Genomic DNA, 142757 nt, shown 5'->3' with positions numbered 1-142757 from the left:
AGCAGAGCAGCATTCCTTCCTTAACTACCTTGAAGAATCCAGGCTGGCAACTTTCCACACACCTGGAAGTAGGCAGGGGCTGAGCATAAAGGGGCATCAAGGAAAATGTGTTAAGGCTTGATAACAATGATAAGAATGATAACAATATATTACTTGATTATCTTTAACAAAACTTATTTACTGCTTGATTGCAGCAAAACCTCTAACAATAATGTTTCCCTGTTTGATCAAAACCCTAGTTCCTTCTTCTTCCCTCCTCCTGCTGTAAAATCCTCAAAGCATAGGCCTCCCCTCTTGGACTTGATACAGTGTCATGATCGCTGTGTAAATCAGAGGTAGCTAAACTGTTTTCATTTGAGGGCCATAGTTACCCCAGTGGAACCTTCTGTTGTTTTGGCCAAAGAGTGGGCTTGATTGAGAACCACAACTCTCAAGTACTCAGTCCAATATGTTTTCCCATCAGCTATTTTCTAGTACTCTAAATTATTTTTATATTTCATTGTACGATTCAGTTTTATAAAACATATTTGCACAAACATATTTTATCAAATGGAGGTTTCTCAAAACCTTTTAGCGTCACAGTATAACTGCAGCAGACATACATCACAGTAAAACCATTTCCAGAAAATAATCCTTGTTTTGTTGTTTTTTTAAAAAAGTGGTCCTAGGTGCCACATAGAATTTGGGGGTGGGGGGTCCAGATATTAGCCACCCTTCATATAAATAAATGATAAAATGGTGAAGCAGTTCCTCTCACCACAACCTGTTTTTGAACTGGAGCTGGGAGAGTATTTTCTAACAATATTTGTTTCATTCACCAAAAGGGTTGGGAGAGGAACTAACTGCAAAAGTTGAGGGATGGTTAAATTTCCTTGAAGGGTTCAAGTTAGGAGGCCATCTCTTCTAGCAAACAAACCTATTGCACACTTTTCTGGAAATTGCTGCATAGAACATGGATTTACAGGAGCATTTCAGGAAATATTGCTAGCACTGATTGTCAGCAAAGCTCAGATGCTGACAGGAGAGAGAGAACAGTTACCAGCGGAAGGCAGGGAGGAGGGGTGGGGAGCAGCTGTAATCTGAGCTCTGAACAAAGGGGAGGGAATAAACAGGGCCAGAGAGACAGGCAGCTGTGTGAGAGCTCCAATAGTGAGCCAGATGTTGGAATGCAGGAAACATTCTCTCTCAAATCTCGTAGGATCTCAAAAGTGGTTTAAATATGACAAGGGAAGGGGAAAACCATTGGCCACCTCTTCTACTTACTAAAATAAGCAACCGCCTAGAAATCACCCAGCCAAACAGCTGAATCCTGCATATACACAGTTCCACAGGGACCTACTCTTAAATCTTCAAGAAATGCAGAAGGCACCTGAAGGTAGCCGCACACAGAGCATGGTGACAGTCAGGAGTTCCCAGCTTGATAACACAGTAAGCGTAGGTAATTAAAATGGAAGATTTATTACAAAAACAAACAGATAGCTCTGGATGGCTCTAACACAGCCACCACCATTGTCACTCAAGATGAGCCTTCTGAAGACTCCTTCTGGTGTCTACAGAATATATTGAACCGATGCCTCTTACATCTCTTGTTTTGCTTCCTGTCTAGCAGTCTTCCCATTCACCAACTCCTTGGACTTATTGGGTCAGCTCCAGCCTCTTCCTTTTCTGAGAGAATATCTCTGTGTCTGTTCACGCCTATTTGAGCTTTCTGAGAGCTTTGGCTGAGTTCCAGCCCGCTCTCGGTCGTTCCCCTGGCAACCTTCATTCCAAGGGGTGGGGAAGACTCCTCTGACTGCTGTTCAGTCTGTGTCCAATCTGACCATCTCTGTTCTGCAGCTGGCTGTAAAGTTCCACTAGGAGCTGGCTCATTCCGGACAGTGACATGATTAGAGCTTATGGGATGGGAAATCCAATAAAATGAAACAAATTATTTCTCCCACCTGGTTGTGCCATTTGGGGCACACAGTGGCATTCTGGTCGATGTTGCACTTCAGGGCCAGGGATCTCTGTCTCTTGATGCTCCCAATCCTCTCTCTAAGGAGGGACTTATTGGGAAACACCACCCAGTTCACAATATCCAAGTCAGCTGCCAGTTCCCCGTTCTCATCCAAATACACTCTGTCCATTGAAGAATTGTAAAATTGGACGTCTCCCAGGTAAGAATGGAGCTAGAATGGCAGAGAAAAGGGCCACATATAGAACAGGGGAAACAACACTGACTATTCAACTCTGAGCATTTCATGCTTGGATCTGCTCTCATTTGGGATTGGCTACAGAGTGTCAGGGACTGGTTGGGACTGGTTGGGCAGTCTGAAGAATTGTAGGAAGCACCAGCCAGAAAACTTCCAAGGGAACCCCCAGGAGAGGAGCCTCAGAGCCAGAGGATTGGTGGTGGGACACTGAGGAGAGCTCAGAGGAAGAAGACTGCAATGGGGGGCTGGATGTTGAAGGGGCAACAGGGTTTAGTGAACAGGGAGAGTCGGTGGTGGGGATCAGTTCAGACTCTGAGGCTGAAGCAGAGGAGAAGGGTCAAGAGGCTGCTGGAGAACCCAAGGACCATTTGGGAATGATAGGGACAGAGGTATCTAAATTGTACGAAATTTATTTATGCATGCAGCAACAGCAGCTACTCTCCTAAAAAAGGAAAGAAGCAGAAGGAAGAATGGATACAAAATCTAATGGAATATGCAGAAATGGCAAAAGTTCCCGGAAGAATAAGAAATCATGATAACAAACTTTTTAAAAATGGTTTATTGAATATTTGCAGATAAATCACAAACATCTAAAACCATTGGCAGGATTATTGTAATAACCTGCAGTTTCATAAGAATATATATTTAAAGTAGATAATTAAATGAGCAAATTAAATGAATTTAGATATGCCGAAGATATTAAAAAGTAAGTTTAAAGAACCACAGAAAGAGGGGGATGGAAGTCAATTAACGTAATGAGAAGATTAGCGTAATGAGAACATGAGTCACTCAGACACTTAATACAGGCTCCAGCAACACACACAATCTTTGGACAAAGGATAGAGCTCAGTGGAGCTCAGTAGGTGCCAAAGTATCACCCTAAACAGGAGAGAAGAAGGCTTTGGGAGAGAGAGCCTGTGCAATGCCATCTGCAATGAGGAGCTGGATGCTGAAGGGGCAACAGGGTTTAGTGAGCAGGGGGAGTCAGTGACAGGGAACAGTTCAGACTCTGAGGCTGAAGCAGAGGAGAAGGGTGAAGAGGCTGCTGGAGAACCCAAGGACTCATTCTCTCCTGCTGTAACAGGCTCCCCTCCTCCCTGGTGTCCAAGAACATGTACGATAATGAAAAGGGCAGAACAGAGACCGGAGGTGCCTTTGAAAGGGCAGAAGGCAGGTCCCTTCATTTCTGGCAACTGCCCTATAGGGGCCAGACTGATTGGGAGGTGTTGCTGAGTTGTATGCCGTTTTCTTGAATAAACTTCCTGCCTCTGCATATTAATGGAATCAGAATATAAATAAGCCAGAAATATGTCCACATGTATTAAACTCTTAGCATAATGAGAAGATGAGTCACTCAGACACTTAATACAGGCTCCAGCAACACGCACAATCCTTTGGAGAAAGGGTAGAGCTTAGTGGAGCTCAGAAGATGCCAAAGTTACACCCTAAACAGGAGGGAGAGTCAGTGCAATGCCATCTTCCCTGCCCAAGGGAATTCTTATGGAGGGGCTGGGGGTCAATTGGGCCACTTCAAGGCAAAGAAGAGGTTAGGCTAGTGGTGGGAACTGTTCCCAGAGAGACTATCGTCTTAGAGGAGATAAATGGATCAAATTCAGGGCACTTCACAAAGGGGTTTGCAAAATTTCACCTCCCCACTACATTCCCCAAGTTCTCAGACAATCTCCAAGACAGCCATTCAGGAATTGTAGAATTGATTGTGATGTTTGGCTGAGATGTATGAGATGGGAAAGGAAATACCTGCCATGGCTGTAACCTTTGAAGTTCCAGACTGTCCTTCAACCTCCTCTTTGCTCTAGACAAATACACAGCATTTAAGGAACGGGCCACAGCTTGGACACTGTTGTAAATCCTGTAGCTGTTTAGAGATAAGAGTCTTTCCAGATGGGCTTGGGGCAGCATTTCCAGTTCCTCTCTTTCTTGGCATCTTGCCCAGCTTTTCACTGACAATGTATGCAATATATAGGAACAAGTAAAAGCTTCCTCCCAAAACTGCTGAAGTGCAAAGAAAAAGGCATCAATATCATCATATTTGGCCCATTTATTCAGCCCAATAGAGAAAGAAAGAATGCTGTGGAAATGTTTGAAATCCAAACCACTGTTGATTAACTCAATTAAGTCTACACTCAAATCCCACATAGATGTTGTGATCAAGACTTTCCCCACAGTGGGTTTGACCAGCTTGTCAAATATTATTTCAGCAACTTGCATTCCCTTCCAGAAATAAGTAGATTCTACATAATATAAGAATACTTGGACTTGTCGCCACTTTTCTGATGGAGGAACTTTGACCGTCACACGGTTTGTATTGATTTGTGGAATGCTTAGTGAGATAGCAACACAAATGCCACTCTCTACAAACATAGGTGTCAATGTCTTCATGAACGTCTCTCCATTGTCAGTGTCTGGAGCAATGAGACCAATGAACGTCCATCTGAAGTGATGGAGCAGCTTGACAACTGGTGGGTAAACAGCCTCTTCTTTGGGGACCATCCGATATAAAAAAGGGAACTGCCTCTTGTCATTCAGAGCATGTGAGCCAAAGGCGTAGTTGACCTGGCAAGAAAAGATCGACTGTTGGCTTGCATTGTTTGGGATCAAAGACGAAATAATTCATACCCCAAACAACATATATTTGCTTTGTAAAAACACGTGTGTTGTTGGTTTTTTGCCCAGACTTTTCTTGACATATAAGACTGGATTCCATTTTTATTTTTATGAATCCCACAGTTCCTGTTTTCATTTTTAAAAATACGCCTTTATCCTTTTATTTTAATGCTTTATACTGTAGATTTGTTTCAACAATTTTGTTACTGTTTTAGGTTGTGCACTACTAAAAGTTTTTTTAAATAATTGAGTGGGTTATGAATGTTTTCAATTAATAAACAAATTTCACGGTTTCACTCAGAGGAAACTTCCCCGCTTTATCCCATTTTTAGTGGCATGGCCACTAGTAGGACGGAAGTTCCCTTCCTTCTCATTTTATATGCACAGGCATACAAACACACAAACACAGGAATCAGCATTTGACACAAACGAAAGGGAGGAAGGACAGGTAATATCAACAAGAGCACAGCAATTCATCTGACCATTCCTTATCTCCTTTCTTCAGTGCCTTGACATCCAATGTCTTCCTCATTCTGAGCTGACAATACGCCAAATTTTCATGCCAGAGAAGCTCAGCCAGATAATCCCTCCATCTCCATTCTTACCTGTGGCATTTTATAGATGCTCAACATGCTGGAAATCTGGATGGAGTTCTCAGAGTCAGAGTCAGCCCCTTCAAGAACAGCAATCAAGTTATTCTGTCCTCCGCAGTTGTAGTTTGGAACATTCGCCTGTCTAGAAGAGACCAGGTCTACCAAAGCTTCATATGTTATCCTTCCATGAAAAAAGGTCTCATAGTTATTGTAGCCCAGAGTGATGTTGGGCAAGAGCCTGGGATTCTGGTTAATCTCTTGAATGGCAAAGAAGAAGGACAGGGGCAGCCAGTACCTTGTTCCTCCTTTGCTGAAAAAAATGTAAATATCACATCCTATCCTCCAGCATTCGGTGACAAGCTTCTAAGGATAATATAAAATCCTGGATTCAATTTCTAGAATTTAATCACCCTAACACTGATCCAAATTCGGACGTTTGACAGCAAATTCCCAATTAATGATGCATGAGTGTTGGGAAAGCCTTGTTCAGTCAATACTCATTATCCTATGGAAAACAAAACTAAAGCAGAATGAATGTCTCATGATGGATTAGACATGCATAGACTTTCAAAGAACAATAGGAGTTTAAAGGTTTTTAAAGACTCATTAAATGACACAGAACATCTATTGCTGTCTCTCCTCCGCCTTCCCCCAGATCCCTTCCAAGCCTGTTATATTTATAATTAATTTTATTGATTTGTTTTTAAAAAAAGAAGTGCAAACATTAAAAAAGAAAGAAAATGAAGAATTAAAAATTTAAATCCAAAAGCATCACAGCTTGGAAGGCCCAAAGTACACAGATACACCAAGCTCCAAAATGATGATAAGTAAAAATCAATATTGAATGGAGCAGCAGTAACCCCATCCCCATAAAATGACTTACTGCTTAAAGCTGGTAGAGGGAGACTCAGTGAAGTGCTGTGGATTAAATATAGCAAATCTAGCAGAGATGACTCCACTAATGATGTGGTCTCCTGGCCTGTAATAAATGAATGGCTCTATCCAATCTCTCTTCAAAGTCAAGGGGCATTTTGCCTTCACTCCACAGTCTGCATGAGGCAGGAAGATCAGGAGAAGCAGTACCATTCTTTGCCTGCTTGGAACACCTTCCTTGTCTGTGACTGCTCCTCTGAACTAGAAGATAATTAGATAATGTGGATGGAATCCAACCAAGGCTTGATATCTAGAAGGGATAGAAGTCAGCCTTGCACTCTTGTATTGCAACTCACCTCTCCTAAATCTGAACCCCAATTCTGAGTGGTACAGAAGGCCTTTATGTACCAATCCATCCCTGCTCTGATGAAATATGTTAATAACTTCATGTTGTTGTCAGTTCTGATATCTCCTTGATTGGACTCAAAGGTGATCTTTGGACAAATCTCCGGAGCTTTGTTGAAAAGGTGATGAAAGAAAAACCCCTCTGTGATTTTGATAATCACAAAGGGAAGAAGCACAGACTCTGAAATGTCCTGAATTATTTACATGGCTTCATGCGCAGGTGCAGGCTGGAGAAAAACTCCCACATGTGCCTTCAAACTCTGAGAGGCATAACAGAATGGGCAACTAAAAAGTCTACCTTTGGTGAAAGAAGCTCATTCTACACCCTCCAACATTCCTCTGATGTAAATAGGGAGGCACATCTTTTGGTGCCGTGCTCTCGTGGGAGCCTGCTGACTTGCGCGAGATTGTGGCACCACTGCAAGCTTGAGCAGGGTCATGCCTGGGATATGGAAGGCTGAGGGTTTAGAAGGGTCGTGCTTCTGTATTACAAGGGCTGACAGGGAAGTGCCGGGCCATTGCAGGTCAAGAAGAGGCTGGGGAGACAGCGAGGTCATCCTGGCTTGACTCCTTCAACTCAAGAAGTTGCAGGAAACTTAGCTCCAGCCCCGCCTTTCCCCTCTAGCTTCTCACTCTGGAGCCCTCCCCAACAGACGGAGACTACGACATGGGGGTGAGCTCCTCCCCTGGGTCTGTCTGTCAACATGTAGGACTCTTCTAGATCAGGGTGTGAGAGGAGGAGAGCCAGCAGGACTGAGGCTGTTCTGCTGTGGGATGGCAGGTGTACCCCCGATTCCTCACTGTCTGTGTCTCTGCTCACATTGAGACACTCAGCCTCTGGCCTTGTCCTGGAAGGGCCTCCACCTTCTGACACCCCCCCCTTGATTCCAGCACCTCCCAGCTCAGCCCTTCCCCCTTGTCCCACCACCAGGACCCAGGGGTTCAGTCCTCATCTTCCCTGTCTTCCTTGAGGGGCTCTTGGATGGGAGGCTCCCCCGCTCCTCCTCATCCAGCCAGGCCGTGATACTTGAATATGGACCATGTTGAGACACAGGTCAACTGAGGTGTCCCACCCCCAGCCACTGCAGGAAGCTCTATGGTCTGCAGGCCCCACACTTGGCTTCTGGAAGGAGACAAAGGTCTTGAGGGCTGCATGCAGCCCTTGGACTGTGCATTGGAGCACCCCAACTTAGAGGAACTAGACAAGCATGTCTGATTTCACCCTTGCTTTTTCATATTTGCTTCTGCTATTAGACAACATAGGGAGATCTATGGAGTAGTCCACAATTCAGTTGAATATAAATTGAATTCATATGCAGATGATATTCTTCTGATTGTTTCTAAACCTCATTTTACAGTTCCCATGTTTATGCTGATAGATATCTTTGGTTAAATATCACAATACTCTGTTAACTGGTGCAAATTGGAATTGATGCCTACAAGTGAAAATTTACCTACCCATTCATTTAAGGAGTATCATTTCCACATTTGTTCCAAATCTATTAAATATTTAAGTATGGTGATACCAAAAGATATAATTCACTTTGTAACATGTAATATTATAGAGAGAGAGAGAGAGAGAGAGAGAGAGAGAGAGAGAGAGAGAGAGAGAGAGATAGCGCTAGCGCTTTCTTCAGACATTATTAGTTGGGAGTCATTAAGCCTTCCTCTTTGGGCAAGAACACTAATAATACATCATAAATAGTTGATAAAGTCACAGTCCGGTATATCTTTTTAAGTTAGCCGATATTTAATGCTTCTTGAGGACATTTTCAGCCTGTTCTGATTTTTTATATTATTTTGTAGCCCTTAGCAACTATTGTCCCTGGGTGCTGTTTAATGGGCAAATAGGGAGCCCAGTGAACTTTTCTTTCCAATCTTTTTTAAAAGCCAAAGAATAATGATGTAAACTTGAATCCCTAATTGAAGGACAGTTATTCAGTGTATGAGCTGCTGTAACCCCATGTTCTGAACAAGACCCCTCCCCCTATGTCTTCAGAGGTTTAATCTTCATCTTGATAATGATGGACGAGTGTCTTTCCAGAACTTCTGAGGCCTGCCTATTAATCTCTCATTGACCCTAGGAGAGAAATTCTTGGCAGTCAGATATTCTGACCACCTTTTATCACCAAATAATTATCCATGCTGGCAGATGAGCAAGCAATGGACCTTTCCAGTTTGCCATGCTCCACTGGGAGTCCAAATTGGCATCTCTTCTGATCCCCTTGCAGGAGGGTGTCACAGATAGTGTGACCTTGTCCCCACCCTCCACAATCTAGGTCTTCCCACCACCTGTTATCTATGGATTCAATGTGTCTGTGTGTGTTTATTTTAGCAGTTCTGCCCTGCCTCTTATATGCCAGAGGGCCAGCTGGAGCTAATATTGGGTGGATTTACTTCCATAATGACAAGTTCTCCCATATCTAAAGAAGCCAGGAGACAGAGCTTCAGCTACAGAGAATCAGAGATAGCCCAGATGAAAGATGGAGAATGTCTCCACTTATCATGGTAGTGGAAAAGCAGCAGCAGCAATCGCAACTCCAGTCAGAGTCAAATAGGAGCTCGTGCTAGCAATACTCAAGCAATTTTTATTTCAAGGAGCTGACCGTGGCTTTGAGACTAGAGAGGCTGCACTTCCCTTGTTGCTACCTCTGCTCAAAGATGTATTGGAAGCAGTCCTAATCCGTTTTCTTTTAAATTAGTATTTTAAAGTACAGGAACAGCCAAAGAGTATGATTTTTAAGAAGACAACACTCAAATGATGTCATGTTTACAGCACAATTAAAAGTAAAGCTTAATCATTTAGACATATTTTAAATCCATCAGACAAGGAGGCATAAACATTGTTTTCTGCAAGTTGAACCTAGGTGTGCACTAGCTATATAAGGAAATGAGAAGCATCCTACTTGTACCACTGAAAGAAGTTGTAAACAATATCTTGAAGAATAGGGAAATATCGGAAACTTGGAAAGAAGCCTTTATTACACTTATCCCAAAACAAGAATCGGACTTAACGCAAGTTAAAAATTATAGGCCTATTTCGCTGTTGAACACTGATTACAAAATCTTTGCAAGTGTATTAGCAAAGAGAATGAAAAAAGTACTGCAAGACTTTATACATAAGGATCAGGCGGGTTTCCTTCCTGGCAGACAGATGAAAGATAATATAAGAAATATAAGAAATATAATAGAATATCTGAATGCCAGGAATGAGAAACAAGCCATGCTAATCTTTGTGGATGTGGAAAAGGCCTTTGACAATATATCATGGAACTTTATGCTAAAAAATTTGGAACATATGGACGTAGGTACGGATTTTTTTAATGGAATAAAGGCAATATATACAGAGCAAAAAGCAAAGTTGATAGTAAACAATTATACAACGGAAGACATTAAAATAACAAAGGGTACAAGACAAGGATGCCTATTATCACCATTATTATTCATCTTGGTGCTGGAGGTTTTGCTAAAATCAATAAGAAAAAATGAAGAAATAAAAGGGGTGTCTGTAGGGAAAAATGTGTATAAAGTCAAAGCATTTGTGGATGATCTTGTAATGATGGTAGAAGAGCCAGCGGGAAGTGTTAAAAGAATCCTAGAAGAAATAGAACAATTTGGTCAAGTTGCAGGTTTTTATTTAAACAAGAGAAAGACCAAAATTATTGCGAAAAATATGGACCAAGAATTAATAGAGGAAATACAACAAAGTACAGGGCTGGAAGTGGTGAACAAAGTGAAATATTTAGGAGTATGGTTAACCCCCAAGAATATCGATTTGTTTCAAAATAACTATGTACCTGTTTGGAATGGGATAAAAAGGGATCTGGAGGTGTGGGGAAGATTGAAGCTATCTTTTTGGGGAAGGATATCTACGATAAAGATGAGTGTGCTGCCAAGGATGTTATTTCTATTCCAATCACTACCGATAATTAAAGGGGCATCAATTTTCAAAGAATGGCAAAAAATAGTTTCAAGATACATCTGGCAGGGCAAGAAGCCAAGGATTCAGTTTAAGTTATTAACAGATGCGAGAGAAAGAGGTGGCTTCGCCCTGCCAGACTTGAAACTATATTATGAAGCATCATGCCACTGTTGGTTAAAGGAATGGATTAAATTAGTGAATGGAGAGTTGTTAGATTTAGAAGGATTTGATAATAGATTCGGGTGGCATGCATATCTGTGGTATGAAAAGAAAAAAAAATCATAAAGGCTTTGAAAACCACATCTTCCGAAGATCATTGATAGAGGTGTGGGAGAGGTATAAAAATTTGTTGGAACCAAGACTCCCCCATTGGCTTTCACCATTGGAAGTGATGAGTGTGAAAAAGATAAACATGAGGGGGAGGTGGATAACTTATGGAGAATTGATAGTAAGAGAGGGGGGGAAATGGAAAATGAAGACTTATGAAGAGGTGAAAGAATTTGTTTATGATTGCTTGCACTACTACCAGATTAGTGAAATGTTTAAAAAAGACTGTAAAATGTGTGGATATGAAGGAAAAGAATCAAAATTTCAAATAGAGGTATTGAATAATGAGTATAAAAATTTGTCTAAAATGTATAGAATGTTGTTGGAATGGCATACAAAAGATGAAGAGGTGAAATCAGTAATGATACATTGGGCCAGAGATTTTGGTTATAATATACAAAATGATGATTGGACGAAATTATGGAATGAAAGTTTAAAATTTACGGTGTGTACCGCGTTGAAGGAAAATGTAATGAAAATGGTATATAGATGGTACATAACGCCAGTTAAATTAGCTAAAATGTATAAAACATGTAACAAGTGTTGGAAATGTAAAGAAAAAGAAGGAACTTTCTATCATATGTGGTGGGAATGCAAAAAGGTGAAAGGCTTCTGGGAAACGATATATAAGGAATTGAAAAAGATGTTGAGATATACATTTGTTAGAAAACCAGAAGCCTTCTTACTAGGATTGGTAGGTAATGAAATTAATAGAAAAGATTGTAAACTTTTCCAATACGCTGTAACAGCTGCAAGAATACTTCTGGCGCAAAGATGGAAGCAGGAAGAAATTCCAACTGTGGAAGAATGGAGAATGAAACTGACTGAATATGCGGAATTGGATAAATAGACTGGGAAGATTCGATATCAGAAAGACCAAAAGTTTATCGAGGACTGGGGGAAATTTACAGATTATCTGAAAAGCATATGTGATGCACAGACAATGCTTGTTGGTTTTGAAGAGTCTCTGTGAAAAATTAAGAAATATTGTAAAAAAGAAAGTAGGAGAAAGGAAGAGGAATGGTTAAAGGCAATAATAAGTTCAGAAATGCGTTAACAATAGAAATTTTAACGAAAGATTGGCAGAGAAACTGAGGGAAGTCAAAAATTGATGAATGTGAGAGTTAATATGAGTTGATTGTATAAAAATGTTTGGAAAATGAATAAAAAATTATTATATAAAAAAAGGTGTGCACTAGCTGCATAGAAAGTAGTATTCTTTCGCTGAAACATGATGGATTTGCCATTTGCCAGATTCAGAATCTGATAGAACACTAGCTCTAAATCATCAAACCATCACAGAACAAGATCAAATACCATCCTTTGATTTCATCATTAGATCCTCCTTTGTATTCAAATCAGGCCTAAGTACAATTATGTAGCACTTGGGAAAGAAGATGCAGCCCAGAAGCCCAGCACTGGAAGCCAAGATAGAGAAGATCTGCACGGCTACCATGTATTTTCCCTTTGTGCTCAGATAGGAGGGCACAAAGGAGACCCAAATACTGCAGAAGACCAACATGCTGAAGGTAATCAGCTTGGCTTCATTGAAGGCCCCAGGCAGCTTCCTAGCTAAGAAAGCCACTGTGAAGCAGCTGGAGGCCAGGAAGCCCATGTAGCCAAGGACACCATAAAACATGGCAACAGACCCCTCATTGCATTGCAGGATGATCTCTCTGGGCTGGGAATGCATGTCAGACTCTGGGAAGGGTGGAGAGATTCCCAGCCAGATGATGCAGATGACAACTTGGACACTTGAACAGGAAATGACAATGGAGTTGGCCAGACTCTTGCCCAGCCATCTCTTCACCCTGTTCCCTGGTTTTGTGGCCAGGAAGGCCAGCACCACAGTGATGGTTTTGGCCAATACAGAAGAGATGGCAACTGAGAAGATGATGCTGAAGGCCATTTGTCGGAGAAGACAGGTCACTTTCCTTGGCCTTCCAATGAAGAGGAAGGAGGACAAAAAAGAAAGCAAGAGGGAAACAAGGAGGATATAAGAGAGGTCCCTGTTATTGGCTTTGACTATGGGAGTTTCATTATACTTAATGAATATTCCTAGCACAAAGGCTGCACTTAGGGTTAAAACGATGGTCAAGGAAGCCAGGAGAACCCCCAAATATTCTTCATAAGCCAGGAAGTTGAAGCTCTTGCGGAGACATTGATCTCTGGCCTCGTTTGGATGTTGATCTTCTGGACACTTGGTGCAATGTTCAGCATCTGGAAAGAACAAGACCAACTTTATATCCTTCTGTATTGCTTTTAATGTGCAGACTGTGATATCAAAGTAGTTCCCACTAGAAGACACATAACTAGATCCAGTAAAATATAATTGCATATGACCCAGGAAATCAGGAATCAGTATCAATAAAATCAAGGATGATGGACTGCTTGAGGCAACAGGTATGCCATCCATTGGTGGTGAAAACAATGGGTAGCATGACCTAAGGGTCATCTAGTCCACCCCCTTGAATCTCAATGAAAGCTTCCATGACAGGTGGCTGTCCAACCACTGCTTAACAACCTACAAGGAAGGAGAGTATATCACTTTCTGAGGGAGACTTGCCATCAAGCCTTACCATCAAAACGTTCCTCCTGATGTTTAGTCGGAATCTCCTTTCTTGTAATGTTAAGATAGTTTTGCAGGTCCTACTCATTGGGGCAGGAGAAAACAATGTGACGGCCCTTTAGATATTTGAAGATGACTAAAGTATGTCCTTTCAGTTCCCTCTTATCCAGGCCAAACATACCCAGCTCCTTCAGCTATCGCTCCTAAGGCTTAGTTTCCAGATCCTTTATCATTTTGGTCGGCCTCCTCTGCACACGTTCCAGCTTGTCCATATCTTCTTATATTTTGACACACAGAACTGGGCACAATATTCCAGGTGGGGTCTGACCAAGGCAGAATGAAGCAGTGCTATGGTTTTCCTTGATCTGGACACTAGACCTCTGTTGATGCAGCTTAGAACAGCATGAGCTGTTTTTGTTTATGCATCACACTATTGACTCCTGTTAAACTTGTGGTCTACTAATTCCCTAGATCCTTTTCATGGGTACTAATGGCAAGCCAGGCGTTCCCCATCTTACATTTGTACAGCTGGTTATTCATGCCAAAGTGCAGAACCTTATATTCCCCCCCCCATTGAAATTTATTTGGTTAATGTGGGCCCACTTCTCCAATCTGTATTGGAGTTATCATCACTTCTAAATTTTCCCCTGTATATTGGAATGAAGCGATTTCCTCATCCTCAAGGGTGGCCCTTTCTGCTGGCATTACCCACCTTCCTGAGTGGAGATGGTCCCTTCTGCACAGGGAACGCAATCATAGCAGCAGAGTGGCATTCCTTCCTGAACACGTTTGACCAATCCAGGGCTGCAACTTTCCACACACATGGAAGGAGGCAAGGTCTAAGCAGCAAAGAAATTGTGTTAGGCCTATTTATTTTTCCCTATGTAAATGAGACATCGGTTTGGGAAGGCCCAGGATTCTCACGTGAACCCTGCAACTAAGGCTTAGTGGCATTGGGTGTGCATTTGTATCTCGGGCAGGTTCACTAGCCATGCATGTTCCTGGTTGGGGTTAGGCTGGCCTCAGTTCTACATGCTCTGCTAACCTTCTGGTTCTCCTATTGTGGGGCTACACATGAAGAAACCTGGAAGCTGCAAATGGTGCTAAGTGAAACAGCCAGGCTGCTCAGTGTGGGAGCAGCCAAGTGGGACAGAGGTAGAAGTGTGGAAAACAGAACAAGAGATTACTAGAACCACACTGGCTGTGTGTTTGCTACTGAGCCCAATTCAGCATGTTGCTTCTTGGATCAGAGCCTAAGTTCTTACAGGAGGACCCGGCCCTCCCCCCAAATATCTGCCATGGTGAATGTTGAGATCTGCAGGATAGTTCAGTCAATTAGCACAGCATGTTGCAGCACCACAGATAGGGAAATTCATTTATCAATCTTCCATGTAACACACCATGGAAAATGGAGAAGGCGATTGGTGAATTTACTTGATTGCTTTAACAAACTGAAAGCTATGACGAAATTTCTGTACTACCTGATTGTAATAAATCATCTTATGATACTGCTTCCATGGTTGTAAACTCTTGAAAGCACATACTTCTACTCTTCTGCCCCGTAAAATGTTGCACCAATAAAGACCACTGTTTAATCGGAGGTGGCTAACCATATTTTTTAAAGAAGGACCACAGAAACCTTCAATGGGTGTTGCACAAGCATCAAAGCAGACATGGAGACAACTGCAGTTCTCAAGGCTGCCATCCAATGGGCTTTTCCACCAGCTATTCTCCAGTGCTTTCGATCATTTTTATAACTGATTTTAAAATAGAGTTTTTAAAAGAATAAATATATTTGATAGGTGGGCAGTCATTTGGGGGGGTATCACAGTAGAGACATATGGGAGCAGGTAGTAAAAACATATTTAAAAATAATTTAATTTAATTTTGCCATAGATAGTCAATTCAAACTCCTGAATGGTTGTGGGGGGGCATCAAGGTGATGGTGGGACAATGGTCAGGTTCAGTTAATGGCTCAACATCACAGTCTTTCACACACACTAGGGTGGGAAGGAAATAGGATGGCCAGCTTTAGCCATTTCCTCACTCGGAAGGGCAAGGAGAGAAATGGGCAGGACTTGTTCATTTCAAAGCCCTTTCCCTTCCCTAAGAGGAAGATCACAATTTAAAACCCCTGATTTTCCAGTAGGCATTTGGCTTTGCTAGTAGTCAGTTGGCTCTGCAATGTCCAATAGAACTCATCCACAATTCTCAAGAACCAACATACAGATGCTTAAGGACAGTTATACTCTTCCCTTTGCATTTCTGCCTTTTTATTAAGTGTGGCTTTCTGTGGGGAAATGGCCAAGCTCACTTTTCTACAAGTTGTTTGCATGCAGGTGTGAACTTCTGTTGGGCATTAGGATAAGGTAAACACATATTCATAACAGGCACATGTCAGAACTCCAGCAAAAGATCCTAAACCTCCCTTTAGTGTGTGTATGAATACAGATGAGTGCTAACTCACATGTAGACTCATGACATAGTAGCACGCCTCTGGGTTTTGGGTTGGTTTCTTTTACAGTTTAAATATGGCAGGGGTTGCGGTAAACCTTGACCACCTCATCTAATTACTAAGATAAACAAACCCCTGGAAATTGCACTCCAAAACAGTTGAATCCTACATATACACAGATTGACAGAGACACCATGCTAGATTGTAAAAAAATCTTGAATGTTGATGTTGACAGGCAAGTGAAAGTAGCCTCACCCTAAGCAGGAAACCATAATTAGAGCTGCAACAGGATGGGAAATGCAATAAAATGAAAGGGATGATTTTGCCCACCTGGTTAAGCCATTTGGGCCATGCAGTGGAAACTTGGGTTAATGTGAACTTTAGGTCTGGGGACCCCTGTTGCTTGATGGTGCCAAAATCCACTCTAAGGACAGTCTTGTTGGGGAACTTCACCCAGTTCACAACATCCAAGACAGCTCCCCCTTCTCCATTCTCATCCAAATACACTCCATCCATGGAAGAATTGTGAAACCGGGCATTTCCCAGGAAAGGGTGGAGCTGGAATGGCAGAGAAAAGGGCAGTGTTTGGAATATGGGAAACAACCATGACTACCCAACTCTGACCTTTTCCAGCTTGAATTTCCTTTGATTTGAAGCTGGGTGCAGACTCAAGTTGCTGAGAGGCCTCCCAAATGTGGGCTACATGTAAGTTCGCTGTCAGGATCTGATTCACTACTTGGCGTAATTAGGCAGCCAGTTGACTCCTCCAGTGTTAAAGCAATTTATTATGTACAAGTCACGTTCCGAGCCGTTAACAGTCACCGGTTCCTTTCAAGACATTGCAGCGCCTGGGCTGGGACTACTCCTCCAATAGGATCGCTCAGGGGAGCAATGTCTCTGACATTGGCCCAGCCTGTCAACCCATACACTTATTTGGGGGGCATGCCTCATTCAATTTAATAAAAAAAGTTTGGGACTGACTTTTAAAGCCCTAAATGGCCTTGGCTCAGTCTATCTGCAGGAGTGTATCCACCTCCATCGTTCAGCCCAGAAACTGAGGTCCAGCTCCGGGGGTCTTCTGGCAGTTCCCTCCCTGTGAGAAGTGAGGTTACAGGGAACCAGGCAGAGGGCCTCCTCAGTAGTGGCGCCCACCCTGTGGAACACCCTCTCATCAGATGTCAAAGAAATAAACAACTATTTTAGAAGACATCTGAAGGCAACCCTGTTTAGGGAAGTTTTTAATGTTTGATGTTTTATCATGTTTTTAACATTCTGTTAAACATCGCCCAGAGTGGCTGGCGAAACCCCGCCAGAATATATCCACCTCTCTCCTAATAAGTAAATGAGACACTCAGACAATACAGGTTCCTGTCCCTTGAAAAAAGGCTGGAGTTTTGTGGAGCTCAGTTGGTTCTGACATAGCACCCCAGTCAGGAGGGAAGAAGCTTTAGGGAGAGAGATCTTGTGCAAGACCATTTCACTTGCCCAAGGGAATTCTTACGTAGGGAGGGTGTTTACTCAGCTGAATAGGAGGGAGTTAAGCCAGTGCGGGGTGCTTTACCAGAGGGGCTGTGTCCTCTATGCGGGCCTAAAAAGGAACCCATTCAGTTCACGGCACAAAGCGGTCTGCAAAATTTCATCTCCCCACTACATTCCATAAGTTCTTAGACAATCTCCAAGACAGTTATTCTGGAATAGTACGATTGAAGGTAATGTAAGAGATGTCAGTGATGGAAAAGGAAATACCTGCCATGGTTGTAGCCTTTGAACTTCCAGACCATTTTTCACCTTCCACTTAGATCTAGAGGAATATGCAGCGTTTAAGGCATGCGCCACAGATTGGACCGTGTTGTAAATCCTGCGACTGTCTAGAGAGAGGGTTCTTTCCAAATCATCTTGGGGCAGCATCTCCAGGTTCTCTCTCTCTCTGCATCTTGTCTGGCCTTTCACTGACAATGCATGCTTTACATAGTAACAATTAAAGCTATCCTCCCAAAACTTCTTGATAGCAAAGTAATACTCTGGAAAACCATCATATTTTGCCACTTCACTTTTCCCAACAAGGAAAGAAAAAAGAACATGGATATGTTGGAAATCTAAAGCACCATGAGTGAGTTCGAAGGAGATGTCCCACATCATTGTTGTGATCAAGATTTTCCCAGCAGTGGGTTTTTTAAACATATTGATTAAATATTCCATAACTGATATTCCGAATTCGAAATAAATGGTTTCTACATAGCAGATAAATACATTGACTTGTCTCCACTCAATGAATTGAGAAAAACTGAATGTCACTATGTTATTGCCTTGTTGTAGGAGGAAGCTTTCTGAAATGGCAACACAAATGCCACTCTCTATGAGCAGAGGCGGCAATGTCTTCATGAACCTCTCTCCGTTTTCGGTTTCTGGAGCAAAGAGACCAATGAATGTCCATTTGAAGTGCTGGAGCAGCTTGACAATTGCTGGGTATATGGCGTCATCTTTGGGAACCGTCCGATAGAAAAAGGGGAACTGCCTCTTGTCATTCAGAAGATGGGAGCCCAAAGCATAGCTGAGCTGGCAAAAAATGGAAGACTGTTGGCTTGTTTTGTATCAAAGTTGAAATATTTCTTTCAGTGCATAACAAATAATTATACAATAAATATGTCTCACCCCAAGGCTTTCCTTGACACCTAGCATTGGGCTCAATTTTAATCTCCACACCTGTAAATAACTTAAACCAGTTTTTATTTGTTTATAATTTAGATTGTATATGTGGGTTGTAAATGTTTTAAATTAATAAACACACCAACACTGTTTCACTCGGGATAAACCTTTTTACTTTCCTGTATTTTTATTGACATGGCCACTGGCATTATGGACATTCTTTTCCATTCCTCATTCACACATACACACACACACACACACACAGAGAGAGAGAGAGAGAGAGAGAGAGAGAGAGAGAGATTAGAATCACCATTTGACACACTACCTGACCATTTCTGATCTACTTTATTCAATGTGTTGATGTCCAAAGTCTTTTTCATTTTGATGAGGATAACATTGTGCCACCCTCTTGAGTTCTCCAGAATTAAGCCCAGCCAGAAAAATGACACACCCCTCACCATTCCTACCTGTGGGATTTTGTAGAGGCCCAACATGGTAGAAATCTGGATGGAGTTTTGAGAGTCAGAGTCAGTCCCTTCAAGAACAGCAAGCAGCTTATTCTGTTCCCTGCAGTTGAAGTTTGGAACAGTCACCTGCCCAGCAGAGAGCAGGTCTGCCAAAGTTTCACACGTCACCCTTCCATGATAAAAGTTATCATGGATGCTGTAACCTAGTGAGATGTTGGGCAAGAGCCTGGGATTCTGGTTGATATGCTGAATGGCCAACAGAAAGGACAGAAATAGCCAGTACCTTGATATACTTTTCCTGCAAAAATGTACATAGTACATCATCATTCTCCAGCATTCTATCAATATTTTAGATTCAATTCTGCCTTTTTTTGACCGCTTTTTAAAGATAATAGTGTTGCATGCAAGATTCCAGGGGTTCCAAACACTCACCCAGAGTTCAGTTTACTTGGAATGAGGCAAATCAGACACTGCATTGTCTTTATGATACATAATTTATTTACACATACAGTAAATAAATTATATATCATAAAGGGACACCAGTGGCGCTGTGGGTTAAACCACAGAGCCTAGGACTTGCCAATTAGAAGGTCGGCAGTTCAAATCCCCGCGACGGGGTGAGCTCCCATTGCTTGGTCCCTGCTCCTGCCCACCTAGCAGTTCGAAAGCACATCAAAGTGCAAGTAGATAAATAGGTACCGCTCTGGCAGGAAGGTAAACGGCATTTCCATGCGCTGCTCTGGTTTGCCAGAAGCAACTAGTGATGCTGGCCACATGACCTGGAAGCTGTACGCCGGCTCCCTCGGCCAATAAAGCGAGATGAGCACCGCAACCCCAGAGTTGGCCACGACTGGACCTAATGGTCAGGGGTCCCCTTTACCTTTACAGTACAACCCAAGCCTGTGATGCAGGAGCTCACAGCATTAACACCCCAGAAAGTCTTCTTTCTCCCATAGCTACATAGAAGCTTGCATGCAAGCAGAAATCAAGCATTACCAAGAAGCTGGCCTGGCTACTTCAGCAATGGGTTCCCCCAAACTCACAACAATATAAACTTCTGAATTCAGTATCTAGAACTTTTAATTATGCTTATCTTGATCCAGAGCAAAAACTGGAAGCTCAACAACCAATCCTCATTTCATGATTTGCAGGTGGCTGAATAGTGTTGTTTTCCTTTGGAAAACAAAAGCGATGCAGATGATAATTCGAGTGATGGAATTAGTCATGCACAGCCCTTCAAAGAATAATGACAGATAGAAAGATTTAAGGGAAGCTAAAGCCTAAAACTCAACAGCTGACCCTCAATTAAAGAACAATAGCAGATAAAATTCTTTAAAGGTTCATTAAATGGTAGGACACATTTACTGTTTGACAGCATCAGCCCCTGACTGTGGTTGCTCCGCCATTCATTTGTGGAGGGAGGGTGCCCTGGACTTTTCCACTTGCAAAACCAAGAACAGACCCCTTTAGCCACAAGCATGTGAGAAGGAGAGAACCTGGAATTGGGACTTATGAATTTTGTAGCTAAAGGAGCATTTCAACCCTAGAAATTTACTTACTGGCTGAAGTTGGTAGAGGGAGACTCTTTGAAGGTGTGTAGCTTAAAAATAGCCATTGTGCCAGAGATGACCCCACTAATGAGGTGGTCTCCTGGTCTGTAGAAACTGAATGGGTCTATCTCATCTCTCTCCAGAGTCAAGGGGCATTTCACCTTCACTCCACAATCCACATAAGGCAGAAGCAGCAGCAGCAGCAGAAGCAGCAGTAACAATCCCATTCTGGAACAGCTCCCTTCCTTGTGACTGCTCCTCTCAACTAGAGAATTATTAGAGGTAGCCAAACGCTTTTTGCGACATTCAGCGGCTTTCCTAATGTTGATGGAGCCCAGCCATGGCTTCACTTTTAAAGGGGATGGAAGTCAACCTCACACCGTCATCGTCCAACTCACCTGTCCCAAATTCCAACCCAAAGTCTCATTGAAACAAAAGGCATTTATACACCGGTCTTTCCCACCTCACATGCAAGATTCTCATGTTTACTTCAGAGCACTCAGATGTGATGTTTGGGCAAGTCTCTCTCTGGAGCTCTCTTGAGCAGAAGATGTGTGGAAACCACTGTGATTTTGATAATTACAAAGGAAACATCCTCAATAATTTATAGATGAGTTTTTGTGTGCATGCACACTTCTTCAGATATGCACACGAAAGCTCATACCAATAACAAACTTAGTTGGTCTCTAAGGTGCTACTGGAAGGAATTTTTTTACAGTGGTACCTCGGGTGAATAACTTAATTTGTTCTGGAGGTCCGTTCCTAACCTGAAACTGTTCTTAAGAAACTGTTCTTAAGAAACAAAGTTCTTAACCCAAGGTACTACTTCGAGGGTAGCGGAGTCTGTAACCTGAAGCGTCTGTAACCCGAGGTACCACTGTATTTTGTTTCGACTGTGGCAGACCAACATGGCTACTTACCTGTAATTTCAATTCAGTATGCCTTCTGAGAAGACAAGACAATACTGGAAGGAATTTTTTTACAGTGGTACCTCGGGTGAAGAACTTAATTTGTTCTGGAGGTCCGTTCTTAACCTGAAACTGTTCTTAACCTGAAGCACCACTTTAGCTAATGGGGCCTCCTGCTGCTGCCGCGCCGCCGGAGCACGATTTCTGTTCTCATCCTGAAGCAAAGTTCTTAACCCAAGGTACTACTTCCAGGTTAGCGGAGTCTGTAACCTGAAGCATCTGTAACCCAAGGTACCACTGTATTTTGTTTTGACTACGGCAGACCAACGTGGCTACCTACCTGTAATTTCAATTCAGTATGCCTTCTGAGAAGACAAGACAATGCTCCCATAACTTCACTTCCTTATTCTCACTCAGCTGAGCAGCTCTCCTCCGTGTAAATGCTACCTGAGAAGCAGCTCCTCACAGGCTTGGAGGAGGAGGAGGAGGAAGAGGAGAGAGGGGTGCTGCTGGTTAAAGGAAGGCTGTGTGTGAGTGCTGAATTAATTTTGAATTCAAAGCATGTCTGAAAATGAAGCATGGCATGGGGAATGTCACACTCCGAGCCTGCACTCTCCAAAGGGAATGTGGAAACCAACACAAACAACCTTTATTATCAACAAGGGAAGGAATATCTCTTCTCCAACTCAAGATTTGCATGTTTCCTGCCTTTCTATACTACTTCTCTGTCAAGGCAACCATTATTAAAATACAAAAAGAAATGATTGATAGAAGAACCAAAGGACATTTCCAGGGCTTATCCATACTTATATTTGCCCCACACTTTCTAGGCACACGTCTGTCCTTTGAAGCAGGATGAGGCCTGCATTGAATGGCTGCAGAAATATCTAGTCACCTTCTGAGAATTATGGTTGAGTGGATAGCACTGAATTGTGTATTGTGACCTGTCTACCCCACCATCAGATACCTCCCAACACTCCCCAAAATGGTTTTGAGTCTCAAACTTCCATATGGGTCCTGAAAGGGTACAGAGAAAAAATCCTTTCCCCCAGAATCATGGAATTGGATCATGGAGAGGTTACAACACACCCTAAAGCAATATATTCATCAATGGCACCCCTCAGGTTTCCAGGGCCCCATAGATGACTTGGCAGACATGAAACCTCTTGTTTAGGACCAAGGAAATAGGCTGGGCTCATAGAAAAGTTACATGACACTCCGAAAATATTTAGTTTCACTGGGCCTTTAAATCAAAAAGGCAATTCAGGGCCCACATGTAAGGTTAGGCGGAAGCCCAAACTCCATTACTTCAGATCAGTTAAGATGAGTCACTTAAATGCACCACAACCCACCAAAACCAATCTTTATGTTAAACAGGCTCTTGAACCAAAATGAGGGTGCAGGGACTGCATGAAAGATCAGTGAAAATCAAAACCCATTCTTTGTGTTCAGGATTGATGCAATGGTCACACAGAATGGTCACAACCAGCACTAAAAACAGGGTGGTGAGGCCCTTTCATGAAAAGGGGAGAAGAAGGGGCCGCACAGAAGGCCAGGGAAACTCTGAACTTTATACTCAAGAACAATGAGACAGTGACAGAGACATCACATAATGTACCCCAAATACAATCTTCACATTCATTGGGCTGTTGAACAAAAATAGGAGTTATGGGGTCTCATTTAATGATGGGGGGAACTCTAACCCATTACTTAGGACTGCAGGTGAATCATAGAATCATAGAACTGGAAGGGACCCCAAGGGGCATCTAGTCCAACTCCCTTCAATGAAGGAATCTTAGCTAAAGCATCCATGACAGACGGCCACCCAACCTCTGCTTACAAACACCCAAGGAAGGAGAGTCCACAACTTCCTGAGGGAGACTGTTCCAGTTGCTTAGAGTGGCCACAATCTGACAAACACACACACACACACACACACACACACACACACCATGTTTGTAGTGAGACCCTAAAATATTCAATTTGGGGGATCCTATATCCAGAGTTTGGGCAGGACCTCCAGTGAAAATGAAGACAGGAACCAGTCACTTCTCATTTGTAATGCAGGGTGTGTATTCTATACTACTTACCAGCTTGCCAATTGTTTAGGGCAATTTGGAAGAAATGTCTTATGGGAAAAGCCATGACTACTGTGCCACAGGGCCTGAAAGTTGGGCTTGTAGGAGAAAAAACTTAGATAAGGGCTCAAGGGGAATCAGAAGGAGAATAGAGAAAAGTCCTTGAAACAATAGACTTTGTTATTGCATCAAGAGAGAAGAGAGATCTGTTGATGCACTAACAAAAGTTGGCTCACCCAGAAACAGCTGAAAGGGTATCTTAAAAATTCAATGGATGGACTTTTTGGTGCTGTTACAATCTCATGATTAATCCAAGCCCTGAGGATTGGACAAGAAAAGTGGCCCATGGCACAGGGTATATTTTCTGCAAGAAACTTTTCAGGCACAGTGTAATAAATTACCTCACTTTAGCCTTGATTCTGATGTTTGGCTGATTTGTCTCAATCCCTGGTGATTTGGCAAGAATAAGAATAATTATAAGGGGGAGATGCATCACCTGAGTCTCTGTGTGGCTCAAGGGACAGGTGCAGACCTGGAGGAAAACACGAGAACAAGAATGCACAGAAATGGCTCCCTGGTCTTTACCTGGGCCAGCTGGGGGGGGGGGTCAAAGGTCAGCTTGACCTTTAAATGACAACATACTCTTTTAATGTTCCATGAATGCCACCAAAGTAGGGTGAACCTTGTTTTCCTTAATTATCAGAATCGTAGTGATTTATTCTTCCCAGAACTCAAGTGATATTTTTCGTAATTGTCAGACGTCCGAATAAATAGCAGCACAGTGTCATTCATTGCACTGTGCTGGGGCCCTGGGGAGAGAAATCTGGTGCACAGAAGATCCTGTGTCAGAGAAATATTGAGTCAAGGTTTAGAGCAGCTGAAATATTGAGTGAAGATTTAGAGCAGCTGCATCACCTGAGTCTCTGTGTGGCTCAAGGCACAGGTGCAGACCTGCACAGAAATGGCTCCCTGGTCTTTACCTGGGCCAGCTTGTGGGGGGTCAAAGGTCAGCTTGACATTTAAATGGCAACATACTCTTTGAATGTTCCACGAATGCCACCAAAGTACTGTGAACCTTATGATTATCAGAATCATAGTGATTTATTCTCCCCAGAACTCAAGCGATATTTTTCGTATTGTCCAGACGTCTGAATAAATAGCAGCACAGTGTCATTCATTGCACTGTGCTGGGGCCCTGGGGAGAGACTTCTGGTGCACAGAAGATCCTGTGTCAGAGAAATACAAGAAAGAAGATTCCACCTAAACATTAGAAAGAACTTCCTGACAGTAAGAGCTGTTCGACAGTGGAATTTGCTGCCAAGGAGTGTGGTGGAGTCTCCTTCTTTGGAGGTCTTTAAGCAGAGGCTTGACAACCATAGGTCAGGAGTGCTCTGATGGTGTTTCCTGCTTGGCAGGGGGTTGGACTCGATGGCCCTTGTTGTTGATTTAAAGCAGAGTCTCGTGCCCAGCGGAAGGATGAGGAGTACGTGCTGCATACTCTATATTGCTTTATTTACAGTTCAAAGCTGGTATATTACAGAAAGACATCTTGCCTCTGCCGGAGCAGAAAATGCATCCTCTCTCCTCGACAGCTCGGAGAGAATCACAAAGTGAAAAACAGGAAACCAGTGTACGTCACATCCAGTCTCCCTTTCCCGTGAGAAACTCCAACAGTACAGACTGTGGAATGTAAACACCTGTCTCGTGACAAGCCCTTTCGCTGCACAGTGAAGGAAAGCAGAAACCAACATCCTCCCCCTTTCTGTGAACATCACTGGGCAGCGTGTTTGTACAATATCAGTACAAACCCAACTTCTGCACATAGGTACAGTGTTGATCCCTTGATACAATCTTGGACAATACATCAGCAGGAATTTCATTACCTGGCATATAGGACACCGTTACGATTCCCTTCTGAATACATTCCCTAGCATGCTGCAACTTTAATTGCAAGTGCTTTGTGCTTTGCTTACAACCTTCAGACTTCAGCAAAGCCAAACAAGCTTTGTTGTCCTGGTAAACCTGGATTGGACATTTGACAGGAATTTTCATATCTTTGCACAATTGTATTAACCATTCACAATCCTTAAGTGAATAAGACAGTGCATTCAGTTCGGCTTCACAAGTACTTAAGCTAACTGTTGTTTGCTTCTTGCATGACCAATCAAACAGACTCTGATTGTACATGTAGCAAACTCCAGACGTACTTTTCCTGTCTGTAGTGTCACTTCCAAAACTTGCATCTGCAAATATCTCAAGACCATCAGACTTCTGATTGTTAAATCTCAGTCTGTAATGCATAGTGCCTTTCAAATACCGCGCTATGCGTTTCAGAGCTTTCCAATCCTTGACACTAGGATTGTTGACTTGTCTGCTTAGCAAATTACAGCTAACAGCAATGTCTGGTCTTGAACATCTGGCAATGAAGTTTAGCTTGCCTAGCACACTTCTGTACAGTGTAGTGTCAGAAAATGCTTCTTCAGTGTCATCTACCTGATAACCTGTTGTCATCGGTGTGTCTACAGGGTTAGCATCCATCAGATTTAGTTTGCTTAACACATCAGCAATTTTCCGTGACTGGTGTACTAGAATGTTACCATCTTGATCTCTCTCTATTTCCAGAGATAGGTAGTTGTTTACCTCACCAAGATCTTTCATGTCAAAGTGCTCTTTCAGTTGAGCTAGGGCATTATTGTACATTGCGACATCTTTCCAAAAGAATAATAAATCATCAACATAAAACAAACAGTACAGTTTCTTTTGCCCCTCCTCTTTGACAAATACACATGGATCAGCTTTTCCTTGCTGAAAACCTAGAGAAAACAATACTTCAGTGAGTTTTGTGTGCCAACACCGTGCACTTTGTTTGAGACCATAAAGGGATTTCTTCAGAGCACAAACAAATCCCTGTTTTACCTGTACGCCATCAGGTGGAAGCATATAAAGTGATTCATCTAGAGATCCGTACAGAAAAGCTGTATTAATATCATGGTGACTAATGTGTAGATTTTCCTCTGCAGCTAGCTTGAGCATAAGCCTAATGCTTTCATATCTCACTGTCGGTGAGTAGGTCTCGTGATAGTCTTCACCTGGTACCTGTGCAAAACCTCTGGCTACCAATCTGGCTTTGTGTCTGACTATCTTGCCATTTTGATCTGTCTTCGCTTTGAAGACCCATTTGCTTCCAAGCAGTTTCATTCCTGGAACTACTGGAACTAGCTCCCATGTTTTGTTCCTTTCTAAGGAATCAAGCTCAGCCTTCATGGCATTTAACCATGGCTCAGCTTCCTTTGAATCCAAACCCTGGATTTCTTGGAAACTTGAAGGTTCAAATACCTTCTTGGAGCTTTTAACAGCTGTTACTGCTATCGTAGCAAACTCATCAGCAAATCTCTTTGGAGGTCTGCCTTTTGTGGCTCTCTGTGACCTACGAATTAGCCTTAAGTCTTCAACACTCTCCTCTTCCTTCTTAGGAGAAAAACGACCTATTGTGAACAATGGTTCCTCCAATTCTTGATCAGAGCTTTCAGAGGGTCGCATAGAGGCTTTCGCACTCTTGAAATCCCCTGAATCACCCGATTCAGTTTCAGATTCAGACTCAGAACCTTCATCAGTGGGTGTGGGTTGTTGTGGTTGCTTTTGACTATCCTCAGTCTCATCACCGTCATCAGGATAACATTGGAAAATTCCCACATTCTCCCCCCACTTTGCATTGTACTCAACACTTCTCGTGAGCTTAATTGTCTTAGAGTCAGTCATCATTATTCTGTAAGACCCTTTCTGATAACCTAGAAAGATACCATGCAATCCACGCTTGTCTAACTTGGAGTTTTGTGGTGAGCGAACCCACATGTCAGAACCAAAAATCTTCATGTGTTTGATGTATGGCTTCTTGCCAAACATCTTCTCATAGGGGGTACAACCAATCGCTGAAGATAACCTGCGATTGTAACTGTAAACAAAACACGAGAGAGATTCGGCCCAATAACTCTCTGGAAGATTGGCATCATGCAGCAAGGTTTTTAACCCTTGAAGCAATGTCTGATTTGCCCGTTCCGCAAGTCCATTCTGCCATGGCGAGCGAGGACTAGACAAATCGTGTTGAATTCCTTTCTCAGTCAGAAAAGCTTCAAACTGCTGAGAAGTGAATTCTCCCCCACGATCAGTGAAAAGAGTCTTTATCTTCTTACCGTGCACATTTTCCAACCAAGCACAGAATTCCTTGAACCTAGGAAAAGCCTCTGATTTCTGCTTGAGATTGTACACAAAAATATATCTGGAAAATGCATCAATGAGAACCATGAAGTACCTATTTCCACCCAAAGAGGGCGCTAGTGGTCCAACCAAATCAGCATGAACAACCTGGTATGGTTCTGTAGCTTGCCTACTAGACACCTTACCTTTCGCAGCCATTTTCACCTTGTTTGCTGCGCATGCTTTGCACTTCATGTGGTACCTGCAGGGTTTAATAGTCATACCTTCAACCAAGGCAGGCATTTTAGATACTGCCTCAAAATGCAAATGACCAAATTTTCGGTGAAAATCATGAATACATTCTGCATGCAAACTTTTGTTAGAACCTGCAATGCAACAAGTGTCATCCTTTTCAACATCATCATAATACAAAACAAACAAACGATCAACATATTCTGCATGCAATACATAATCATTTTTCTTTGTGATGATGCACTTCTTGTTCTTGAAGGAAACGTCAATGTTCCGCTCATTCAGCTGTCCAACGCTGAGCAGATTATGTTTGGCGTCTGGCACGTAAAGCACATTCTGTATCGATAAGTCCAAACTGTGAAGAACAACAGTTCCGTAGCCTTTACTGGGAATAGTGTGGTCATCCGCCTGGTGAATCGCACCTTCCTGCGGTGTAAAAGACACAAACAGTCTCTTATCATTGCACATGTGGTGGGTTGCCGCTGAATCAACAACGAAGAAAGATCTAGACGTCTTCTGGACCTCTGCAACCTTTGGAGTGAAGCGTGAAACCATAGCCTTGTGCTGCGTTGTCCTAGACACCGGACCTTTGCCTTTGCCTCGGCCTTTTCCGCGCGATGAGCTTTCGCTGCGCTGCTCTGTCTTGGCCCTGGGATATCTGCATTCCCTCTTCATATGGCCTAGACGTCCACACGAGTAGCATTTCACTGCCTTCAAAGCTTTGGCGCCATCTGGTGGTTCCACTGCAGTATGGGATGACGTCTGTGAAGACTCCCCCTTGCCCATGCAGCTAGCACCCCGGCGATCCGCTTCATTTAAAATCACGGCAGTAACATAATCCACTGTCAGCTGAGCAGTTGGTTGCACAGCAATCTGGGTTGCAACAGACTCCCAACCTGAACCCAAAGATTGTAGTATCATGAAAGAATACACAGCCTCTGGAAAGTTGAGTCCTCTCTGTTGCAGCTCATGTCTCAGATTTTGCATCTCCATCAGATGTAAACGCACATCTCCACCTTCAGCAAGAGCCATATTATGCAGCTTGTTAAAGTAAAACATAGTGGATCCAGCTTCTGTCCTTAAGTGAGCTTCTCTCAAAGCGTCCCAAATTTCTCTGGCTGAGGTCTTATCACGCAATAGACAGAGCTCTTCTGGGGATACTATCAATGTAAGAGTTCCCCTTGCTTTGGAATCCTTAGCTTCCCATGCATCTGTAACTGGAGCTGGGGGGGTTTCTGTAATCACCTCAAACAAACCCTCTTTCCGCAGAATTGCCTCTGCATACAGAACCCAGTCCGCGTGATTTTTCTTGTTGAGCTTAGGAATCCCACAAGCATCCTGAAGGGCCATCATGACTCTGGCATTAGCCTTCAGCGTCATATATGCTGCTTTAAATCTTGCTGCGTCACTGCTGCAGCTGCTTTATTCCAAAAGCGCACTTAAAAGTTACTTTCGATTTCCCCAGCATAGTAACTTGTGCCTGGGAGCCTTTTGCCTATTCCCGGCAAAACGGCTTTGAAAGTTCAAAGTCCAGCCATAAAGCCATAAAGCCATTAACTAGAAGCTGGCAGGCTGCCCGGAGCAGTAGCACATACCTCATCAATCACTTTTACGCGCAGAGCAGATTCCGATCCGACCTGTCCCTCTGCATTCCGATCCTTTGCCGGCACTCCGATTCGACTTCTGGGCCCATAACCACGTGTTGATTTAAAGCAGAGTCTCGTGCCCAGCGGAAGGATGAGGAGTACGTGCTGCATACTCTATATTGCTTTATTTACAGTTCAAAGCTGGTATATTACAGAAAGACATCTTGCCTCTGCCGGAGCAGAAAATGCATCCTCTCTCCTTGACAGCTCGGAGAGAATCACAAAGTGAAAAACAGGAAACCAGTGTACGTCACATCCAGTCTCCCTTTCCCGTGAGAAACTCCAACAGTACAGACTGTGGAATGTAAACACCTGTCTCGTGACAAGCCCTTTCGCTGCACAGTGAAGGAAAGCAGAAACCAACACTTGTGGTCTCTTCCAACTCTATGATTCTATGATTCTATGATTCTATGAATATTGAGTCAAGATTTAGCCAGTAGTTCACTTCAAGCTAAATAACTTTAACAAAAAAGAACACTTGCCCTCCAAAATATCAGCAAAAAAGCACTTGCAACTAACACCCATAGCTGTCAACATTTCCTTTTTTTAAGGGAAATTTCCTTATTCCGAATAGGATTCCTCGCAAGAAAAGGGAAAATTTGACAGCTATGCTAACACCCCAGTTCTAACACCAACATCCACGTCCTGAACATTCATTCACCCTCCCTTCCTTATAACCTCAGTTACTCAATGGATCTGGTTTTGCTAACCATAGAATAGATGTAATTCAAATACATTCTGAATTACACTTGCTGCCTTTATGTCAGGCACTTACACTGAGCACAGAGGGGTTAAATGTGTGCTGAAATTTGTGTTTAAATCACCAAGGAAGAGCCATCTTAGCTGCAGCCTTTGCATATGGAAAAAGGATTTTGTTTCAGTGGAAATAATTCTGGAATCCCCCTAGTTATATGATCTTTTTGTAAACAGCTTTGAGCAGTATATAAATTATATGAAATCATCTATGTAGTTCCAAAGTTGTGAATTAACCAGAAAGCAAGCATCATTGTTCTGTTTGGAGACAAAATTATGATTTCAACTTACTGATAACCAGATTGTTCCTCGCCAGGGGTGTGAATTTGAATAAAATATTGGTAGGGGGAAGTAAGTCTCGCACCACATAATCAATCACAAGATGTGACACATGCACTCTATTTAGATGGTAATGCCCATCAACTTGGGGGGAGGGGTCCCCTCAAATATTTTTATACACACTGCCAAGGCTTGTACCCCAGGGATGTCACTAAAAAAAGGCAGCAAAAACAACGCGGGAGGCAGCAGCTACATGTTATAAGATCATCCTGTTTGTCATAAGGTACAAGAGCTATGGGTGCCTCCATTGGTGGGAGAGATCATTGTATCTAGCTGGTCAGCTACTGCCTGCCTTAAGCAGGGCACCCCAGGGTCAGCAAAGTTAAGTGCTGACCCACCATGGTCTACCTGCTTCAATGGATGCATGGAACTCAGAGTATCACTCAACAAGTGGACTGAACTTCTGAACTTCTCACAGTCCTTTTTTATTTCAATCGTTACAGAGAGAAGCTATAGAACCCAGCCTCTTGGATAATGGCGTTGTCCCGGGTGAATCTCCACACCCATCTCTCCCATGTTCTCATTTGTCATGCTCATTGTCTCCTATAGGGGTGCTGTTACATGCCCTCTATCTTTGAGCCCTTTGCTCTCCTACTTTTAAGGCTCTCTGGGTTCTGGGAGATGGAGGATCTGGAATGTTTTCTAATGACAATGTGTCATCTGGGTGTTGTTCCAGATGTGCCATGATTCCCCAGCTTTTCTCCTCATCTACCTCTGAGCTGCTACCCCCCTCAAACCCCTGTTTTAAATCTGTACGGCCTTCCTTTTCCTCCTCCTTGGAAGGGTCAGGATGGGTTGGCTGTCTCCACGATTCCTCTTCTGTGTAGTCCCTGATAGTAGTAGTAGTAGTAGAAGAAGAAGAAGAAGAGGAGGAGTTTGGATTTGATATCCTGCCTTTCACTTCCTTTAAGGAGTCTCAAAGCGGCTAACAATCTCCTTTCCCTTCCTCCCCCACAACAAACACTCTGTGAGGTGAGTGGGGCTGAGAGACTTCAAAGAAGTGTGACTGGTCCAAGGTCACCCAGCAGCTGCATGCGGAGGAGCGGAGACGCGAACCCGGTTCCCCAGATTATGAGACTACCACTCTTAACCACTACACCACACTAGTAGGTGTGCCACCAGGGCAACTAGGACTTTGCTGAACACTCTCAGTGCAGAAATGAGGCCAAAAGGCAACACTTGGTATTGCAGGTGGAGGTGTCCATAGCAGAACCTGAGGTCCTGCTATGTCCAGTCAGTGGAGAGGAGCCATTCAAGCATAAGGGCTGTTGTTCAGTAGCCTTTGGGGAAAGCTTTTGTTCATTTCTTGAGTGGGTCACTCATTGCAGGCCACTCCATAACTACATTATTAAGATGATTATTTATTTATTGGATCACTGGGGACTTGTTACTGCCAACAGTCAATCGACACCTTCTCTGCCCTAACAAACTATTTGGTTGCCCCATTGACCTTGGCCAATAGCTAAGTGCAAAATGTGCCTGGAGCCTGGCTAATTTTGAACACCGTAACACAGAACAAAGCTAAGACCATGGGACATTCAGAAAGTATGAAGCAATTCAGCTACATAAGAGCATGAATCACTCCCATTACCCTGAGCCCCCTCTTTCACTTCATGGAGCACACTGGGCTCCTTGGTATACTCCAGAGCTTAGGGTGAGGAAACTAAACTGGGAGACAGCTCAAATGTGAGTGCAGGGAAACTCCAGTCAAATGCAACTGAGCGTGGGTGGAAGGAGATGGCACCTGTGCGATGGGTTTTAGAAATCACATGTAGGGAAAGTTCTGCTGCACTCATCTTCAGCTTGTGGGCTTCCCTTTGGGGCAACTCATTGGCCATTGTGATTACAGGATGCTGGACTTCATGAGCCTTTGGCCTGATCAGCTCCAAGCCTCTTAAGAGGGCAATAAAGATCAGTCAAACTTGTTTCTCTCTCTCCTTGAACCACGTCAGTCTATTCAGTAAACATGTTTTTCTCTTGCTCTGCACCTGCTCTTCTGAGGTTCCAGAGGAATCCTCTCTTCTCTACACTTCTCTGAACCACCATGATTTATTCTGATCCTCTAAGGGATCCTCACACCCTCCGCTCTCAAATATTGCATTTGGGAACAATGAAGTAACATCACAATTAAGGGCAGTTGGTGGTTTATTTATTCCACTGTGTCTGTTCCACTTATCCCATGTGCCACAGAGTCCTTGGGGCCAATATATAGGGCAGGTGAAGAGGGGAGCCAAGTTTTGCGAAGCTTAATCAGAACATAGGAAGCTGCCTTTTTGATCTGTACTATTTGCTGACTGGTAGTAGCTTTCCAGGAAGGGGACATCCTCAGCACTACCTGGAGAGGTGAGTCAGGATTGCACTTCTCACCTTCTGGGTGCAAAACAGATGCTTGTCCATTGAATTTTTGGCCCTTCCCCTCAACCCCCCTTTGACATACAAATACACTTCCCTGTATTTGTAAAGTCGCTGCAGCTTCTGATTTGCAAGAATGTGGAGCTTCTTCTGAACAGCAGTTAGTGGGAGGAGGAACAGGCACAAGCAAAGTGTAGCCAAGAGACCCAGAATGATAACATTATTTCTGGTGATGTCTCTCGCAAACTATGGGCTGCAGCAGAGGATAAAGTGCCCACCGACTGAGATCACCGATATACTTTCTGCTGTGAATTTTTACCGGCCAGCAGACCACCTCATTAGTGGAATCATATCTCCAAGATTCTTTGAAAAGCCACATTACTTCACCTTTTCCAGAAACCCCTTCATCAGAATTCATAGGTAAGTAATGATGTATTATATGCCTGTTGTTTGTGTCCATGGAGTTTTCTTGGCAGGGATACTGGAGTAGCTTGCTGGTTCCTGCTCCAGGTGGATCACGTTTGGTCAAAGCTCTCCACTATGACCTGTCCATCTTGGGTGGCCCTGCATGGCATAGCTCATAGCTTCTCTGAGTTATTCAAGCCCCTTCGCCACGGCAAGGCAGTGATCCATGAAGGGTGTTCTTGAAGCTACCAGCATGAGTTTGACCAAACTGTGGGAGGCAGTGGAAGACAGGAGTGCCTGGCGTACTCTGGTCCATGGGGTCACAAAGAGTCGGACACGACTAAACAACCAAACAACAACAATGATGATGTAAATTATTTCCGCTTCCTTCCCACTCTCCAATTCTCTTGAAGTACCTGGGTCACCCCTGTTTTCTGGTAGCCCTGATAAATCATTGGCTCCTCTTTTTTTGTTGAGGAAGCATCTCATTCAGTGGGATGCAATACAACTGGGAGATCTGGGTAGGAAGATAATGTTACACAAAAGCACCTTTTGCTTATAAACCTATAATATGTAAATAGCTGAAGCTGTCATGGGTCCTTCCTGGGGGTTGAAACAAGTGAAGCACGTGAGCGCAAGCAGGTACTCGCTTGTCGTTAATAAGGATCAGGCAGACGCAGCAATGGAGAATAAGAAGGTGAAGTTTATTGCCAGGCAATAAGGACCCAGTTTGGAATCTCTTCCAAAAGGAACTGGGACCCCGATTGACAGAAATCCAGAGGTCTTTATACCTGAGCAGATCACAGCAAATCACAGATCATGAGACAACCGTGAGGCAGTCACGATATCGCCAGCGAAAATTAGCCAATTAGCGAGCTTCTTGCCATGCTTCCAGCTACTGGTCAAGCACTGGTCAAGCACAGAGTTCTAGTTCTGCTTTCCGCTGCTTGCAGTGACGCTCTGTCTAACCTCTCCCCTAGTTACAACAGGACAGGGAGTTTGGAGATTTTGTGGTTTTGCTCTTCCTGTTCTGTGGATTAATTTAGCCTGTATCTGAGGGGATTTTGTACCAGAATCTCTGATTCACGTCTTCCCCTTGTCCAGGGTACACGGATGTTTGTAGGGGAAAGGTCGGCTCCTAATTTTGCTGTTTCAAGCAGTTTGCAGTTAGCTTCCCTTTGATTCAAAATGGATTATAAAATACTGTAACCCCTGATTATGTCTGAGCATATAAATGAATATGTTGATTACTGATAACTGATTATATGAATAGCATAGGGGTAGCCCTTCTTCTTGTGCTGCCTCACAAGCATGGTTGTTAATATACTTTACTGTATTTATTTAAATATTTTTGTATGTCTGTTCACTTGGTGAAAAGCAGTGCTTCAAAGTATTTTATAATGCAATTTAAGTAATTGGTAGTAGTTTTGATGTGTGCTGCTCTCCAAAGAAGAACTTGTTCTCTGAAATGTAGGAAATGCTGTGCAATGTGTTTGAGCTGCAGGTCTTCTGTAGTAAGTGACGTTGGAACTGCACAATTATTTCACCCACGCACAACAAAATGTATGCAGCTGCAAATTGTAAATGACTACTGTGCTTCGTCATGTGCAAAGCAGCCTGTGGGCTCAGTTTGGCTCCAGGACCATTTTCTCTGGCTCCCAGCACAGCCCAACATAGCTAAGACTTCTTGGCTGCTCTGTGGGGCTGCTCTTCCCATGTCCCCATTAGAAATATGCAGATCATTATTTGGGAACCCGTTGTGAGACATTGCCTGGGAGGTCGTTTGATACAGTGATGGCTGCAAACCACTGGACCTGGAGGGCATCTGAGATCAACAGAAAAGGCGCTGATTTGTGTTCCGGTTTCCCCTCCTCTCTCCCCCTTACTTTGATTATTACAAAAAAGAATGTGACTTTCATTTTCACGGAATTGATGGTAACTGTGTGACACACCATTTTTGCAGCTGGGTGGATGGGAGGAGCGCACATGTTCTTTCATTCTCCCTTGCTGTTCAGGAAATAAATAATAACCCCAGGCTCTTACCGAACACCACCCTCGGCTATAGCATTTATGATACCAGTTTTCAGGGAGGAATGACTTCCGATGCCCTGATAGACCTGTTTGCTGGTGGGGAAATCAATATTCCAAACTACAGATGTGGAAGACAGAAAAAGCTGTTGGCTGTTCTTGAAGCGGGTGAATCCGACATCTCCACACACATTGCAAGCATGTTGGGCATCTACAAGATCCCACAGGTAAGAACTGGGTGCAGGTAATCCTCAGATGCCAACCCTGCTATAACATACATTGTTGCCAGGTTCTGCATAACAGTGTTTAAAATTCAATGGATGATGACCTGTGCCATAAACTAGATTTAATGAACACCCATATTGGCCTCATTGAGGGGCAGTATTTCAATATGAGTAGGAAAATGAGAGTACCCCTAGACATTTTTTTTTAAAGCACTGGCCATTTCTGTTTATATTCAAACCTTTCATGCTCTTCCATTTTTTTTTAATACTCCCAACCCTTCTTTTAGATTCTTTTAGCCTTTTTTAGATTCTTATAGTCTTTTATATATACCTTCTGTTTTAATAATTTTAGCTTTCCAAAATGTTTTACAGGTTTTAAATGATTGTTCCCCACCCTACTTATGCTGGTCTATGACTGTAATAAAGACTGGATTGGGTTTAGGTCCAACACACCTGGCAACGTATGCCACAGTAGGGAAAACTTGGGATGATGTAACGGATTTTACATTGTAAAGGTAAAGGGACCCCTGACCATTAGGTCCAGTCGTGGCCAACTCTGGGGTTGCGGCGCTCATCTCGCTTTATTGGCCGAGGGAGCTGGCGTACAGCTTCCGAGTCCTGTGGCCAGCATGACTAAGCCGCTTCTGGCGAACCAGAGCAGCACAGGGAAACGCCGTTTACCTTCCCGCCGGAGTGGTACCTATTTATCTACTTGCACTTTGATGTGCTTTCGAACTGCTAGGTGGGCAGGAGCAGGGACTGAGCAATGGGAGCTCACCCCGTCATGGGGATTCAAACTGCCGACCTTCTGATTGGCAAGTCCTAGGCTCTGTGGTTTAACCCACAGTGCCACCCGCGTCCCACTTTACATTGTACGATGCTTTAAATCATTGTCTTTCATGAAGTGAGGAACCATATTTAGAGATTATTGCAATTAACAGTTATAAAAATTGATTATTATTTTTTTAAAAATTACTATATTAAAAACACACACACCATGTGAGGTTTGCTCCAATTAAATTTGCCCTCCTCTTTCACATAGAAGTATCCACTCTTAGTCCTGAAAATCAAATCACCAGTCTCTTTCTTTCCTCACCAGCTCAGTTATGGCTTTGTTCTTAATGATAAAGCCCAGTTCCCTTTTGTCTACTGGATGACTCCAAAGCAAGAAACTCAGTACCAGGGGGTGGTCCAACTCCTCCTGCATTTCCGGTGGACGTGGGTCGGCCTCTTTGCTCCAGACAATGACAACGGAGAAAGGTCCCTGAGTACCTTGACACCTCTGATGATCAAAAAGGAAATTTGTATTGCCTTCACCGAAAGAGTAGAACATAAGACTTGGCTCTGGATACCCCACGAACTACCTGCCATATGGAGAGAAGTCCATGTATTTGTTTACACTGCAGATTCTCAGTATGGACTTTATATAATCATAGAGGTGGAATCCTTACTTCAAAGGGCACAATGTGGAGGAGGGAAAGTCTGGATAACCACAGGTCTTCAGAACAAACTTGGATCATGCAGTACCGACTGCTTCCGATATGCCCATGGCTCTTTGTCCTTTGTAATGAAGACCAAAAAAAAGACGAACAAGGATTACTATGGGCCAGTGACCTCGCTTAGTTTAAGCTGCTCAGAAAAAATATTTGATTGTTCATATTCAATGCTGGACTTGTCTGTGAGGGGTTTGACAAAATGCAGGGAGCAGGAGAGTCTGAAGTTGCTGCCCCAAGAAGACATTGAGAGAATCCAGTCGCAAGACAGCTACGTCAATTACTTGAGTATCCAAACTGTGGTTCGGGCCTTAAACGCAGCATATTCATCCAGATCCAAGTGGATTTCAATTAGGGGAGGAAAAGGCAGGTTGGAACTTCAAAGGCTATGGTCATGGCAGGTATGTTCATTCAATATTACAAAATGCAGTTCATTGTCCCAGCTCTGGAATCACTAAGCTAGGACCACAGGAAGCGGCCTTTAACTGAGCCATACCATTGTTCTACCTAGCTGAGTATTGTCTACAGTATCTTGACACACCAGCAGTTGTTCTGCACAGTTTTTGGAAGGGAAACTTTTCCAGCTCTGCCTGGAGATGAAATAGGAGATTGAATTTGGGACCGTCTGAGAGCAAAGCAGATGCTCTTCATATAGCAAATTTATAAGCCACCTTTCATCACATCAATGTATCCCTGGGTGGTTTCCATAAGAATGCAATGAAGAAAAAATAGGAATGAAATTAAAATTAATCCAATCACATTGTTTTCACCTGCTGGCAGAAATCCATCCAGAGTCCCAGTTGTGGTTTTATGTTCTCTTAGTGCTGGAGTTTCCTCTGTCATTCCAGCTTCATCCTTTCTTGAAAGAAGTCCGCTTCTATACTAATACTTCAGCTGATGGACAGTATTTGGATGAGGATGGGGCAGTGGCCGCTGACTTCGATATCGTGAATCTGGTGCTGTTTCCCAACAGTTCTCTTGCTAGAGTGAAGATTGGGAGAATAAATAGACAAGGGTCCTCAAATACGAAGTTCACTATTAATCCGGAAGCAATTGTATGGCCCAATCTATTTAAAAAGGTAGGGGAAATTATATCTGTCATTTTATTAACTATGACATCTGCCACGCTCTAACAACATTTTAAATAATACATATGATGCTTGGACTGCAATCTTGTGCTCACTTCTCTGCAGCTAAGCCCCAATGAGATTAATGGGACCTGCTCTTGAGTAAACAGGTATAAACTTTAATCCAAAAGCACAATTGCTACTGACACTTTCTCCTTGGCGTTCAATCTCTTTACGTCTAGATAGTTCCTCGTTCAAGATGCACAGAAAGCTGTCTCCCAGGATTTGCCAAAAAGGTTCAGGAAGGGAAGCCGCCGTGCTGCTATGATTGTGCTCCCTGCTCAAAAGGGACCATCTCCACTCAGGAAGGTAGGGGAGGATCTCAGAGGAGAAGACTTTTGATAGGAGGATGGGGCAAATTTCTGAGTCACTCCAAACATGATGTTAGTAATGGCACCTCATGAATGAAATACCCTCTTCAGGGAGGGCTCCCCTGTTCCCACCCCCAGCACCAGGAAATTTTATTTGCCCATGTGGTCAAGCATGTAGAATTAACCTGTATTTAATGATGGTAGCTTTTCTACAAAATTTTGATTTGTGGTTTTTATAGTGTTATTTTCTCATTTCTCATATTGACTTCTACTACGTAACCCATATAATTTTAGAGATGGAGAGGTGAAACATCTTTCAAATCCAACCATTCATCACTAAAGATTAACTTATAAGAAACCTCAAGGATTCAAGACCAAAGCATCATGTTCTAAGAGAAGCCAGTGGGAAAGAATTGATGGATCGATTCTTTTCTGGCTGTGAATGTTTGCCTCTCTCCTTCCCTACAAAACAACCTTTCCTGATTTCTCCCAGATGCCCACCTTTCCTCAGAATTGAAACAGCATAAGACCATTGAATAATATTTTTTTTAAAAAAAACCCCACTTGTGAGGTTTGCCCTATTTAATTTACCATCATCTTTCACATAGAAGTATCCAATGCCCACCTTTCCTCAGAATTGAAACAGCATAAGACCATTGTAGGTGTGTGATTCATGTTAGGATACTGAAGTGTCTTTTCCTCTATGCAGATGCTGATGAATGCACCAATTGTCCAGAAGATCAGCATCCAAGTGAGGACCGAGATCAATGTGTCCCCAAAGAGATCACCTTCCTGTCCTATGAGGAATATTTGGGGAGCCTCCTAGCTTCCCTTTCTCTCTTCTTATCCTTAACCACAGGCTTTGTGTTAGGAATCTTCATTAAATACAAAGAAACTCCCATAGTCAAAGCCAACAACAGGGACCTCTCCTACATCCTCCTCATCTCTCTCCTTCTGTCCTTTTTGTCCTCCTTCCTCTTCATTGGAAGGCCAAGGAAAGCCACCTGCCTTCTCCGTCAAACAGCATTCAGCAGTATCTTCTCAGTTGCTGTCTCTTCTGTGCTAGCAAAAACCATCACTGTGGTGCTGGCCTTCCTGGCCACTAAGCCAGGGAACAGGGTAAGGAGATGGCTAGGGAAGAGTCTGGCCAACTCCATTGTCATTTCCTGTTCCAGTGTCCAAGTTCTCATCTGCACCATCTGGCTGGGGGCCTCTCCTCCATTCCCAGATTCTGACATGCATTCCCAGCTTGGAGAGATCATCCTGCAATGCAATGAAGGGTCTGTGCTCATGTTTTATGGCTCCCTCAGCTACATGGGCTTCCTGGCTGCCATCTGCTTCATGGTGGCTTTCCTGGCCAGGAAGCTGCCTGGAAATTTCAATGAAGCCAAGCTGATCACCTTCAGCATGCTAGTATTCTGCAGCGTTTGGCTCTCCTTTGTGCCCACTTACCTGAGCACCAAGGGGAAATACATGGTAGCCGTGCAGATCTTCTCTATCTTGGTTTCTAGTGCTGGGCTTCTGGGCTGCATCTTCATTCCCAAGTGCTACATTATTATACTGAGGCCAGATCTGAACATGAGAGAGCATCTGACAAGAAAAAAACTGAGCATGATATTTGATTCTTAGCTCTAAGGGTATTGTAGAATTGTAGCATTTGAAGTTCACACCGGAATCTCGACTGGAACCACAGCTTGTTGTTGGGATTAAGGATTGTTGTTGTTAAGGATGTAATAGAATCAAGAAAATAGTTAAAAAGTCTCATGGGAATCTACACATTTATGAATAGTTTGGAGAAGAGAAATATTTTCTGCTAATGAGTCTTGATGAGGGGCAAAAGCGCTACAAGAAAAGTTAGTACATGGAAGAACATTACTTGAAGTTTTGGTTTGGGTCATTGAGTTTTGGTAGTCAGGAAGGAGATGGGTGGTCTTTGGAGAAGTAAAGTTGTCAGACTCAGACAGGACGAAATGGGAACAGTTGGATACATGTGATGACCTCAATAAGGCAGGGCTTTTTTTTGCTGGAACTCACAGGAACCCAGTTCTGGCACCTCTCAGGTGGGCACCATTGCCATTATAAGAGAAAGAAGGGTGAGTTCCAGCACTAATCTTTCTAGAAAAATAGCACTGCATGTAGACATGTCCTGGTATTTATGCTAACCAAAGGGAACGTGAACAATTTGACATCAGAAACTATGCTTGGCAAAAGCAAATGGAAAGTACAGAAGCTAATGTTTTTATGCCAAGAGGTTGTCTCCTACTCAGAAATAGCTACATCTGGATAGAATCGGGCTCTCTGGAAATGTATTTGCTGTTTTGCATGTGTCAGTTTATATTGCTCTCTGTTGCTCTTACCTTCAGATTTCTTGTCTGTATTAGGGAATCAGATTCCTGAAATAAAATCTCCTTTTATCACCTATTTCTGGTGTCTTCCTGTATGGTCCTAATAGCTGGCAAACCCCTCACCAGTCTAGAACCAGTTTAGAATCTTTGTGATCAGTGGAAGAAACTGTCTGCAGTCAGACATCTCAGTTTGATTATGTGCCAATACAAATGACACCCTTTTTTTGCTAGGATGTATGTATGTAAGTATGTGGGTGCGGGTGGTGCTGTGGGTTAAACCACAGAGCCTAGGACTTGTCAATCAGAAGGTTGGTGGTTCAAATCCCCACAACGGGGTGAGCTTCCGTTGCTCGGTCCCAGCTCCTGCCAACCTAGCAGTTCGAAAGCACATCAGAGTGCAAGTAGATAAATAGGTACCGCTCCGGTGGGAAGGTAAACGGCGTTTCCAGAAGTGGCTTAGTCATGTTGGCCACATGACCCAGAAGCTGTACGCCGGCTCCCTCGGCCAGTAAAGCGAAATGAGCGCCACAACCCCAGAGTCGGCCACGACTGGACCTAATGGTCAGGGGTCTCTTTACCTGTATGTATGTATGTATGTATGTATGTAGACACAGACACAGTCAAAGGATCATATTCCCCCTTTGAACTAAATGCTTAAAAAATAATAATTCCTCAGTGGTTTTAAGTTCTTTCATTAAATAAAATAAATTGTATAGACCATTAAAAAAACCCTCTAAGTTGTTTCCATGAAATAAACAACTTGTTTACAAGTTCTGCCCTGCCTGTGACCTTCCCAGAAGTGTCTGATACACCAATGGGAGATAAAGGTAAAGGTAAAGGGACCCCCAACCATTAGGTCCAGTCGTGGCCGACTCTGGGGTTGCGGTGCTCATCTCGCTTTATTGGCTGAGGGAGCCGGTGTACAGCTTCCGGGTCATGTGGCCAGCATGACTAAGCCACTTCTGGCGAACCAGAGCAGCGCACAAAAACACTGCTTACCTTCCCGCCTGGAGTGGTACCTATTTATCTACTTGCACTTTGACATGCTTTCGAACTGCTAGGTGGGCAGGAGCTGTGACCGAGCAACGGGAGGTCACTCCATCATGGGGATTTGAACCGCAGACCTTCTGATCGGCATGTCCTATGCTCTGTGGTTTAACCCACAGCGCCACCCGCTGGATGCTTAAATAGATGGTCTAATCCACTTGCAGGGCTCTCCTTAGGTTTTTGTGGGCAAAGTACGGGCCCAACTCCCCACCCCTTGACTCCTGTCAAACTTTGAAAATGCATGCAGCAAACATGTATGAGCCATGCAAAGACTCCAGGAAGTTGCAGAGACTAATCTTCTACCACGTATAATTATCAAAATCATAGTGATTTATTCTCCAGAAAGCTCAAGAGATATTTTTGGAGATGACCTAAGCATCAGAATCAACAAGAGCAAGATGTTATTCATTGTACTCTGCCTGAAAAACAGTTTGGTGCAGATAATATTTCCTGTGTTGGAGTCAGACGGAGCTGAGGTTCAGAGCAAGTGAAGGATGGGACGGGAGCAGGAGATGCCTGAATGACATTTAATTCTGCCTTAGCTGAACCCCACCCAGACTGGGAGAGCCACTGCAGCTTGGGTCTTGCAAGAGCTTTTGACTTCTGCTGTTCTGGCTCTGGAGGTGAGAGGAGCTACTGACAAGAGATGTAGAAGGCAGAGGCAGAATGAGATCCCTGCTGCTTCTGTTGCTGCTTCTGCTGCTAATGATGCCCCATGGAGTCTATGGGAACCTGAAGGCCAAATGCCCCTTGAATCTGATCAGGGATCAGAATAAAGCACACAGTTACTACCGGCCTGGAAACTTCCTTATTAGTGGGATCATACCTTCAAAATACATTATTGAGCAACTTCCATATGTTTTTTCCCAGACCCCCTCCACCAAGATTGAGAGGTAAGTAATTAAATGCAGGTGGTTGTCGTGTTTGTCCACCTCCACCCCAATAGCTCCTGTTTCTCAGGGCAATAGCCCCAGTTACAGGGGTTTGGAGCCTGTGGCAACACACTAGAATGGAAATGAACCTAACCAGATATCCTAACGTGGCATTAAATTATTCCACGTGTAGGAGGGAGGTGATGATGTCGTGAGATCCAGGTGGTTTCCAAGATGCTATGATTTTATTTTATTTTTATTTGCACAATTTATATACAGCTTAATGAAAATCATCTCTAAGGAATGCAGCAGTAAACCAACAGCAGTTCATGTTGAAACTTCTCTTAGGTATATTAAAGTTTTCCTCCTCCATCCCAATCCACTTCCCTTTTGTGCCGTGTCTTCTTCAATTATAAGCCTGAGGCTAGAGACTGTCTTAAAAAAGAAATGCTAAATTGCTCTGGGTGATTTAGATAAAATAAAACAGGTCAGAGGACTTCCTGATTAGTGGATTAAGGTCTCCAAAATATTCAACTCTCTCTCTTTCTCTCTCTCTCACACACCTTCAACCCACCAGGATTTTTTCGTAAGTGATCATGACGCCAGTGGTCAGTCTGGGAGAAAGACTCTCCCACCTTGAACCCTGTATTGCCTTTTGAAAAATAGTTGAACAATTTACACAGACCTTCCTTTGAAGCAACCCTTCGGAAGCTGCCACGACCACTGAAGGAAATGCAGCCTTTCCTGCAATTTCCCAGCATTTCACAAACTTTTCAGAGGAAATTGTTTTTACTAATACTTATTTGAAGATGACCTGGCCACATGACCCGGAAGCTGTACGCCGGCTCCCTCAGCCAGTAAAGCGAGATGAGCGCCGCAACCCCAGAGTCGGCCACGACTGGACCTAATGGTCAGGGGTCCCTTTACCTTTTTATTTGAAGATGAAGTGCTTCTATACTCCTGAAATGGAGCATAAACCTCCCAATATTTATATACCTGTAATAATTTGTGGATCAGATAATGTTTTTGTTCATTTGTTAATAAATTGTGAATAGCAGTTTAATTTTTTTTAATTGGTATATTTTTTGCAGTCTCTCACCTATGTTCTACTGGCACATATTGTCCTACTTGTTCACCATCCAGGAGATAAACCAAGATCTCAGGCTCTTACCTAACATCACCCTGGGATACAATGTTTTTGAGAACCACTCTGATGGAAGGTTGACTTCTGACGCCATGCTAGACCTGCTTGCAGGTGGGGGAAGCAATGTCCCAAACTATAACTGCAGGAAATGGAATAACCTGCTGGCTGTTCTTGAACAAGCTAATTCTGTCATCTCAAAGGAGATTTCAGCTATGTCAAGAATCTACAAAATCCCACAGGTAGGAACGGTGGCTCCATGGAGGGACAGAGGAGAATTTCAACCCCAGTGCAGTTGGGAAGGGGCAATAAAACATGGGAAAATCCTGAGCTATAACGGCTCCTTTTTCAAAATTTGTCTTTAACCAACCTGTCACCCTCCCCTCGGACGTTTCAGACTACAACTTCAATCAGCCATAGCCAGCACAAATTTTGTTAGATTTTTATCATTTCAGGTTAATAAAAATCTGCTCCTGAGAGCAAAGCACACCGCTTATCTCTTTCTTTTCTCAATAGGTCAGTTATGCCTTCATTGCCCAGGTTCTTGAAGATAAAATCCAGTTCCCTTTTGTCTACCGGATGGTCCCCAAAGAAGAAGCTCAGCACCAGGGCATTCTCAAGTTGCTCCTGCATTTTGGATGGACGTGGATTGGCCTCCTTGCTCCAGACAATGACGGCGCAGAAAGATTTGTGAGTGCCTTGACACCTCTGCTGATTAGCAGTGGAATTTGCATTGCCTTATCAAAAAGATTTCCAGAAAAGGATGTATTTAAAATGTTCAGCCCAAATGAGCCTTTTGCCATCTGGAGACAAGCCAGAGTATTTGTTTGCTACATAACAACTCAAATGGGACTTGGTATAATCTTTTCAGTACAAGAAGCACTTGAGAAACAAATTGGGCCAAAAGTCTGGATCACAATGGCTTTTCAAGACATCAACTTTATCTTTTCTTTACATCCCTTTTTCTTCAAGTACATCCATGGTTCTTTGTCCTTTGTAATGAAGACTAAAATAAAGAGCACCAAACATATCTACTATGAACCAAGGTCCCATTTCCTTAACCAGTTTTGGGAGGAAGCTTTCCATTGTTCCTATTCAAAGCATGTGTTGTCTATGAAAGGCCGGACAAGATGCAGGGAGGAGGAGAAACTGGAGCCTTTGCCCAGAGAAGAGCTGGAAAGAGTCCTGTCTCAAGACAGCTACGGCACTTACTTCAATGTCCAAGCGGTGGCGCATGCCTTAAATGCTGCATATTCATCTAAATCAAGGTGGATGATGGTGGCAGGTGGAAAAAAGGAAGAGGAATTTCTGAGGCTGCAATCATGGCAGGTATTATCTTTCCTTGCAATCCATTGACACAGCTGTAGAATCCAATTTAGTAGCAAGACATGTTGCGGTGAATGTAAGTGTTCATTCCTTCCAGAACTAACTGTTTACTGGAACTTTGGCAGATGAACTATGTACAGTGGTACCTTGGTACGTGAACGGCTTGGCTCCTGAACAAATCAGCTCCCAAACTCCACAAACCTGGAAGTGAGTGTTCCGGTTTGCGAATGTTTTTCAGAAGCCGAATGTCCAACACGGCTTCCGCTTGAGGGCAGGAAGCTCCTGCAGCCAATCAGAAGCCGTGCCTTGGTTTTCGAACGGTTTCGGGGGTTGAATGGACTCCCAGAACGGATTAAGTTTGAGAACCAAGGTACCACTGTAAATGGAAACAGTTAAGCTTTTACAACTTGGCAGTAAAGCTGTCTGTCTGTACTTAATTGACTCTGTGAGTTATTGCCTTCATTGTCTGGGTCAGAGCTCCTGAATCGCTTTGATGTTGAGTGTTGCTCTGCTGATTTACTGGCACTGAGGAAGTGTGCTGGGCACCACAGAATGCACTCAAGAAACTTGGCAAAGTGGCATGTCCCAAACACACGCTGGTGTTCACTATGGATAGCCACGTCAAGGGCTTAACTGGATTGGCCCCCAGAATTGTAGAATAATCTTCACTACAGATAGTGTGGATCCCTTCCAACTCCAAGATTCTATTATTTTAAGGGCATTCCTGAGCACTGATTTTTAGGACTACCTTGGTTAAACACTTTGGATATCTATAGTCCTCGTGGGTTAAAAAAATTTTTTTATTGTCTTTGTACTGATCTTATTCTGCTCAGCTCCTAGCTGTTTTATATGAAAGGCGGTCTATAAATGCTTTAATCGATAACATAGAATTCTTCAAGAGGGCTTATAGTCTACACAAGATGTTCACTGTCCACAATTCATAAGAGCTCAATGGGAATAAGACTGAGATCTCCAACATGGTTCCATGCTTCCTTAATGCTGCTGGTTTCTCCTGTCATTCCAGCTTCACCCTTTCTTGAAAGAAGTCCAATGCTTAAATACTTCTCTGGGCACACTGTGCTTGGATAAGAATGGGGAGCTGCCAACCGACATTCATATTGAGAACTGGGTGATGTTTCCTAATCAGTCTCGCGTTAGAGTGAAGATTGGGAGTCTAGAGAGAGAGGTGTCGACTGGCATAAAGTTTAGCATTAACCCAGAAACCATTGAGTGGCCCAAGCCATTTAAGAAGGTAGGGGATATAACAAAGGGGGAGGGAGGCTAGGAAAGCGTGCTTAACACTTGTCCTTGTGAGAATGACCGCTCCCCACATCAGATGGGGGGCGCCTTTTGTGTCGCCATGTGCAGCCCCCTGGCTCCCAGTAGTACGGGCTGGCTTCGCCCTCCCCAGGCTGGATACCTGGAGGTCTCCGCCTACCTCAGCCAATCGCCCAATCCTGCCTGGGGAGCCGTTGCCAGGGGATGAGCCAGGTAGGGGGAGGGACCACCCTGCCCACACAATGGAAGGTGAATCTTACCTGTGAAGCGAGAATGCTGCAAAACAGCAAGATCCTGAAACAAGAAACAATGTCTTTCCCAGACACTTTCCCCCAGCTACTGCTACAGTTTTCGTATTGCTGTTATTATGTTTTGGGGGGTGTGTGTGTGTGTGTGTCCCTGCTTTGCTGTTTCAAAGTGCTTCCCATAAAATAGTGGATGGAATCAGCTGGACTAGGGATGCTGCTGCGTCCTTACCAGATTCTCTGAGTGAATTCCATTGTCAAAAATGCTACTAACACTCTCTCCTTAATGTACCTTCTTTTCTTAATGGTTAGACTGTGCCTCGCTCCAAGTGCACCAAAAGCTGCCACCCTGGGTATGCCAAGGTGGTTCAAGAAGGAAAGGTGGTTTGCTGCTATGCTTGCACTCCCTGTGCAGAAGGGACGATCTCCACTCAGAGAGGTAGGTGACTCAAAGGGAGAGGAGATTCCTTGGGAGAGTAAGGACAATGAGTTCATTTAGTTATTTTATAATGTGCTCTCAGTTATCAAAGAACAAGAACAATGCCTGTCAGGGGCTGGACTTAGGAGGAATGGTGGGGACCATCCCCCCTTACCCAGAACCTTCCAGAGAAGAGGAGAGAGTATAGATTTAGAACAGTGGCTTGTGGAAGGCCATAGTTCAGAAGCTGCAGAGAGGAGAGGCTGGGAAATATTGGAAGAGGAACAGCAGGAAGAAGCAGCACCAGGGGAGAGACAGCTGACAGACTCAGTGTCTTTGGAAAGCATTAATGACTCCCCCCCCCCCCCAGGACCAGACATGCATTAAAGGTAGTAGAACAGAAAGCTCAGAGGCAGAAAGCTCAGATTAACCAACACAAGGGTGACGTAGAATAGGAGAGATGGAAGGGGTGGGACTTTACTTGGAACAACACCGTTATCCTAGATAGAAGGCATTCCTTCATCTCTATCTCTGTGCGTAGTGAATAAATTACTTGGTAAGAAATGTTTTTTGGTTTATCTGCTTCTTGGCTGCCACCATGGGAGGGATTGAATTCCCTGAAGCCTGACAACGCCCAAAAGAAACAATTTTTTTATTTAAAAAAATGTTTAGAAAACCCTGAAAAAATAGTGAAGAATAACAAATTTTAAACACAATGAAAGCGCAATATGAAATAAAGAATGCATAATAGGAAAATGATTACAATATGAATAATTTTGAGGGGAATAATATGAGCATTTCATGGAAGAAATTTGAAAGTATTTGGATTAGCTACTGTATTAAAGGTATAACAAGAAATCATATGTAAAAAGTGAAGCATGAGAAGGCAATTTTTAACGCTCTTCCACCAGTCCCGCTTACATAAAAGTTAGCCAAGATGAAGGAGAAATACAGTATATACCTCAGAGGTTTGCTGTGAGGATGAAAAGGGAAGGAGAGAACCACGCATGCCATCTCCAGCTCCTTGGCAGAAAGGCGGGAGTGAAATGGAGGAAATAAATAATCAAATAAAAAACAAACTGTCAAAGGTCAAGTTGAAGAGAGGCATCTTCAGCATCAGCCAAAACTGTACAACGCAAGACGAAGATGCCAGAAATGCTTCTGTGGGGAGGTTGTTGCCCCTCAGCTTTAACTTACAAGATTGTCTTGGCAATAAAAAGTGTGGGGGGGGGGGGACCCATCCATCTCCTTGCAGGAAAGACAGGATGGAGGTGTAAACATCAAATAAGCAAATGAAAAATTGTTTGCCTCTCTTTCCCTACTCCACATTCTTATTCAGTTCAATTGTATTCATTCAACTTGTTTTTATTATTGCTTGTTAGCCGCCCTGAGCCCAGCCTTCGCTGGGGAGGGCAGGGTATAAATAAAATATTATTATTATTATTATTATTATTATTATTATTATTATTATTATTATTTCCTGACCTCTCTCATATTGGTATCTTTCTCCAAAACGCAATAGAACAAAAGTGGCTGATGGAATTAAGTAGTGCTGAAGCCACTCTTTTTCTCCTCCTCAGATGCAGAACATTGCACCAAATGTCCAGAAGACCAATATCCAAACAAGGACCGAGATCACTGCATTGCCAAGATTATCACCTTCCTATCATATAAAGAACATTTGGGGATCCTTCTGACTTCCTTGGCTCTCTTTCTGTCCTTAATCACAGGCTTTGTTGTAGGGATCTTCATTAAATACAAGGAAACTCCCATAGTCAAAGCCAACAACAGGGACCTCTCCTACATCCTCCTTGTCTCCCTCCTGCTGTCCTTTTTGTCCTCCTTCCTCTTCATTGGCTGTCCCACAAAAGTCACCTGCCTCCTTCAACAAGCAGCCTTCAGCACCATCTTCTCGGTTGCCATTTCTTCTGTGTTGGCAAAAACCATCATGGTGGTGCTGGCCTTCCTGGCCACAAAGCCAGGAAACAGGGTGAGGAGATGGCTGGGGAAGGGTCTGGCCAATTCCATTGTCATTTCTTGTTCCAGTGTCCAAATGGTCATTTGCATCATCTGGCTAGGGATCTCTCCCCCATTTCCAGACTCTGACAAGCACTCCCAGGCTGGAGAGATCATCCTGCAGTGCAATGAAGGGTCTGTGTTCATGTTTTATGGTTCCCTTAGCTACATGGGCTTCTTGTCTACCATCTGCTTCATGGTGGCTTTCCTGGCGAGGAAGCTGCCTGGAGCCTTCAATGAAGCCAAGCTGATCACCTTCAGCATGCTGGTCTTCTGCAGTGTTTGGTTGTCCTTTGTGCCCACCTACCTAAGCGCAAAGGGAAAATACATGGTAGCCGTGCAGATCTTCTCTATCTTGGCCTCTAGTTCTGGGCTTCTGGGCTGCATCTTCATACCCAAGTGCTACATTATTGTGCTGAGGCCTGTTCTGAATACAAAAGAGCACCTGACAACAAAAACTAAGAATGGTATCTGATTCTTAAATTAATCAATGTTGACAATGGCCTGCCCTGTAGAAATTAAACACACATAACTGTTTCTGGATTAAAGCTTCATAAACTCTGACTCTCTCTCTTCATTCTGCATAAATCTTGAATGATGGAAAGGAATGTCTGGACTTAATGTTTTATATTATTTCTTTATCAGAGCCTGATTCCCACTAGAGACCTTCCAACCACTTTGGTCTTTATACTGCTCAGGTTCACCTGGCTCACCCTAGTTTTGCACAGTCTTGTTTTCTAAATAATATTGTGCATTGTTGGCATGTTTACGTCATCATTATAGCATCTTCCAGTTATGCTATTGGCAAAACCTATTTGGTGTTTTGCAACTTTCTGACTAGTTGCAGGACCTTAGCCAAACCTAGCAGAGCACACGCAGAATCCATGGAAGCAATTGGCAACTTGGCAACTTGGCTGCAGACAGGATAGACAAAGCAGGAACCAGGAACTATACAGTGGACTATTTACAGGAACAGAACACGGATCTTATGCTAGCTCTCTCTGACACGACTCACAACTCCCACACTGACACACACTGAACCACTGAACTCACGGACTCTGAACTACCAGTTAGTAGGCCATTGGTTATCACTCCCTTGAGAGAGCTTGACCAATCAGGGAGCAGTCTCCATGTCTCTGTTATCACCAGGCAGACTTACTCCTTCAGACTGCCTTCTGGCTGTCTGCCAAACCTTAATTGACTCTGTGTGAGTAGCTGCACGAACACAGTTTCCCAACATATACCATGATTCCCACTCCAAAGCTTGCAAGCCAAGGCTCTTACTTGTAAGAACGAAATAGATCTTTATCCTGGCAGATGGTGGTACAGGCTCAGCAACAGAACCAACGCTCATGTGCCATGGTTTAGGAGCTCAAGAGCAGAATGAGAAGTTCAGAACTGTATAGAAATAATGAAGATGTCCCCATAAGTTTCTATGCTTTCACCTTCAAGCTTTTCAAGATGAGGCATTGAACACTCACTCAGTTGGAAATGGGAGATCACTCCTCCTCTAACTCTGGTTTCTAGCCTTGAGGCCCCCAAAATAAAAAATAAAACTAGATGGGCAAATAAAAATAAACTGAACAGCTTTTGATAATAAGCCCTAAATTGCATGCTCCTAACGCTTTCACCAGTCTAAACTAGTGGAAAGCTTAGTAAACGCAGGTGGCACTGTGGGTTAAACCACAGAGCCTAGGACTTGCTGATCAGAAGGTCGGCGGTTCGAATCCCCATGGTAGGGTGAGCTCCCATTGCTTGGTCCCTGCTCCTGCCAACCTAGCAGTTCGAAAGCACGTCAAAGTGCAAGTAGATAAATAGGTACTGCTCCGGCGGGAAGGTAAACGGCGTTTCCGTGTGCTGCTCTGGTTCGCCAGAAGCGGCTTAGTCATGCTGGCCACATGACCTGGAAGCTGTATGCCGGCTCCCTCGGCCAATAAAGTGAGATGAGCGCTGCAACCCCAGAGTTGGTCACGACTGGACCTAATGGTCAGGTGTCCTTTTATCTTTACCTTTAATACTTTCACCAGTCTAAACTAATGGAAAGCTTAGTAAATTCCCTGCATCACAGCAATTTTACCTAATGATTTATTGGTGCATGAGAGATTTCTATCTCTAGCAGGACACGAGCACAACAGCACCCCATCCTGCAGAGCATAGCCATCATAACTCATAGTCATTGATAGCTTTAACACACACAAACCAAATTCCTTGAAAAAGTGTGACTGGCTCCATCGGGAACCTCCAGCCCTGCTTGTGAACTTCCCTGAGCCACTGATTCACCACTGTGTCATATAGTGGGGTGGACTGGATGGGACTTTGGTTTAACCCAGTTGCATGGCTCTACCTAAGTTCTTGTGAGCAAAGTTCAAGCCAAACTCTCCTACTCATGTAGACAATGCTTATCACAAACATGTTTTTCTCCAGTTCTGCCCCTGCCCCTTGAGCCATTCATTCCAGACTCCAATAAGCCTCAGAGACAAAACCTCTTCCACTTGTAATTATCAAAATCATAGTGATTTATTATTGTAAGAGCTCAATAGGTATTTCTGGAGATGGCCTAAACATCAGAATCAAAAACAGCATGACGTTATTCATTGCACTGTGCCTGGAAAGCAAAGTTGGTGCAGAGAATATTTTTATTGTGTCTGACACAGACTGAGTCAAGATTTACAGCAGGTGAAAAGCTGGCCAGAGGAGGGAGAGATATGCCTGTGTAAGGTTAGCAGCTCTGAAGCTACAGCTGAACACCTCCCAGATCAGTAAAGCCATTGCCGCTTCAGCCTTGGAAGAGATTTCCTCTTCTTCTGATCTCCTGGCACTGGAGGTGAGAAGAGCCAACTGGGGCATGTAGAAGGCAGAGTCAGAATGATCTTACTGCTCCTTTCACTACTCTTGCTGCTAATCATTCCCCATGAAGTCTGGGGGAGCCTGGAGGCAAAATGCCCCTTGAATCTGATCAAGGATCAAAATGATGCAAACAACTACCACCGGTCTGGAGACTTCCTCATTAGTGGGATTATATCTCCAAACGTTTTTAAAGAGCAGCATCCTTATGTCTTTTCCCAAACCCCAGTGTTCAGGATTAACGAGTAAGTAATTATCTGCAGGTGTCTGTCTTGTTCCTCCACCCCCATTCCAGTGGTTCCTATTTACCCACACATTTCTGAACTACAGAGTCCATCTTTCATGATCCTTGCTGGTTGGAGCTGATGGGATTGAGAGTCCAGCAAAAGGTTCTCAAGCACACTTGTCCTATTTGCAGCTTCCCTGGGTTCTTGCCTGTAAAATTATCTGTTCTTATTCATATGTGGCTGGGTAACCCCAGACACCCTGGGCAGCTTCCAACAAATTAAAACACATTAGGACACCAAACATTAAAAATCTATACAGGTCTCATTGGTGGAGTCAGATGTCCAAAATATGAACAACCTCTCCCTCTATCTTCCTCCCCCCCCCCTCTCTCTCTCTCTCACACACACACACACTCCGTCAACCTGCTAGGCTTCATACATAAGTAAAGATTTATTGTTGCACTTGGAACTTCCCAATCTGTGCTCAAGCTGATCCCAATTACCATGGAGATACTCTGTTTTCTTGTCTCCAGTCCAGTGGTCATCCTTCGCAATACACTTCCCCTACTTAGAATCATAGAAGTTTAGAGTTGGAAGGGACCATGCCGGTCATCTAGTCCAACCCCCTGCAATACAGGAATCTTTTGCCCAATGATGGGCTCTCACCCATGACCCTGGGATTAAGCGTCTCATGCTCTACCAAGTGAGCGACCATGCTTAACCCAAACTTTGGAGAGAATTTTTTTTTTTTACTCAGTTTTGTTCTTTGAAGATGGTGTGCTTCTACACTCCTGCATTGCAGGAGCATGCATGGCCCCATTTTATATTTTATTTTATTTGTATAATAGGCAGGCACCCCATTATTTGTGGATGTTCAATTTTGTTGCATGGTGAATACCGGTTTGACACTTTTTTATTCTATTTATTTCTTGCAGGTTTAGTGTGAGGTACAGTTGGCACATCATGTCCTTCTTGTTGACCATCCAGGAGATTAACCAGGATCCCTGGCTCATACCCAACATCACCCTGGGCTACAACCTCTATGAGAACTATCATGATGCGAGGATGACTTCCGATGCCATGCTAGACCTGCTTGCAGGAGGGGAAGGCAACATTCCAAACTACCAATGTGAGAAACAGAGTCACATGCTGGCTGTTCTTGAACATGAAAATTCTGCTATCTCAAAAGAGATTTCAGCCATGTCAGGCATCTACAAAATCCCACAGGTATGAAGGGTGGCAGCATAGAGGGACAGAGGAGAATGCCAGCTACATCAAATGCCTTTTTGTCTCCAGGGCAGTTAAGAAGGGACATTAAAAAATGAGAAAATCCTGAGCTATGGATCTGAGGCTCTTTCCAAAACTCAGGAACTCCCATCAGCCTCAACTAGCAGATATTTTGTTACATATTAATCAGTTCAGGTAAATAAATAATCTGTTTCTCATCCTGAAAGCAAAACACCAATCTCTTCCTTTCCTTGCTAGATCAGTTATGGCTTTATGGCCCAGGTTCTTGAAGATAAAACCCAGTTCCCTTTCGTCTACCGGATGATCCCCAAAGAAGAAACTCTGTACCAGGGGATTATCAAGCTGCTCCTGCATTTTGGTTGGACGTGGATTGGTCTCCTTGCTCCAAGCAATGATGATGGAGAAAGATTTGTGAGTGCCTTGACACCTCTGATGATCAGCAGTGGGATTTGCATTGCCATATCAAAAAGAATACCAGAAAAAAATGCATACGAAATATTAGGATCAGATGAATATGTCAGCTGGAATCAAGTGTGTGTGTTTGTTTCCTTTGTAACCACTCAAGTGGGATGGGCTATCATCTTTTCGCTACAGAGTGAGAAACAGATTGGTCCCAAAGTCTGGATCACAACAGCTTTTCAGGACATCGACTTGAGTTTGTTTTATCCTCCTTATATATTCCAGCACTTCCATGGTTCCTTCTCCTTTGTAATGAAGACAAAATTAAGGAGCACCAGAAATATCTCCTCCACACCAGGCTCCCATTTCCTTCAGCAATTTTGGCGCGAAGCATTTCATTGTTCATATGCAAAACATGTGCTGTCTGTGAGAGGCTGGACAAGGTGTGCACAGGAGAAACTGCAGGATCTGCCCCAGGAGGAGCTGGAGATAACCTTGTCGCAAGACAACTACATCACTTACTTCAGCATCCAAGCCATGGCTCAAGCCTTGAATGCTGTCTATTCAGCAAGATCAAAGCAGCGGTTTAGGGTGGGTGGAGGAGACAACTTGGAATTTCAAAGGCTGCATCCATGGCAGGTATTTCCTTTCTCTCTCTCTCTCTCTCTCTCTCTCTCTCTCTCTCTGTGTGTGTGTGTGTGTGTTTGTGTGTTTGTTTGTTTGTTTGAAATGCTATCCATTGTAGCAACTATAAAATATTGCATTTTTGATAAGACATTTTTGACTCCTGTGGCCTCTGAGGATTCCCAGAAGTCTTTTCTTTTCTTTTCTATAGCTCTTATTCTGCAAGGCACCTTGTTATTTTATAACATGAAAGGTGGGCTAGCTTTTTAATAATAAAATAGAATGCCTGAAATGTGCAACAGCCCCAGTTCATAAGAGCTTAAAGTAAACAAGACCAAGATATCCAACATGGTTTCCTGCTTTCTTAATGCTGGTGTTTCCCATGTCATTCCAGCTTCACCATTTTTTAAAAGAAATCCAGTGCTCAAATGCTTCCATAGGAGGACTGTGTTTGGATGAGAATGGAGAGCTGCCCATTGACTTTTCTATTGAGAACTGGGTGATGTTTCCTAATAAGTCTCGTGTTAGAGTGAAGATTGGGAGCTTGGAGAAAGAGGCACCCACTGGCGTAAAGTTCTCTATTAACTCAGAGGCCATTGAGTGGCCCAAGCAGTTTAACAAGGTATGGGAAAAAGAAACTGTGCCAACAAAAATGGAATGGCAAGACAAACTGTTAGAGTATATTGAACTGGCTAGATTAACAGAGGCAATTAGAGATCACACTAGACAAGAGTTTCAAAAAGAATGGGAAAAATCAGAGAATACTTCACTAAAGAATTACCAAAGGAGGGGGTCAGACTGTGCCTTGGCCAAAGGCCTGGTGGAACAGCTCTGTCTTGCAGGCCCTGCAGAAAGATGTCAAGTCCAGCAGGGCCCTAGTCTCTTGTGGCAGAGCGTTCCACCAGATCGGAGCCACAGCCAAAAAAGCCCTGGCTCTGGTTGAGGCCAGCCTAACCTCTCTGTGGTGTGGGACCTCCAAGATGTTTTTGTTTGAAGATTGTAAGTTCCTCTGTGGGACATACCAGGAGAGGCGGTCTTGTAGGTACAAGGGTCCTAGGCCGTATAGTGCTTTAAAGGTTAAAACCAGCACCTTAAACCTGATCCTGTACTCCACCAGGAGCCAGTGAAGCTGGTATAGCACTGGGTGAATGTGATCCCTCAGCGAGGACCCCGTAAGGAGTCTCGCCACAGCATTCTGCACTCGCTGGAGTTTCTGGGTCAGTCTCAAGGGCAGCCCCATGTAGAGCGAGTTACAATAATCCAGTCTGGAGGTGAGAAATGTGCATCCAAGATGTGCCCTTTTTGACCTCTATGCATGAATTCCATAGCCAGAAATACTCCTAGTGGTTTCCTTCTGATGCACCTTCTCTTTATGGTTAGACCGTGCCTCGCTCGAGATGTACGGAAAGATGTCGACCAGGATATGCCAAAAGGGTTCAGGAAGGAAAGCCAGTTTGCTGCTGTTTGTGTGTTCTGTGTGCGGAAGGGACAATATCCACTCAGGAAGGTGAGTGACTCCAAGGGTTCCTTGGGAGAATAAAAACAGAGCAGAGATTCACTCAGCGACACTTTCTGTGAAGATTCGAAAGACATTTTTGAATGTGGATCCTTTCTCATCTTTGCTATTTTTACTCACCTTCACCACTTCCAGGAAGTGAGTTGAATTATTATTAGTAGTAGTAGTAGTAGCAGCAGTAGTATTAGTATTATTATATCTGTATGACACCCATCCGACCGGCTTTCCCCAGTCACTCTGAGCAGCTCCTAACAGAATATTACAAACACGATAAAACACCAAACATTAAAAACTTCCCCGATGTCTTCAAAATGCCAGATAGTTGTTTGCATCCTTGACATCTGTTGGGAGGGCATTCCACAGGGTGGGGGCCACTATCGAGAAGGCCCTCTGCCTGGTTCCCTGTAACCTCATTTCTCAGTAGAAGGAAGCAATCTCTGGGGTACAAAGTGGGGAGTAGGGAGAGCCTCAGCATACATTGCACATAGTCAGTTATTCAGGTATTTTGTACCATGCTTTCAATGAACCAAATCTGAGAACCAACAACAAAAAGATAGTTTTAAAAACCATTTTGAATAACTGAGAAATTGCCAAAAAAAGTAAATACTTAATGCAGTGAAAGCACAATATAAAGTGAACCATACGTTATGTTAATATGATTACAATACAACAGCCAATAAAAAGGTTATCTTTATAATAGGGAAAAACCACACAATGAAGATGACAGATGTACATATCTGGGGTGGCCAGAGGTCTCTCAGCTTTGTCCAGTATTGTATGGTTATTTCAGTGATTAAAAAGTAAGAAAAACTTTGTGCACCACCTCTGTCATCTTGGAGTAAGGGCAGAATGCAAGTATAAGATTTAAAAAAGCAAATGAGCCAATTCTGCCCATCTTTTGCTATTGCACATTATAATTTTTTCACCTACACAACATCAGCATCCGTCTTCAAAATGTACAAGAATGCAGAGGGTTATGGATGTAAATGGTGTTGAAACCATTCTTTTTCTCCTCAGATGCAGAACATTGTACAAAATGCTCAGAAGATCAGCATCCGAATAATGAACGAGATCAGTGTGTCCCCAAAATTATTACTTTCTTGTCTTATGAAGAACATTTGGGGATGATCATACTCTCAATTTGCCTATTCTTGTCCTTAGCAACAGGAATCGTGTTAGGAATCTTCGTTAAATATAAAGAAACCCCCATAGTCAAAGCCAACAACAGGAACCTCTCCTATATGCTCCTTGTCTCCCTCTTGCTTTCATTTTTATCATCCTTCCTCTTCATCGGCCAGCCAAGGAAGTTCACCTGCCTTCTTCGACAAGCAACCTTCTTCATCATCTTCTCTGTTGCCATCTCCTCTGTGTTGGCAAAAACCATCATGGTGGTGCTGGCCTTCCTGGCCACAAAACCAGGGAACAGGGTGAGGAGATGGCTGGGGAAGAGTCTGGCCAACTCCATTGTCATTTCCTGTTCCAGTGTCCAAATTGTCATTTGCACCATCTGGCTGGGCATCTCTCCCCCATTCCCAGACTCCGACAAGCACTCCCAGACTGCAGAGATCACCCTGCAGTGCAACGAAGGGTCTGTGGCCATGTTTTATGCTGCCCTCGGTTACATGGGCTTCCTGGCTGCCATCTGCTTCACGGTGGCTTTTCTGGCCAGGAAGCTGCCTGGGGCCTTCAATGAAGCCAAGCTGATCACCTTCAGCATGCTAGTCTTTTGTAGTGTTTGGGTGTCCTTCGTGCCCACCTACTTGAGCACAAAGGGGAAATACATGGTGGCTGTGCAGATCTTCTCTATCTTGGCCTCCAGTGCTGGGCTCCTGGGCTGCATCTTCATTCCCAAGTGCTACATTGTTGTGCTGAGACCTGATCTGAATACAAAGGAGCATCTGACAACAAAAACATAAGGTGGCATCTGTCAGGATTCTGGCAATGCTGTGTTGTGTTTATCAAGAACCTGGAGTATTGTGTTTCATACTTGGGCAAAGGGGGTGGGGTGGGGATTTGAGCCTTTTGAGAAAACTTTGGATCACTTGTAGGTGAGATTTCTGAGTAAACTCTAGGTCCCTAATAATGTAGTTCTTTCTCTTAGTGATTGCTTGCTGCCTGAGACTTATGGCTTCTTTCCTTGAGACAGAGGCCCAATGAGAAGCTGGGCTTTCTAGTAAATTTCCAGTGACATTGCCTAAGGGTACACAAGGCTGGTACTCAGTAAAAATGTGCAAGAACCACCTGCTTTGTAGATTCTGCTCTCTGCTCTGCCTTAGACCAGTCCCTAAACCAGTGTCATCAAACCATTTGTCTCTGGGTCCACAGAGTAAACAAACAACGGCTTACACAAAGGAGAGAGAGGGAAGATAGCAAAATATTTATTATATCTTGGTGGACCACAAGCTTAACATGAGTCAACAGTGTGATGTAGCAGCTAAAGCTATTCTAGGCAGCATCAACAGAAGTCTAGTGTCCAGATCAAGGGAAGTAATAGTAGCACTCTATTCTGCCTTGGTCAGACCACATCTGAAATACCCTGTCCAGTTCTGGGCACCACAATGTAAGAAGGCCGTTGACAAGCCAGAATGTGTGCAGAGGAGGGCAATCAAGATGATCAAGGGTCTGGAAACCAAGCCTTAGGAGGAGCACTTGAAGGAATTGGGTATGTTTAGCCTGGAAAAGAGGAGACTGATGGGAGATATGATAGCCATCTTCAAATATATTAAGGGCTGTTGCATGGAAGATGGTGCAAGCTTGATTTCTCCTGCTCTGGGTGGTAGGACTCGAACCAATGGCTTCAATTTGCAAGAAAGGAGATTCCAACTAAACATTAAAAAAACCCCTCTCTGGCAGTAAGAGCTGTTCAGCAGTGGAACAGACTCCCATGAGAGGTGGTGGACTCTCCTTCTTTGGAGGTTTTTAAAGAGATGTTGGAGGGTCATCTGTCATTGATGCTTTAGCTGGGATTCCTGCATTGCAGGGGGTTGGACTAGATGACCCCCAGGGTCCCTTCCAACTCTAAGATTCTATGATTTCAGTATGCATGCTGCTTTTTCACATAAATGTAACCAACACACCTCACAACATGACAGCAATATAAATATATAACAATACATCATTACAAGCATATTAATTCATGCCAACACTTACTATCCAAATATAAGCAACTTGAAACTCTCACACATTTAATTTGTGTGCATTCAGCTATACATGTTTGGCAATAAATAAAGAAATAAAGAAATAAACAAACAAACAAACAAAGAGGTAGAAAGGGGGCAGGTGTCCAGGGGAAAAAACCATTTGGCAATCCTGTGTTGGATTTTGTGGAATCCAGTGTGTTTTGACCATATGTGATTTTGGCTTTATGCACTATTCCTGGAACATAACCCAAGCATAAGTTGAGAATCACCTGTAATTCCTTTTGATAATGTGGCTATAGTGGCGCTTTCAATTCATCATGAAATAAACTATCAAGCATTGAAGCACATTGATTGATATGAAACTCTGAATCCCTCCAATGCAGTCTGATATTAGCAATGATATAACTAGATCATCTCCCTTCCAGGGCTTCCTGTGTCCTCCTCCTATGCCCTTTCCCCCAGGTGCAACTTGGGGTTTCAGACTTGGGGTGCAATTGCATTGCAGGCAGGCAGGACTGGCAAACAGCTACTAACATGTTTGAAAGAGGTGTGTCTGGCTCTGCATTGCTTGCCTTCCATAAGAGCCAACTCCAGGGGGCCGTGGGTATTGACTCTACAGGAACCAGAATCTAGCACAAAAAGGGTATTGGAATTGATTCAAGAATTTGGGCAAGTAGCAGGTTTTAAGCTGAACAAGATGAAAACTAAGGTATTAGAGAAAAATTTAATGTAAATGAGAGAGAGAAATTTCAGGAAGAGACAGGATTAACATTGGTTAAGAAAGTGAAATATCTAGGGGTTAATATGACTGCTAAAAATGTGAATTTATTTAAGGATAATTATGAAAAATGTTGGATTGAAGTGAAAAAAGACTTAGAAATATGGTCAAATTTGAAGTTATCATTACTAGGCCGAATTGCTGTGATAAAAATGAATGTGCTGCCAAGGATGTTGTTCTTGTTTCAAACATTACAAATTTTGGATAAGATGGATTGTTTTAAGAAGTGGCAGAAAGATATTTCCAGATTTCTCTGGCAGGGCAAGAAGCCTCGAATAAAATTTAAGATATTAACTGATTGCGTGGCTATTCCCTCCCCCTCCACAGATGGCATAAATGAAGACGCAGGACACCAGCATTTTAGGTTAATGGGCGAAAATGGCCACAACGGGTAGGGAGAGAAAAGGAGCGAGCCCAGGGCTGCCCCGACCTTAAGTGGCCTCTTGAAGGCCCGCCCCCGCCGCCAGCCGATTGGCTGGCGGTGGGTGGGGATGCAAATTGAGGGAATCCCTGGCTCCCGCGAGGCTGGGGACAGCCCCGCGGGAGTGTGGGCGGAGTCGTGAGCCCGCAACCCCCCCCTCCTGAAGTTCGGTAGGGGCATTCTAAAGAGAGAGGTGGATTTGCCCTGCCAGACCTAAAACTCTATTATGAATCAGCTGCTTTTTGTTGGCTGAGAGAATGGCTGCTACCTGAAGACACTGATGTGTTGGACCTAGAAGGTTTTAACAACATATTTGGTTGGCATGCATATTTGTGGTATGATAAGGTAAAAGCACATAAAGCGTTTAAAAATCATATTGTTAGAAAAGCATTGTTTAATGTATGGATAAGATATAAAGATTTGTTAGAAAAGAAAAGCCCAAGATGGTTGTCACCAATGGAAGCGAAGGCCCAGAAAAAACTCAATATGGAGGCCAAATGGCCAAAATATTGGGAAATTCTGGAACAAGAGGGAGACAGACTAAAATTGCAGAGTTTTGAAAAATTGAAAAATAAAGTGCGAGATTGGCTCCATTATTATCAAATAATGGAGGCATATAATTTGGACAAAAAAGTTGGTTTCCAGGTGGAAAAATCAAAATTGGAAACAGAACTATTAGACTCTAAAATTAAGAATTTGTCAAAAATTTATAACTTGCTGTTGAAATGGAACACCCAGGATGAAACGGTGAAATCAGCTATGGTTAAATGGGCACAAGATGTTGGACATAATATAATGATGGCTGACTGGGAACAGTTATGGACCACAGGTATGAAGTTTACGGCATGTAATGCCTTAAGAGAAAACTTAATGAAAATGATTTATAGGTGGTACATGACACCAGTCAAGCTTGCAAAAATTTACCATTTGCCCGAAACTAAATGTTGGAAATGTAATGAGACTGAAGGTACATTCTTTCACCTTTGGTGGACATGCCCAAGGATTAAGACATTCTGGGATATGATTTATAATGAAATGAAAAAGGTATTCAAATATACCTTTCTGAAGAAACCAGAGGCCTTTCTCCTGGGCATGGTCGGCCAATTGGTGCCAAAGAAGGATAGAACTTTTTTTATGTATGCTACAACAGCAGCAAGAATACTCATCGCGAAGTATTGGAAGACACAAGATTTACCCACCCGGGAAGAATGGCAGATGAAGTTGATGGACTATATGGAATTGGCGGAAATGACTGGCAGAATCCGAGACTAGGGAGAAGAGTCGGTGGAAGAAGATTGGAAAAAGTTTAAAGACTATTTACAGAAATATTGTAAAATCAATGAATGTTAGAAAAATGTTGGAATGAAGTTATATGGCTTCAGCAGAAATGTTATAAGGAATTAAGTATAAATAGATTAATAGAGAATTAAAGGGAAAAATAAGGTTAAAATGTGTTAAGATAATTATAGGATAGAAAGTAGAGGAAGATGGAAAGGAATTGCTGAAACAACTAATAGAAGTGGAATACAAAAAGGGAGGTGTGAGGAGGTCATGGAAATAAGTGAATGAAAGATTGAAACTATTTGATGTGTTTTAAATTGTTTTTGTTTTGTTTTCTTAGTTTAAATTGTTTTTGTTAGTTCAGTGTTAGGTATTGTTTTTGTATTGTATTGTATTGTTTATTTTCTTTTTCTATGTAATGTCTAAATTGTTGGAAAGTAATAAATATTATTTAAAAAAAACAAACCAGGGGTGAGGTGGGGGTGGATTTCAGCCACTAAAGAAGTTCTACTGCAGATTATTTGGAGGATGCTCCATTTTTTTATTTTTATTTTTGTCCCAACTACTGCACACAAGTGCATTACCTGGGAAACAGTGAGGGGTTTTTTAACTACCATCCTGTTTTGTTTTGGTATAACTTCAGTTTAGTTTCAGCTACTAAAACATGCATTGTTTTGTGCAATGTTTTTAGCTTGAACTGTCGGATTTGTTTCCTCATTAATATTGTGATTTCTTCTGGTTGTTTCTAATATTTTTTTTTGAATTATTATTTGCCATTTGATATGTTGTGATCCAGTTTGGGCGCAGTTTTAGGGCAAGTTAGCCATATAAATAAACAGATGTGTCAAACCAGTCACAGTGATCCCCAGGGGAGCATGAAGATTATGGCCAGATGGTTGATCAAGAATCTGAGGGGAATCAGGCTGTGGTACAGCAAGGCACAGAAAATTATAATCTCATAGTGCCTGTGGCCATTGCAGAGTCTTTAAGCATTCAATTTATTGAACTCATAATTTATGCAAGAGAGAGAGGTTTGTATCTAAGAAGATATTGCTGGGTATCAACTGTCAAAATTGAATATTTAAGGATCAGGTGCCAGCTTTAGCTTTTGCAGTCAAATGTTCCTTTGTGTTCAGATCAGGCCTCAGCACAATAATGTAGCACTTGGGAATGAAGATGCAGCCCAGAAGCCCAGCACTAGAAGCCAAGGTAGAGAAGATCTGCACGGCCACCATGTATTTCCCCTTTGTGCTCAGGTAGGTGGGCACAAAGGAGACCCAAACACTGCAGAAGACCAGCATGCTGAAGGTGATCAGCTTGGCTTCATTGAAGGCTCCAGGCAGCTTCCTGGCCAGGAAAGCCACCGTGAAACAGATGGCAGCTAGGAAGCCCATGTAACCCAGGGCAGCATAAAACATGGCAACAGACCCTTCGTTGCACTGCAGGGTGATCTCTGCAGTTTGGGAATGCTTGTCAGACTCTGGGAATGGGGGAGAGAGCCCCAGCCAGATGGTACAGATGACAATTTGGACACTGGAACAGGAAATGACAATGGAGTTGGCCAAACACTTCCCCAGCCATCTCCTCATAGTGTTTCCTGGCTTTGTGGCCAGGAAGGCCAGCACCACAGTGATGGTTTTTGCCAACACAGAGGAAACAGCAACTGAGAATATAATGCTAAAGGCTGCTTGTTGGAGAAGGCAGGTCACTTTCCCTGGCTGGCCGATGAACAGGAAGGAGGACAAAAATGAAAGCAAGAGGGAGATGAGGAGGATATAGGAGAGGTCCCGGTTGTTGGCTTTGACTATGGGAGTTTTCATGTATTTAATGAAGATTCCTAAAACGAAGCTTGTGGTTAATGACAATAAAAGGGCAACGGAAACCAGAAGGATCCCCAAAGATTCTTCATAGGCCAGGAAGGTGATAATCTTGGGAATACATTGATCCTGGTCCTTGTTTGGATGGTGATCTTCTGGGCATTTGGTGCAATGGTCTGCATCTGAGAAGGAGAAAAAGTATTTTCATCTCCATCACTTATATCTGTAACTCTCTGTGTCATACTGCATTTTGGGAGAAGATGATGATGTGGAGGAGGTAACAAAATTAGAATATGCAACAAAGGAGGAAAATGTTAATTGATTTATTTAACCTTTACATGTGTATCCAAAAGAGATTGATGTGACACACAAGGCACTTTTCAATTTTTGTTTCTGAAATAACCTTGTGATGTAGGTAACACTGACAGGCAAAGACCTCCCCACAGAGCTGCACATGGTGTCTTCATTGTACAGTTTTTGCTGTACATGGAAGACACACCTGTTTACCTGGACTTTTGGATAATTGCAATCGGATTTATATTTCTTTCATGCAATGCTCACAATAGGCCCGTTGTTATTTATTTTCCATCTATTATAGTTTAATCATTTTCATATAATTTCTTGCTTATTCTGTATCCTGCTATCATAATTATAAATAAATATTTTTAAAAATCACTGCTGGTCAGTTATTCTTAATAAATTTTTAAATTCACTTTCTTTTGGGCGTGCTTTGGTTCTTTGATCACTGAAGACGTGGTTGGAAATAGCAACAGGAACACATAGTACATAGTGCATGGTGAGCCCTCTCCCTGCTCCCTGCTTTGTACCCCAGATATAACTTCATTTCTGTCGTTCCTTTAAACTCACTTTCGGTAGCTAATTAATTAATGAAGGTGAATAATAATGTAGACACCAGGAAAGGATCCAGATTCAAAAATGCCATCAGAATCTTCACAGAAGGAGTCTCTGAGTAAATCTCTGGCCTGTTCTTATTCTCCCAAGGAATGCCTTGGAGTCAGGTAAAGGAAAAGGACCCCTGGACGGTTAAGTCCAGTCAAATTCAACTATGGGGTACGGTGCTGATTTCCACTTTCAGGCCAAGGGAGCCGGCATTTGTCCACAGACACCTTCCTGGGTCATGTGGCCAGCATGAATAAACTGCTTTTGGCGCAACGGGACACCGTGATGGAAACCAGAGCACAAGGAAACGTCGCTTATCTTTCCACCACAGCGGTACCTATTTATCTATTTATCTTTACATTTTTTTACCTATTTATCTATGTGTGCTGATATGCTTTCGAACTGCTAGGTTGACAGGAGCTGGGACAGAGCAACGGGAGCTCAGCCCGTCGCGGGGATTTGAACCGCCGACCTTCCAATCAGCAAGCCCAAGAGGCTCAGTGAATACTGAATTTTATTATTTCAGTCACAGACCAGTTCCAGCCCACATACAATATCAAGGAAGTCATTAAACATAATAGGGATGCATTTGAATTTGCAATTAGATATAACAGGGACCCTCCTGCCAACCTAGCAGTTCGAAAGCACATCAAAGTGCAAGTAGATAAATAGGTACTGCTCTGGCGGGAAGGTAAACAGCGTTTCCGTGCGCTGCTCTGGTTCGCCAGAAGCGGCTTCGTCATGTTGGCCACATGATCCGGAAGCTGTACGCCGGCTCCCTCGGCCAGTAAAGCGGGATGAGCGCCGCAACCCCAGAGTTGGCCACGACTGGACCTAATGGTCAGGGGTCCCTTTACCTTTACCTATAACAGGGACAATACAGATATAGCAACAGTTAAAAAATATATAAATTAAAACTTAGTCACTAACATATAACCTAAAATTATCATTTAAAACCTGAATCATTATGATAGCACAGCTTGTTCCCTAAGTTTTATGGCAAGCGCACAGAAGTTGGCTACCCTTGACGTCATCTCAGGATCCTTGTCAGTGGTTTAGACCACAGCGTCACCCTCGTCACCCCGCCCTTGGAATCACCCACCTTCCTGAGTGGAGATGGTCCCTTCCGCACATGGAACACAAGAGTAGCAGCAAACCGGCTCTCCTTCTTGAACTACCTTGGCATATCCAGGGTGGCAGCTTTCGGTACACCTGGAGCGAGGCACAGCCTAATAATCAAGACAAGGTGTATCAAGAAGAAAGTGTTAGGAGCACCTGTGCCGATGGAATTATTTCATACAGTTTGCAAAGCATGAGGCAAGATCCCTAGTCTCACTGACCCCGTCCATTTATTTCTGGGGAAGCACTTTTTTTTGTAAGAAAAGGGCATGGCAGAGAAAACCGTTTGGTGTTGTCAGGGAACTGCCATCAGCTCAGAGGCGAGAGATGGAGGGGCAGTTTTGTTATAGGGAGCCTCCAAAAATCTTGCGAAGCAGTTCCTCTTCTGGCAAGGAGGAAAGCCCCACCTCCAGTGGAGAAGAAGCGCAAGGGCCAGAGGATGCTGGGGAGAGCCTCAACTCCGAGCCTGAGCAAACCAGAGAGGCTGGAAGTACGCCCTTGCCAGCGCCCATTCTGCGCAGTAGGCTTCGGCGCAGGGAGGGGCGGAAAAGGTTGGGGGTGACACGACTTTTATGCTGGGGGAGGTACAAAGACACACCACTCCCAGATTCTGCTAGCGATTGAGCCAGACATGAACTTACGACACTCTTCATTGTAAATAAGTTGCACCAAGAATAAAGCTTGGAAAAGACAGGTCGGAGTCTTGCCTGTTTACTCTCGAGCAACCACAGCATCATCTGACAGGTGTGTTTGCTTCTTTGTCTTAACTTTGTTATCTCTACCTTCTATACAGAGGACAAAATAAGGCAAAAACAAATCCAGAATAACAGCAATAAGAAAATAGTGGCAACAAACCACACTGATGCAATGCAGCAATTGTACATGCAATATCCTGAAGACAAGAATGTTAAAAATGACTCCTGGATTATTAAGTTTTCAAAGGTGCTTTGAGTGCTGGCAAAGAAGGGGGAATATCAACCTCTTTTCAGTATTCTGCTTTGTCCATTTTCCTTCTTCCCTTCCTTCTGATCTGAATAGAACTTCATACCAATTGCCTCTTGGAGTCTGAAATGTGGATTTGCTAAATTTAAGGATTTGTGCCATCTGCCCTGTTCCTAACTGCTGGGTGCAATCTCCTGGGGATACAATTTGGGGTGTTAGAGAAAAGTGGGCTACTCTGTTCCCTGGGAGAAAGAAAGAGATAAATGCTGGTTTTCCTCCCCAAATAAACAGAGAGGAACCTGGCTGGGAAATGCTGCTTATATTGTCTCAGGTTCCTGGGGCTCCAGTATTTCCTTGAGTGCCCCAGATTCCCCTCTGGTCTGTCTGGCAGCATTTACTGGGTTCTTAAGACATAATTGGTCCACCTTAGAAGAAGAAGAAGAGTTTGGATTTGATATTCCACATTATCACTACCCGAAGGAGTCTCAAAGCGGCTAACAATCTCCTTTCCCTTCCTCCCCCACAACAAACACTCTGTGAGGTGAGTGGGGCTGAGAGACTTCAGAGAAGTGTGACTAGCCCAAGGCCACCCAGCAGCTGCATGTGGAGGAGCGGAGACGCGAACCCAGTTCACCAGATTACGAGTCCACCGCTCTTAACCACTACACCACACTGGCTCTCAACCTTACAAGGCTGTTGTGCAGCAGTTGCACTATCAGGCTCTCCTAGCCTCATCCCTCTGTTATATCCTCATACCTTGTTAAACTGCTTGGGCCACTCAATGGCTTCTGGGTTAATGGCGAACTTTAGGCCAGTAGAAGTCACTCTCTCCAGACTCCCAATTTTCACTCTAGCACAGGACCCGTTAGGGTACATCACCCAGTTATCAATATCAAAGTCAGCTGGCAGCTCCCCATTCTCATCCAAACATAGTCTGCCCATGGAAGTATTTGAACACTGGATTTCTCTTAAGAAAGGGAGAAGCTGGAATGACAGGGGGAACATCAGCATTAAGAAAGCAATATGGAAGACTGTGACCAGAAGATCTGTGTGCCCGCTCAGTCTACATTCCAGGTGCTTAATTGTTGATGGGCAGCTTAAACACCCAGCGGATTGGGATATGAGATTTCATCCCTGAATAAGAAACATGTATCTATTCCAAGAAGACTTGCTAAGATGTATAAGACTGAATCAGATAAGTGTTGGAGATATAATGAGACTGAGGGTACATTCTATCATATGTGGTGGACCTGTAAAAGGGTAAAAGAGTATTGGGAAATAATTCATAATGAACTGGGGGGAAAGGTTTAAAAGTACTTTAAAAAAAACAAACCAGAGTCCTAACTCAGGCGGAAATTCCCAGCTGTCAAAAAAAGGTTATTTATGTTTGCCACTACTGCAGATTGTGTTTTGTTAGCCCCAAAATGGAAAACAAGCGAGGTCTCAACTAAAGAATGGCAACTTAAGTTGATGGAATATGCACAGCTTGCAGAATTAACATATAGAATAAGAGAACAAGAACAACATACATTTAGAGAAGATTGGAAAACGTTTATTGAATATATGGGTGGGGGAATTGTGTATACTTGAAAACGTTGGCAGCATTAAGATAAATTCAACAGTGTAAATAATTTTTGATGGATGTAATAATGGAATGCTGAATGGTTTAGTTCCTATAAAATATGCAGGGATTTATGTTGTGCAAAATGAATCATGGAAAGAGAGGAAGGGACGTCATTGCTATTTTAAGGTTGTTTAAGTGAATTTTCTAAAATGTAAAACAGAAATTTAATAAAAATCTCTCTAATGGTACCAGAGAGGAACCACAAGATATGGAAGTATCATATGGCATAACCAAAGTGAGCCAAAATATTCACCTTAACCAGAACCCTTATAAATTGGATTTCCTTCAGAAACGGGCAAGGAAAAATCTCGCTTGTAAATTTGATTCCATCATTGGGACAATGGATAGTTTGCCAAAAAAGGAAAAAAGGAAAAGGAAAAGGAAATACCTGCCATTGCCATAACCTTTGATGTTCCAATGTGTTTCCTTTATTCGCCATTAACATCCACCTGGATCTAGATGAATATGCTGCATTTAAAGCCTGAGCCACAGCTTGAATATTGAGGTAAGTGCTGTAGCTGTCTTGAGACAGGGCTCTCTGGAGCTCCTCTTGGGGCAAAGCCTTCAGTTTCTCCTCCTCTGCACATCTTGTCCAGCCTCTCACAGACAGCACATGTTTTGAATATGAACAATGAAAAGCTTCCTCCCAAAATTGCTGAAGAAGATGGGAGCCTGGTATGGAGTCGGCACTTCTGCTGCTACTGATCTTGGTTTTCATTACAAAGGATAAAGAACCATGAAAGTGCTGGAAGATATAAGGAGGATAAGACAAATTCAAGTCGATGTCCTGAAAAGCTGTTGTGATCCAGACTTTTGGCCCAATTTGTTTCCCACGTGCTGCTTGAATTGCAATAATTATGTTTGATCCCATTTGAGTGGTTATGTAGCAAACACATACATCGACTTGTCTCCAGGTGCCATATGGTTCATTGGGGCTGAACATTTTAATTAGATCCTTTTCTGGAAATCTTTTGGACAAGGCAATGCAAATCCCGCTGCCGATCAGCAGAGGCGTTAAGTCACTCACAAATCTTCCTCCAGCATCATTGTCTGGAGCGAGGAGACCAATCCAGGTCCACCCAAAATGCAGGAGCAACTTCACAATGCCCCGATATTGAGCTTCTTCTTTGGGGACCATCCGGTAGACAAATGGGGACTGGGTTTTATCTTCAAGAACCTGAGCCATGAAGGCAAAATTGACCTAGTGAGAAAAGAAAGAATTAAAATCGTAGAATTATAGATTTGGAATGGACCCTGAGGGTCATCTAGTCCTGCGATGTAGGAATCTCAACTACAGTGGTACCTCGGGTTAAGAACTTACCGTAATTTTCGCTCCAAAACACGCACTTTTTTGCTCCTAGAAAGTAAGGGGAAATGCCTGTGCGTGTTACGGAGCGAATGCACGGATTGGAGCCATGAATGCCGCCAGTCAAGAAAAGCGGGAGCCGCTTACACGCTCTACGAGGCTCTCGCTTTGCTTGCGTTAAAGCGACCTGGAGCCGGGGAGGAGGGAGAGAAGGAGAGCCATGGCAGCAAAGCGGGCAGCAGCCGCTTACACTGGAGGAGGGACAGACGCTAGCAAAGGTCCGTGCGCTCTCTAAACAGAGGAATGAGGCTGCAGAGGGATGGCAGGAAAGATAAAATTTAAGCAACCAGCAGCAAAATAAAACCAACCTCGAGCTCTGAGCCAGCGCAGTGAAAACCAGGAAGTAAAAAAAAAAGGCTGAGGAGGGCATGAGGAAGAGGGGAAAACTTCGCAAATCCCCCGCGTCTCAGCTGATCCATCCCTGGGACGGAGCAGCTTGTTTTCAGGCAGGATAGATTTGAGCATTGTCTGGGTCCTAGTGCCCCTACCGCTTTGTTGTGCTCCATTCTATTGCTGCTGGTGGCTGCTTATCACTCAGGCTGCAAGGAGGAGCGCTTTTACACAGCTAATGGCGAATCCCCTGCAATCCAAGTCCTCCTCACTTGCTCAAATCTATTTGATTGTACTGGAGTACTGTGTCCAGTTCTGGGCACCACAATTCAAGAAGGACACTGACAAACTGGAACGTGTCCAGAGGAGGGCAACCAAAATGGTCAAAGGCCTGGAAACGATGCCTTATGAGGAACGGCTAAGGGAGCTGGGCATGTTTAGCCTGGAGAAGAGGAGGTTAAGGGGTGATATGATAGCCATGTTCAAATATATAAAAGGATGTCACATAGAGGAGGGAGAAAGGTTGTTTTCTGCTGCTCCAGAGAAGCGGACACGGAGCAATGGATCCAAACTACAAGAAAGAAGATTCCACCTAAACATTAGGAAGAACTTCCTGACAGTAAGAGCTGTTTGACAGTGGAATTTGCTGCCAAGGAGTGTGGTGGAGTCTCCTTCTTTGGAGGTCTTTAAGCAGAGGCTTGACAACCATATGTCAGGAGTGCTCTGATGGTGTTTCCTGCTTGGCAGGGGGTTGGACTCGATGGCCCTTGTGGTCTCTTCCAACTCTATGATTCTATGATTCTATGATTCTATGATTCTATTCTGCCTCAAAACAAGGAGCGGAAGGAAAAGGCTGCAAACTGTTAAATGGAAAAAAAAAACCACCAGGCACAGGGCAAATACCTTAAGTATGCCTTTAAAGCAACAGTGCTCTTTCCCTCCCTCCTCCCCGCTCAGCTCGCAGAAAAGCTCCTTCTCCACACACACCCCACGCGTGCTCCTTGTCCCTTGAGTTCTTTTCCTTCCTTCCCCACTTAAAACATGGTTACAAAGCACGGATCCACATGGATCCTCAGGATTTTTGCACTGGGTCACCTCAAATTCACCATCAGATCACATAGCAGGTCCATGGCTATAGCCTGCGCCAAAAAACACACACGCACCCACTGTTTCATGGGGCCGCAATGGCGCAAAAACGTGGTTACAAAGCACGGATCCACATGGATCCTCAGGATTTTTGCATTGGGCTACCCCAAACTCACCGTCAGATCACATGTCTGTGGCCACAGCATGAACCATAAAAATCATACATCCACTGTTTTGTTTAGAATATTTTTTCCTTGTTTTCCTCCTCTAAAAACTACGTGCGTGTTGTGTTCAGGTGCGTGTTATAGAGCAAAAAATACGGTAATTCGTTCCGGAGGTCTGTTCTTAACCTGAAACTGTTCTTAACCTGAAGCACCACTTTAGCTAATGGGGCCTCCTGCTGCCGCTGCGCCGCCAGAGCACGATTTCTGTTCTCATCCTGAAGCAAAATTCTTAACCTGAGGCACTATTTCTTGGTTAGTGGAGTCTATAACCTGAAGCGTGTGTAATCTAAAGCATATGTAGCCCGAGGTACCACTGTAGATCATAATAGAAACTGATAGTGATTTCCTTTACTTCCAGGAACATATCCTTATTAACCTGAAGTGATTAATATCTAAGAAAATTTGTGCTGGCTGCGACTGGGATAGCTCAATAAGTAGAGCACGAGACTCTTAATCTCAGGTCTCCTGCATCTTAATCTCAGGTCTCCTGTGTATCTGAAGAAGTGTGCTTGCACACGAAAGCTCATACCAAGAACTAACTTAGTTGGTCTTAAAGGTGCTACTGGAAAGATTTTTTTTGCGTTTTAGGGGGTTGGACTAAATTAGCTTTCCAACTCTCTAACTGGATGTATGATGGTATTGTGGTCTGAAACATCTGGAAGGTGCTAGGTTGGTGAAGGCTGAATTTTGAAAACAAAAAAAAGCAGTTTTCCTCATTTTTAATGCCCTCTCTTGACTTCTCTGGAAAAAAGGTGTCCAAAAAGTGGAATTTTATACAGTTGACATTCTGCTCTGTCCCTCCATGCTGCCACCCTACCTACCTGTGGGATTTTGTAGATGCCTAAAATGGATGAAATCTGCTTTGAGATTGCAGAATTTCCCCCTTCGAGAACAGCCAGCAGGTTATTCTGTTTCCCACAGTTATAGTTCGGAATATTGCTTTCCACACCTGCAAGCAGATCTATCGTGGCATCAGAAGTTATCCTTTCATCTAAATGGTTCTCATAGAGGTTGTAACCCAGGGTGATGTTGGGTAAGATCCTGGGATCACTGTTGATCTCCTGGATGGTGAACAAGAAGGACAAGATTCGCCAGTACCTGCTGGCAGACAAACTGCAATAAATCAATCAATTTTGAAGCGTTAAACTGCTATCCACCATTTAACAAAAACAAACGTATTTGATCTGCAAATAATAGTTTGGACAGTGTTCTCGAAGCTACAAACATGAGTCTGACCAAACTGCGGGAGGCAGTGGAAGACAGGAGTGCCTGGCGTGCTCTGGTCCATGGGGTCACGAAGAGTCGGACACGACTAAACGACTAAATAACAACATGTATGCATGCATTTTATTTCTTGAATTTTTACCCCACATTTTTCTCCAAAGATCTCTGCATTCTCCAATAATAATTGGGGATATGTGCTCCATTGCAGGAGCTTAGAAGTGCACATTGTCTTCAAAGAACAAAACTGAGTAAAAATGAACCCCATCCCCAACCCCAAAATTTGTAAAAGACTGGGAAGTTGCAGCAATGCTACTTGCATGGTTTTGGCTGCTTCAGAGGATGTCTGCATAGATCCCCCAACTGTTTTTCAAAAGTCAACACAGGGGTCAAGCAAGGGCATGTCCTTTGCCAATGATGACCACTAAGTTGGGGACTAGGAAACAGGGTGTCTCCCTGGTCATTAGAAACCATTTGAGTTCAGGGGTACCAAACACATCAACCTGTAATAATAATAATAATAATAATAATAATAATAATAATAATAATAATTTATACCCCACCCATCTGGCTGGGTTTCCCCAGCCACTCTGGGCGGCTTCCAACAGAATATTAAGATACAATAGTCTATTAAACATTAAAAGCTTCCCTAAACAGGGCTGCCTTCAGATGTCTTCTAAAAGTCTGGTAGTAGTTTTTCTCTTTGACATCTGGTGGGAGGGCGTTCCACAGGGCAGGTGCCACTACCGAGAAGGCCCTCTGCCTGGTTCCCTGTAACTTGGCTTCTCGCAGCGAGGGAACCGCCAGAAGGCCCTCGGCACTGGACCTCAGTGTCTGGGCAGAACGATGGGGGTGGAGACGCTCCTTCAGGTATACTGGGCTGAGGCCGCTTAGGGTTTTAAAGGTCAGCATCAACACTTTGAATTGTGCTTGGAAACGTACTGGGAGCCAGTGTAGGTCTTTCAAGACCGGTGTTATGACGTCTCAGTGGCCGCTCCCAGTCACCAGTCTAGCTGCTGCATTCTGGATTAGTTGTAGTTTCCGGGTCACCTTCAAAGGTAGCCCCACATAGTGCGCATTGCAGTAGTTATGAATGAAATCTGGTCAGCTGAAGGAGTGTGTGAGGAAAAGTTGAATAATTATTTTTCATATTTTGGACATCCAACTCCCCTAATGAGGAAGTCTCCTGCTCTGTATTATGATATGTATTTGCTTTATTTAAAGCCTATTTCTCCTTCTTTCCAGCCAAAAAATGTCACTCAGTGTATTAATTTGCTTAAGACGGTCTGTCATCAGGCTCATAATTCAAAAACACATGACACGAAAGGGAAAAGGTGGAGATGGAGAAGGAAAGCTTTAATTTAGCGAAGAGGAATTTTCACATGGTCTACTGTTGCATTCCTGGCAGATTATTGTAATTATATGGTATAGTGTCAAAATAAAATAAAAGTAAAATAAATAGAGACCTTGCACTTTGGAAATTGCCTGAATTTAGTGTCGCCCGCACCTATCTACCCAAGTTGGAATAATGTTATGCCTCATTTTGATCCCTGATCATTTGCATTATGGTGTTGCCAGAAGAGCACTTCCTGCAAGACCCAGGGAAGCTGAAAATGGAATGGATGGCTGGGAATCTATTGCTGGACTCCAACTCCCACCAGTACCAGCCCAGCCAGCAAGGGATGATGGGAACTTTAATCCAACGATGTCTGGAGGGTCACAGGTTCTGGAGCTTTGAATAGGGGCTATTTGCCTGGTTTAAAAAGCAGCCGTTGGAGAGCTGGTGGAGAAACACAACATCCATCTGCATAGAATTACTTACCCCTTATCCCTGGTTAAGGGGGTCTGGGAAAAGTTGTATGGAAGCTTTCCGAAAAAATATTTTGGAGATACAATCCCACTAATGAGGAAGTTTCCAGGCCGGTAGTAACTGAGTGCTTCATGCTGGTCCCGGATCAGATTCAAGGGGCATTTTGCTTTCAGGTTCCTAAAGACTCCATGGGGCATCATTAGCAACAGAAGCAGCAACAGAAGCAGCAGGGATCTCATTCTGGCCCTGCCTTCTACATCTCTCATATCAGTGGCTCCTCTCACCTCCAGTGAAAGCAGATCAGAAGAAGCAAGCAGCTCTTCCAAGACCAAAGCTGTAGTGGTTTTACTGATTTGGGTGTTGTTCTGCTGTGACTTCAGAATTATGTAACATCACACATACATATCCCCTGCTCTCTCCTGCTGCAGATCTTGACTCAGGAAATATTCTCTGCACCGACTTTGCTTTCCAGGCACAGTGCAATTAATGACATTGCTATCAACACTCTTGTTGATTCTGATGCCTAGGCCATCTCCAAAAAATATCTCTCTAGCTCTTACAAGAATAAATCACTATGATTTTGATAATTATAAGTTGAAGAAGTTTTGCATCCACAACTCCCTGGAGTCTTATATGGCTTAAGGGGCAGGTGTACAGCTGGAGAAAAGCGTGTTTGTGATATGCATCTCCAAAGTTTTGATATGAGTCAAGGAAAGGGGATAAGGAGAGTTTGACCTGAATTTTGCGCACAAGTACCTAGGGAGAGGGACGCGGGTGGCACTGTGGGTTAAACCACAGAGCCTAGGACTTGCCGATCAGAAGGTCGGCGGTTCGAATCCCTGCGACGGGGTGGGCTCCTGTTGCTCAGTCCCTGCTCCTGCCAACCTAGCAGTTCGAAAGCATGTCAAAGTGCAAGTAGATAAATAGGTACCACTCTGGCGGGAAGGTAAATGGTGTTTTCGTGCGCTGCTCTGGTTTGTCAGAAGCGGCTTAGTCATGCTGGCCACGTGACCCGGAAGCTGTACGCTGCCTCCCTTGGCCAATAAAGCGAGATGAGCGCCGCAACCCCAGAGTCGGCCACGACTGGACCTAATGGTCAGGAGTCCCTTTACCTTTACCTAGGGAGAGCCCTGCAGCCAGATCAGACCAAAGGACAATCATGTCCAGGACTCTGTATCTCCCAGTAGTGAATCAGACAGCTCTGGGAAGCTCAAAAGCAGGGCAGGAGGGGGCTTGGTGTTCATCAGTATGCGGATGATTCCCAGCTCTACCTTTCTTTTAAATCAGAGCCAGTGAAGGCGTTGAAGGTCCTTTGTGAGTGTCTGGAGGTGGTTGGAGGATGGATGGCGGCTAACAGATTGAGGTTGAATCTTGACAAGACAGAAGTACTGTTTGTGGGGGAAAACAGGGGACGGGGGAGGGCAGGTGTGGGGGACTCTCTGGTCCTGAATGGGGTAACTGTGCCCCTGAATGACCAGGTGAGCAGCCTGGGAGTCATTTTGGATTCACAGCTGTCCATGGAGGAACAGGTCAATTCTGTGTCCAGGGCAGCTGTCTACCAGCTCCATCTGGCACGCAGGCTGAGACCCTACCTGCCTGCAGACTGTTTCACCAGAATGGTGCATGCTCTGGTTATCTCCCGCTTGGACTACTGCAATGAATTCCACGTGGGGCTACCTTTGACAGTGACCTGGAAACTACAACTAATGCGGCAGCTAGACTGGTGACTGGGAATGGCTGCCAGGACCATATAACGCTGGTCCTAAAGGATCTCCACTAGCTCCCAGTATGTTTCTGAGCACAATTCAAAGTGTTGGTGCTGACCTTTAAAGCCCTAATTAGCCTCCGCCCAGTATACCTGAAGGAGCATCTCCACCCCCATCATTCAGCCCAGACACTGAGGTCCAACAAAGTAAACCCTAATTTAAATGGATCTAGAAAATCATTTTCCTGTCAGAGTGCCTGGATCTGGCCTGTAACCACCTGCTCAATAGCCTTCCCCAATTACCAATATCAAAGTCAGCTAAACAATGCCTAAACTGTCAAAGTTGCGACAATTGCTATGAAGTGACAGGGCTGGTGCAAAAATCAGCCGCCACCCCTGTCTCCATGCTTGAGCAACTCCAGCACATGGGCAGAAAATAGCAAAGTATCAAATGCATGAAGTCCATCTCCCTTGCATAGTTCTAAAGAAACACTCACTCATATAGCAGAATTCTTCAGCAACAGTTTACTGAGGTTTAAAAGCATACAGGACTTACTGGATCCCCAGTAAGGTACAAATATCTTCCACCCCAAAGAGCACATCAGGTTACAGAAGCAAAAAAATAGACAGGAAAACAGGAAGTAAGAAAGACTGAAGCTAAACTGCCCAGCAGGCAGGAGAATATAATACCCACCCCAAGCAATGACCTCGAGTCTCACATGACTATCTAGATAAACACAGCTACTAGCTTGTTCTTTTGAGAACTAGAAAGTTCTAGAAAGTTCAGAAAAGTTCTAAACCCATAAAACTCACAATCCCTGCCATGAGGGATTCACTATGAGGATGGTGAAAACCAGAGGGCTGGAGCCAATTAGCCAACTGGGAAATTCCAACCTGGCCCTGAATACAGCAACCGACTACGCTCCTAGTGACCCAAAGCTTCTGCACACCAGTGAAGTGTTAGAATTCCTGATCTATGAGTGCAGTCATGGGATTTTTGTCTATCACATGATGGTGTATGTTTTAACTCCACAGAGTGGGAAGTGACAGAGACAGGATGTTTGTGTTACTGTGTTCCATGAAGTGGGACTATTGTCCTTTGTTCTTTTTCTCTTTGCTGTCTAATGCTATAGAAAGAGGGAGCCATGTTGCAGTGCTCCGTGTGTGTTTATATGTAAATAAAGTAGATTAGCCAAAATGCTGAGTTGCTGAGGTCTGTCACACAAGGTGCACAAACTCTGCAGATCCCTAAGTGTGCTGGTGTCGGTTGGCATCGGTCTCTGTGATGTTCGGGCTGAAGAAAGCTTTTGAAGCTCCCAAACGAAAGACCAGGAGGGAGAGAACATGCCAGTCGGAAATGTGTCTCTGCCAGAGTCCTACTCGAGTCCTACTCGAGTGAAGAACATGAGAGCATCCCTGTAAGAAAAGTGTGTAGTTTGTTAAGCGTACTGGGAGCTGTAGCTCTGTGGGGGGTAATCTACAGCTCCTAGTATTCATTGGGGGGGTCACATGCTGTGTCTCAAACGTTTGATGTGTATGCAGCCCACCGGCCCATCCAGCTAAGTATTATCCCCTCTAACTGGCAGGATCTCAGAATGAAAGTGGCATTTCCTGGTCCCGCTTCTTCATGCTTTAAACTGGAGATGTTGGGCATAGAACTTGGGTGGAACCAGCTCTGCTTCTCATATACACCCCTCCCCCTCTGGAGACAAAACTGGTTCTGCTTCAGATTCTGTTGTACGCAGAATCTGTCCCTATACATAGCACTCAAGATCAGATGCCTTTAGTTTTTATTGTCAGGTATTCCTTTTTATTTAGGTCAGGCCTCAGTATAAAAATGTAGCATTTGGGCAAGAAGATGCAGCCCAGAAGCCCAGCACTGGAAGCCAAGATAGAGAAGATCTGCACAGCTACCATGTATTTCCCCTTTGTGCTCAGGTAGGTGAGCACAAAGGAGACCCAAACGCTGCAGAAGACCAGCATGCTGAAGGTGATCAGCTTGGCTTCATTGAAGGCCCCAGGCAGCTTCCTGGCCAGGAAAGCCACCGTGAAGCAGATGGCAGCCAGGAAGCCCATGTAACCCAGGGCAGCATAAAACATGGCAACAGACCCTTCATTGCATTGCAGGGTGATCTCTCCAGCCTGGGAGTGTTTGTCAGAGTCTGGGAATGGGGGAGAGATGCCCAGCCAAATGGTGCAAAGGACCATTTGGACACTGGAGCAGGAAAGGACAATGGAGTTGGCCAGACTTTTCCCCAACCATCTCCTCACCCTGTTCCCTGGCGTTGTGGCCAGGAAGGCCAGCACCACCATGATGGTTTTTGCCAAAACAGAAGAAATGGCAACCGAGAGGATGATGCTGAAGACCATTTGTCGGAAAAGGCAGGTCACTTTCCTTGGCCTTCCAATGAAGAGGAAGGAGGACAAAAAGGAAAGCAGGAGGGAGCTGAGGAGGATATAGGAGAGGTCCCGGTTTTTGGCTTTGGCTATTGGAGTTTCTTTACATTTAATGAAGATTCCTAATATGATGCCTGTTGTCAAAGACAAGAATAGCGTAATAGAAGCTAAGATTATCCCCAAATATTTTTCATAAACCAGGAAGATGATGATCTTAGGGATACATTGATTCTGGTGCTTGTTTGAATATTCATCTTCTGGACATTTGTGGCAATGATCTGCATCTGAGGATGAGAAAAGTGGCTTCAGCATCACTTACATCCATAAATATCTGTGTTCTATTACATTTTGGAGGGAAATGAAGTAGCAGAATAAACCTATGTGGTAGGGAAGGAGAGGCAAAGATTTGTCCGTCCATTTCACTATTTAATGCTTACATTTGTATCCCGCAGATGTAGACAGATGTAGTGCACAAGGTTTATCTCACTTTTCGTCACCAAAACATCCTTGTTACATAGGATGACGCTGAGAGGGAACGACCTCCCCAAATCGGTGTCTCTGGCATTATTATTTATTAAATCGATTTGCCGTCTTTTCCACAGCAACTCAAAGCAATGTACGTTTATATGAAACAAAGAAGCAAAAACATACCTTAAAACCTGCATTAAAAAAATTAAATCTACTTTTAAAAGCTAGATTGGACCACCCCACCCACTTAAATAGACCCTAATAATTAAAAGTCAGACGCCTTATGAAAGACGACTGTTTTTGCCTGGTGACTAAAGATATGTAATGATGGCACCAGGCGAGCCTCTCTGGGGAGAGCGTTTCGCATTGTGCAGCTTTTGCTGTATGCCTCTTTATGTGGACCTTTTGATAATTCCTTTACGTGTTTTGATATTTAAATATGATTTCTTGTGATACCTTAAGTTGTTCAAGCAAACAGTTCTGTGTTTCTTAAATGTAATACTCATAGTAGACTCACTGTGATAACTTGTCTATTATATTGTACTGCACTGTCTCCCTATCCCTGAAATAAGAACTATTTCCCTGTTAAAGAGAACCATTGAAGTGGTGGTCAAGAAGCATGACATCCACGATGTATTTAATTATTTGCACTTTAAGCTTGGTTACTGGGGGCTGGGAAAAGTTATATGGAAGTTGCTCAGCAAAGCTTCTTGGAGATATGACTCCGCTAATGAGGAAGTCTCCAGGCCGGGGGTAACTCTGCGCTTCATTTTCTTCCCTCATCAAATTTAAGGAGCACTTTGCCTTCAACTTCCCCCAGACTTGATGGGGCATTAGAAGCAGAGGCGGCAGCAGAAGCCGCAGCAGGGAGGTCATTCTGGCTTGGCCTCCTACACCTCTATTTTGACTACTCCTTTCTCCCCCACAGCCAGGTAATCAGAAGAAGTCAACACACTCCAGCACAGTGTGACTTCTTGGCTTCTGATGTTTGGGCAATTGCCAGAGATCTGTCTTGAGCTTCGGGAAGAATAAACTCTGAAGATTACACCGGACAAGAGTGTAAACAGAGGCTGAACATGGAGCCTGGCACACTTCCCTTGCGAAACTCTGCAAGCTATCCGTGCCCTGCGAAAGTCCTCCTCAGGCCTCTTTCTCTTGCCGGTAGCAGAGCGTAACACAGCGGTGAGAAGCGGATTGCAGCACGTGTGTAATAAATCAGAGCAGACATAAGGCAGTCCTTATCTTCCCTTGTCTTTAATCATGAAGAATAACACCATAAATTCAGACCTGGCGAGAACTGACACATTCTCCCTCTCGCATAGCGTCCGAGAGTCAGACTGAAACACTTAGTGTCAAGCCACTCCCGTAAGTGTTTCTAACCACGCCTCAGGAAAGAGACGTCACCAGAACTCTTTAACTCTGTGAGTTCTGAAACCATTAACACCCCCTCTCGTCACGAATCCTGAGGGAAACTGTGAACCCCTATTTACAGACCTCTTTGAGTTCAACTCACCTCCCATTGCCTTTTGCCTCCCACTGGCATCTATCCCAGGCAATTGTTGAATCCCTTCCACACTCCCAGAATCACACTGTGCGAAACCAACCCACGCACTGGTGACCTGAAACCTCTCCGGTGGAATCCCCTTTGTGGTCCGAGTTGACCGCCGGAGCACAACCTCGGACACTCCTCCTGACCCACTGGGGTCAGCAAGTGTGTCTCCAGCAAGCTCAGAAGACTCCCCCTCTGACTTGCTGCATCTTCGGGCCTCCTGCACTTGGCTAACAGGAGATGAAGGCTCACTCTTGGGTTCCCTCTTAACCTGTGGAGAAACCCACCCCTGTGCTTGACCATCATCGGCAACCTGGTCTTCAGCAACAGGCTCCGCCTCTGCCTCTCCTTCCTCCCTTTCTTCCTCCCTCAGAATCGGACAGACATTCTGAGAGAAAATCAGAACCATACCTAGGCTGTGACCAACCACCCTGCTCAAAGAACTCAGCATGCTTGCTGACCAGCAGCGTGGTCTGATCACCCTCTGGGTATGCAAACTTCCACCCATTTGTTGCAGGATCATACCCACAGAAGATCATGTCCTGGTACCTAGGACCACCCTCCTTCCGTTGCGCTGTTGGTATTGGCACTGAAGCCTTGGAACCAAACGAACGGAAGAAATGCACCTGTGGCTTCCTCTTGTGCAACAGAAAAAACGGTGTGTCACCTACATCGTGATTGTAGGACCTGTTAAAAATAAAGCTGGCAAACTTCCAAGCCTCACTCCAAAAGCCCTGAGGCAGCCCAGAGTCACACAGCAAAACCCTGACAACTTCAGCCAGTGCTTCACTCCTGTGCTCTGCCACGCCTCTCTCTTGAGGAGACTTTGCACCCGTCACCTGGTGACGAATTCCCTTTTCCTTGAAGAACTCCTTCAGAGCAGACCCAGTGAACTGTGACCCACGGTCGCTCCTGAACTCTTGCACCTTGGTGGAGAACCTTAGTTCTACCTCCGCAACCCAATCCTGGATGAGTTGCGCCGCCTCTCTCTGCGACCTGAGAGAAAAAGACCATAAATTCTGAGAAAAATCATCTGCCATTGCCAGCAGATACCTGGCCCCACCCAGACTCTCACACTTCATTGGCCCTGTAAGGTCTGTGTGAACCAACTCAAAAGGTTTTGTGGTTACCCTCTTTACCCCGGGAAACCTGCACCTTTGAACCTTGCTGCATGCCCTGCACACTAGGGATCCCTCACATGGCGTGATTTTACAACCTTTGGTGCAGCCTGGCAACCTTTTAACATCCTCCAGACAAGCATGAGACATTTTCTTGTGCCATACATGAACACATGAATCATGGCTGGGAACACTAGCACACTGCGCCTGTGCTTTCCCTGCATTCCCCCCACCCTCCAGAGGTGTTTCCAGAACAAAGAGATTGTCCTTGCTCTCCACGTTGACAAGTTGCCTCCCCCCTCTGAAAATGGAACAGGTATCATTTTCAAAACAAATTTTGTATCCCTGCTTCGCCAGAGCAGAAATCGATAACAGGCAACTCTTCATCCCTGGTACAATGAAGCACTCCAGCTCCGCCTGCAAAACAGAAACATAGACATTTGCTGCTTTAGATACATTTCGTTTTGTCCCGTCAGCTAATGTAAAAGTCATTCCAGCTAAAACAGCTCTGCAATTCCGCAGCTCCCCAGCAGATGGCGTTATCAGGTGATGACTCGCTCCTGAGTCCAACACCCACTTCACAGTTGTGTCCCTGCTGGCATTGCTCTGTAGCGTTGCCATGCCAACAAACGTCTGGCTGCACCTGTCCTTGACAGCGTCCGTAACCACAACATCCTGCGTTGCTCTGAAGACTGGACTTATCTCAGAGTTCCCAGACAACTCTGCAGCACGTATCTCCCTCTGCAGCAGATGGCTGGCCTTGAAGCCTTCAGCACTTTTCAGCTTCCCAGGCTCCGACTCACGACGCAAACAACTCTTGGCAGCCTTTGGAAAAAGAGGCTTCACTGAGCTTTTACCGCTCACCGCCCCCCCACTGCTCCCAGGGCTCCCAGGACGCTTTCCTGCACCCCCAGTGATGGGTAGAGGGCCCCCAGCAGCTTGCCTCTCTCCAAGCTCCTCATGCAGACATGTTGCATCACCCACGCAGCTTTTAGACTCTGCTAAACCAGCAGCAGCAGCAGCAGTGGCAATAGTCCCTTCGCCCCCCTCAGGGGTCCCACAGCCTTTCCCAGCTGTGCACCGGCTTTCCGTGCTTTCTTGCTTTTTCTGTCCTGATGCAGCCATCTCCCGGCCCTTGCTTGCGCCCCCAGCTTTACACGCTTCCTGGAGAGCTACCCAAGCGACCTCAGGCTTCCTTGCATCCAGAACAATAGGCCTCAAATCAGCACTCACGTTATCAGCCAAAAATGCCAGAACACGCTCCTCAGCTTCACGTTGGCTTGCAACAGCCCCAGCTGACGTAGACATCGGCGTGACTGTTTCCCAGAGCTTGGCTCCAACTAGGGACAACTCTGCTAAATAACTCCACTCTAACCACGAGTGAATCGTTAACTTCGCACACGGCAGCTTAAGCTCAAAGCCGTGTTCCTGGGACTGAGCCATCTCCTCCCCCGGGGGCTAAGCTTACTCACGTCTCCCGGCAGTAGCTTCCTCCGCCTCCCGGCTCCGGCAGATCGGCTTCTCCTCCCAGCGAGCTCCTTCCAGCTTCAAAGACACAGCTCCAGAGCTCCAGCTGGACCCCAGCAACTTTCCTGCTGGCTTCCCCCACACGTGGGACGTTCCTGCAATGCTTCAAAGCGTTAGCGAGCATCCATAACCTCTGAAGATTACACCGGACAAGAGTGTAAACAGAGGCTGAACATGGAGCCTGGCACACTTCCCTTGCGAAACTCTGCAAGCTATCCGTGCCCTGCGAAAGTCCTCCTCAGGCCTCTTTCTCTTGCCGGTAGCATAGCGTAACACAGCGGTGAGAAGCGGATTGCAGCACGTGTGTAATAAATCAGAGCAGACACAAGGCAGTCCTTATCTTCCCTTGTCTTTAATCATGAAGAATAACACCATAAATTCAGACCTGGCGAGAACTGACACATTCTCCCTCTCGCATAGCGTCCGAGAGTCAGACTGAAACACTTAGTGTCAAGCCACTCCCGTAAGTGTTTCTAACCACGCCTCAGGAAAGAGACGTCACCAGAACTCTTTAACTCTGTGAGTTCTGAAACCATTAACATAAACCACTATCATTTTTATAATTATAAGGGGAAGAAAGTTCCCAGGATCTCTACATGGTTCAAGGGGCAGGGACAGAGCTGGAAAAATATGTTTACGCCAAATCACAGACGTGGCTTCAAACTGCAACATGAGTCACTTGCATTTTGGGCATGAGTTTGGCTTGAACTTTGCTAAGAACAGCCCTACTGGGTTAGTCCAAACTCCCATCTAGTCCTGCAACACAGTGGCCAATCAGACATTGCTGAGAAGCTCACAAGCAGGGCATGAAAGCAATGGCCTTGCCAGGCACTCCAGCTATCGTGGTGCCCCTTTTACTCCCACCAAACAGACAGCTGTCACATTCATTTGTTGATGCCGACCTTGAAAACCCTAAATGACATTGGCCCTGAATATCTAAAGGAGCGTCTCCACACCCATCGTCCAGACCAGATACTTAGGTCCAGCTCCAAGGGCCTTCTGGTGGTTCCCTCAAGCATTAATACACTCAAGTGAGATTCCGTTTTTCAGTTGCTGTTTTTAATACTAGAAGCAGAATTTCAAGTTACACTAAGTTATTATTTAGGCTTAGGTTATGAACTCAGGAAGAAAGGAAGTTGGGTCATGTCAAAGTACAAACTGGATATGGTAGAGAAAGATAATTATGTATGAAGAGGGAGGCTGCACTCCGTGTAACTCTACAGGTAGGGATATCCCTAAAAGTTGTATGTCCAGAAACACTCCAGGGATGTGATTCAATAATTCCCTTTCATCATTCAAGATGAATGAAAAATGAAGAGCAAACTTTATCTAAGGAGATACATTCATTCCCAAGGCAACTCTGTGTGTTTCATTACTACAATGGTGGAATACAGTTAAGAATCAGGCAACAACTTTAGTTTTTGTGGCCAGGTGTTCCTTTGTGTTCAGATCAGGCCTCAGCACAAGAATATAGCATTTGGGAATGAAGATGCAGCCCAGAAGCCCAGCATTAGAAGCCAAGATAGAGAAGATCTGCACAGCTACCATGTATTTCCCCTTTGTGCTCAGGTAGGTGGGCACAAAGGAGACCCAAACGCTGCAGAAGACCAGCATGCTGAAGGTGATCAGCTTGGCTTCATTGAAGGCCCCAGGCAGCTTCCTGGCCAGGAAAGCCACCGTGAAGCAGATGGCAGCCAGGAAGCCCATGTAACCCAGGGCAGCATAAAACATGGCAACAGACCCTTCATTGCATTGCAGGATGATCTCTCCAAGCTGGGAATGCTTGTCAGAGTCTGGGAATGGGGGAGAGATGCCCAGCCAAATGGTGCAAAGGACCATTTGGACACTGGAGCAGGAAATGACAATGGAGTTGGCCAGACTTTTCCCTAACCATCTCCTCACCCTGTTCCCTGGCTTTGTGGCCAGGAAGGCCAGCACCACCATGATGGTTTTGGACAGCAAAGAAGATACAGCAACTGAGAAGATGGTGCTGAAGGCCGTTTGTCGAAGGAGGCAGGTGACTTTCCTGGGACGGCCAATGAAGAGGAAGGAGGACAAGAAGGACAGCAGGAGGGAGACAAGGAGGATGTAGGAGAGGTCCCTGTTGTTGGCTTTGACTATGGGAGTTTCCTTGTATTTAATGAAGATCCCTACAACAAAGCCTGTGCTTAAGGACAGGAAGAGAGCCAAAGACGTCAGGATAATCCCTAAATATTCTTTATATGATAGGAAGGTGATAATCCTCGGAATGCAGTGATCTCGGTCCTTGTTTGGATATTGTTCTTCTGGACATTTGGTGCAACGCTCTGCATCTGAGGAGGAGAAAAGGAATGGCTTTGGCTTTGCTTACAGACATATTCTATTACATGTCGAGAAATGCACTCATATGGGAGATATCAGAAAATGAGAATGTATTGTAAGAAAGGGAAGTTTTTTTGGTGCATTTCCATATGTGATAGTTTTCGGGCAGTAACACTACTTCATTTCCATATTTCATTTCGCTTTTAATTTGTATACTGCCTTTCTATATTGCTATGCAGAAGGAAGGTTACAAGCTGAAGAAACAACAAAATAGACAGCAAAGATCACAGGCGTAATACACACAAACAAAAAGTCATAATAAAAGCATAACTTTAAAATAAACAACATATCAAATTAAGCAAAATTCAATACTACTCAATAATAATACTAAGGAATAGTAAACAGTAAAATTTAATAAAGTGTCCGCAAATAATAAACAGCTATCACTTCTCATGTACAATAAAGAATTACTAATCTATAATCAATAAAAAACAGTAAGTCACAATGAATAAAATACCACAAAACATGCAAACCATGTAAAAGGATCAAACTGAGAAACAAGGACACACAACTTATGATTTATTTATTTTTAATTTCTTGATCTCCTCTCTTCCAAGCTGCTACAGCTGTTCTCAAACTCCTTGTCTGGGATATCCAATAACTTCCTGCTGAAATTCCATAATTTTTTATTGTTCTACAATGCAATGGAATGGAATGTTCACCTAATTTTTTTGATTATTGTGCATCATGCTTTCTCTCTTTTAAATAAATATTTGCTATTTTCACTATTTCTCGTTTATTTTGAAGACATTTTTAATTTCCTTTTGTGAGGGTGGTTCTGGTTCTCTGATCCTAGAAGGCTTGGTATAAAATAGCCAAAGCTGTGCCTTATGGGCAGGGCAGGCTGAACCCAACTGGCATCCCAGAGTTCGCTTCCTGCAAGTCATTTCTTTCAAATTACTTCCTGGAAGGGGATTAAAAATGCATCCAAATATGTCTTTAGAATCTTCACAGAAAGTTTCCGACTGATATGTTGCCCTATTCATATTCTCCCAACAAATTCCATCTCCTGTGGTGTCGCCCACCTTCCTGTGTAGATATGGTCCCTTCCCCACACGGAACACAAGCGTAGCAGCAAACCGGCTTGTCTTCTTGAACCACCTTGGCATATCCTGGGCGACACCTTTTGGTACACCTGGCGTGAGGCACAGTCTAGCCATAAAGAAAAGATGGCACATTAAAGAGGAAGTGTCAGCAGTATTTGTGCATATGGAACTTACTCAGAGAGTCTGGAAAGAACCCAGCAGGGTCTCCAGTCCCACAAGAAAGCACCCTTGAAGTCACTCAGCATGGGGGCCCGCTAGGGCTCACACATCTATCCGGCTCACACAAGATAATTAGAGGCTGATTATGGGGAGTATATCAGTCTCCCTCATCTTCTCAGGGGGTGGGAAGATGCTGTCTCGCCCGTGGTTGTCCATAAATCACCCCCGAGTTTGAAAAAAGGAGGGGTGGGGGCACTGAGCGGAAAGCACTTATGCGAGTTCTGGAGCTCCCGGATGCTACTTTCAGGAGCGAAACTAGCTGCGTTGCTTAAGATAAAAAAAAAAATTGGAGAAGTAAATGCACATGTTTCGAGCGAGGTCAGGAGTGTATTATCTGCTAAATAAATTTACCACGGAGAAGACAGAGCGATGGGACGGAATGAACAAAGGACTACATCAAAGAAGCACAGCCATGCCGGTATGTTGAACGGAACGGAAAGGGGGGGAACTTTTTTTTTTTTTAGTATGATTTACCTAACAACCCCCTCCCCCTTTAGAAGAACCGCTGCAATGATTGATTGCAAGTGAGAATGAAAAATAGACTGTGTGGAAACAAAAATGCTAATAAAAGGATTTACTCTGTGAAAGATCTGGAAAGAAGGGAGGCTTTCTTGTGGCGTAGTTACAAAGTGATCCGCCATTAAGAGGCAGACCTTGATGCAAGATTTTCAGTCTTAGGGAGGGCGAGCCACTGTTCTGCTATCAGGTTTGGATCGTAAATTTGAAAGGGCAATAACCCTTCTGGAAAGACTGATTTATGGTGAAGAAGGTCTGGGAAAATTAAGGAGCGGACGCCGAGACTGTATTTCATCGGAATTGACTAAAATGGCGACTGCCGCCTGAATAAGACTCTTGGACTCTTGGATTTATGTGAGATGAATTACGGGAAAGCATTACAAAGTTCACACAGAAATATAACAAGGCTGTTTCTTTCAACTCACTGGTGGAGAAAATTCAGAGGTTATTAAGAAGAAAAAGGATAATGACAAGGAGATGAGAAGATGGGACTGTGAACATCAAAGCAGCAGAAATATAAAGATGATTGGACTCCTACTGAACTCAAAGCATGGGTACCCCCCACAAAAAAATTAAAATTTAGTTTAATATTTGGACTTAGTGATATGTGTTGATATAATTTGGAATAATTAATATGATATGATATGATTGGTTTGGTAAATGGCAATTTAATAAAAATTATATATATAAAAAAACACCCTTGATGTCAGGAGTGCCAACTTGAATAAAATATTGTGGGGACCCAGGTAAGCCGCACAACACATAATCAATGCCCATCAACTTTATGGGGTCCCAGCTCCCTCAAATATTTTATTGTGGGGGCCAAAGCCCCCAAAGTTCCTAGGAATTGGCTCCTATGCTTGATGTAGAGCGGAAACCCCCCTACTGTGTTTACTTTTGTAACAATAATAATTTATTTATACCCCACCCATCTGGCTGGGTTTCCCCAGCTGTGCTGGGCGGCTTCCAACAAAAGATTAGAAAAACATCAATCATTAAGATCTTCCCTAAACAGGGCTGCCTTCAGATGTCTTCTAAAAGTCAGGTAGTTGTTTATTTCCTTAACATCTGATGGGAGGGCGTTCCACGGGGCAGGCACCACTACTGAGAAGGCCCTCTGCCTTGTTCCCTGTAACCTCACTTCTTGCAGGGAGGGAACCACCAGAAGGCCCTCGGAGCTGGACCTGAACAATGGGGGTGGAGACGCTCGTTCAGATATAATGGGCTGAGGCCGTTTAGGGCTTTGAAGGTCAGCACCAACACTTTGAATTGTGCTCGGAAACGTACTGAAAAAGGTATCAGTACATAGGTCTTTGAACAACTGGAATGAAGCACAGTATAATATTAATAAATAAATTAAAAATTTACATGCATACAAACATACATACATACATACATACATGTGTGTGCGTGTATCTGCACATGAAGAGCATTATACACATTTAATAATTTACTTAATTAATTATAATGAAAGCATCAGCCAAACTTCCAAAAGATTATACTTGAATTCCTCTTGGAAATATTCAACAGATTACTAGATCTGAATGTGTATCATGTGGAATAAAGGGGCTCTTACCTGGTTGAACCACTTGGGCCACACAATAGCTTCTGGGTTAATGGTGAGCTTGAAGTAAGTGGATGCCTCTCTCTCTATATTCCCAATTTTCACTCTAACACAAGACTCATTGGGAAGCACCACCCAATTCTCAATATCAAACATGATTGGCAGCTCCCCATTCTCACCCAAATACAGCCCGCCCATGGAAGTGTTCAACAACCGGGTTTCTCTTAAGAAAGGGTGAAGCTGGAATGACAGGGAAAACACCAGCATTTCAAAGCATTTTGGACATCTCATCCCTTCTCCCTTTGAACTCCAAAGTCCTGGCATACCTGGCCACGTTGGAATCTACAGAGGACTAAACACCAGATCTTAGAAAGCATTTTAGATGCCTCATCCCTGCTTCCTTGGAACTCAAAACTCCTGTCGTGCCACAACTTCTCCTACTGGCAAAACTAAACAGACACCCTCCAGGTGGAATGATGTCTGTTTTTACATGTTTGGCTTCTTTTAGTTTTATTATATGGTCTTATGTTTTTTATTGCAGTAGACCACCTTGATATTTTATGAAATACACATTGTATATATATTTTCCAGCAGGAGCCTAAAAAAATAATCTAAATCTAAATAAATAAAACAAAAACCTTTTCCTCACTGTTGCATTCATGCCTAAATCAATGAGAATGATTATTGTAGAGTTGGTGGAAAGAACTTTGATTTCTAGAAATGGAAAGGAAATACCTGCCATGCCTGTAGCCTTTGACATGGCAACTGGTCTCCTCCACCCACCATCAACATCTGCTTTGATCTGGATGAACAGGCAACATTTAAAGCATGTGCCATGATTTGGACACTGAAGTATGTTCTGTGGCTGTCTTGAGACAGAACAGTCTGCAGCTCCTCTTCAGACGGCACCTCCGGATTCTCCACATCTCTGCATCTTGTCCAACCTCTCACAGCGAGGACGTGCTTTGAGTGTGAACAACTAAATGCTTTTTGCAGCAAAAGATAGGACTCTGATTTACGTTTGCTCCTTATTTTGGTCTTCATTACAAAGGAGAATGAACCATGGATATACTTCAAGTACTTGGGACCGAAAAACAAATTTATGTCAAGGTCTTGAAAAGCTGTTGTGAGCCATACTTTTGGCCCAATTTGTTTCTCGTGTTCTTCTTGCAGTTGCATGATGACACGCAGTGCTGTATGAACGTTTACATAGTAAAGGAATACATTGGTCTGTCTCCGTAGGGTACCGTATTTTTCGCTCTATAACACGCACCCGACCATAACACGCATGTAGTTTTTAGAGGAGGAAAATCCGTAGGCATGCCACCCGTAGGCATTCCCTCCATAACACGCACAGACATTTCCCCTTACTTTTTAGGAGGAAAAAAGTGAGTGTTATGGTGCAAAAAATACGGTAATTAATTTACTTTGTGTCAGTATCTTAGGTTCATTCTTTTCTGGTATTGTTACTGAAAAGGCAACACAAATTCCATTGCTGGCCATCAGAGATGTCATGGCACTCAAGAACCTTTCTCCATTCTCACTGTCTGGAGCAAAGAGGCCGATCCACGTCCATCCGAAATGCTGGAGGAACTTTACAATCGCCAGATACCGAACTTCTTCATTGGGGACCGTACGGTAGACAAAAGGGACTTCAGTGTTCTCATCAACAACACCAGATACAAAGCCATAACTGATCTGGAAGAAAACTAGAGTGTTTTATTTTCAGAGGAAAGTACAGGAATAGCCTGAAATATTTAATACCTAACAAATATTGTGCTGACTGGGGCTGATAGTTTTATTTGGAAACTTCAGGAGGCTGCAACCCTAACAAAGTCTCCGTTTTAATAATAATAATTATTATTTATTATTTATACTCCGCCCATCTGGCTGCGTTTCCCCAGCCACTCTGGGCGGCTTCCAACAGAACACTAAAATACAATAACCTGTTAAACATTAAAAGCTTCCCTAGCAGGGAAGAATCATAGAATTGTAGATTTGGAAGTGACCCTGAGGTTCATCTTGTCCTGCAACCTTGATTTTGGCAGCACCACACTCTAACCAACTGAGCTATCTAGCTTAACATAGCTCAGGATTTTCTCCCTCTTTGATGCCTCTTTTTGACTCTGCTGACGATAATGAGAATTTATTTTGCTGCTGAACCTGTTTTGTGTTCCTCCATGCCCCATCCTTCATACCTGTGGGATTTTGTACATGCCTGACGTGGTTGAAATCACTTTGGAGATGATGGAATTGGCTCCTTCAAGAACAGCCAAGATATTATTCCATTTTCCACAGCGATAGTTTGGAATATTGCTTTCCCCACCTGCAAGCAGGTCTAGCATGGCATCAGAAGTGATCCTTGCATTGTAATAGTTCTCATAGAGGCTGTAGCCCAATGTGATATTGGGTAAGAGCCTGGGATCCCGGTTGATCTCTTGGATGGTGAACAAGAACGACAAGATATGCCAGTAGAACCTATATGGCAATCTGTAAGAAATCAATCAAATAAAAATGTCAAACCATTCACCACTTGTTGAAAATAAATAGTATTTGATTCCCTAAATCATGGACTGCATTAGGGCTGCCATACAGACATAGCAGGAAGATAGCAGTTGGAAACAGTGTGCGGGTGGAAATCACTGGAATTTCCTTTAAAATAACTCAGAAACTTTGCCAATAAATCTTTTTGTCTAGATTTTCACTTGTTGCAACATGGGGACCGTAGTCTGTATGTTTGTTTGAAGGGTGAGAAGAGACATATCCTTCTTACAAGATGAAAATCCATTTGCCACTTAAGAACTAAAATATAAGGATTTCTCAAGAGGAGAAGCACACATCTTCAAAGAAGGAAAATGAAGAAAACATTATTCTTTCCGAATGTGTGAGAAATATGGGGACATGGCTGCTAAGGCTAGTATTGGCTGCTTCAAAGGAGTTGCATAAAGAGCCAACTGCAATGGAGAGCTAAGTCTGTTTAGAAGCTCTATTTGATTAGTATGGCTTATTTTCAATAGGCATGATTAGGATTGGGCTGTTATTTAAGAAAGGCCAGTTCCAACCAGTCTTCCAGCGAAACAAACCATCAGAAGGATGTATCTTCTTCAGTCTCTCCTGTGCAAGTGAATTCAGCTGTCTGGCACAGCAGTGAGGGGGAAATCTTAGGAATGGGGATTGCTGCTGGGGGAGGGGGCAGAGAAAAAAGTCCCTGGAGCCAAATTAATTCCCAAGAAGCACTGAACTTGGCTAAGCTTGCAATTGCGTGTCTTATTCTGCATCAAAGGGGGCTTCTAGTGTAGTTCCAGTTTGAGATAATGTCCACTTAAACTAGCATTTCATCCAGAATGATAGTTTCCTTGTCATTCATATTTCTCCCTGTGGGAACTGTTCAATCTCAATGCAATGGCAGTCGCAGACACTACTGGTAATTCTGCTGATATCTTCTGGGAGGTTATTTCAGACAGGGGAAGGGATGGAATCAAATGCCCTCCCAAATGTCAGCATAAAAGACCTCTGTTTTGTCTGTTTAAATATGTTTTCTCTTGGTTTTCAACAGTAACACTATAAACTTAACATGAACAGCAAACAGAACACTCAGAGTATATATTATTGGAAGTAACCTTAAGGTACATACATAATAGGCTCACTGGTTAATTAGTCCTCTCCATAGAGATACATGTGTTATAGGGGGTTGCAATAACTGTGCTGGCTTCTTAATGTGGTCTGTAAAGAACAACCACATGCTTAAAAATTCGGCTTTATTTACGTGTCCATTAAAAACTCTGCCGCATTGGGTCAAATGTTCAGAAAGTGCTATTTCCCATACACCTGCATACCAGGAACACAAAGTAGGATTTTCTCCAGTGTCCCACTCATCTCATGAATGCAGGTGTGATCATTCAGTGAATCATTTTGATGCCTGATCAGGTTCATTTATACACTTGTGTTCTTCAGCAAGCAACACAGCAGCACAGAAGGTAAAAATAGAGCACGTCTGGGAAGATGCAACCCACTAGCTGGTGAGAAACTCAAGTTCCCTTCAGCCCCTGCCAGCATAGCCAGTGATCAGGGGTGATGGGAGCTGTAGTCCCACAACGTCTGGAAGACCACAGAGTCCTCACCACTAAAATGGAGACTATTTCCCTAGTAAACAGGAGCCATTGGGGTGCAGTAGAAAAACGTGACGTCCTTCTGCATATAATTACTTACTCATCCTTAAACCTGGTTAATGGGGGCTGCGAAAAGATGTATGGATGTTGTAGAGCAATCAAAGTTGGAGATATTATCCCGCCAATGAGGAAGTCGCCAGTCTGGAAATAATTCTGTGCTTTGATTCCTTCCCGGATTGGATTCAAGGGGCATTTTGCCTTCAGATTTCTGCAGGATTCAAGCAAAATAAGCAGCATCAGCATATGGGATCTCATTCTGACTGACTGCTACACCTCTCTTGTGAGTGTTCCTCTCTCCCCCATAGCCAGCTACATCAGAACAAGCCAAAAAACTCTTATTTATCCAATATGGGTAGTGCTCAGCTATAGCTTCAGAGCCATTAAACCTCACACAGATGTATCCCACCCCTCTTACTCTCAATCATGACTCAGTCTGTCTCTGACACAGGTGATCTTCTGTGCATCAACTTTTCCCTCAGGAACAAGGCAGAATAAATCACTATGATGTTGATAATTATAAGGGGAAGGAAGTTCATCTTTGCAACAACCTGAAGTCTCTGTGTGGCCTGAGGGGCAGGAGCAGAGTTGGAGATAAACATCTTTGGGAGGAAACAAAGTTGCTGCTCCAAAGTTTGACATGGGTCACGTGGTGAGTGACAGTTTGGCATGAACTTTGCTGCTGACAAGAGCATTACAAGAGTCCTGCTGCTGGTTCAGTTCAAAGCTTAATCCAATGCAGTATCTTGTTGCACCCAGTGGCCAATCAGACATTTCTGGGATCCACCCAAGCTGATGGCAATAGAGTTGATCCCAGCAACTGACATTCAGAGATATGCAGCCTCTGATTCTGGAAGTGATGTGTCTTTTAAAAGTGTCTCAGTTAGCAGCTGAAACAAAATTTAAAAAAATCCTTCCAGTAGCACCTTAGAGACCAACTAAGTTTGTTATTGGGCCGACTCTGGGGTTGCGGCGCTCATCTAGCCTTATTGGCCAAGGGAGCCGGCGTACAGCTTCCGGGTCATGTGGCCAGCATGACTAAGCCGCTTCTGGCGAACCAGAGCAGTGCATGGAAATGCCATTTACCTTCCCGCTGGAGCAGTACCTATTTACCTACTTGCACTTTGACGTGCTTTCGAACTGCTAGGTTGGCAGAAGCAGGGACCGAGCAATGGGAGCTCACCCCGTCGCACGGATTCGAACCGCCGACCTTCTGATCATACATGTCCTAGGCTCTGTGGTTTAGCCCACAGCGCCACCCGTGTCCCGTGCATGCGTACTTCTTCACTATTTCCTGTGTCAGTGAATTTCTCCATTGGGCTACAGTATCCAAAAAATTGCTTCCTATTTTCTATATAGATTCTCCAAGTGGATTCTTCCATGGATGCCTCTTTGAGGGGCTTAGAGGATTCACAAAGATTCCAGGGGATTCCTCACGGACACAATTTGTGGAATGCTTTCCGGGGAGGTTTGGCTGGTACCTTCATTGTACACCTTTAGGTGCCAAGCGAAACGTTCCTTTTTAACCAGGCCTTTCGCTGATTGACATCCAATGCCCTTTTAAATGTTTTCTGGTGGAGGCATTATTGGTTTGTTTATGTTCTTTTTTTATGTATTTTGCCTTTTTTACATTGTCTTTTTATGTTGTGAACCACCCTGACATCTATGGCCAATGGGCGCTATATAAATTTTATTATGATTTATAATAATAATAATTAATCAAACTGAGGTGTCTGGCTTACCTCGTTTCTGACTACCTAATATCAAGTTTCTGCCATGTCTTTCCATGTACTGAGTTTTCTCCAAGTCTTGTACTTTTGATACTCATCAAAACTCATGTGCCGAAAATGTTTCTCTTCCACAAACTGTGTGTAACACCGTTGTAGATTTCCATATGACCTTTTATCTATGTCCTTCATTTAGCTAGTTTAATGTCCCTTTTCTTCTAATTTAGCTAAGTTCATTTTGCACTATAGCAATTCAGTTGACAACGTCTTAAGAGGCTTAGGAAATTCAGCTATGAGTAATATGCAGTCTAACTCAAGATCAAAGAGCCTGGTACAGGAATGATTTCAAGCAACAGTGGGCAACTCCACAATTGCTATTAGTGAAGAATCGGGAATCAGAAGCTTTAAGAGGTCTACTGTCAATTATCTATCTCCTCCGCATCACAAGTGAGCTAAGGGAACTTTGACAACGATGCTTTTCCTCACCATACACATGGTTAGCTGGAATTGCAGTGAGAGGAAACGGCTTGCCTATGCAGTGGGGGGTGGGGTTATTGGGGTATTGTATTTTTATTTTGTATTTTGTGGTTTCATAGTTATACTTTGATTTTCTTCTGTGAACCGCCCTGAGACCTCCGGTATAGGGTGGTATATAAATTGAGTAAATAATGATAATAATAATATTTGTGGAGTTTGCAGCAGCCCTCAGGAAAATACTATCTGGGATCCAGATTATTTTTTTAATTCCAACAACAACCTGTGGTTCCACTCAAGATTCAGAGGGGTGGGGACATTCAACTCTACAATTCTACAACTGTACAAAGGCCTCCGTTTATACCGTCCTGATCTTGCTCTTTGGCCAAACTCCCACTGTAGCTTACAAATCATTCCTAAAACTGCCTATGACTTCAAGTTTATAATTTTAAAAGACATGGATAATAACAATAAAAGTAGCACAGCATTCTAAAATCGATTCATTTTAAAATCAATTCAAATCAGATTAATGGCAACCACTGGGCTAGAGTTTTGTGATGATTACGAAAGGAGGGGGTCAGACTGTGCCTTGGCCAAAGGCCAGGCGGAACAGCTCTGTCTTGCAGGCCCTGCGGAAAGATGTCAAGTCCCAAAGGGCCCTAGTCTCTTGTGACAGGGTGTTCCACCAGATCGGGGCCACAGCCAAAAAAGCCCTGGCTCTGGTTGAGGCCAGTCTAATCTCCCTGGGGCCCAGGACCTCCAAGATGTTTTTATTTGAAGACCGTAAGGAGCAAAAGGAAAAGAGATTAGAAACTCCCCTCAGCCTCGGCCTCCACAAACAGTGATCAGGATGTTACGAGCCAGAGCCCAGCAGCACCACTGTCTCCCTATGCCTGAAATAAGAACTATTTCCCGGTTAAAGGGAACCATTGAAGTGGTGATGGAGAAGCATGATATCCATGATGTATTTAATTATTTACACTTTAAGCTTGGTTACTGGGGGCTGGGAAAAATTCTATGGAAGTTGCTGTTGTGACGTGGGGTTTGTGATTTCAGCTCTCCTGATATAACATGCTGGAGACAGTCTCTAGTAACACTTCTTTATTAAAGCAACAAGACTGAAGACTGGGGAGAGGAAAGCTACATTTATAGGGACAGGGAACTAGCAAGAAAGGATACATTTTGGAGGGAACAATATCAGGCAATCACAGTCCTGCCTTTTGGAGGGAACCAATAAGATAGAGGATCCAAATACAGCAGCTTAAATGAACCAATAGTAGCTGTACCCTCTGGAACCAAAAGGCAGTTACTTTACCCTAATGCAAATACAGACAATAATAATACAGATATAAAATCCTTTGACTCAATACACAACACCCCTTCCCCCCTAGTGAGCACAGCAGACGTAATCTCTCAGGTACTGTGGGGGCCTACAACTTCTACTTGATCTCCTGACAACAGGTGTTGCAGGTTCTGGATTGGGTGTTACCTGTGGTAGAGGGGCTGCTCTAGGGGTTTCGTCAGGAACAGATGGAGTCCCCGACATCTCAGGGTCCCCTATCTGTACCTCGTCATCGTGAGGACTAGCAGACCCTGGTTCATTTGTTAAAGCCCCTGGTGATTGCACCTCTGGGCCATTTTCACTCTGGTCTTGCAGCTCTGCGTCGTTAGCCAGGGATGAATTATCTGGCTCCTCCCTGCTGAGCGCCCGGCGCCTCAGCTGATCTATATGTCTCTTCCACACTTGCCCATTTTCCAAGGTCACATAATAGGACACAGGTCCACTAGCCCGGGTGACCACACCAGCCACCCACCGCGAACCTCGTGAATAGTTCCTCACCCAGACCAGATCTTCAGGGGCGAGATACCTTGTTGTGTCAGTCTCAGCCTGGGGGGTTGCTCTTGAATTATGGTTTGGCATTTTATCCGGGTGGACATAATCCAGCACCGTTACCAGTCTCCTACCCAAGAGCAGCTCACCTGGCGACTTGCCCGTTGTGGTACACGGCGTCGCATGCTGCAAAAATAACATTCGCGCGATGCGAGCTGACCAGTTACCCTCCATTAAGCGCGCAATGGATTCTTTGGCTGTTCTTACCATGCGCTCAGCCTGCCCATTGGAGGATGGGTGAAAGGGCGCGGATGTGACCCCTCTTATGAAGTTATCAGCCAAGAATGCCCTGAATTCTTGGGATACAAAAGCTGCCCCATTATCTGATACAATGGTCTCAGGTAACCCGTGGGTTGCAAACAGCTGCCTCAACACCTTGATGACGGCAGCTGATGCCATGCTAGGGACCATCGCCACTTCTAACCATTTGGAATATGCATCAACGATAACCAAAAAGACCTTTCCTTGGAATGGCCCAGCAAAATCTAAGTGCAGCCGGCTCCAGGGAGATCTGGACTGCTCCCACCAGTGGACTGGTGCTCTGGCCACTTCTGGCCGCACCTCTTGGCATGCCTTGCATGTTCGTACCCATTGTTCTATGTTCTGGTCCATTCCAGGCCACCACACATAACATCGGGCTAGCGACTTCATCCTGACCATTCCCGGGTGTCCCATGTGAAGCGTCTCAAGAACCCTGTTTCTCAGTGGTGCTGGGATGATCACCCTATCTCCCCACAGGAGACAACCCTTATGCATGGACAACTCGTGCTGCCTAGTCGCATAAGGCCTGAATTTGTCTTCATGCGGACCACCTGGCCACCCACCCAAGTGAGCACACGGGAGAGAACAGCATCTTTCCTCGTTTTCTCAGCTATATCAGTAGCCGTTTACAGGAGCCCCCAGGAGTGTTTCCAGCATCATTATGTGCTCCGCTGGAGCAGGATCCTCAGTGCTCCCGCCAGGAAGGGGCAATCGACTCAGCGCATCCGCGTGGCACAACCGTTTCCCCGGCACATGGGTCAAGGTGTACTGGAACCCGTTCAGGAATATAGACCAACGTAACATTCTGGGGGAGAGAATTTGTGGCGTTTGTTTGTTCGGGTTGAACAACCCTAACAGTGGCTTGTGGTCCGTTTCAATGTAGAAATGGCGACCGTACACATAATCATGGAACTTTTTGATTCCTGCCACAATTGCAAGCGCCTCTTTGTCAATTTGAGCATAGTTGCGCTCCGTGGGCGACAACGTACGGGAATAGAAAGAGATGGGCTTTTCCGACCCATCCGGTTCCCTATGACTTAGCACCGCCCCCAGGCCGTATTGAGAGGCATCACATGCCAGGACCAGAGGCTTTGCCTCGTCATAATGAGCAAGGACACTCCTGCTACTCAGCATTCCTCGCAAGGAGTCAAAAGCCTTCTGCTGCCCCTGCCCCCATTGCCACACATTCTTTTTCTGCAACAGTCTATGTAATGGTTCAGCTACCGAAGCTTTCTGGGGTAAGAACGAATGATAAAAGTTAATAAGTCCCAGGAATGACTGCAACTCCGTCTTGTTCTGTGGTCGTGGCGCCTCGATGATGGCCTTAATCTTAGCATCTGTGGGGTGGATGCCTGATGCATCAATTTTAAACCCCAAGAAATCCGCAGTTGGCACCCCAAAACTGCATTTTTCCTTTTTCAGTTGCAACCCCACCTCCTTGAACTTGAGCAACACTGCACGAACACGCGCAACCAGTTCCTGTGGGTCTTTTCCAGCAATCAAAACGTCATCAAAAAATGGCAAGACCCCCGGCAGACCTCTTAACAGGTGTTCCATGAGCCCTTGAAAAATCCCTGGGGCCACACAAACTCCAAATTGTAATCTGTTAACTCTGAACGCCCCTTTATGTGTGACAATAGTCTGTGCTTCCGCTGATTGTGGGGTTACTGGCAGCTGTTGGTAAGCTTGTGCCAGGTCAATTTTGGCGAACACCTTGCCCCCAGCCAGTTTAGCCAACAGATGTGATACGACTGGAATGGGGTATGAGTTTCCCCTGAGTGCCTTATTGATAGTACATTTGTAATCTGCACAGATCCTGACTTCCCCATTTGCTTTAAGGGGCGTGACGATTGGAGTCTCCCACTTAGCAGAGTCCACGGGTGAGAGAACTCCCTGCTTGACCAATTTATCCAGCTCTGCTTCGATCTTGGGTTGCAGTGCAAATGGCACTCGCCTTGGTTTGAGTCGGATTGGGGCCACCCCAGGGTCCAACTCGAAGTCAACTGGGGCCCTTTATAACAACCCAGTTTTCCATTAAAGAGACCAGCAAATTCTTTGCATAATGCCTCGCTCATCTCAGGGCAGGTTTGGATTGAATTAAGCCCTGATATACTCAGTCCCAGGGCGGGGAACCAGTCAGTGCCCAGGAGACTGGGGCGACTGCCCTTCGCAATCACCAGTTTGAGTACAGCCTGTTTGTCCCGGAACTGTACTCTCACGGCACACATTCCCATAACATGGATGCGGCCCGCTGAGTATGACTGCAAGGTTGCCGGGAAGGGTTCCAGAGGGGGCAACTTACCTCTGGGGAAGAATGTCCTCGCGGTCTGGTCCGACACGATAGTGAATCCAGATCCGGAGTCCACCTCCATGTCGCACTGCTGACCCTCAATCTTCACCTTGACGTGTGCCTTGCCTTGTGCTGGGAACTGCACGACCCTCCCGTTGATCTCTGTAACGTAGTGGCAGTCCTTTAGAAAATGGGTTGCTGCGGGCGGTCTGCGATGCTCCGGTCTAGGTGCTCCTGTCGCTCCCAACGCCGCCGATCTACAGACCCTGGCGATGTGACCTGTCTTCCCGCACGTCCGGCACATAGCATCCCGGAAACGACAACTCTTCCGCTCATGGTTTCCGCCACAACCTGGGCACCTGCCTCGGTGATCTTTGTGCACTGTGCAGGCCTGACTCACTGACTCGACCCCACGGACTGGGCTCTGGCTCGGAGTAGCCTCTAGCTCGTCCATGGCATGCGCAACTTCTATCTGTGGCTTAGGGGCCTTGCGACTGGCATCAAGCTCCTCTCTTTCATAATTCTCCGTGGCGGTGGCCTCCTTCAAGGCTGAAGCAAGGGTAACCTCTTCTTTAGCCACGATGCGTCTTCTGGCCTTCTTGCTGCTCAGACCACCGATAAACCGATCCAGGAGAGTCTCTTCCAGATTTTGGAAGTCGCAGTGCTGAGCGAGCTTCCACAGTTCAGCCAGAAATGCAGATACAGACTCCCCAGCATGCTGCTGCCTCTTATGAAACTCCATCCGCCGAGCCATCTTGGTCTCAGTAGGCGCCAAGTGGCTTGTTAGGCAGGCAAGAATATCTTTGAGAGATGTCTCACTTAGCTTCGCTGGAGCAAGCAATGCCTTGGCCAGCTTGAAGGTCTCAGGCCCACAGTAGCTCAGGAATGTGGCCCTTCTTTTGCTGGCATCGGTGATCCCTTGAGCCTCTGCGAAGAACTCGAAGCGTTCGACGTAGTCTTCCCACGTGTCGGGGTCTGATGGCTGGAAGGGCTCCAATACCCTTGGACTCTCCATTGTCCTGTGGCAGGGTCGTCTTCTCATTTGGCCAGTGAGTCTTGTTCTTAGCTGCAATCCGGACTCTGAGGCAGGGCTGCGTTTAACCGCTCCTCAGCATTCCGGATCCCACCTTCGTCGCCAGTTGTTGTGACGTGGGGTTTGTGATTTCAGCTCTCCTGATATAACATGCTGGAGACAGTCTCTAGTAACACTTCTTTATTAAAGCAACAAGACTGAAGACTGGGGAGAGGAAAGCTACATTTATAGGGACAGGGAACTAGCAAGAAAGGATACATTTTGGAGGGAACAATATCAGGCAATCACAGTCCTGCCTTTTGGAGGGAACCAATAAGACAGAGGATCCAAATACAGCAGCTTAAATGAACCAATAGTAGCTGTACCCTCTGGAACCAAAAGGCAGTTACTTTACCCTAATGCAAATACAGACAATAATAATACAGATATAAAATCCTTTGACTCAATACACAACAGTTGCTCAGCAAAGCTTCTTGGAGATATGATTCCGCTAATGAGGAAATATCCAGGCCATGAGTAACTCTGCGCTTCATTTTCTTCCCTCATCAAATTTAAGGAGCACTTTGCTTTCAGCTTCCTACAGACTTGTCATGTGACAAAGACACATGAGGGCAGAGGCAGCAAAGCAGGCTGGGAAGTGCTGAGACTGCACAGTCATTTGGGCCTACTAAAGTTATTCAGGCCTAACTGCTAACTGTTGAGTCACTCTGACATGTGACAAAGTAGTCAGTTTCTCTTTTGTGCTCTCTGTAAGAAATCAGAGTCTGTCTGCTTCGGATGTGAGCAGAGTCAGTATGTAATCTCAGTCAAACTGTTTGGAACCATGTTGTTTAGGAAGAAGTTTATTTTAACTTAGTAAAGCTTTTATTCTTTAAAACTCTGCATTATTAATTTACGCTGTGCGTCAAGACTTGATGGTGCATTAGAAGCAGAGGCAGCAGCAGAAGCCGCAGCAGGGAGGTCATTCTGGCTTGGCCTCCTACACCTCTATTTTGACTTCTCCTTTCTCCCCCACAGCCAGGTAATCAGACGACGTCAACACCCTCCAGCACAGTGTGATATGTATAACCTCAGGCTTCCTTGGCTTCTGATGTTTGGGCAATTGCCAGAGATCTCTCTTGAGCTTTGGGAAGAATAAACCACTATCATTTTTATAATTAAAAGGGGAAGAAAGTTCCCAGGATCTCTTCATGGTTCAAGGGGCATGGACAGAGCTGGGAAAATATGTTTACACCAAATCACAGGCGTGGCTTCAAACTGCAACATGAGTCACTTGCATTTCGGGGATGAGTTTGGCTTGAACTTTGCTAAGAACAGCCCTACTGGGTTAGTCCAAACTCCCATCTAGTCCTGCAACACAGTGGCCAATGAGACATTGCTGAGAAGCTCACAAGCAGGGCATGAAAGCAATGGGCCTTGCCAGGCACTGGTCACCAGCAACTGGCATTTGGGGGAAGTAACTATGCACTTCATGATTGAATATTTTGTTTGCTCTCAATCTCCCAACCTTCCGATTCATTGGATGTCTATGAGTGCTGGTGCTATATAAGAGAGGGAGACAAAAAGGATGGATCCTGCCCTTCTCCAGAAGCTCAGTGCAAATAAGTGAGAGGTCTGCTCCATGGGGGTGAGTGGGGACTACCCCACCAATCTCAACCTGCCTTCATGCCACCACCACTCACCTGCCTTCTTACTTACAAGTGGTGGTTCTTCTCCATCATTGTCTCTGGCTCCAGCTATCGTGGTGCCCCTTTCACTCCCACCAAACAGACAGCTGTCACATTCATTTGTTGATTCCGACCTTGAAAACCCTAAATGACATTGGCCCTGTATATCTAAAGGAGCGTCTCCACACCAGTCGTCCAGACCAGATACTGAGGTCCAGCTCCAAGGGCCTTCTGGAGGTTTCCTCAAGCATTAATACACTCAAATGAGATTCCGATTTTCAGTTGCTGTTTTTAATACTAGAAGAAGAATTGCAAGTTACACTAAGTTATTATTTAGGCTTTGGTTATGAATTCAGGAAGAAAGGAAGGTGGGTCATATCAAAGTACAAACTGGATATGGTAGAGAAAGATAATTATGTATGAAGAGGGAGGCTGCACTCCGTGTAACTCTACAGGTAGGGTTATCCCTAAATGTTGTAAGTCCAGACACTCTCCAGGCATGTGATTCAATGATTCCCTTTCATCATTCAAGATAAAGGAAAAATGAAGAGCGAACTTTATCTAAGGAGATAAATTCATTCCCAAGGCAACTCTGTGTATTTCACTACTACTGTGGTGGAATACAGTTATAAATATGATAAGAATCATACAACAACTTTAGGTTTTGTGGCCAGGTGTTCCTTTGTGTTCAGATCAGGCCTCAGAACAAGAATGTAGCATTTGGGAATGAAGATGCAGCCCAGAAGCCCAGCACTGGAAGCCAAGATAGAGAAGATCTGCACGGCTACCATGTATTTCCCCTTTGTGCTCAGGTAGGTGGGCACAAAGGAGACCCAAACGCTGCAGAAGACCAGCATGCTGAAGGTGATCAGCTTGGCTTCATTGAAGGCCCCAGGCAGCTTCCTGGCCAGGAAAGCCACCGTGAAGCAGATGGCGGCCAGGAAGCCCATGTAACCCAGGGCAGCATAAAACATGGCAACAGACCCTTCATTGCATTGTAGAATGATCTCTCCAGCCTGGGAATGCTTGTCAGAGTCTGGGAATGGGGGAGAGATACCCAGCCAAATGATGCAAAGGACCATTTGGACACTGGAGCAGGAAATGACAATGGAGTTGGCCAGACTTTTCCCTAACCATCTCCTCACCCTGTTCCCTGGCTTTGTGGCCAGGAAGGCCAGCACCACCATGATGGTTTTGGACAGCAAAGAAGATACAGCAACTGAGAAGATGGTGCTGAAGGCCATTTGTCGAAGGAGGCAGGTGACTTTCCTGGGACAGCCAATGAAGAGGAAGGAGGACAAGAAGGACAGCAGGAGGGAGACAAGGAGGATGTAGGAGAGGTCCCTGTTGTTGGCTTTGACTATGGGAGTTTCCTTGTATTTAATGAAGATCCCTACAACAAAGCCTGTGCTTAAGGACAGGAAGAGAGCCAAAGAAGTCAGGAGAATCCCCAGATATTGTTTATAGGATAGGAAGGTGATAATCCTCGGAATGCAGTGATCTCGGTCCTTGTTTGGATATTGTTCTTCTGGACATTTGGTGCAACGCTCTGCATCTGAGGAGGAGAAAAGGAATGGCTTTGGCTTTGCTTACAGACATATTCTATTACATGTCGAGAAATGCACTCATATGGGAGATATCAGAAAATGAGAATGTATTGTAAGAAAGGGGAGCTTCTTCGGTGCATTTCCTTATGGGATAGTTTTCAGGCAGTAACACTACTTCATTTCCATATTTCATTTCGCTTTTAATTTGTATACTGCCTTTCTATATTGCTTTGCAGAAGGAGGGTTACAAGCTGAAGAAACAACAAAATAGACAGCAAAGATCACAGACGTAATACACACACAAAAAGTCATAATAAAAGCATAACTTTAAAATAAACAACATATCAAATTAAGCAAAATTCAATAATAATACTAAGGAATAGTAAACAGTAAAATCTAATATCAGCAAATGCTAAACAGCTTACACTTATCATGTACAATAAAGAATTACCAATCAATAATCAATAAAAAACAGCAAGTCACAATGAACGAAATACCACAAAACATGCAAACCTTGTAAAAGGATCAAACTGAGAAACAAGGACACACAACTTATAATTTATTGATTTTTAATATCCTTGAACTCCTCTCTTCCAAGCTGCTACAGCTGTTCTCAAACTCCTTGTCTGGGATATCCAATAACTTCCTGCTGAAATCCCATACCGTATTTTTCGCTCTATAGGACGCACTTTTTCCCCTTCAAAAATGAAGGGGAAATGTGTGTGCGTCCTATGGAGCGAAGATGCCATAGCCCCGCGACCCTCTCCCAGCTGGAGAGGTGGCGCGCGGCTATGGCAGGAACCTCTACAGCCCCGTGTCACCTCTCCAGCCGGGAGAGTGCGCGCGGGGCTAAAGCAGTCCCCCGCGACCCTCTCCCGGCTGCAGAGGTGACGCGCGGCTATAGAGGCTCCTGCCACAGCCGCGTGTCACCTCCCCAGCCGGGAGAGCACGCGCGGGGCTAAAGCAGCCCCCCGCGACCCTCTCCCGGCTGGAGAGGTGAGACGCGGCTTTAGAGGCTCCTGCCATAGCCACGCGTCACCCCTCCAGCTGGGAGAGCGTGCGCAGGGCTAAAGCAGCCCCTGCGACCCTCTCCCGGCTGGAGAGGTGACACGCGGCTATGGCAGGAGCCTCTACAGCCCCGCGTCACCTCTGCAGCCGGGACAGCGCGCGCGGGGCTAAAGAAGCCATAGCCCCGCGACCCTCTCCCCGCTGGAGAGGTGACGCGCGGCTATGGCAGGAGCCTCTCTGCTGCGCCTTTCCGCTGCTCCCTGACCTGCTCTTTGGGGCTGGTGGTGGGCTTCCCCCCGCCAGCCCCAAAGAGCAGGTCGAAAGGAACCTGAAGCCTGGAGAGCGAGAGGGGTCAGTGCACACCGACCCCTCTCGCTCTCCAGGCTTCCAAGGTAGCCGCCTGAACGCACCTTAAACGGCACCTTGTTTTAGAGCGGGAAAACAAGAGGGGGAAAGTTCTCCCCCTCTCTGTGCAGCGCCTCCTGCTGATTCACTGAAGGGGCGCTAGGCAGAGAGGGGGAAAATTTTTTTTTCTTGTTCTCCCCCCTCTAAAACAAAGTGCGTCCTATTGTCCGGTGCGTCCTATGGTGCGAAAAATACGGTAATATTTAATTGTTCTACAATGCAATGTAATGTAATGTTCACCTAATTTTTTTATTATTGTGCATCATGCTTTCTCTCTTTTAAATGAATTGCAATTTTCACTATTTCTCGTTTATTTTAAAGACATTTTTAATTCACATTTGTGAGGGTGGTTCTGGTTGTTCGATCCGAGAAGGCTTGCTATAAAATAACCAAAGCTGTGCCTTATGGGCAGGGCAGGCTGAACCCAATTTGCATCCCAGAGATTACTTCCTGTGAGTCATTTCTTTCAAATTACTTCCTGGGAGGGGATTAAAAATCAAGAAAGGATCTGCATCCAAATATGTCTTTAGAATCTTCCCAGAATGTGTCTGACTAATATGTTGCCCTATTCATATTCTCCCAACAAATTCCATCTCCTGTGGCGTCACCCACCTTCCTGTGCAGATATGGTCCCTTCCGCACACGGAACACAAGCATAGCAGCAAACCGGCTTTCCTTCTTGAACCACCATGGCATATCCTGGGCAACACCTTTTGGTACACCTGGCGTAAGGAACAGTCTAGCCATGAAGAAAAGATGCACATTAAAGGGGAAGTGTCAGCAATATTTGTGCATATGGAACTCAGAGAGTCTGGAAAGAACCCAGCAGGGTCTTCAGTCCCACAAGAAAGCACCCTTGATGTAAGGGGTGCCAACTTGAGTAAAATATTGTGGGGGCCCAGGCAAGCCACACAACACATAATCGATGCCCATCAACTTTATGGGGCCCCAGCCCCCTCAAAAATTTTAATGTGGGGGCCAAAGCCCCCACAGCTCCTAGGAGTTGGCTCCTATGCTTGATGTAAATGGCCTCGGCCCAGCATACCTGAAGGAGCGTCTCCACCCCCATCGTTCTGCCCGGACACTGAGGTCCAGCGCCGAGGGCCTTCTGGCGGTTCTCTCATTGCGAGAAGCAAAGCTACAGGGAACCAGGCAGAGGGCCTTCTCGGGAGTGGCGCCCGCCCTGTGGAACGCCCTCCCATCAGATGTCAAAGCGATAAACAACTACCTGACATTCAGAAGACATCTTAAGGCAGCCCTGTTCAGGGAAATTTTTAATGTGTGACATTTTAGTGTATTTTTGGACTCTGTGGAAACCTCCCAGAGTGGCTGGGGAGGCCCAGCCAGATGGGCGAGGTACAAATAATAAATTATTATTACTATTATTATTATTATGTAGAACGGAAGCCTCCCTGCTGTCTTTGCTTTTTAAATAATATCAATAACAATTTATTTATACCCCACCCATCTGGCTGGGTTTCCACAGCCACTCTGGGAGGCTGCCCACAAAAGATTAGGAATACATTACAACATCAATCATTAAGAACTTCCCTGAACATGGCTACCTTCAGATGTCTTATAAAAGTCAGGTAGTTGTTTATTTCCTTGACATCTGATGGGAGGGCGTACCACGGGGCAGGCACCACTACCGAGAAGGCCCTCTGCCTGGTTCCCTGTAACCTCACTTCTTGCAGGGAGGGAACCACCAGAAGGCCCTCGGAGCTGGACCTCAGTGTCTGGGCTGAACGATGGGGGTGGAGACGCTCCTTCAGATATCCTGGGCTGAGGCGGTTTAGGGCTTTAAAGGCCAGCACCAACACTTTGTATTGTGCTCGGAAATGTACTGAAAAGAGTATTAATACATAGGTCTTTGAACTACTGGACTGAGGCACAGTCTAATAATAATAAAAAAGAAGGTACATACAGGGGAAGTATTTGTGTGCCACGTTTATTTGTGTCAATGGAGTTGATTCATAGAGTTTGGAAACAACCCAACAAGTTCTCTAGGCACAGGGCAAAAGATAATAATAATAATAATAATAATAATAATAATAATAATAATAATAATAATAATAATTTATTATTTGTACCCCGCCCATCTGGCTGGGTTTCCCCAGCCACTCTGGGCGGCTTCCAACAAAGATGAAAGATACACTAAAATGTCACATATTAAAAACTTCCCTGAACAGGGCTGCCTTCAGATGTCTTCTGAATGTCAGGTAGATGTTTATCGCTTTGACATCTGATGGGAGGGCGTTCCACAGGGCGGGCGCCACTACCGAGAAGGCCCTCTGTCTTGTTCCCTGTAACTTGGCCTCTCGCAGTGAGGGAACCGCCAGAAGGCCCTCGGAGCTGGACCTCAGTGTCCGGGCAGAACGATGGGGGAGGAGACGCTCCTTCAGATATACTGGGCTGAGGCGGTTTAGAGCTTTAAAGGTCAGCACCAACACTTTGAATTGTGCTCGGAAACGTACTGGGAGCCAATGTAGGTCTTTCAAGACCGATGTTATATGGTCTCGGCGGCCGCTCCCAGTCACCAGTCTAGCTGCCGCATTCTGGATTAGTTGCAGTTTCCGGGTCACCTTCAAAGGTAGCCCCACGTAGAGCGCATTGCAGTAGTCCAAGCGGGAGATAACCAGAGCATGTACCACTCTGGCGAGGCAGTCTGCAGGCAGATAGGGTCTCAGCCTACGTACCAGATGGAGCTGGTAAACAGCTGCCCTGGATACAGATTTGACCTGTGCCTCCATGGACAGCTGTGAGTCCAAAATGACTCCCAGGCTGCGCACCTGGTCCTTCACGGGCACAGTTACCCCATTCAGGACCAGGGAATCCTCCACACCTGCCCGCCTCCTGTCCCCCAAAAACAGTACTTCTGTCTTGTCAGGATTCAACCTCAATCTGTTAGTCGCCATCCATCCTCCAACCGCTTCCAGACAGTCATAGAATCATAGAATAGAATCATAGAATCCTAGAGTTGGAAGAGACCACAAGGGCCATCGAGTCCAACCCCCTGCCAAGCAGGAAACACCATCAGAGCACTCCTGACATATGGTTGTCAAGCCTCTGCTTAAAGACCTCCAAAGAAGGAGACTCCACCACACTCCTTGGCAGCAAATTCCACTGTCGAACAGCTCTTACTATCAGGAAGTTCGTCCTAATGTTTAGGTGGAATCTTCTTTCTTGTAGTTTGGATCCATTGCTCTGTGTCCGCTTCTCTGGAGCAGCAGAAAACTACCTTTCTCCCTCCTCTATGTGACATCCTTTTATATATTTGAACATGGCTATCATATCACCCCTTAACCTCCTCTTCTCCAGGCTAAACATGCCCAGCTCTCTTAGCCGTTCCTCATAAGGCATTGTTTCCAGGCCTTTGACCATTTTGGTTGCCCTCCTCTGGACACGTTCCAGTTTGTCAGTGTCCTTCTTGAACTGTGGTGCCCAGAACTGGACACAGTACTCCAGGTGAGGTCTGACCAGAGCAGAATACAGTGGCACTATTACTTCCCTTGATCTAGATGCTATACTCCTATTGATGCAGCCCAGAATTGCATTGGCTTTTTTAGCTGCCGCGTCACACTGTTGGCTCATGTCAAGTTTGTGGTCAACCAAGACTCCTAGATCCTTTTTACATGTACTGCTCTCAAGCCAGGTGTCCCCCATCTTGTATTTGTGCCTCTCATTTTTTTTGCCCAAGTGCAATACTTTACATTTCTCCCTGTTAAAATTCATCTTGTTTGTTTTGGCCCAGTTCTCTAATCTGTCAAGGTCGTTTTGAAGTGTGATCCTGTCCTCTGGGGTGTTAGCCACCCCTCCCAATTTGGTGTCATCTGCAAATTTGATCAGGATGCCCTTGAGTCCATCATCCAAGTCGTTGATAAAGATGTTGAATAAGACCGGGCCCAAGACAGAACCCTGTGGCACCCCACTAGTCACTCTTCTCCAGGATGAAGAGGAACCATTGATGAGCACCCTTTGGGTTCGGTCAGTCAGCCAGTTACAAATCCACTGAGTGGTAGCATAGTCAAGACCACATTTTACCAGCTTCTTTACAAGAATATCATGAGGCACCTTGTCAAATGCCTTGCTGAAATCAAGGTAGGCTACATCCACTGCGTTCCCTTCATCTGCCAGGCTTGTAATTCTGTCAAAAAACGAGATCAGGTTAGTCTGACATGACTTATTTTTCAGAAATCCATGCTGACTATTGGTGATCACAGCATTCCTTTCTAGGTGCTCACAGACTGTTTGCTTAATGATCTGCTCCAGAATCTTCCCTGGTATTGATGTCAGACTGACTGGGCGGTAATTATTTGGGTCCTCTCTTTTCCCCTTTTTGAAAATAGGGACAACATTTGCCCTCCTCCAGTCTGCTGGGACTTCGCCTGTTCTCCAGGAATTCTCAAAGATGACTGCCAGTGGTTCTGAGATCACATCTGCCAGTTCTTTTAATACTCTTGGATGCAGTTCATCTGGCCCTGGAGACTTGAATACATCTAAACTAGCCAAGTATTCTTGTACTATCTCCTTAGTTATTCTGGGCTGTGTTTCCTTTGCTGAATCATTTGCTCCAAATTCTTCAGGTCGGGCCTTGTTTTCTTTATCGGAGAAGACTGAGGCAAAGAAGGCATTGAGGAGTTCAGCTCTTTCTGTGTCCCCTGTTTGCATTTCACCATCTTCTCCTCTGAGTGACCCCACTGTTTCTTTGTTCTTCCTTTTGCTACGGACATACCCATAAAAGCCTTTTTTGTTGCTTTTAACCTCTCTAGCAAGCCTGAGTTCATTCTGTGCTTTAGCTTTTCTGACTTTGTGTCTACACGTGCTGGCTATTTGTTTGAATTCCTCTTTGGTGGTTTCCCCCCTTTTCCATTTTTTGTACACATCCTTTTTTAATCTTAACTCAGTTAAAAGTTCTTTAGATAGCCACCCTGGCTTCTTTAGGCACCTTCCATGTTTCTGTCTCATTGGTATTGCCTGACGTTGTGCTTTTAGTATCTCCCTCTTAACAAACTCCCAGCCATCATGAACTCCCTTTCCTTTTAGTATTACTGTCCATGGGATCTCACCCAGCACTTCCCTAAGTTTTATGAAGTCGGCTTTCTTAAAGTCAAGAAATTGAGTCCTAGTATGCTTGGCTGCTCCTTTCCGCTGTATAGTAAACTTCAGAAGAGCATGATCACTCGCGCCTAATGATCCTTCCACTTCTACCCCACTAACCAGGTCATCAACATTGGTTAGGACCAGATCTAAAATGGCTGTTCCTCTTGTTGCTTCTCCCACTTTCTGGACAATGAAGTTGTCTGCAAGGCCAGTGAGGAATCTGTTTGACCTTATGCTCTTGGCTGAGTTTGACATCCAACAAAAATCTGGGTAATTGAAGTCCCCCATTACTACTATCTCCCTTCCTTTTGCATGCTTGGCCATCTGTTCCAGGAAGGCATCATCTATGTCCTCCGTTTGGCTTGGGGATCTATAGTAAACTCCCACAATGAGGTCCCTGTTATTCTTCTCTCCCTTAATTTTGACCCAAATGCTCTCACTTTGGCTTTGAGTTTCTAAATCTTGGATCTCTTCACAGGTATACACATCCTTTCTTGTCTGGTCTGTTTCTCTGAAATAGATTGTATCCCCCCATTATTACATTCCAATCGTGGGACTTATCCCACCAGGTTTCAGTGATGCCTATTATGTCATATTTAGTTTGCTGTACCAAGAGCTCAAGCTCATCTTGTTTATTTCCCATGCTTTGCGCATTAGTGTACAGACATTGAAGTCCATTAATCATCCCCCCGTGACTCTTATTTAAGGATTTTTTCCTCCCACCACTAGGTCTGTGTGCTGTTTGCTCCATTTGGTCTATGACATTTGGATGATCATCTTCATCAATTGATAGACTCCTACCTTCAGGAGCACTGTCTCCCTCCCCCACATTAGTCAGTTTAAAGCCCTCCTGATGAGGTTTCTGAGATTTTTGGCAAAAACATTTCTCCCAACCGTTGTGAGGTGCAGCCCATCGCTTGCCAGAAGTCCATCTTCAAGAAACTACAGTCCGTGATCTAAGAATCCAAACCGTTCCTGTTTACATCATTTGCGAAGCCAGCTGTTCACTTCCACAATTTTCCCCTCTCTCCCTGGGCCACGTCGTTCAACTGGGAGGACAGATGAGATCACACTTTGTGCATTTAATTGCTTCAATTTCCTGCCCAGAGCCTCGTAGTCTCTTTTGATCTTCTGGAGGCTATTGCTTGCAGTGTCATTGGTTCCCACATGAACCAAGAGGAAGGGGTATTTGTCAGTGGGTTTTATGATTCCTTGCAGTCGTTCAGTTACATCTTGGATCTTAGCCCCGGGGAGACAGCACACTTCCCGAGACATCTTGTCAGGCCCACAGATCACTGCTTCTGTTCCCCTCAGTAGGGAATCCCCTATCACCACTACACGCCTCCTCTTAGGTTTGGTCGGGGATCTTCCATGAGCTGTCCGCTCCAAGGTCACCTGCACATTCCCTGAGGACTGACTTTGCTGCTCGTCTTCATATACCTGATCGACTGTAATGAGGGAGAGATCCTCAAATGGAGTCTGCTCTTCATCTTCCATGCTAGGGGAGAGGACCTCAAAGCGATTGTGTATTTCTAAACAATCAGAGCGAACCCTGGGCCTCCTACTTCTTTGAGTCACGTTTCTCTATATATCTGGCTCCTGTGTTGGTGAACTAGCGTCCTTCTCAGGGGAGTCCCCTGTCTCCTCCTTGGTGGAGACGGTGTGCTCTGTTGCTTCCAAGAAGAGCTCCAGCTCTCTAATTCTTTGGAGCGTAGCTACACGTTCCTCCAGTTGTTGGACTTTGTCTTTTAAGAGGGCAATCAACATGCAATTGCTGCAGGTAAAGCTGCCTGCAACCTTTGGCAAGATGGCAAACATTGCACAGGAACCGCAGGCGACTGCAGCTGTTCCCTCCCCCTCCATCTTGAGAATGTGTCGTTGGGGGTGGCTACAGCAGTCCTCCATCATAAAAAGCGTGAAGACAGGAAAAATAACTCCCCCCACAAAAAAAACCTAGGTCTCCCCCAACAAATGTTTGAGACTAGCTCCCGTCAATCTAAAAGATGGATCAAACTGCGCGCGCCGCTAGGCGCGCACCGCTGCCCTGCAAGCTCTGATAAGCTCCTCCCACAGCTAATCACCTGCCTCAACAGAAACCCTGCCCCCTCTGACCTTTGCACAGGGAGAGCAGCCAATCAGCCACAAAGAAACACACACACACACAAGAAAACCCTTTTTGCTCCTTCTTCAACTGCTGCCCTGCAAGCTCTGATAAGCTCCTCCCACAGCTAATCACCTGCCTCAACAGAAACCCTGCCCCCTCTGACCTTTGCACAGGGAGAGCAGCCAATCAGCCACAAAGAAACACACACACACACACACACACAAGAAAACCCTTTTTGCTCCTTCTTCAACTGCTGCCCTGCAAGCTCTGATAAGCTCCTCCCACAGCTAATCACCTGCCTCAACAGAAACCCTGCCCCCTCTGACCTTTGCACAGGGAGAGCAGCCAATCAGCCACAAAGAAACACACACACACACAAGAAAACCCTTTTTGCTCCTTCTTCAACTGCTGCCCTGCAAGCTCACACAGGACCTTCACCGCCTTCACTGGTTCTGATTTAAAAGAGGTAGAGCTGGGTATCATCCGCATACTGATGAACACCCAGCCCAAACTTCCTGATGATCTCTCCCAGTGGCTGCATGTAAATGTTGAAAAGCATGGGGGAGAGGACAGAACCCTGAGGCACCCCACAAGTGAGAGCCCAGGGGTCTGAACACTCATCCCCCCCCACCACTTTCTGAACACGGCCCAGGAGGAAGGAGCGGAACCACTGTATGACAGTGCCCCCAGCTCCCAGCCCCTCAAGACGGTCCAGAAGGATGTTATGGTCGATGGTATCAAACGCCGCTGAGAGATCCAGCAGAACTAGGAAACAGCTCTCACCTTTGTCCCTAGCCCGCCGGAGATCATCAACCAGTGCGACCAAGGCAGTTTCAGTCCCATGATGAGGCCTGAATCCCGACTGGAAGGGATCCAAATGGTCCGCTTCTTCCAGGCGTGCCTGGAGTTGTTCAGCAACCACTCGCTCAATTACCTTGCCCAAGAATGGAAGATTTGAGACTGGGCGATAATTGGCCATCGTGGCCGCATCTAAAGATGGTTTTTTAAGAAGCAGTTTAATAACCGCCTCTTTCAGCGGGTCTGGGAAGGCTCCCTCACGGAGGGACACATTCACCACCCCACGAAGCCCATCGCCCAGTCCTTCCCAGCTAGCTTTTATAAGCCAGGATGGGCAAGGATCCAGGAGACAGGTGGTTGGCTTCACTCGTCCAAGCAGCCTGTCCACATCCTCGGAGGTAACAGATTGGAATTGATCCCACACAACTTGACTAGACAGGACTCTAGCACTCTCCCGCCCTGGCCCTGCTCCCACGGTGGAGTCTACTTCTTCCCGAATCTGAGCGATTTTATCTGCAAAAAACTTTGGAAAATCATTGCAGGAGATCATGTGGCCCGTACTGGGCCCCGATGTCGCAGGTGGTTCCGCTAAATTGTGAACCACCTGAAAAAGTCTCCTGCTGCTGTTTTCTGCAGATGCAATAGAGGCAGCGAAGAAAGTCTTCTTCGCCGTTGATATCGCCACTTGGTAAGCTCGACGTTGAGCTCTAACCTGTGTCCGGTCAGATTCGGAATGAGTTATCCGCCACTGGCGCTCTAGCCGTCTCAACAATTGTTTCATTGCCCTCAGATCCATGGAAAACCACGGGGCTCTCCGGCCTCCATGCAATCGGAGAGGGCGCTTCGGAGCCAAACAGTCAATAGCCCTGGTTAACTCCACATTCCAGCGGGCCACCAGGGAATCGGCTGAAAGGCCATCAACATGGGATAAAGTATCCCCTACCACTCTCTGGAAACCATTTGGATCCATTAAGTGGCGGGGGCGGACCATCCAAATCGGTCCCACCTCCCTGCAGAGGGGATGGGTCGCAGAGAAGTCCAGTTGCACCAGGAAGTGATCTGACCATGGCACTTCCTTCGTTTCGCTTTTACTTAGTGTCAGGTCACCAACATCCATAGAGGTAAACACCAGGTCCAAGGCATGTCCGCGGCTATGGGTTGGGCCAGACTTATTCAGGGACAGCCCCATGGAGGCCATGCTTTCCACGAAGTCCCGAGCGGCCCCTTGTAAGGTCGTGTTGGCATGGATGTTAAAATCCCCTAGGACAACCAAGCTATGTGTCTCCAGGAGAACATCCACCACAACTTGAAGCAGCTCGGGCAGGGAATCCTTGGTGCAGCGGGGAGGTCGGTACACCAAAAGGAATCCTGTACTGCCCCTATTGCCCAACTTCCAGAACATGCACTCGGAAAACTGGGTCTTCCCAATAGGATGCCTGGTGCAAACTAATGACTTCCTAAAAATCACTGCAACCCCCCCTCCCCGCCCACATGACCTGGGTTGCTGTGCGTAAGAGAAACCTGGTGGACAAGCAGCGGCAAGGACAGGCCCATCTGCTTCATCCAACCAAGTCTCTGTTACACATGCCAGGTCAAGTCCTCCATCCATGATCAAGTCATGGATGGCAGTGGTCTTATGAATCATTGACCTGGCATTGCACAGCAACACTTTCAGGTCATGTGGGTATCCCTTGCTGATTCTAGTATCCATCCAGTCAGGACCAGACCCGGAGGCAGGGATAGTCCTCAGACAACGACTAAACCTGCCTCCTCTGTAATGACATGGTCTGGTCTTAGCGTAACTCCTCCTCCTACCCATGATCACTGAAATCTGTTGTCCCAGTGCATCCCCCCCTGTGGAACATGCCCCAGCCATTTTGTTGGCTGGGACCTACTCCCCAGCAGCCCTGACCCCTCCCCTTAAGAACAAAATAACACCTTAAAAAAGCAAAAACAAATAAAACAATACAAACAAAAAACAATAAAAATTACAAAAACATAAAATCAAACAAATTCCCAGGCCCAATAATCATCCATCCCACCCCCACCCCACCCCACATGCAAAAAATTCAAAAGAAAAATTTTAAAACATTTTAAAAGCACTCTGCACCCCTCCAGCAGTAACAGCAACTGTCCTAGTGAGGCCCATCAGGCCCTGCCCTGGGCCAGGTGGTAAGTAGCAGGAAGGAGCAGGGCCCCCAGACACTCACACAGGAGAGTCCTCCTGGGCAGCAGAGCACAGCAGTCCCTGTGAGGCTTCAGGCCCCGCCCTGGGCCAGGTAGGTGGTAAGCGGCAAGAGCAGGGCCCTCAGACACTCACACAGGAGAGTGCAGGAAAGATGCAGAAACAAAAGAAAAGAAAAGAAAAATCCCATCCCAGAACAGCAGCAATAAAACACTCCGATGAAGAGCAGTATTTAAATATAGAGTATGATCACACCTTATGCAGGAGTTACATTCCGGGGAAGGAGTATTATATGCCAAAATGTATATGCAGTGGTAGCTTGGTTCCTGAATGGCTTGGCTCCCAAACATATCAGCTCCCGAACGCTGAAAACCCGGAAGCAAGTGGCTTTCAGTTGAGTGCAGGAAGCTCCCGCAGCCAATTGGAAACCGTTCCTTGGTTTTCGAACAGTTTGGGGAGTTGAGCAGACTTCCGGAATGGATTAAGTTCCAGAACCAAAATTCGACTGCACTCGAATTTGGCCCTTGGAACGGCTCCTGCACAACCACCCTGACCTTCTGGAGCTGGCATGCCAAGCAGGCCTTACTCCCAAGCTCTCTGTTTTGCTCACTGGGCTACAGGATGCTCTTGCGTGGGCTCTGCGATGTTCTCATGAGATCTCGCAGGGCCGGGCTGGATTAGCCATTAAGCAAAATAAGTACATGCTTAGGGCATCCAGGGAAGGCGGGCACCACGGAATTTTTCTGTTGCTGGATTTACCATGGACCATATTGTGCAGCTCAATCAGGTTCCACAAAAAAGGCTCCCACAATAAATGAAAAAATTACATACATACAAACAAATAAACACAAATACAAACATACATGTGTGTGTGTGTCTGCATTTGAAGAGTATTATACACATTTAATAATTTACTTAATTAATTATAATGAAAGCATCAGCCAAACTTCCAAAAGATTATACTTGAATTCCTCTTGGAAATATTCAATAGATTACTAGATCTTCATGTGTATCATGTGGAATAAAGGTGCTCTTACCTGGTTGAACCACTTGGGCCACACAAGAGCTTCTGGGTTAATGGTGAGCTTGAAGTCAGTGGATGCCTCTCTCTCTATACTCCCAATTTTCACTCTAACACAAGACTCATTGGGAAGCACCACCCAATTCTCAATATCAAACATGATTGGCAGCTCCCCATCCTCACCCAAATACAGTCCGCCCATGGAAGTGTTCAACAACCGGGTTTCTCTTAAGAAAGGGTAAAGCTGGAATGAGAGGGAAAACACCAGCATTTCAAAGCATTTCAAAGCATTTTGGACATCTCATCCCTGCTCCCTTTCAGCTCCAAAGTCCTGGCATACCTGTCCTCGTTGGAATTTACGGAGGACTAAACACCCGAACTTAGAAAGCATTTTAGATGCCTCATCCCTGCTTCCTTAGAACTCAAAACTCCCTTTGTGCCACAACTTATCCTACTGGCAAGACTAAACAGACACCCTCCAGGTGAAGGCTTCTATTGGTTTTATTATATGGTCTTATGTTTTTTATTGCAGTAGACCACCTTGATAGTTTATGAAATACACATTTTATATATATATATTTTCCAGCTGGAGCCTAAAGATAGAATCTAAATCTAAATAAATAAAACAAAAACCTTTTCCTCACTGTTGCATTTGTGTCTAAATCAATGAGAATGATTATTGTAGAGTTGGTAGAAAGAACTTCGATTTCTAGAAAGGCAAAGGAAATACCTGCCATGGCTCTAGCCTTTGACATGCCAACTGGTCTCTTCCACCCGCCATCAACATCTGCTTTGATCTGGATGAACAGGCAACATTTAAAGCATGTGCCATGATTTGGACACTGAAGTATGTTCTGTGGCTGTCTTGAGACATAACAGTCTGCAGCTCCTCTTCAGACGGCACCTCCGGATTCTCCACATCTCTGCATCTTGTCCAACCTCTCACACTGAGGACGTGCTTTGAGTTTGAACAACTAAATGCTTTTTGCCGAAAAAGATTAAGATAAGACTCTTTTTTACAGCAGTCCCGCTTGCTCCTAATTTTGGTCTTCATTACAAAGGAGAATGAACCATGGATATACTTCAAGGACTTGGGAAAGAAAAATAAATTCATATCAATGTCCTGAAAAGCTGTTGTGAGCCATACTTTTGGCCCAATTTGTTTCTCGAGTTCTTGTTGTAATGTCATGATGAAACCCAGTGCCGTCTGAATGTTTACATAGTAAAGGAATACATTGGTTTGTCTCCATAGGGCAATAAATTCACTTTGTGTGAACATCTTAGGTTCATTATTTTCTGGTATTCTTACTGAAAAGGCAACACAAATTCCATTGCTGGCCATCAGAGATGTCAAGGCACTCAAGAACCTTTCTCCATTCTCACTGTCTGGAGCAAAGAGGCCGATCCATGTCCATCCAAAATGCTGGAGCAACTTTACAATCCCCGTGTACTGAACGTCTTCATTGGGGACCATGCGGTAGACAAAAGGAACTTTGGTGTTCTCATCATCAACCCCAGATACAAAGCCATAACGGATCTGAAGTGGGGGAGAAAAAGTATAGTGTTTCATTTTCAAAGAACAGCATTAGTCTGAAATATTTAATATCTAACAAATATTGTGCTGGCCTGGGCTGATAGTTTTATTTTGAAACTTTGGGCAGTTGCAAAACTAGCAAAGTCTCTGTGTTGAAGAGTCATAGAATCGTAGAGTTGAAAGCGACCCTGAGGGTCATCTTGTCCTCCCCCCTGCAATTCAGCTGTCCCATACGGGGATCAAGCCTGCAACCTTGACATTGGCAGCACCACACTCTAACCAACTGAGCTATCTAGCGTAACATAGCTCAGGATTTTCTCCCTCTTTGATGCCTCTTTTTGCTGATGATGAAGTGAATTTATTTTGCTGCTGAACCTCTTTTGTGTCCCTCCATGCCCGACCCTTCATACCTGTGGGATTTTGTACATGCCTGACGTGGTTGAAATCACTTTGGAGATGATGGAATTGGCTCCTTCAAGAACAGAAAAGATATTATTCCATTTTCCACAGCGATAGTTTGGAATATTGCTTTCCCCACCTGCAAGCAGGTCTAGCATGGCGTCGGAAGTGATCCTTGCATTGTAATAGTTCTCATAGAGGCTGTAGCCCAATGTGATATTGGGTAAGAGCCTGGGATCCCAGTTGATCTCTTGGATGGTGAACAAGAAGGACAAGATGTGCCAGTAGAACCTAAATGGCAATCTGTATGAAATCAATCAAATAAAAAGTGTCAAATCATTCACCATTTAATGAAAATAAATCATGATCAGGCTCATTTATATACTTGTGTTCTTCAGCAAGCATCACAGCAGCACAGAAGGTAAAAATAGAGCACGTCAGGGAACATGCAACCCACTAGCTGCTGCGAAATTCAAGTTCCCTTCAGCTCCTGCCAGCATGGCGAGTGATCAGGGGTGATGGGAGCTGCAGTCCCGCAACATCTTGAAGACCACAGAGTCCTCACCCCTAAAATGGAGACTATTTCCCTAGTAAACAGGAGCCATTGGGGTGCAGTAGAAAAACGTGATATCCTTCTGCATATAATTACTTACTCATCCCTAAACCTGGTTAATGGGGGCTGAAAAAAGTTGTATGGAAGTTGTAGACCAAACACATTTGGAGATATTATCCCGCCAATGAGGAAGTCGCCACTCTGGAAATAATTCTGTGCTTTGTTTCCTTCCCAGATTGGATTCAGGGGGCATTTTGCCTTCAGGTTTCTACAGGATTCAAGCAAAATTAGCAGCATCAGCATCTGGGATCTCATTCTGACTGACTGCTACACCTAACTTGTGAGTGTTCCTCTCTCCCCCATAGCCAGCTACATCAGAAGAAGCCAAAAGACTCTTATTTAACCAATATGGGTGGTGGTCAGCTATACCTTCAGAGCCATTAAACCTCACACAGATATATCCCACCCCCCCTTACTCTCAATCATGACTCAGTCTGTCTCTGACACAGGTGATCTTCTGTGAATCAACTTCTCCCTCAGGAACAAGGCAGATTAAATCATGATGATTTTGATAATTATTAGGGGAAGGAAGTTCATCTCTGCAACAACCTGAAGTCTCTGTGTGGCTTGAGGGGCAGGAGCAGAGTTGGAGATAAACATGGTTGCGAGGAATCAAAGTCGGTGCCCCAAAATTTGACATGGGTCACGTGGTGTGTGAGTTTGGCATGAACTTTGCTGCTGACAAGAACATTAGAAAAGTCCTGCTGGTGGTTCAGTTCAAAGCTTAATCTAATCCAGTATCCTGTTGCACCCAGTGGCCAACCCAAGTTGATGGCAACAGCTCTTTCCTGGAGTTGACCTCAGCAACTGGCATTCAGAAATATGCAGCCTCTGATCCTGGCAGTCACGTGATCGCCTTTTAAAAGTGTCTCAGTTAGCAGCTGAAACAAAATAAAAAAATTCCTTCCAGTAGGGCTGGACCCTCCAAAGTTGTTGGGTATTCCCATCCAAATGGTTTGTGCGCACTGCATCATGTGATAATTTATATGGGGCATGGCTTACTTGGGTCCCCACAATATTTTATTCAAGTTGGCACCCCTGACATCAAGGGTACTTGCTTGTGGGACTGGAGACCCTGCTCTCCAGGGTGGTTCAGCTGGTACCTTCATTGTACACCTTCAGGTGCCAAGTGAAAACATTCCTTTTTAACCAGGCCTTTGGCTCATTGACATCCGATGCCCTTTGAAATGTCTTCTGGGTGGAGGGATTATTGGTTAGTTTATGTTCTTTTTTATTATGTATTTTCTCTTTTTTTATATTGTATTTTTATGTTGTGAACCACCCTGACATCTATGGCCGATGGGCGCTATAGAAATTTAATAAATAAGATAATAAGAATAAGAATAAAATCAAACTCAGGTGTCTGGGTTAGCTCGTTTCTGACTACCTAATATCCAGTCATGTCCTTCCATGTACTAAGTTTTCTCCTAGACTTGTACTTTCGATCCTCATCAAAACTCATGTACCAAAAATATTTCTCTTACAAAAACTATGTATAACAACCTTGTAGATTTCCATATGACCTTTTTTTTTTTAAAGAATATTTATTCCAGTTTTAAAGTTACAAAAAATATAGAAAAAACAAACCACACACATCTTACAAAAAACATACAATAAAAAAATAAGAAAAAACAAAAAATCACAGTAAAAAATAACAAAAATCAAATTAGACCTTTACAACCTTTTTCCCTTTTACTTATTTCCATGACTTCCTCTCACCTCCCTGCTTTGTATTCTAGTTTAAATCGTATCTCCAGCAAATCCTTCTAACCTTCTTTTCTTTTACTTATTTTAACATTCGAAAGTATTTAATTCTCCTCTGTCCTCATTTTACACTTCATGTTTACTTATTCCATTGTACCATGTCTGCCAATACGGCCTAATATTCTTTTCCAACCTTTTTCTAACATTCTTTTATATTACAGTGTTTCTGAAGATATATTTTAAATTTTTTCCAGTCTTCTTCTATCAACCCTTCTTCCTGATCTCGGATTCTGCCGGTCATCTCAGCCAGTTCCATATAGTCCATCACTTTCATCTGCCATTCTTCTCGGGTAGGCAATTCTTGTGTCTTCCAATATTTCCCAATAAGTATTCTTGCCGCTGCTGTCGCATACATAAAAAAATTCCTATCTTCCCTTCGCACCAATTGGCCGACCATGCCCAAGAGGAAGGCCTCTGGTTTCTTCACCAAAGTGTATTTCAATACCTTTTTTAGTTCATTATATATCATTTCCCAGAAGGCCTTGATCTTTGGGCACGTCCACCAAAGGTGGAAAAAGGTTCCTTCATTTTCTTTACATTTCCAACATTTATTATCGGGCAAATGATAAATTTTGGCTAGCTTGACTGGGGTTAAGTACCACCTATAAATCATTTTCATTATATTTTCTCTTAATGCATTGCAAGCCGTAAACTTCATACCTGTGGTCCATAACCGTTCCCAATCAGCAAACATAATATTATGCCCAACATCTTGTGCCCATTTAATCATAGCAGACTTAACCATTTCATCCTGTGTATTCCATTTCAACAGCAGGTTATACATTCTTGACAAATTTTTAGTTTTAGGCTCTAACAATTCCGTTTCCAGTTTGGATTTTTCCTCCTGGAAACCAATCTTTTTATCTAGGTTAAAAACCTCCCTTATTTGATAATAATGAAGCCAATCTCAAACTTTAGTTTTTAATTTGTCAAAACTCTGCAGTTTTAGTTTATCTCCAACTTGTTCTAAAATTTCACAATATTTTGGCCAATTTGTCTCCATATTAGTTTTTTTCAATGCCTTTGCCTCCATTGGTGACAGCCACCTTGGTGTTTTACTTTCCAACAAATCCTTATATCTCACCCAAACATTAAACAATGCTTTCCTGACAATATGATTCTTAAAGGCCTTATGCGCTTTAACTTTGTCATACCATAAATATGCATGCCATCCAAACACGTTATCAAAGCCTTCTAGATCCAAAATGTCCACGTTTTCAAGAAGTAGCCAATCTTTCAGCCAGCAAAAAGCGGCTGATTCATAGTAAAGTTTAAGATCTGGCAGGGCAAATCCCCCTCTTTCCTTCGCATCTGTTAATATCTTAAATTTTATTCTAGGCTTTTTGCCCTGCCAGATAAATTTGGAAATATCTCTTTGCCACCTCTTGAAACAGTCCATTTTATCCACAATTTGCAATGTTTGAAACAAAAACAACATTCTAGGCAATACATTCATCTTTATCGCAGCAATTCGGCCCAACAATGATAACTTCAATTTTGACCATATTTCTAAATCCTTCTTCACTTCCGACCAACATTTTTCATAATTATCTTTAAACAAATTCACATTTTTAGCAGTCATATTCACCCCTAGATATTTCACTTTGTTAACTATTGTTAATCCTGTCTCTTTCTGAAACCTCTCTTTCTCAATCTCTGTAAGGTTTTTCTCTAATACCTTAGTTTTCGTCTTGTTTAATTTGAAACCTGCTACTTGACCAAATTCTTGGATTAATTGTAATACTCTTTTTGTGCTGGCTTCTGGCTCCTGTAATGTCAAAACTAAATCGTCAGCAAAAGCTTTCAATTTGTACTGTTTAGCCCCGAGTTGTATACCTTTAACCAATTGGTCTTTTCTAATCATATTGAGCAAAACCTCCAGGACTGATATAAAAAGCAATGGGGAGATTGGGCAACCCTGTCTTGTTCCTTTCTCTATCTTAAATTCTTTTGTAACTACATTGTTCACAATAAGCTTAGCTTTTTGTTCCGAATAAATTGCACCTATACCATTTTCAAAACTTTGGCCTACCCCCATCCCCTGCAAATTTTTCTTCATAAAACTCCAAGAAATATTGTCAAACGCTTTCTCTGCATCTACAAATATTAAGACAGCTTTAGTATTGATATTAACTTGCAGTTTTTCCAAAATATTAATAATATTCCTAGTATTATCTGACAGATGTCTCCCAGGGAGAAAGCCCGCCTGATCTTTATGAATCTCTTTTACCAATACATTTTTTAATCTTTTAGCCATAATTTCCGCAAAAATTTTGTAATCCACATTAAGTAGGGATATGGGACAGTAGTTCTTCAGCTGTGTCTTCTCCACTTCGGTTTTTGGTATAAGTGTAATGTATGCTTCTTTCCACGACTCGGGTGCTTTTCCTCCCCGTAGTATTTCATTGCAAAGTTCTTTCAGCGGTTGCAATAACCATTCTTTCAAAGATTTGTAGTACTTTGCAGTTAGTCCATCCGGTCCTGGAGATTTGCCCAATTTCATATTCTGAATGGCTCCTTCCACCTCTTGATCAGATATTGTAGAGTTTAATATTAATTTACTCTCTTGAGATACTTTTTGTAATCCATTATTTTTCAAAAACCGATCAATGTCTAATTCTTTCTGAGTCTCCTGCGTATATAACTGTTTAAAATAGTTCTGAAAGCACTTCCGAATCTCTCCAGGATTCTGTATGTTCTTCCCTTCTACTACCAAGTTCGTAATCGTATTCAGCTTTTGTCTTTTTTTCATTTGCCAGGCCAGTAATTTCCCACATTTATTTGCCGATTCGAAGGTCTTTTGTTTCATCTGTTTGACCTTCCATTCTATCTCCTGGTTCATCAATTTCATATATTGTACTTGGTATAGCTTTATCTCTTTTAGAATCTCCTGTGAGTTCGGTTTCGCCCTCAGTCTTTTTTCTCCATCCTTAATTTTCTCCAAAATTTTTTCTCTCTTTTCATTTTGATATCTTTTCCTAATTGCGTTTTGTTGTATCAAAAATCCTCTCATCACCGCTTTGCTGGCATCCCAAATCACTCTTTTTTCTGTCGTAGTATTCAAATTTATCTCAAAATAGTCTCTCAAATTCTTCTGGGCCTTTTTAATAATTTCCTCATTCCTAAATAAGGAGTCATTCATCCTCCATCTGAAAGCTCCGATTGGCGTTGATATCATTTCAATCTTTACTGGATTATGATCAGAGCAAATTTTCGGGCAAATCACCGCTTTTTTTATCTTAGGGGCCAGTCCTCTAGTTATCCAGATTTGGTCTATTCTTGTCCATGTCATATTTGCTTCAGAGAAGAAGGTTCCTTCTCTTTCCAATGGGTTCTTTATTCGCCAAATATCCACAAGATCCATATTGTCAGTCATTTCAAAAAATGTCTTTGGTAGTCTTCCATCTTTTGTCACTGTTTGTCTTTGGGCTTTATCCATATTTGTAGACACTACTCCATTCATATCTCCCATCAAAATAATGTTGTAATCCAGATAATCCAGGAGAGTTTCATGCAATTTTTTAAAGAATTCTGATTTTCCCTCATTTGGTGCATATACACCTATTATCAAAAATTTCTGTCCTTGGAACTGAATTTCAATTGCTATATATCTTCCTTGATCGTCTTTAAATATAAATTTTGGTGACAGGCTTTCCTTCGCATAAAGTACTACCCCTCTTTTTTTTACATTGTCCGATGAAATAAATTCTTCTCCCAATCTTTTATTTATCAAAATTTTCCGATGTAGCCTTGTCACATGGGTCTCTTGTAAACAAATCAAGTCCAAATGTTCTTTTTTCAATGTATGGAATACTCTCCCCCTTTTTGCCGACGAATTTAGACCGTTAATATTCCAGCTTAAAACTTGTAGTGTCATTTTGTAGTTACTCTCCTTCTCCTCCAACAGCCCCAAGAAGATTGTCTATGTCTGTCGGTGGCGTTGGTTTCACTTTTTTTTGCAGACTGTTATCCAGTATCGCAGTGTCTTTTCCCAATCCTTTCTGTAGATCTTCTTCGTATGCACTCAAAAACTTGTTCTTTTCCTCCACTGATCTTATCTTAGTCTTTCTTCCTTTAAAACTAAAGGATAGACCTTGAGGGAATTCCCACCTGAAAAGGATTTTATTTTTTCTCAACAAGGCCACCAAGTCGCCAAAATCCTGTCTTAAGTCAAGGAGATGTTTTGGTATGTCTTTAAAGATTTCCACTTTTGATTGTATGATTGTCAAGGGTTTTTCGTAATGCAAACCCAAAATTTTGTCCCTTTCTTCTTTGGATCGGAGGGTGATCAAACAGTCCCTTATTTTAATCTTTCTTCCTCCTTTCCCCAGTCGAAAGGCCCTCACAATCTTAAAATCCTCTTGTTTCAGGTCCGATTTCCAAAATTCCAGAAATTATTGTGTCAAAAAGTCTATCAAAGTGCCTTTCTCCAACTCAGGAACAGCTCTAATTCTTAGATTTGTTTGTTTGTCTCTAAGATCAATCATAGACAACGTTAACTTATGTTCTGCAATCTCTTTCTGCAGGTCTGGTACCTTTTCAGTTTCCAATTGCCCCAATTTAAATTCTACAGCAGCAGTCTTTTCCTGTATAGACTTTGAGTCTTGCAGTAATCTCTGAATAGATTCCGTGTTACTGTTTACCTTTTTCTCCAAATTGTCTAATGTTTCTGTGTTTAAATCAATTTTTCTATTAGCAATGTCCACTTTCTGGTTCGTTTCTTCCACTTTCCTATTCGTCTCCCCCACCCTTGTACTAAGTTGCTGTATAGATTCATTAATCTTAGCCCGAGCACTGGCTATAATTTCCTCAGACATTCCACCAGACTTAGATTGTGTTGCCGATGCAGGCAAACCAACAGATGATTGCCTTCTATGTACCCAAGGTTTCCCTGATCTCAAGACTGACTGGTCTTTTTGGCCATCAGCCATAACAAAGTGAAGGTCAAGTCCTTTTCCCACGTCTGCTGTTCCTGTTTACAAGTGGAAAATTCCTTTCCTGTAGTTTCAGGGAGTCCCACTAGGTGGACACTGTTGCCACCAAACCAGTTACTGTCCTTCTAAAATAACAGGAAAGAGAAACTAAGTAGAAAGACAAAGATGGAGGACACAATGTAACTTTCCAATTCTTTTCCCCAACGAAATTGGCCACAATAGATCTTCTTTACAGCCAACAAGCAGCTCTGACAGCTTTGACAGCTGAGACGTCTCACTGACAGATCGCTCTTTAAATCTTTAAATCTTTAAGCAGTCCGGTAGAGTCAAAACACAGCCTTTCCCTTTATCCCTCCGAAAGGTAGATTCCGCCAAAGTTCTCAGGTCAGAAAGAAAACACTTATTTCAGTTCAATTTTCCCACGTTTAGCTCTAAATCTCTATGCTTTATTCCAGATACAATGCAGGGAAGCGGACTTCCTGTTTGCACTTCCACCGCGGTAGCCAATTCAGACGTTTTTTTGCAGCTTAAGACTTTTCCGCTTTTACCCAGATAGTCCAATTAATCCAATTAGTGCTCTTTTAATCCAATTCCTCTACTCACGGTTAAAATTTCAGTCCAAATGTTCCAGGAATAAGTCAGCGCTCTCCAACAACGGCGACACGGCTTCGCTCAGTGGAAGCAGCGATCCGCTCGCAGCACCGCGCTTCTCCCCGCTCCCTTCCGAAGCCTCAAAAAAAGGCTTCCTTTCGGGTTGGGGGGGCGCTCCAAGGTGCCCGCCGAGCCTCCACGTTCGCAGGCGTCCGCGCCTGCGATTTCTAAGGGTCCCCGCTTCGCCGGAGCGCACAGGACCCGATCTCCCACTGAGCTACCCCCTCCGATATCAGAGGAGGTCAGCCATTGCTGCTGGCACTAACCGGAAGTCCGATTTCCATATGACCTTTTATCTATGTCCTTCATGTAGCTAGTTTAATGTCCCTTTTCTTCTACTTTTGCCAAGTTCATTTTGCACTATAACAATTCAGTTGACAACGTCTTAAGCAGCTTAGGAAATTCAGCTATGGGTAATATGCTGTCTAACTCAAGACAGAAGAGCCTGGTACAGGAATGATTTCAAGCAACAATGGGCAACTCCACAATTGCTATTAGTGAAGAATCAGGAATCAGAATCTTTAAGAGGTCTACTGTCAATTATCTATCTCCTCCGCATCACAAGTGAGCTAACTTTAACAACGATGCTTTTGGGCATTGGGGGGAAGTAACTATGTACTGCATGAATAAATGTTTTGTTTGCTCTCAATCTCCCAACCTTCCGATTCATTGGATGTCTATGAGTGCTGGTGCTATATAAGAGAGGGAGACAAAAAGGATGCATCCCGCCCTTCTCCAGAAGATCAGTGCAAATAAGTGAGAGGTCTGCTCCATGGGGGTGAGTGGGGACTACCCCACCAATCTCAACCTGCCTTCATGCCACCACCACTCACCTGCCTTCTTACTTACAAGTGGTGGTTCTTGTCCATCATTGTCTCTGGCTCCAGCTATCATGGTGCCCCTCTCACTCCCACCAAACAGACAGCTGCCACAATCATTTGTTGATTCCGACCTTGAAAACCCTAAATGACATTGGCCCTGAATATCTAAAGGAGCGTCTCCACACCCATCGTCCAGACCAGATACTGAGGTCCAGCTCCAAGGGCCTTCTGGAGGTTCCCTCAAGCATTAATACACTCAAGTGAGATTCCGTTTTTCAGTTGCTGATTTTAATACTAGAAGCAGAATTTCAAGTTACACTAAGTTATTTTTTAGGCTTCGGTTATGAATTCAGGAAGAAAGGAAGGTGGGTCATGTCAAAGTACAAACTGGATATGGTAGAGAACGATAATTATGTTTGAAGAGGGAGGCTGCACTCCAGGAGACTCTACAGGTAGGGTTATCCCTAAAAGTTGTAAGTCCAGACACTCTCCAGGCATGTGATACAATGATTACCTTTCATCATTCAAGAGAATGAAAAATGAGGAGCAAACTTTATCTAAAGAGATGCATTCATTCCCAAGGCAACTCTGTGTGTTTCATCACTACTGTGGTGGGAAATGGTTATAAATATGTTAAGAATCAGGCAACAACTTTAGTTTTTGTGGCCAGGTGTTCCTTTGTGTTCAGATCAGGCCTCAGCACAAGAATGTAGCATTTGGGAATGAAGATGCAGCCCAGAAGCCCAGCACTAGAAGCCAAGATAGAGAAGATCTGCACGGCTACCATGTATTTCCCCTTTGTGCTCAGGTAGGTGGGCACAAAGGAAACCCAAACGCTGCAGAAGACCAGCATGCTGAAGGTGATCAGCTTGGCTTCATTGAAGGCCCCAGGCAGCTTCCTGGCCAGAAAAGCCACCATGAAGCAGATGGCAGCCAGGAAGCCCATGTAACCCAGGGCAGCATAAAACATGGCAACAGACCCTTCATTGCATTGCAGGGTGATCTCTCTGGGCTGGGAATGCTTGTCAGAGTCTGGGAATGGGGGAGAGATACACAGCCAAATGATGCAAATGACCATTTGGACACTGGAGCAGGAAAGGACAATGGAGTTGGCCAGACTTTTCCCTAACCATCTCCTCACCCTGTTCCCTGGCTTTGTGGCCAGGAAGGCCAGCACCACCATGATGGTTTTGGACAGCAAAGAAGATACAGCAACTGAGAAGATGGTGCTGAAGGCCGTAAGTCGAAGGAGGCAGGTGACTTTCCTGGGACAGCCAATGAAGAGGAAGGAGGACAAGAAGGACAGCAGGAGGGAGACAAGGAGGATGTAGGAGAGGTCCCTGTTGTTGGCTTTGACTATGGGAGTTTCCTTGTATTTAATGAAGATCCCTACAACAAAGCCTGTGATTAAGGACAGGAAGAGAGCCAAAGAAGTCAGGAGAATCCCCAAATATTCTTTATATGATAGGAAGGTGATAATCCTTGGAATGCAGTGATCTCGGTCCTTGTTTGGATATTGTTCTTCTGGACATTTGGTGCAACGCTCTGCATCTGAGGAGGAGAAAAGGAATGGCTTTGGCTTTGCTTACAGACACAATCTATTACATGTCGAGAAATGCACTCATATGGGAGATATCAGAAAATGAGAATGTATTGTAAGAAAGGGGAGCTTCTTCGGTGCATTTCCTTATGTGATAGTTTTTGGGCGGTAACACTACTTCATTTCCATATTTCATTTCGCGTTTAATTTGTATACTGCCTTTCTATATTGCTTTGCAGAAGGAGGGTTACAAGCTGAAGAAACAACAAAATAGACAGCAAAGATCACAGACGTAATACACACACAAAAAGTCATAATAAAAGCATATCTTTAAAGTAAACAACATATCAAATAAAGCAGTATTCAATAATAATACTAAGGAATAGTAAACAGTAAAATTTAATATAAGCAAATAATAAACAGCTAACACTTCTCATGTACAATAAAGAATTACTAATCTATAATCAATAAAAAAGGCAAGTCACAATGAATAAAATACCACAAAACATACAAACCATGTAAAAGGATCAAACTGAGAAACAAGGACACACAACTTATGATTTATTTATTTTTAATATCCTTGAACTCCTCTCTTCCAAGCTGCTGCAGCTGTTCTCAAACTCCTTGTCTGGGATATCCAATAACTTCCTGCTGAAATTCCATAATTTTTAATTGTTCTACAATGCAATGTGTGATGGGATGATGAGCTGCTTGTGCGTAAAATCGTATCCCCTCAGAGTTTGTTCAAGTCCACAAACCTCTGTCTGTGACGGAGCCCCTCAGACATGGCTCCTCTAGTCACTAGCAGATTCCGACAGTGGTTGCTTTCGGAATCGCTTCCAACATAAAAGCTCCTTAACGGAAACACGTCTTCTGGACTCTCTGCGTGACAGTTTCCGGCGAGGAGTGGGTGTCCCTACAGGAGGTCCTGAAACCTCCCCACTGTTTTCGCTGGAAGTGTCTCTGAGCCATCCCTCCAGCTCACTTTCCCTCAGCTCAGCTCCTCTCCCCCTACTGGTTCCCTCTTCAGCTGCTGAGTCTCTCCCAACCTGTGTGAGCCCTTTCACCTCCCTTCCTTCCGATGGCAGTTCCCTGACATCCACCTCCCCTCCAGGGCCCCCTTCACCCCCTCTCGCCCCCTCCTCTACGGGCGGTGAGGAGGCAAAACCCCGGAATGAACTTCCTTCATCTTCCGATGTCTCGAACACTTCTCTCCACCTGTTGCGGTTCCTGGTCTCGAAGTACTCCTCCTCCTCAGAGTCCATCTCCCCTTCCCCTTCCGAGTCCGGGAATCCTTCCAACTCCTCCTCCTCATCGGTGGTCCCAAAGTATTCCCTCCGGAACCTCTCCACAGGCTGAGGTTTCCTTGGGAACCTTTGATGGAACGTTTCTATCAATACCTCGTCATTGATATCTTCGGCCATTACCCAAGTGTTTCTGACTCCGGTTCTCCTTCCCACGCTACCAAATACTCCACCTGATCCCCCTTCCACCTGGCGTCGAGGATTTCTGCCACATGGCTGCTGCATTCTCTTTCTTCTATGACCGGTCCCCGAGTGGCCATCCCTTCTCGTCCCCCCTCATACGGTGACAGTAACGACCTGTGAAATACTGGGTGCAGTTTCATGTGGTTGGGTAACCGGAGCCTGAAAGCCACTGGGTTGACCTGTTGAATGACCTCAAAGGGACCCAATCTCCTGGGTCTTAATTTCTTACAACCTCCTTTGAACGGCAACCCTTGGGTTGACAGCCACACCCTATCTCCCACCCTTATGGTTTCACCTTCCCTTCGGTTCTTGTCTGCCTGCCTCTTGTATTCTTCCTTCGCCCTTTCTAAGTTGAGTTGGAGCTGACGATGGATTGCTTCCATTTCTTCTACAAAATGCTCGGCTGCCGGGACGCTCCATCTCTCCCCTTCTCCCCCTGGGAAAGCCCTGGGATGACACCCATAATTAGCCAAGAAGGGGCTCATCCCTGTGGACACATTCTCGGCATTGTTGTAGGCAAATTCCGCCAGCGCCAACTTTTCTACCCAGTCATTCTCTCTGTCATTGACATAACACCTCAGGTATTGCTGGAGGACACCGTTTGCTCTTTCCGCCTGCCCGTTGGTTTCAGGGTGCCGGGCAGTCGAAAAGTTGACCTCCACCTGCAGTAAGCTCATGAGCTTCCTCCAGAACCTGGAAGTAAATTGTTTTCCTTGGTCTGAGACCACCCTCAATGGCACCCCGTGCAACCTAAAAATGTGTTCTACAAATAACTTCGCTGTCTCTTCCGCCGTGACTGCATGCGAGCAGGCTACAAAGTGGCACATCTTTGTTAGTAGGTCTACCACCACCATGATGGCTGTTTTCCCTTTGGACTTCGGCAGATCAGTCATAAAATCTATCGACACTGCCTCCCAAGGTCGTTCTGGGGTTGGTAAGGGTTCTAATAGCCCCGCCGGCGCCCGCCTTTCCCCTTTGGCTCGCTGGCATTGCTCGCACCCTCTTACATACTCACGTACATCTTCCCTCACCTTAGGCCACCAAAATTCCCTGGTGACCAACCACATGGTTTTGTGTTGTCCAAAATGCCCCGCCGTGGGGCTGTCGTGCAACTGCTTGAGTACCCTCCCCCTTAAGTCTCCTTCAGGGATATACAGTGCCCCTTTGTAATACAAAGCTCCATTTCTTTCCTCGAAACCCCCTGGTTCTTCTCCCTCACCCCTAAGACCTCTGAGCTTATTCTGGGCGTATTCATCATTCTCTGTTTCCTCTACCAGTTCTCTTTGTCCCACCAATGCCGCCCCACACACACAGCGGTCCTCTGGAATGACATGTCTCTCTTCGGGTGCTCCCTCCCCCTCCAAATATTCAGGTTTGCGTGAGAGAGCGTCCGCCCTAATGTTCTCTGGGCCTGGCACGTAACAAATCTCAAAGTTAAATTTGGAGAACTCCTGGGCCCATCTCACTTGCCGTTGGTTGAGCACTCGTGCCGTCCTCCAATACTCTAGGTTCTTGTGGTCAGTGCACACTTGCACCTTATGTTGTGCGCCAATTAGCAGGTGCCTCCATCTCCGGAACGCCTCATGAATGGCTAGTAGTTCTCGGTCATACACCGTGTAGTTCCTCTCGGATTTGTTCAGCTTTCGCGAAAAAAAGGCACACGGTCTCCACTCTGACTCCTCCTTCCCTGGCTGCAGAAGCACTGCCCCAATCGCTCTGTCTGATGCGTCAGTTTCCACTCTCATCGGTTTTTGTAAATCCACATGCAGGAGTTGTTGTTCCGAGGCGAAGGCCCTTTTTAGTTCCTCAAATGCTCGCTCCGCCTCCTCAGTCCAAACGAACTTCTTCTTACTGCTGAGACAGTCCGTAATGGGCGCCGTCAGGTGGGCAAAGTTTCGGATGAACTTACGATAGAAGTTCCCAAATCCTAGGAACCTCTGCACATCCTTCCTTGTTTTGGGTGTTTTCCATTCCAGCACCGCCTGGACCTTGCCGGGATCCATGGCCAATCCCTTGTCTGACAGGCGATACCCCAGGAATTCCACCTCCTTGGTATGAAACTGACACTTCTCCAGTTTCACCCACAGCTGGTTGGCTTGCAGCCTGCTCAACACTTCTCTGACGTCTCTCACATGCTGCTCCTCATTCTCAGAATACACCAACACGTCGTCTAAGAAGGCCACACAATTCTTGTAAAGCAAAGGCCCCAGGACGTGGTTCATAAACGATTGAAAGCACGCGGAGCCTCCTTGTAGGCCGAAGGGCATAACTAAATATTCAAATGCCCCCAAAGGGGTGAACATGGTGGTTTTCCATTCATCCCCCTTCCTTATTCGTATCAAGTTGTACGCCCCCCTTAGGTCCAGTTTAGTAAAAATCTTTCCCTTCCTGACCCTTGTCAAAATGTCGTCAATCCTGGGCATAGGGAAGGCCACTGGTTCTGACACTGCGTTCAAGGCCCTGAAGTCACACACAAGCCTCGGCTTGTCCGTGTTTTTTTTATCCACAAAAAACACTGGGCTGCCCCCCACCGCCCTGGACTCTCTGATGAACCCTCTCTTCAGGTTCTTGTCAATGAACTCCCTTAGCTCCTGCATCTCTCTGTCTGACATGGCGTACAGCTTGCCTACAGGGAGCTGTGCCCCAGGGAGTAAATTGATTTGACAGTCAAAGGGTCTATGCGGGGGTAGTTGGTCAGCTTCCCTTTCGCTGAAGACGTCGCGGAGATCTGCGTATTGTCGTGGTACCTTCACGTTCTCCGTTACTTCAGTCCCTGCTAGGGTGGCTTGGGCCCCTGCCAAACCCTTTCCCTCTTTACAGTGTTCTAAGCAATGTGCTGAACCAAAAGAAACCACTCTCTGATGCCAGCCCACCAGCGGATCATGTAACGCTAGCCAGCTCATCCCCAATATAATGGGAGCTCCTCCCAAGGTGGCCACATTAAACGCTATCAGTTCGGTGTGCCTTGCCACCTTCATTATCATTGGGACGGTCTGCAAGCTGACTTCTCCTCCCAACGGATCATGGGTCACCTGCAGGGGGTTGCTTAAAGGGATCGTCTGTATCTGGTGTTCAGCTGCAAACTCTTTGCTCATGAAATTGCAGGAGCTGCCTGAGTCCAACAGCGCCTTTATCTTTAGAGGGTGTCCGTTTGGCAGCTCTAGCGCCACTTCTATCACTAGGGCGGGTTTAGGAGGTTCTGGCGTGGGCACTTTCACTGCTCTTTGGCCTGGCTGCTGTGCCCCGACGGTGGCAGCCAGGCGTTGGCTTTTACTTGCTCCGGTATTTCTTCCTCTCTTCCCTCCACAGCTCCTACCATCCCTTGCCATTCCTTCCTCTGGGGGCAGACTCTGGCAAAGTGACCTGGCTGTTGGCAGAGATAGCATTTCTGGGCGCCTTTTCCCTCCTTCTTTCCCCCCTCACTGGGCTTTGAAACTGCGCGCGCGCGCGCTGTTCCGATTTCCATCGGCTCTGCCGGCGGGAAAGTTGGCTCTGGAATGTCTGGAATGCGGAACTCCTTCCAACGTTCCCCCTTCCCTTCCCGCCTCTCCAATGCTCTCGCCTCCTGGCGCGCTCCTATGGTCAGCGCTGATTTGGTCAGCTGGTCCATAGACTCCGCCCTGGGCGCCCGGGAAAGTTCGTCTTTCACAGCCGAAGAAAGCCCTTCTTCAAAGAGCATTTGAATGGGTTCCGCCGATAGATCCCACCCCAATTTATGGATCAACATGGTGAACTCAGTCCAGTACTCACGGACAGATCGGCTCCCCTGTTTGCAAGCCATTAACTGTCTGCGCACCACTCCCTGTTCAATATCGCTGGAAAACATCAGATCCATGGCGCGAAAGAACTTCATCGTGTCCTTTAGGACGTCACTATTCGCTGCCATCAGGGGTCTAACCCAGTCTCTCGCCCCCTTTTCAAGATGCCCAATCACGAAAGCCACTCGTGATTCCTCGTCAGGGAATTCATCAAACTGCAGATTGAGGGCATATTGCATCTCTGTCCGAAAGCCATGATAGTCTTTGGGCTCCCCCCCAAACTTCTGCACCAATCCTGGTACCTTTCTGGCGAGCTGGGTGGCTTTCCCCTTTTTGTCTGCATCCTGAGCCCTCCTCTCCTCAAGCCTCGCCGTCTGCAGCGCTAGCTGGACCTCCAACACCCGGTACCTTTCTTCCAGGCTTGGACCTGCTCCAGCTCCTGCTTCTCCAGTTCCGGCTGGGTTGCTCATGATGCCTTCTCCTGCACAAGCTGCTTTCAAAGACTGTCGGAATGCTGTGATGGGATGATGAGCTGCTTGTGCGTAAAATCGTATCCCCTCAGAGTTTGTTCAAGTCCACAAACCTCTGTCTGTGACGGAGCCCCTCAGACATGGCTCCTCTAGTCACTAGCAGATTCCGACAGTGGTTGCTTTCGGAATCGCTTCCAACATAAAAGCTCCTTAACGGAAACACGTCTTCTGGACTCTCTGCGTGACAGTTTCCGGCGAGGAGTGGGTGTCCCTACAGGAGGTCCTGAAACCTCCCCACTGTTTTCGCTGGAAGTGTCTCTGAGCCATCCCTCCAGCTCACTTTCCCTCAGCTCAGCTCCTCTCCCCCTACTGGTTCCCTCTTCAGCTGCTGAGTCTCTCCCAACCTGTGTGAGCCCTTTCACCTCCCTTCCTTCCGATGGCAGTTCCCTGACACAATGGAATGGAATGTTCACCTAATTTTTTTTATTATTGTGCATCATGCTTTCTCTCTTTTAAATAAATATTTGCTATTTTCACTATTTCTTGTTTATTTTGAAGACATTTTAATTTCCTTTTGTGAGGGTGGTTCTGGTTCTCTGATCCTAGAAGGCTTGGTATAAAATAGCCAAAGCTATGCCATATGGGCAGGGCAGGTTGAACCCAATTTGCATCCCAGAGATTGCTTCCCGCAAGTCATTTCTTTCAAAGAACTTCCTAGAAGGGGATTAAAAATGCATCCAAATATGTCTTTAGAATCTTCACAGAATGTGTCTGACTAATATGTTGCCCTATTCATATTCTCCCAACAAATTCCACCTCCTGTGGTGTCACCCACCTTCCTGTGTAGATATGGTCCCTTCCGCACACAGAACACAAGCGTAGCAGCAAACCAGCTTGTCTTCTTGAACCACCATGGCATATCCTTTGCGACACCTTTTGGTACACCTGGCGTGAGGAACAGTCTAGCCATAAAGAAAAGATGGCACATTAAAGGCAAAGTGTCAGCAATATTTGTGCATATGGAACTCACTCAGAGAGTCTGGAAAGAACCCACCAGGATCTCCAGTCCCACAAGAAAGCACCTTTGATGTCAGGGGTGCCAACTTGAATAAAATATTGTGGGGACCCAGGTAAGCTGCATAACACATAATCAATGCCCATCAAGTTTATGGGGCCCCAGCCCCCTCAAATATTTTAATGTGGGGGCCAAAGCCCCCACAGCTCCTAGGAGTTGGCTCCTATGCTTGATGTAAATGGCCTTGGCCCAGTATACCTGAAGGAGCGTCTCCATCCCTATCGTTCTGCCCGGACACTGAGGTCCAGGTAAGCTGCACAACGCATAATCGATGCCCATCACCTTTCCTAGGAGTTGGCTCCTATGCTTGATGTAGAATGGAATCCTCCCTGCTGTGTTTGCTTTTTAAATAATAACAATAACAATAATAATTTATTTATACCCCACCCCTCAGGCTGGGTTTCCCCAGCCACTCTGGGCGGCTTCCAACAAAAGATTAGGAATACATTAAAATATCAATCATTAAGAACTTCCCTAAACAGGGCCACCTTCAGATGTCTTCTAAAAGTCAGGAAGTTGTTTATTTCTTTGACATCTGATGGGAGGGCGTTCCACGGGGCAGGCACCACTACCGAGAAGGCCCTCTGACTTGTTCCCTGTAACCTCACTTCTTGCAGGGAGCTGTAATGGTTCAACGGGTTGCTCGTGCGTAAGCCGGTGCCCACACCTGGCTGGGTTGCCTAAGTGAACCTTTTCTGTCCGGACAGCCACTCACCCGTGGCTGTCTCAATCGCTGGCAGAATCCGTCAGTGGGCATTTCTTAAACTTCTTCCAGCAAAGAAGTTCTTTCACGCCCAGTCTCCTCCTACTTTCCCTGCGCGGAAGCCTTCTGCGCAAGGAAGGCGTAGGCAGCGGAGGACCCGTCCTCCCCCCGCTGGTCCCAGGCAAGGAGTCATGTGACTCCCTCTCAGATTTCCCCATCTGCCTCCCTTCTCCACTGGAGCTGAGCTGATTCCCTTCCCCAGAAGATGGGCTGCCTCTCCCAATCCCAGGACGCTCTCTGGGATCCCTCTGGAGCTCTCTCTCTCTCCCTCCGGCACTGATGGCAGTTCCCTGACAGGAGGGAACCGCCAGAAGACCCTCGGAGCTGGACCTCAGTATACGGGTAGAACGATGGGGGTGGAGACGCTCCTTCAGATATATTGGGGTGAGGCGGTTTAGGGTTTTAAAGGTCAGCACCAACACTTTGAATTGTGCTCGGAAATGTACTGAAAAGAGTATTAATACATAGGTCTTTGAACAACTGGACTGAGGCACAGTCTAATAATAACAAAAAAGAAGGTACATTCAGGGGAAGTATTTGTGTGCCAGGAGTATTTGTGTCTATGGAGCTGATTCATAGAAACAACCCAACAAGTTCTCTAGGCACAGGGCAAAAGATGAAGAAAGAAAACAAAAGAAAAAGGCCATCCCAGAACAGCAGCAATAAAACACTCTGATGAAGAGCAGTATTTAAACATAGAGTATGATCACATCTTATGCAGGAGTTACATTCCGGGGAAGGAGTAGTCTATGCAAAAATGTATATGCAGTGGTAGCTTGGTTCCTGAATGGCTAGGCTCCCAAACATATCAGCTCCCGAACGCTGCAAACCCGGAAGCAAGTGGCTTTCAGTTGAGTGCAGGAAGCTCCCGCAGCCAGTTGGAAGCCGTTCCTTGGTTTTCGAACAGTTTGGGGAGTTGAGCAGACTTCCGGAATGGATTAAGTTCAAGAACCAAAATTCCACTGCACTCGAATGAGCCCCTTGGAACGGCTCCTGCACAACCACCCTGACCTTCCGGAGCTGACATGCCAAGCAAGCCTTACTCCCAAGCTCTCTGGTTTGCTCACTGGGCTCCAGGATGCTCTTGCGTGGGCTCTGCAATGTTCTCATGAGATCTCGCAGGGCCGGGCTGGATTTACCATTAAGCAAAATAAGTACATGCTTAGGGCATCCAGGTAAGGCGGGCACCACAGGAATTTTTCTGTTGCTGGATTTACCATGGACCATATTGTGCAGCTCAATCAGGTTCCACAAAAAAGGCTCCCACAATATATGAAAAAATTACATACATACAAACATACATACATACATACATTCATACTTACAGGTGTGTGTGTATCTGCACCTGAAGAGCATTATACACATTTAATAATGTACTTAATTAATTATAATGAAAGCATCAGCCAAACTTCAAAACAATTATACTTGAATTCCTCTTGGAAATATTCAACAGATTACTAGATCTTCATGTGTATCATGTGGAATAAAGGGGCTCTTACCTGGTTGAACCACTTGGGCCACACAATAGCTTCTGGGTTAATGGTGAGCTTGAAGTCAGTGGGTGCCTCTCTCTCTATACTCCCAATTTTCACTCTAACACAAGACTCATTGGGAAGCACCACCCAATTCTCAATATCAAACGTGATTGGTAGCTCCCCATTCTCACCCAAATATAGTCCGCCCATGGAAGTGTTCAACAACCGGGTTTCTCTTAAGAAAGGGTGAAGCTGGAATGACAGGGAAAACACCAGCATTTCAAAGCATTTCAAAGCATTTTTGACATCTCATCCCTGCTCCCTTTGAGCTCCAAAGTCCTGGCATACCTGTCCTCGTTGGAATTTACGGAGGACTAAACACCCGAACTTAGAAAGCATTTTAGATGCCTCATCCCTGCTTCCTTGGAACTCAAAACTCCTGTTGTGCCACAACTTATCCTACTGGCAAGACTAAACAGACAGCCTCCAGGTGGAGGGACGTCTGCTTTTAACTGGTTTTGGCTTCTATTGGTTTTATTATATGGTCTTATGTTTATTATTGCAGTAGACCACCTTGATATTGCATTCGTGTCTAAATCAATGAGAATGATTATTGTCGAGTTGGTAGAAAGAACTTTGATTTCTAGAAAGGAAAAGGAAATACCTGCCATGGCTGTAGCCTTTGACATGTCAACTGGTCTCCTCCACCCGCCATCAACATCTGCTTTGATCTGGATGAACAGGCAACATTTAAAGCATGTGCCATGATTTGGACACTGAAGTATGTTCTGTGGCTGTCTTGAGACAGAACAGTCTGCAGCTCCTTTTCAGACGGCACCTCTGGATCCTCCACATCTCTGCATCTTGTCCAACCTCTCACAGCGAGGACATGCTTTGAGTATGAACAACTAAATGCTTTTTGCCGAAGAAGATTAAGAAGATGGGACTCTGATTTACAGCAGTCATGTTTGCTCCTTATTTTGGTCTTCATTACAAAGGAGAATGAACCATGGATATGATTCAAGTACTTGTGACTGAAAAACAAATTTATGTCAATGTCTTGAAAAGCTGTTGTGAGCCATACTTTTGGCCCAATTTGTTTCTCGAGTTCTTGTTGTAGTTTCATGATGAAACCCAGTGCCGTATGAATGTTTACATAGTAAAGGAATACGTTGGTCTTTCTCCATAGGGCAAATAATTGACTTGGTCTGAATTGGTTCAGTTGACTCTTTTCTGGTATTCTTGTTGAAAAGGCAACACAAATTCCATTGCTGGCCATCAGAGATGTCAAGGCACTCAAGAACCTTTCTCCATTCTCATTCTCTGGAGCAAAGAGGCCGATCCACGTCCATCCAAAATGCTGGAGGAACTTTACAATCCCCAGGTACTGATATTGTTCATTGGGGACCATGCGGTAGACAAACGGGACTTTGGTGTTCTCATCAACAACCCCAGATACAAACCCATAACTGATCTGGAGTGGGGGGGAAAAGTACAATGTTTCATTTTCAGAGCAAAGTACAAGATTAGCCTGAAATATTTAATACCTAACAAATATTGTGCTGACTGGGGCTGATAGTTTTATTTGGAAACTTTGGGAGGCTGCAACCCCGGCAAAGTCTCTGTGTCAATAATAATAATAATAATAATAATAATAATAATAATAATTTATTTATACCCAGCTCATCTGGCGAGGTTTCCCCAGCCACTCTGGAGGGCTTCCAACAGAACACTAAAATACAATAACCTATTAAACATTAAAAGCTTCCCTAAACAGGGAAGAGTCATAGAATTGTAGAGTTGGAAGTGCCCCTTAGGTTCATCTTGTCCTGCAACCTTGATGTTGGCAGCACCACACTCTAACCAACTGAGCTATCTAGCTTAACATAGCTCAGGATTTTCTCCCTCTTTGATGCCTCGTTTTGCTGACAATAAGAGAATTCATTTTGCTGCTGAACCTCTTTTGTTTTCCACCCTTCATACCTGTGGGATTTTGTACATGCCTGACGTGGTTGAAATCACTTTGGAGATGATGGAATTGGCTCCTTCAAAAACAGCCAAGATATTATTCCATTTTCCACAGCGATAGTTTGGAATATTGCTTTCCCCACCTGCAAGCAGGTCTAGCATGGCATCAGAAGTGATTCTTGCATTGTAATAGTTCTCATAGAGGCTGTAGCCCAATGTGATGTTGGGTAAGAGCCTGGGATCCTGGTTGATCTCTTGTATGGTGAAGAAGAAGGACAAGATATGCCAGTAGAACCTAAATGGCAATCTGTAAGAAATCAATCAAATAAAAAGTGTCAAACCATTCACCACTTAATGAAAATAAATCATGATCAGGCTCATTTATACACTTGTGTTCTTCAACAAGCAACACAGCAGCACAGCAGGTAAAAGTAGAGCACGTCTGGGAACATGCAACCCACTAGCTGCTGCAAAACTCAAGTTCCCTTCAGCCCCTGCCAGCATGGCCAGTGATCAGGGGTGATGGGAGCTGCAGTCCCGCAATATCTGGAAGACCACAGAGTCCTCACCCCTAAAATGGAGACTATTTCCCTAGTAAACAGGAGCCATTGGGGTGCAGGAGAAAAACGTGACGTCCTTCTGCATATAATTACTTACTCATCCTTAAACCTGGTTAATGGGGGCTGCGAAAAGTTGTATGGAAGCTGCAGACCAAACATATTTGGAGATATTATCCCGCCAATGAGGAAGTCGCCAGTCTGGAAATAATTCTGTGCTTTGATTCCTTCCCGGATTGGATTCAAGGGGCATTTTGCCTTCAGGTTTCTGCAGGATTCAAGCAAAATAAGCAGCATCAGCATATGGGATCTCATTCTGACTGACTGCTACACCTCTCTTGTGAGTGTTCCTTTCTCCCCCATAGCCAGCTACATCAGAACAAGCCAAAAAACTCTTATTTATCCAATATGGGTGGTGGTCAGCTATAGCTTCAAAGCCATTAAACCTCAAACAGATGTATCCCACCCCTCTTACTCTCAGTCATGACTCAGTCTGTCTCTGACACAGGTGATCTTCTGTGCATCAACTTTTCCCTCAGGAACAAGGCAGATTAAATCACTATGATGTTGATAATTATAAGGGGAAGGAAGTTCATCTCTGCAACAACCTGAATTCTCTTTGTGGCCTGAGGGGCAGGAGCAGAGTTGGAGATAAACATGGTTGCGAGGAATCAAAGTCGGTGCCCCAAAGTTTGACATGGGTCACGTGGTGTGTGAGTTTGGCATGAACTTTGCTGCTGACAAGAACATTAGAAAAGTCCTGCTGCTGGTTCTGTTTAAAGCTTAATCTAATCCAGTATCCTGTTGCACCCAGTGGCCAATCAGACATTTCTGGGATCCACCCAAGCTGACGCCAATAGAGTTGATCCCAGCAACTGACATTCAGAGATATGCAGCCTCTTATCCTGGAAGTCATGCGTCTTTTAAAAGTGTCTCAGTTAGCAGCTGAAACAAAATAAAAAAAATTCCTTCCAGTAGCACCTTAGAGACCAACTAAGTTTGTTATTGGTATGAGCTTTTGTGTGCATGAATGTGTGCTCATCTCGCTTTATTGGCCGAGGGAGCCGGCATACAGCTTCCGGGTCATGGGGCCAGCATGACTAAGCCGCTTCTGGCGAACCAGAGCAGTGCATGGAAATGCCATTTACCTTCCCGCTGGAGCAGTACCTATTTACCTACTTGCACTTTGATGTGCTTTCGAACTGCTAGGTGGGCAGGAGCAGGGACCGAGCAATGGGAGCTTACCCCGTCGCGGGCATTCGAACTGCCAACCTTCTGATCAGCAACTCCTAGGCTCTGTGGTATAACCCACAGCTCCACCCGTGTCCCGTGCATGCATACTTCTTCACTATTTCCTGTGTCAGTGAATTTCTCCATTGGGCTACAGTATCCAAAAAACTGCTTCCTATTTTCTATCTAGATCCTCCAAGTGGATTCTTCCATGGATGCCTCTTTGAGTAATAATTTTCCAGGAAAAGCCTATTCATTTTCGCTTTCTCCATGATTTTATGCATCTCTATTAAGTCCCACTTTTACAGTGCTTCGTTCCTTAGCCAGGGTCTGCCAACCTTTCTAGGCCCCTAAAAACAACTGGCTATTTTATATTTCGAAGCTGTAAGAGGAAGTGGGAAAGAGCATCATTCTTTCCAACCTCCTTCTTCAGTTCCATGTCATTTTCAAGGGATCAAAAGGTGATCGCCCTCACTACCTCATAACCGAGTGGACAATGGGGAGGGGCTTAGAGGATTCACAAAGATTCCAGGGGATTCCTCGTAAGTTTAAGGCATGAATCCAGGGGAATTCCTCAAGGACACAATTTGTCGAATACTCTCCAGGGAGGTTCGGCTGGCACCTTCATTGTACAACTTTAGGTGCCGAGTGAAACGTTCCTTTTTAACCAGGCCTTTGGCTGATTGACATCCAATGCCCTTTTAAATGTCTTTTGGTGGAGGCATTATTGGTTAGTTTGTGTTCTTTTTTATTATGTATTTTGTCTTTTTTACATTGTCTTTTTATGTTGTGAAGCACCCTGACATCTGTGGCCAATGGGCGCTATAGAAATTTAATAAATAAGAAGAATTAATCAAACTGAGATGTCTGGCTTCAGGAATCTCCTTCCCGCTATCATAGGACTCAGCTATGTTCGTAAAGATAAAGTGCTTTATATGCATTATAACACTGTGACACCAGATGGCGCTGTGGAGTCCCATCATTCACCAGCAGGATTTCCCTGTATGAAGTTTACAACACATTTAACTGAATTGCTTTTTGATGTGTCTAGATTCAGCCATACGAATTCTATACTGGTGAGGGGTTTGCCAGCTATTAGGACCATACAGGAAGACCCCAGAAATAGGTAATAAAATGCTATTTTATTTCAAGAATCAGAGTTCCTAATACAGTGGGAGAGGGGGAGTCGGAAAGTAAGAGAAAGAGAGATCGAAACATGCAAAGCAGGAAAA

General features: G+C 44.5%; 8 protein-coding genes across 9 annotated transcripts; 3 read left to right on the top strand and 5 right to left on the bottom strand.

The window, feature by feature from the left end:
* Window positions 1-12198: 12198 nt before the first annotated feature.
* On the bottom strand, window positions 12199-19411 carry LOC308471832 (vomeronasal type-2 receptor 26-like; the record flags this gene model as incomplete). Its single annotated transcript, XM_080996110.1, has 6 exons — window positions 12199-13157; window positions 14219-14345; window positions 16292-16519; window positions 17708-18517; window positions 19075-19200; window positions 19358-19411. The coding sequence occupies 6 exons, from the start codon at window positions 19409-19411 to the stop codon at window positions 12247-12249; spliced, it is 2256 nt and encodes a 751-aa protein (XP_080852236.1). The 3' UTR covers window positions 12199-12246.
* A 13967-nt stretch (window positions 19412-33378) lies between these two features.
* Window positions 33379-40363, top strand: LOC308471831 (vomeronasal type-2 receptor 26-like; the record flags this gene model as incomplete). The annotated part of the gene is made up of 6 exons (XM_080996109.1): window positions 33379-33566; window positions 35515-35806; window positions 36903-37697; window positions 38145-38375; window positions 38606-38732; window positions 39444-40363. 6 exons carry the CDS (start codon window positions 33379-33381, stop codon window positions 40361-40363), a joined length of 2553 nt encoding a protein of 850 aa, XP_080852235.1.
* Window positions 40364-42834: 2471 nt separating this feature from the next.
* LOC308471830 (vomeronasal type-2 receptor 26-like) lies at window positions 42835-49897 on the top strand (the record flags this gene model as incomplete). The annotated part of the gene is made up of 6 exons (XM_080996108.1): window positions 42835-43019; window positions 44090-44381; window positions 44656-45468; window positions 46490-46717; window positions 47301-47427; window positions 48987-49897. 6 exons carry the CDS (start codon window positions 42835-42837, stop codon window positions 49895-49897), a joined length of 2556 nt encoding a protein of 851 aa, XP_080852234.1.
* A 2390-nt stretch (window positions 49898-52287) lies between these two features.
* On the top strand, window positions 52288-58196 carry LOC308471829 (vomeronasal type-2 receptor 26-like; the record flags this gene model as incomplete). The annotated part of the gene is made up of 6 exons (XM_080996107.1): window positions 52288-52511; window positions 53429-53720; window positions 53979-54779; window positions 55159-55386; window positions 56145-56271; window positions 57298-58196. The coding sequence occupies 6 exons, from the start codon at window positions 52288-52290 to the stop codon at window positions 58194-58196; spliced, it is 2571 nt and encodes an 856-aa protein (XP_080852233.1).
* Window positions 58197-62495: 4299 nt separating this feature from the next.
* Window positions 62496-69464, bottom strand: LOC308469839 (vomeronasal type-2 receptor 26-like). Its single transcript, XM_080992844.1, has 4 exons — window positions 68691-69464; window positions 67435-67662; window positions 65720-65846; window positions 62496-63899 (listed from the first exon to the last, which is right to left on the bottom strand). Exons 1-4 carry the CDS (start codon window positions 69438-69440, stop codon window positions 62989-62991), a joined length of 2016 nt encoding a protein of 671 aa, XP_080848970.1. The 5' UTR covers window positions 69441-69464; the 3' UTR covers window positions 62496-62988.
* A 14495-nt stretch (window positions 69465-83959) lies between these two features.
* On the bottom strand, window positions 83960-93868 carry LOC308470149 (vomeronasal type-2 receptor 26-like). Its single transcript, XM_080993438.1, has 7 exons — window positions 93019-93868; window positions 91008-91299; window positions 90223-90507; window positions 89545-90051; window positions 88822-89049; window positions 86490-86616; window positions 83960-85415 (listed from the first exon to the last, which is right to left on the bottom strand). The coding sequence occupies exons 1-7, from the start codon at window positions 93231-93233 to the stop codon at window positions 84505-84507; spliced, it is 2565 nt and encodes an 854-aa protein (XP_080849564.1). The 5' UTR covers window positions 93234-93868; the 3' UTR covers window positions 83960-84504.
* An 8788-nt stretch (window positions 93869-102656) lies between these two features.
* Window positions 102657-140750, bottom strand: LOC308469378 (vomeronasal type-2 receptor 26-like). 2 transcript variants are annotated; one of them, XM_080991732.1, is made up of 7 exons: window positions 140396-140750; window positions 139754-140045; window positions 138435-139244; window positions 137795-138022; window positions 135293-135419; window positions 127807-128753; window positions 102657-102908 (listed from the first exon to the last, which is right to left on the bottom strand). In XM_080991732.1, exons 1-6 carry the CDS (start codon window positions 140608-140610, stop codon window positions 127843-127845), a joined length of 2583 nt encoding a protein of 860 aa, XP_080847858.1. In that variant the 5' UTR covers window positions 140611-140750; the 3' UTR covers window positions 102657-102908; window positions 127807-127842. The 2 variants fall into 2 exon arrangements, with proteins under 2 accessions (XP_080847858.1, XP_080847859.1); XM_080991733.1 differs by lacking the exon at window positions 137795-138022.
* LOC308469380 (vomeronasal type-2 receptor 26-like) lies at window positions 102916-119650 on the bottom strand. Its single transcript, XM_080991739.1, has 6 exons — window positions 119073-119650; window positions 118431-118722; window positions 117217-118023; window positions 116503-116730; window positions 105891-106017; window positions 102916-103873 (listed from the first exon to the last, which is right to left on the bottom strand). Exons 1-6 carry the CDS (start codon window positions 119285-119287, stop codon window positions 102963-102965), a joined length of 2580 nt encoding a protein of 859 aa, XP_080847865.1. The 5' UTR covers window positions 119288-119650; the 3' UTR covers window positions 102916-102962.
* Window positions 140751-142757: the final 2007 nt, after the last annotated feature.

This window comes from Podarcis pityusensis (assembly GCF_964106645.2).
Source record: "Podarcis pityusensis genome assembly, chromosome: 2".
Lineage (NCBI taxonomy): Eukaryota > Metazoa > Chordata > Lepidosauria > Squamata > Lacertidae > Podarcis > Podarcis pityusensis.
This window is presented reverse-complemented; position numbering and strand designations above follow the sequence as displayed.

What these genes read in the sequence shown, in the direction of transcription:
- LOC308469839 (XM_080992844.1), bottom strand. Translation starts at nt 69,440, where the DNA reads ATGGTCCCCAAAGAAGAAGCTCAATATCGGGGCATTGTGAAGTTGCTC. An exon ending in AAAGGTTATGGCAATGGCAG is followed by an intron (nt 67,663 to 68,690) that starts GTATTTCCTTTT and finishes CTGTCATTCCAG; the next exon opens with CTTCTCCCTTTCTTAAGAGA. An exon ending in GACCATCTCCACTCAGGAAG is followed by an intron (nt 63,900 to 65,719) that starts GTGGGTGATTCC and finishes TCTCCTTCTCAG; the next exon opens with ATGCAGACCATTGCACCAAA.
- LOC308470149 (XM_080993438.1), bottom strand. Translation starts at nt 93,233, where the DNA reads ATGAGATCCCATATGCTGATGCTGCTTATTTTGCTTGAATCCTGCAGA. An exon ending in GCATGTACAAAATCCCACAG is followed by an intron (nt 90,508 to 91,007) that starts GTATGAAGGATG and finishes GTTTTCTTCCAG; the next exon opens with ATCAGTTATGGCTTTGTATC. An exon ending in GACCATATCTACACAGGAAG is followed by an intron (nt 85,416 to 86,489) that starts GTGGGCGACACC and finishes TCTCCTCCTCAG; the next exon opens with ATGCAGAGCGTTGCACCAAA.
- LOC308469380 (XM_080991739.1), bottom strand. Translation starts at nt 119,287, where the DNA reads ATGAGATCCCAGATGCTGATGCTGCTAATTTTGCTTGAATCCTGTAGA. An exon ending in TTAACCAGGTTTAGGGATGA is followed by an intron (nt 118,723 to 119,072) that starts GTAAGTAATTAT and finishes GATTTCATACAG; the next exon opens with ATTGCCATTTAGGTTCTACT. An exon ending in GACCATATCTGCACAGGAAG is followed by an intron (nt 103,874 to 105,890) that starts GTGGGTGACGCC and finishes TCTCCTCCTCAG; the next exon opens with ATGCAGAGCGTTGCACCAAA.
- LOC308469378 (XM_080991732.1), bottom strand. Translation starts at nt 140,610, where the DNA reads ATGAGATCCCATATGCTGATGCTGCTTATTTTGCTTGAATCCTGCAGA. An exon ending in GGCCCAAGTGGTTCAACCAG is followed by an intron (nt 135,420 to 137,794) that starts GTAAGAGCCCCT and finishes CTTTATGGCTAG; the next exon opens with ACTGTTCCTCACGCCAGGTG. An exon ending in GACCATATCTACACAGGAAG is followed by an intron (nt 128,754 to 135,292) that starts GTGGGTGACACC and finishes TCTCCTCCTCAG; the next exon opens with ATGCAGAGCGTTGCACCAAA.